The 143457-nt window shown below is 38.2% G+C and overlaps 3 protein-coding genes and 1 pseudogene across 20 annotated transcripts in view; 2 read left to right on the top strand and 2 right to left on the bottom strand.

Annotated features, from left to right (window-relative positions):
- Positions 1–21891: 21891 nt before the first annotated feature.
- On the bottom strand, positions 21892–91581 carry LOC128251272 (uncharacterized). Of its 18 annotated transcripts, none has more exons than XM_089352538.1 (18): positions 91465–91481; positions 78147–78249; positions 75706–75860; positions 73174–73330; positions 68641–69221; positions 67608–67644; positions 64896–65105; positions 57914–58089; positions 54013–54158; positions 49176–49247; positions 48167–48211; positions 42631–42675; positions 39271–39342; positions 34396–34440; positions 30994–31065; positions 29951–30016; positions 28899–28970; positions 21892–22358 (listed from the first exon to the last, which is right to left on the bottom strand). In XM_089352538.1, the coding sequence occupies exons 2-18, from the start codon at positions 78228–78230 to the stop codon at positions 22150–22152; spliced, it is 2244 nt and encodes a 747-aa protein (XP_089208664.1). In that variant the 5' UTR covers positions 78231–78249; positions 91465–91481; the 3' UTR covers positions 21892–22149. The 18 variants fall into 18 exon arrangements, with proteins under 18 accessions (XP_089208664.1, XP_089208662.1, XP_089208667.1 ...); XM_089352536.1 differs by lacking the exon at positions 91465–91481 and adding an exon at positions 87154–87480; XM_089352541.1 differs by lacking the exon at positions 91465–91481 and adding an exon at positions 87154–87480 and having other exon boundaries at positions 34396–34437.
- LOC149135635 (uncharacterized) lies at positions 34769–36448 on the bottom strand (annotated as a pseudogene).
- Positions 91582–94952: 3371 nt separating the features above from the next.
- LOC128251428 (uncharacterized) lies at positions 94953–96789 on the top strand. The gene is given in 2 exon segments (XM_052978272.2): positions 94953–96230; positions 96232–96789. Coding segments are annotated over 2 exon segments (1785 nt in total). The 5' UTR covers positions 94953–95003.
- A 12719-nt stretch (positions 96790–109508) lies between these two features.
- The window catches only part of LOC106870313 (uncharacterized), a 47978-nt gene continuing 14029 nt past the window's right edge, over positions 109509–143457 (top strand). Inside the window, exons 1-11 of the mRNA XM_089352535.1 lie at positions 109509–109825; positions 114492–114594; positions 116882–117036; positions 119384–119540; positions 122189–122769; positions 123732–123768; positions 126160–126341; positions 133378–133553; positions 137316–137461; positions 142227–142298; positions 143275–143319. Of these exons, the coding sequence (XP_089208661.1) occupies positions 114511–114594; positions 116882–117036; positions 119384–119540; positions 122189–122769; positions 123732–123768; positions 126160–126246 (1101 nt within the window). The 5' untranslated portion in view covers positions 109509–109825; positions 114492–114510 and the 3' untranslated portion in view covers positions 126247–126341; positions 133378–133553; positions 137316–137461; positions 142227–142298; positions 143275–143319. The remainder of the gene's footprint in view (positions 109826–114491; positions 114595–116881; positions 117037–119383; positions 119541–122188; positions 122770–123731; positions 123769–126159; positions 126342–133377; positions 133554–137315; positions 137462–142226; positions 142299–143274; positions 143320–143457) is intronic.

Here is a 143457-nt window from a genome sequence, read left to right as displayed (position 1 = left end):
CAAGCTCGGCTGATGTCGCTAAAGTTACCAGGCAGTACAGGGCAAGAAGTCCTGCATTAAGTCTTTAACTGACGAGCAGGGGCGCAGGGTCTATGGACAGGAGGAGATGCAAAAGGCACTTCACCAGCATTTCACTCGGGTGTTCGGGGAGAGCGGTCCGCTTGAGCGCGGGGAGCCCTTAAGGGATTTCCTAGCTGGCGGGCCTCGACTCTCGGCGCGTGAGACGGAATTCTGTGAGGGCCCGATCACTCCCGCGGAGGTAAGAGAGGTGCTGGCCGGATGCGTCGCGGAAAAGGCTCCGGGACTGGATGGTCTGCCCTATGAGTTCTATCGTTTAATGCCGGACTTGTTTGGGGAGGTCCTGGCAGGCGTCTATACAAACTGGCAGCAGAATGGGAGGATTCCCAGTTCTGTAAGCCGGGGAGTTGTGACGCTGATCCAGATTTGCATAATTCTTTTGATATCCTTGTAAACAATAATAGTGGAGGCGCAATGGCCCAGTAGTTAGGGCAGCGGACTAGCGGTTTCGATTCCCAGACCGGGCGTTGTGAGTGTTTATTGAGCGAAAACACCTAAAGTTCCACATGGCTCCGGCAGGGGATGGTGGCGAACCCTGCTGTACTCTTTCACCACAACTTTCTCTCACTCTTACTTCGTGTTTCTGTTGTGCCTGTAATTCAAAGGGTCAGCCTTGTCACACTGAATATCCCCGAGAACTACGTTAAGGGTACACGTGTCTGTGGAGTGCTCAGCCACTTGCACGTTAATTTCACGAGCAGGCTGTTCCGTTGATCGGATCAACTGGAACCCTCGACGTCGTAAGCGACGGAGTGCCAACAACAACAACAAACAATAACAATGTCAACTCATTATTTCAAATGTTTCCCTTGGGTGATCATGATCAACGTGTATTAATTATTACAATTTTTCACCCTTACAACATTTATAAATTTTTACAATAACATTACTGAACATGCAAACAACAATGTTAACTTGTTAATATGTGTTAACTATTTATGGAATACCAAAGAACTTATACACCTTATTACTAAGGAAATTTTTTGCCAAAAAGTTAAAATTCATAAAAAAACATTCATTTTAAGGTTAAAGCCAAAAGTAAGGTTAAAAAACACCAAAAAGAATGGTTTTTTTAGCATTAGATACTGAAAAGAATAAATAAATTCATCGATATATATTTTTATGTGTAGATTAAACCTAAGTTTGATATATATTTCTGCTAGATTTCAGTAGTATTGGACTATCACTTCAGAGCTATTTTAAGCACTCCTTATGACTTGTCCTACCCTTCAATGTTGAAAGTTATTTGACACCATGCCTGTCAAGTCATTTGAACACAAACAAGTCTCTGGTGTGATGTATAGTTTTCTTGTAAGACAAATCTTTAACTTTAAGGTACTTTTACCTATATTAGTTATTGGTGATCGGTACCAACCTCTAATTCATGAGACAGGTCTCTTTAAGAATAGAATTATTTATTACCATCCAGTTGTAAGTGTATATACTTAGTTTTAATTCTTTGCACCTATTATTTAGGAATTTTAAATTTATCATCAAAAGTATCTACTTTTCCTTGCTATTCTTTTCGCTATGCGTAAATGTAGAGTATGTTAGCTGTTTCTCAATAATATTTCAATATATATTTTTTGTGTTGTTTAAATTTATCAACTATTATGTAAATTTTTATCTGAGGTTAATTGAATTGAATCATTTTCTTTCACTGTTGCGTTGATGGATCCTTCTGAAGTTGATTGTGGAGTTCTTTTGTCATTGTCTTATTGAGCTGCTTTTTTTCCTGTTTCAAGTAATTTTGATTATTATGATTTTCTTATTCTTAACTCAGATACCAAAACCAAAGGAATTTGTATTGACTCACAATAACCAGGTATATTGCAGACTGTGTGTCATTGATGTCAAATGTGATAAAAGTCATTTCGTTGAGTCACATAGAATAAACAAAAAACATTAAAACTGTCTTTAAAAAACTTAAAATTGAATAGTCATCTATCAAATTGTTTGAATCTACTGAAAATGATAAATCTTGGGGTGCAATGGTGACCAAAGCGTTTCTTGAGGTCAACGTTCCTTTGCTCACTAATCCAAGTTTGAGAAGTCTCTTTGATTCTATCAATAAGTCACTGCCATCTCAATCTACATGTGAAAATATGTTGATATGGTTAGTGCAAACACGGTTGAAAATTCCAAGAGCTATCTGGCTGATCAAAATGTATTTTCAATTGTTGATGAAAGTGAGATCGATGACAAAAAAATAGTTAATGTACTTAATGGTTCAGTTAAAAATCCTCAAAAATACATTCTTAATAGAAAACAACTTCCAAGCCAGATTCCAAAAGTGGCAGGAATACTGGGATCAGTTTCTTGCTGTGCAAGGTGATTATTTCAAAGGAGATGATGTTAAAACTTAGGCAAATAAGCTATTTTTAGTATACATAACTAGTCTGGGAACCGTTTGATACCCCCTCATAAATGACACATGCCCATGATGCCACACAGAAGAATTGAATTTGGGATCTAGTGATTGCAAAGCAAGCAAACATTCTAAGTATTTGAAAATAGTCTTCAATAGTATTGAAGACTATTGATAAATATTGTTACAAATAGTATTGTACTCTTTACACAAGGCACACCTTTTATTTTTTAGGCATGACTTTCATCTCGTACTTGGTTTAATATTTAAAACTTCAGGAGAGTGGGAAATTCAAGTACATCAACCCCAAAAAGATGAAAGCTAAAGTCAACCTCAGCAGAATTTGAACTCAGAACACAGAGACAGACAAAATGCCGCCAAGCATTTGTTTAATGATTCTGCCAGATCATCATTTTATACCTGATTTAATATGGAAGACATTTAGGTAAGATATTTAATGTAAAAAGCAAATGTAAAAATTTTTTAAAGAAACATTAAAGATAATAAAGATGTTTTAAAGAACACATTTTTTAAAATAATTCAAGAGTTAAATGTAAAATGCATTGGTTGAGGGCTTTATGATTTTATTTATTAAAAAAATTGAGAAAATTTTATCACAAAACAAGAAACTCAGTGACCAAATTGATCGTTGTATTTTTTTATGGGTATAATTTACATCATTTGGCCTCACATTAAAGCATGTAATAGTTGATGTTACCGATGGTAACAATGTCTCAATATGAGATGACCATGGCTGGAATACTTGTCAGATTTTAGAAGATTCAATACTGACTGCAGAGATCAGCATGCTGAATGTGCACAGTTCTATACAAAACAAAACTATGGATGTCTGGAGTATAAGATTTATAGGTCACATTAAGATGTTCAACCAACTACCTTTATGACATAGCTCTGCTAAATCAGAATAGGCCAGAGCTACACAATCACAAACTTTTACAGTTTGATAATCATTGAAATTGTAGTAAGGCACTATATTTGAAAGATCTTTGATATTAAATGACATACAAATAGTAAATTCCTCAACAATCGTACTTGGCAGAATAAGGCTTTGATATAAAAAGAAACACTACTTTGTTACTCTAAAACAAATTTTTAACGTGTACTTTCTTATGGCTTGATAAATGGCTGTTACGGGTGAATGATTTGCCACAAATTTCACAGCTGAAAGGTTTCTCTCCTGTATGAATGCGCCTATGTCGAGGTAAATCACCATTCCGTAAAAATGATTTGCCACAAATATCACAACTAAAAGGCTTTTTTTCAGCATGTGTCCATTTATGACTGGTTAAATGACTATTTTGGGCAAATTGCTTACCACAAATATTACAACGGTATGGCCTCTCTCCAGTATGTATTCGCTTGTGACTAAAGTACTTTTTACAGAGAATGTTCTACCACAAATATCACAGCTGTAAGGTTTCTCTCCAGTATGTATTCGTCTGTGTGTTGATAACATGCTGGTCTGGGAAAACATTTTACCACAGATTTCACAGTGATATGGTTTCTCTCCTGTGTGTGTTCATCTATGACTAGCTAAAATATTACTCTGGGTAAAGGCCTCACCACAAATCTCACAATGGTATGGTTTTTCTCCAGTATGAATCCTCTTGTGGTTACGTAAAGAACTCTTTACCAGGAATGATTTACCACAAGTATCACAACCATAAGGTGCGAAAGTTTAACCACAGGTCTCACAGCGGAATGGTTTTTCTCCAGCCTACAACTTTTTCTGTTCATATTACGAACGTACCAGCTGTGGAGCTTAAGCTTTGTTCTTTCATTGCAGAACGTAACTTACCAGTGAGACTTATGGATCATTTACCTAGACTAATTCAGTATGCAATATCCTGATTCTAAAATAACTAAAGATATTAAATGTGTAAGAACCGAAGCCACTCAAATATATAAAAATATTTTAGGTCCTCATTAAACAGTTCAAACAGTGCAAGTTTTCATTAATTGTTGAGGAAATTACTGATGCAGTTACAGCTTGTTCTGTTAGCTTGATTTTATAGTTATAGCACTCAAAAAATTACTGATAGTTATCTAATTCTTTTGGAAGTTTTTCCTCTGTTGAAAGGTTCTTCACCTTACATGATATTCCTTTTGAAATTTTGATAGGACTTGCCGGTGACAATGCTAGTCTATACTATAAAAGGCAAATTTTGTATGTAGTTTTAGTATATGTCATTACAGTATCGAAATGTGATTGTTTCAGTTTTGATCTTTTTGTATTTGTTGTTGGATTGTTCATAAAGGTTCATAAGAGAAAGTAGGAGTTGAAAGGATTTGTATTAGAAAGAGGAAATTAGATTTTATTAGGGAGAAAATGTTTACTGCTGTAGTTTTATGGATTTTATTCATTATTAGGAAATGTTTGGAGTGAAAAAATGACGCAGTGACCTAACAAATTGTATTTAGAATATTAATTGCGATTGTTTAATCCAAGAAATTTGGAATTGTGTAAATGTATGAATTTTAAACATACACACACACAGAGAAAATTTGCCTTTTATAGTATATATATATATATATATATATATATATATATATATATATATATATATATATATATATATATATATATACATATATATATATATATATATATATATATATATATATATATATATATATATATATATACATATATATATATCCATCTATGTTTATATATATATATATATATGTTTATATATCTATACATATATGTATGTGTGTGTGTATATATGTATATGTACAGCTATGTATGTATATATATATATATATATATATATATATCCATCTATGTTTATATATCTATACATATATGTATGTGTGTGTGTGTATATATGTATATGTACAGCTATGTATGTATATATACATATATATACATCTATGTATGTCTATATATATATACACACATATATACATCTATGTACATGTACATATATATATATATATATATATATATATATATATATATATATATATATATATATACATATATATATATATATATATATATATATATATATATTTATTTATTTATGTATTTATATATATTTACACACATCTATATATGTGTGTCACTAAATCCATTCATACATACATAATCTCTTTCTCTCTCTCACACACCAGCACCATTGCTCTCTCTCTCTCTTTCTCTTCACACACACTAACAAAAGAACTTCACATACACACCACATTTTCTGTCTCGCACACCCCATCAAACACACACACGCACACACGGCCCACCAACTTCAAAAAGAACTTCCCTGATCCAATCGCGTTCTCTGTCTCTTTCGCTTTTACGCAGACCTGAGAACATCCACTTTCCCCACAACCCACATATGTAAAAAAATAATGTTTTTACGGAAACCATCGATCTTTAGAAACAAACAAATACGCGTGATAAACATGGTTCTGATATCCAAAGATCACCCATGGTTCTATGCAACTGTTGCAATATCACTCTTTATGAAGGAGTTCTCCATTTCCATTACATTTTTCCTGGAACACGGTGTCCTGCCGTTTACCCACATTTGTCCGACATGGAATTTTTCATGTATTTTGCACGAGGAAACGAACATGTGGCGTTGCCGTAGGATGGTACGAAGACGTCGCCAATCCAGAAGGGCGTGTGGATATTCTGAATCTTTATTGAAGAACTCCTTTCTGGAAAACACCCATGTACCACCTTGGAAGATTTTGCTTTTCGTGAATCACTTCCTCAGTACAGAAATTAATCGAGGAAAATCTGGGATTCTCCCATAAAACCTCTGTAGATTGGCGGTCTTTCTGTGCTGAAGTCTGCCAGTTTTGGGCAGAAAACCACCAAAATATGATCGGAGGAGATGGGGTTGAAATTGAGATCGATGAAACGGTTCTGGTCCATCGAAAATATCGATGCGGCAGAATAATCAAAACGGTTTGGCTTTTTGGTGGACGAAAATATCATTTATGGTCCCACTTTTGACCGAATGAGGCGAGGGCAACAGAAGTGATGCTTACACCCTCATTCCTATCATTAGACACTACATCAGGCCGGGATCAATAATCTATAGTGACTTTTGGCGCGCGTATAATAACTCGAGCAGCATGGGCTATACACACTTATCAGGTTAATCACTCTGAACACTTTGTGGATCCCCATAACCCAGCTATTTACACTCAGAATATTGAGAGTTTATGGGGAAACCTGAAAAAGTGAATCGTTCTTCCAGGAATGAGACTGAAGTATCTCAAACAGTATGTCGCTATACATTTTATACGGACCGTCTCACCACCAACTCAGCTGGAAAACTCTACCCATGTTCCTGAGGACACGCAAGAATTGGTTCTTGATGTTCAGTCACCCTCAACTTTTTTTCTGTCATGAAACAATATTCAACACCATATTTATGAAACCATTCGGATTAATTTTTACAAGTGCACCTCCATGCAGTTCATAAAAAAAAACCCTCGGATTTCTCGCGTGTAAATCACCTACCCTGGCCTCCTAATCTGCTGCAAACCCCTTATTTTTCTTCATAACAAAGGATGGGGTAGGAAACTGGAACCCCACCTCTCTGAAATTATTTGAAAATGTGCATGAATAGGATATATATTGTACAGGCCAAAAAGAGATACATAAATGACCTCCACACGAAATCGAAGAGTACAAGTTACCCGCTTAAAATTTCGGCGCCAAAAAATTGATTGCTAAAGGGCAAAATTGTTTTGCAGCTGAGGTCTTATACATCCTTGGATCTCTATATCCAGTCATTTTAGTAGGTAAGTAAAAGATATTGTTTTAATACACTTTGACTTGCTTCACACAAACACTAACATGGTTTTTGTTTTGTCCAGACATCGTTACTACTTCGTTTGTTATTGTTTTCAAAGGGGGCTGATGCAGTTTGTAAAGAAAGGGGGCTGATGCAGTTTAGCACCTTCAAAAGTGCATTTTTTAAATAAAAGATAACCAAATTTCAATTAACAGATCAACAGAACTTTTCTCACGGTAAAACAAATAGTTTTTCTCTGACACCAATTAAATTTGCCAGATGCCTTAGCCTAAGCCAAATAATGTGTTCGCCACTTGACCCTTCTAACCTCTTCTATTTCATCAATAGCTAGATATCACAGACCTCCAACGAATTCTATTATTGGAGAAGTCAGTTGGTGAAAACGTAGAGACAGTGACCGTTAGGGGACAGAGAGAGAGAAAGATGGTTATCAGACACAACATCCCTCCACTCTATAAACTTTTATTTACTCAATTTCTTTTCTCTTACATCATTCTGTCTTTATCTGTGGGTTACTTATTACGTGAACGTCTACACGCACATAGAGGCCGAAATTAACTTTCCTTTTTAACTTGCAAGCTTTTCCATTTACTAGTTATACATACCAACCCGTCGTGGTTTGGGGTATATACAATGTAACAGTAAATAAACAACCTTTTCTAACCTAAACATTAACCCCTACATCTTGACCCACAAAATTCGGATCTTGTGAATTTTCCGAAGTCCTCTCTCCACCCCGTTGAAAAAGATTTTCCCCCACAAATTTCTTTACAATCGTAATGTTTGCCGTTTGAATGGTATTTCTATGAAATTTCATTGAAACCCCCCCCCATTTTCCTAATAGTTACGATGGAAAAGCTCGGATCTTGTGAATTTTCCGAAGTCCTCTCCCCAACCTCCCGTTGCTTTGCGCCCATTCTTTTCATATTCGTTTCCTACACATTGTTTTACACCCATTCAAGTATATTTTTTGAATTAGAATTTTCAGAAAATCTTTGCGAATTTCTGTTCTACAACCTCGGCAGAATTTGAACTCAGAACTTAAAGACAGACGAAATACCAATTTCTTTATTGTTCACAGGGGGCTAAACATAGAATGGCACAAAACAACTGATTGGGATCAGTAATGCGAATGGGTTACATAAAATATGACTTTAAAAATTATATAAAATATAAAAAATCGAATGATATTAACAGTACGTTAGACAACACAAATGAAGCGATGATCAGGCCACGCTCCGACCCCACAAGCTCCAATCTATCGCTGGCACCTTTTTTTTTTTCCTTTTTTTTCTTCTGACTATTCACACGGTTCCTTGCACGCACAACACTCGTGCAACATGCTTCCATCTCTTTTGGAACGTACACTCCGACAGACATCTCCTCTTCAGCCACACTTTCCTTTTCAAATGAAAAGTAAAAAATGAACGTAAATTGTGGCCAGAGATAAAGTTGCCCGTCTTAATTCCTTTTATCCTCGTCTTCCATACTGCCTCTTTCGCTATTGCTACAACCGTGAGAAAACAATTCTTACCTTCGTTTGTTAAAACTCCCGGTGGGTCAATTTTTATAATTCACTCAGTCGACAGCTGTACTCTTCCTTCGCCGGACAACAGGTGTTCAGCATAAGCCCACATTTCAGATATCTCCGGACACTGAACAATAGCGTGAGGGACGGTTTCCCTGTCTCCCCCGCATCTTGGACAGGTCGGCGACTGACGCTTACCGTGTCTTGCAAGCTTATCCCAAACGGGCAAGGCACCTCTGTAGCATTGCCAGGCTAAGGACTTTTGGAAGTTGTCCAACGTTCTCAACCCGAATGTACGGTGAAACAGGCTGTCCAGTTGAATAAACCCGAGACCTAGAGTCGCCCCCAGGCCATCGTCGCATTCAGACTCTACCAACCCACTATATAAAATCCGTGTGGAACCCCCACCGCTGGCATTGCCCAAGCGCCGGAAAAGCAAGAGGGCCTTACGACACTCTTTATGCCATTCACTCGACCTCGGTCTACGAGAACATCAAGCTTCCTGTTCGCAAAAACTTTTGAACTCGGGGAACATTTGTCTGGCCAGCGGAGACCACACCCGTTCACTATCCAGGATAATCCAGAGGTGCCTCAATCTCAACGCATGCCTGCGCATCATTAACCAAGGCATCCCTAAACCTCCCTTTAAAGGCTTTTGACAGCAGACAGAGCGTTTCACAAGTGGCGACCTGAACTTCCACAAAAAGCGAAAGAGCTGTCTCTCCAACCTGATCAACCACGAATCCGGACAAGGCACGACGGTTAGGCGGTAGGTAATGACCGATGCGATAAACACATTGGCCACCTCCGCCCTCCCTTTCAGGGATAGCCACCGCCAAGACCAGGTCTTGACTACTGCAGCCACCCTGCTCAATACCTCCGTCCAGTTCTTCTCTATCTGGAGGCCTGGTCCAAACCAAACTCCCAGCAACCTAACCGGTCCCTCCGTCCAGTGCCCAACAGTGCTGTCTGAAGGCATCGACTTGCCAACCCAGGTGCCAAGTTGTAAGCCAACCGACTTTTCCCGGTTAATCTTTGCTCCTGCCACCTCCTCGTAAGCCTCAATAGTCTTACCCACTTCACGTAGGCGTGCTACTGAGGTTACGCTGATAGTGATATCATCTGCGTAAGCCGTAACAAACTCCTCTAGACCTGGTTCTCTCGGAATGCCACTCAACCTCCGCAGTAGTGGCTCGAGAGCTATGACATACAAAAGCGGTGAGAGCGGACATCTGATACAGAACGGCTTCGAAAGGAAACCGTTCACCCGAACTATCGAGTCAATGTTGTGGTACAAAGCAATAAACCACCTGAGGAAGCCAAGGCCCAAGCCGAACCGCGCAAGCACAGTCGCCAGGTATTGATGGTCAACCCTATCAAAAGCTTTAGACTGGTCCAAATGTACCAGTGCCCCACCTTTGCCAGATTTATTACCAACCCTCTCTATGGTATAGCGGATAAGATGGAGGGTATCCTGAATGGTTCTGCCTGGGATGGCACATGTCTGTGCCTCCCCGACTATACCATCCGCGACACGCGCCAACCTTTTCGCTAAGACCTTGGCCAAAATCTTCACTTCTGCGTTTAACAGAGTGATGGGCCTGAAATTCTCTATAACGTCCCCCTTGTCCGGGTCCTTTCTGACCAACGTCACTACTCCCCGGCGCACAGATCTGGGGATAAACCCATTCTGTTGCCAGTTCGCGTAAACGTCAGCCAGTAGATGCCCGAACAAGTCTGGCATACATTTATACAGCTCATACGGAAGACCATCAAGTCCCGGTGACCTACCCGCTTTACAGTCGGCCAAAGCCTCCTTCACCTCCGCAGGCGTGATTGACCCTTCGCAAGACTCCGCATCCGACCCCGAGAGACACGGCAGACCGGCAAGAAAGTCCTCGAGGGCTCTCCCACCATCAGGACCGCCGTCACCCCTGAACAGCTGGGCGAAGTACTTCCGAAAGGCCTCACACATTTTCTCGGGTTCGTTTATCAAAACGTCATTATGGTTCGTCAAAGACCGTATAGTGGAACTATTTCCATGCCGAGCTTCCACCACTCCGGCCCATCCAGCGGCCTTGATTCCTTCACTTCCTATCGCACGTAACTTAGCTCTGGCAATACTTCCCATGTGTTGGGCTTCAAGATGCTGGTTTAACTCCAGTCTTTTCACCTTCACTTGGTCCACATTGCCAGTCCTCCAGGCTTCTAGTTCCTTAACTATACTGTTGTATTTCCCTCTGAAGACTCGCAGAGATAATACAACGAGTTGTACAATTTAATTATTACATTTATTATTCAATGACATACAAAGAACGCACTCACCCAATGTTCGTTATAAATAAACAAGAATCATGTCCGCCATATCTATCAGTCACATTTTACTACGACAGTCACACAAGTCAACAACAATGAAACAATGAACTCAGACGAACCACAGTGACACACGGAACTTCAGACGAATTACATATCTAACAGTCCATATAACACCTCCCCACTGAAATTGATGCTACACAAGAAGTATCAACAGCAAAGTCTCTCTTGGGTTTTACGGGTTCTCTTGGATCGTCTGGTCCATACTCTGGAACAAGTAACATGATCTTGGGTCTGGTTTATCGTTGAGTTAGTGGCACGGTTTCCGAGATCTCCATCGGGTGATCTGTTACAAATTGAAATACAGTGTTTTCTGCATCACCAGGTTCATTGTCTTCCTCAGTTGTGTACCGCGGTCGCAGCTGTTCCCAGTGTCGTCTCCACATCGGGCCATGAGGTATGACCTTAACGTTAAAGCAGCGAGTACCCAATGACTTCTTAATGATTGCTGGTACCCATCGGGGATCTTTGTCTCGGTGAGGTCCATAGTATAGTGCATACACAGGATCTCCGGCCTTGTACTGCCTGATAACTTTAGCGACATCAGCCGAGCTTGGAGTCACCTGAGACTTATCTGCTTCCTTAGACTGTTTGCCTTGAGCAATGTGTACTGGCGATGGCAGCAGAGAATCAATCCTTGTTCGTATCTGCCGGTGATTCAAAAGTTCACTTGGAGAGAATCCACAGGATGTCGGTGTTCTCCGGTACTGCATCAAGAACTCTTGAAGTGCTCATGTCGGCGGAAGAGAAGACTTCCTCAGAGCTTGTTTGAAGGTCTGCACCAAACGTTCTGCTGCTCCGTTGGTAGCTGGGTGGTAAGGTGCCCCTGTCAGGTGTGTGATCCCACGTTCTTTGCACCTGCTCTGGAACTCCTCAGACGTAAAAGTTGGTGCGTTATCGGTGACCAGTGTGTAAGGAAATCTGAAGTGCGCAAAGTCTTCCTCGAGCAGATTTAAAGTGGCTTTGGAAGACGTGGAGGAAGTAGGATGAATGCATGGGTACTTGGAATAAGCATCTGTGATCACCAGCCAATCTCTACCCATAAAATTTATTGCGTGGTCCAGGTGTAAGCGACTCCACGGCTTTTCTGGTAACATCCATGGGTGAACTGGAGGCTTAGATGGCTGCCTTTGATGTTCGTTACACGAATCACATCGTCGACTGGCTATCTCTATAGCAGCATCGATACCAGGCCAATAAACAGCAGTTCTTACTAGTTGTTTCATGCGTTCCATGCCAAAGTGTCCAAGATGCAGAAGATTGAGGATCTTTGGCTGCAAGCTACGTGGAATCACAACTCTAGATCCATGTATAAGGCATCCATGGCAGATACTGAGTGAGTTTGATAACTTACGGAACTTGTTGACTTCGTCATTGATCTCGATGTTCTTTGGTGGCCAGCCTTCACGGACATAGCGCATTACTGTAGATATCACTGGATCTTTCCCTGACTCTTGACGGAGGAGATTAGCATCCACAGGTTGGACTTGAATACTAAGAGCTCTGATGGCACACACCATGTCTATGTCTTCACCATTTTCCTTTCTGTCAAAGTCATTGTCATCACCGAATGGCAAGCGACTGAGGGCATCAGCATTGCCAGGATCTGCTGATTTTCGATATTCAATGGTGTAGTCAAACTGGTTCAGCCACAGGGCCCATCGTGCTAGTCTGTTAGCAGCGAGAAGTGGCGTCCCTTTCCTCGGACTGAATAGTGATGTCAGTGGCTTGTGGTCAGCCACGAGTACGAATTTACGACCGTACAAATACTGGTAAAACTTCTGCAAGCCAAATATGATAGCCAGGGCTTCCTTTTGAATTTGGCTGTAGTTACGCTGTGCAGAAGTGAGAGTCTTAGACATATTGGCTATTGGGCGCTCGCTTCATCAGGATAGCGGTGAAACAGGACTGCTCCAATACCAACGTTTGATGCGTCGCAAGCCAATTCCAAAGTTTTGTTTGGATCGAAGTGTATCAGAATTTGACTCGATGAAAGTACATTTTTCAAGTGATCAAAAACTGACTGTTCCTCATCTCCCCACTTCCAAATAGTTGACTTTTTCGTAAGGCAATAGAGTGGCTCTGCTATACTGGCTAAGTTTGGAATAAACTTTCCATAAAACTGAACTGAACCTAGGAAAGATTTCAAGCTTGATTTGTTCGTTGGAGATGGCATCTTTAAGACTGCTTCGACCTTGGATCCCTTCATGATCCCTTCAGCCGACAAAATGTGTCCAAGGTATTCTACACTGGGTAGTGCAAACTGGCACTTTTCACGGCGACATCTGAGTCCATTGTCGCTTAGACGTGTGAGCAGACACTTTAGGTTGCTTAGGTGACTGTTTGCATCTTTCCCACTGACGAGCATGTCATCCTGGAAGACGGCCACTCCAGGTAGATCATGGGTCAGGTTTTCCATGATCTCCTGAAAGTAACCAGGTGCTGACTTAATTCCGAAAGGGAGTCGTTGTTGCTGGAGTACTCCACGGTGAGTGCTGAGTGCAAGTCTGCTTTGACTCTCTGGAGCCAGCTTGATCTGATTATAGGCATCAGCAAGGTCTGTCTTTGTATATCCGAATCCACCTCCGAGTTTCTGCATCAGTTCAGCAGGGAGTGGCATTGGATGACGGTGATCAGCAAGTTGGTCATTGATTCCCACAGAGTAGTCACCACAAATTCGTAGTTTGGGTTTCAGGTTGCTTGAAGCGTGTGCTTTACGAATTGGTACCACTGGCGTTCCGTATTCGTTGAACTGAACTAGCTTCCAGATTCCCTTGGCGATGCCTTCTTCGTAACCTTTGGCTAGGTCATCACGAAGAGCAAACGGGACCGGACGTGCCTTGTGAAAGACTGGTGTTGCGTCCGATTTGAACTTCACTTCCAGTTCAAAGTTCTTGAGACATCCCAATTCTTGCTTGAAAAGATCTGGAAATTCATCACACATGTTGTGACAATCTTGCTGCAGGGAAACATAGAGCTCACTTGAGGTCTTTGGGTATATCCCTTCTGCACCTTCCCTCTTGGCTTGACTGTCTATGCTTTTCAAACCTAGAGCAGTGTCTACGGAAATTCCCAGAGTCTGGATAGCATTCCGACCCAGCAAATTAAGATCAGAGATCTTGGTGACTATGTAAGGTATAAGATCCTGCTTACTAGTTGTTGGATCCTTGGTTTTGTCCATGAAAGTTCCTAGAACAGGCAGGTCGTGCTTGCTGGCAGATTCATAGCGATGCTTGACATCTTGCAGCTTTGGTCTTCCAAGTTGTTTCCAGACTGACAAGGAAACAAAATTGCCTGTAGTAGCAGTGTCCAATTCCATTGTGAACAGTCTGTTCTGGATTGTTACTGGCACACTTAAACTATGAGTGTCTTGGGAAACTTCGCCTAGGATCGCCTTGACCAGCTCAGCTTTTGTGATTCTTTTCACGGGAGTTTGTGAGTGGCCATTGCGTTGCTGATGTTTTTTTTTTTCTACACACCGCTTGCAAATGTCCCTTTTTGTCACAAAAATGACATTTGGATTGTTTGAAAGGACAGTCTGTCGCTTTGTGGGCCTTTCCACATCGGTAGCATTTCTCCTGGTTTGTGGAATAAAACTGCTGATGTTTCTTTTGAGGACTCTTATTCTTGTTCTGTTGGACCTTGTAGACTTGCTTGGTTTTGGAACCGTATACAGTTTCTTTTGCAACCTTTGCTGCGTCTTCAGTCTCAATGGCAACTTGGACAGCACGGGCAAAATCTAGTTCTGAGTCTTTTATCTTAAAAAGCGCCTTCAGAACCGCTTCATTGTTAACCGAACATATGAATCTGTCTCAGAGCTTCATCCTGTGGGTTGGTGATCGCTGGAAAATCACAGGTAGCTGCATCCTGACGTATACGTGCTGCCAGCTCCTGGAGAGTTTCGCCTGGCTTCCACTGCATATCACTCCAAAACTTGAAACGCTCTCTCACAATGAAAAGTTTTGGGTCGAACTGTTCTTTCATGAAGTCAACGATTTCGTCCATTATCAAGTTGTTGATATCTTTAAGCGGATTTTGTTGGGTAGCCAGATTAGCAAGTTGCTTGTAAACAGTAGCAGTCTGATTGGTCAGGAACACTTGTGCCATGCGTTTTTCAGGTACAGCATTAGCAGCCACAAACGTACGGAATCTTGACCAGTAATCAGGCCATAGTTCTGTCGTAGAATCAAATGCAGCAAATGGTGGAATCGACACTGTTGTTGAAGCAGCTGAAAAATAGCCACTGGGATCGCCTTCAACTTGTCGAGCACCAAACAGTTTTAACAGAGTGTCCATATCTCTCTGATGTTGTTGCATTTGCTTTTCCATTTGTTCCCTAAACAATTTTATAAGCTCTACAGTCTGTTTTTCAGCCATTGTTATTACGATGAATAATTTTACGGTAAAGTAAGCATGTAATCCTATCGGCGACGCCAATAAACTCTGTTGTATTTCCCTCGGAAGACTCGCAGAGATAACACAACGAGTTGTACAATTTAATTATTACATTTATTATTCAATGACATACAAAGAACGCACTCACCCAATGTTCGTTATAAATAAACAAGAATCATGTCCGCCATATCTATCAATCACATTTTACTACGACAGTCACACAAGACAACAACAATGAAACAATGAACTCAGAAGAACCACAGTGACACACGGAACTTCAGACGAATAATATATCCAACAGTCCATATAACATATACCATCTCCTATTCTACGTCCCTTCTTAGCTAAACTTATGCTAAACCTAATAGACTCATATTGGATGGCTCTTTTTAGGGCGTACCACTATTTGTTATTAATGATGGTACCTGTCAATGCCCTCTGTATTAACATCTTGATCAGCTTTCTGTATTCCTCAATCGCCAAAAGGGACGTATTGAGTTTCCAGTAGCCAGATCCCTGACTGTGTAACTTATCTATTGTCAGTTTACAGGTAACCATCTTATGGTCACTGTAGCTAACTAGAAAAAACTGTGGACACTTAGCTATAGACTTATCTGTTTCTCTAATTAAAATCCTATCTAGATATGTTCTGGAAGACCCGTCACTATTTGACCACGTCCACTGTGGAGTGTTCGGGTGTTCCAACCTATATGGGTCTGCTAGCTGAAAGTGACTTAGCAGATCCCGTAAGCCTGGGTTACATTTTCTGTTCGTGTTCGAGCCAACACAATCTGTGTGTGCCTCACATATTGTGTTAAAGTCTCCTAGCAATACTAGCGAATGCGACGTGGCCAGGAACTTGCCCAGGTCACGAAAATATTCACTTTGCGGGACCATAATATTGGGTGCATAAATAGCAACTAGCCTGATTATCTTGCCACAACTGAATGTCAGGTCAAGAACGACCAGCCTGCCTTCTGGATCAGAAAAAAAAACAACTTTTTCTCGGTTACCCGGTTTCTTTTTAGTATGACCAACACCCCACCCCCACCTCCCGCCCGACTCGGAGAAACGTATTTCTCGTAGCCGTTCAGGAGGGGAGACAGATCTCTTGGTCCCTTTACTCGGGTTTCCGTTGCAACAATCACATCCAATTTTCTTTACCTGATGTCATTTAGGAAGCGTCCTTGCTTCCAGCTAGACAACAGGCCACAAACATTTAAACAACCAATGTGAACAGATATGTCTTACCTGTTAATCAGGGCTTGTCCGGCGGAGAGCGACTCTCCACCTTTTCTTGATACAGGGTCAGAGGTGGCAGGTCTTGGGAAATAGGTTTGTTAAAATCCCGTCTCATTACAGAATTATCAGGTGGAGGTGAGGTCTCCACCTTTTCTTTTTCTCGTGTTATCGTGGCTGGTAGTCCATTAAATATAGACTTATTAAAGTCCAGTCTCATAGACGATACTGACTTACGGTGTTTGTTTTGTAAAATTCTATGAGTCTTATTTGAGACTTCATACACGTCATAATTGTTGTATTTCTCCGAAAGGTTATCTATTTTTTTTTTTGCAGTCTTAATTAATTGAATGTCTCTCATTAGTTCAGTATCTTTACTGTATACGGCTATTATGCCTTTCTCCTCTTTTTCTCTTCTTGCAGTCTTTTTTGGTTGTTGTTCTGTAGTAGTCGCCACTCTCGGTTGAGCTGCTGATTGTATTTTTCTTTTGTTTGTTGTTTTCTTCTCGTCTTTTTCTTCTTTTTCTTCCTCTTTTTCTTCTTTCTCCTCTTCCTCGTCTTCCTTGCAGTTCCTTCGAATGTGGCCTAATTGGCCGCACAAAAAACACCGGGGTTTTCGACCCTCAACAAACACCACCAGGTTCTCCTCCCCTATCTGAATTGTCTCGGGAATTGCTTCAATTATTTTTGGGTCAGCTTGGATAATGAGACTAACTGATTGACCAGTCCAGTTAGCGTTTTCGATAATGGCAGCCTGGAGGAGGGTAATTTTCTCTTCCTCTTTGACTAGGACTGCCTCCACCACGCACATAGGATCCACGTCCGGTGGGACCCTTGTTATATTAATTCTGGACGTTCTCATCCCTATATAAGTGGGGATGAGTGCCACGTCTTCCGTTTTCAGGGTCTCTACGGAATGCTTTTGTGCCATTTCCTTGTTGGCAAACCTTACTTCCACTGTACCAAACTTCTTGCCTCTTTTCACATATACTACGTCGCTCCATATTTCCTTCAAACACTTTTCAATCTTCTCTTCTGTAAATCTTTCGATTTTTCTTTTTTGTAAACAATAAGTTTTAAAAATTATTGTTTTCTGTTTTTTCTCTAGCATAAATTGCTCTGCTGGTTGTATTTGAACCACGCTATCGTTCACTTCCATTATTTTTCTATATTTCATGTAGTCTGACTTGTTCGTCGAAAGCTGCCGGGTTCCACCTCCAGCTGCCAACGCAAAACTTTTTTTTCCTTTCTCGCCTGCTCAGTCTGGATGCTAGGCGCATCGATAATCCTTTTGGTCACAATACTTTCTGACAAAGTCGAGAAATCTTGTTGTGAAAGCTCCGACGAGCTTTCCGACACGTCTCCAAATATTTCATACATCCTGCTGTGCGCTTTGGTAATGGGGGAATTACAAATTCCTTTTTCGGGGGGATCCACTGGTTTTTCACTTGTAGTTGGCTCCTCGCCAGACAACAAACATTTTTTCGTCTCACTAGACATTTCTGTGCCAACGTTAGGCCTCTCGCTAGACGACATTCTTCACCCCAACGGGGGAATGAACAAAAGTGTGCTTTCTACAAGCACTTAGTGTTTTCAAATAAAAACTCCAACAGTTAGAATTTTAACAGAAACTGCAGTTAATAAAAGAGTAGTTATTATAAATAATAACACTAATAACCAGCAATTTTCACCACGAACACATGTGCGACGCGTAACCGACAAACTCACAGAGACGAAATACCGCTAAGCATTTCGCCCAGTGTGCTAACATTTCTGCCAGCTCGCCGACTTAGAATAATTTTGATAATGCGAAATAAATTAGACAAATCTGAATTTTGTCCCAACAAGAATACTTTGACTTCATTTTTCTTTTTCTAATTCTAACAATTGATCCAAAGCTCATCCATTTGAGAGCAATCACATTTGTTCTCAATAAAACTTTGATGAAATTTGATTCCATTTTGCTAAGAAAGTGGCAACTATTAAATGCATGGCTTTTAATGAATTCAATTACTTTTACTGCGTTTTGTAACACTGCATTCAGATCTGCAGAAATCATGAAATGAATGAAAGAAATACGATTTTTACCTTACAGATTTAACTGGAATCTTAATTGCCCTCCCTGTCAGAACTGCTGCACCTTTATTATTTACTCCCATACAGTCATACCCTCCCAGGTCTATTTCTCTGAAATAATTGGTTACTTTTTGAAACATAATTTCCATCTAACAATTGACATGTTCTTGGAGTCATTAGTGTAGGTAATAGGGGAGCAAAAGGACTGAGTGATCCTTCCAAACACCTTTTTCATAATTGGGCCCTTTTCAATAATTTCCTTTAAGCTTTTAGTTCACTTGTGCGAAAAAAGTTGAATCTCATTTTTATGTTAATTGCATGGAAGAACCTTCTGGTGTCATTACTTTATCTGACCAAGGTGGCAGCGAGCTGGCAGAATTGTTAGCATACTGGACGGAATGCTTGGTGAGTTCTGAGTTCAAATTCCACCAAAGTCCGACTTTGCCTTTCATCATTTCGGGGTCAATAAATTAAGTACCACTTGCATACTGGGAGTCGATGTGATCGATTACACCCCTCCTCACAAAAATCCAGGCCTTGTGCCTATAGTAGAAAAGATTACTTTATCTGATCAACCTCCCCACTCCCATGTTTTGGAGCTGTCTGCTCAGTCTCCTGTGATGTGTTTGTGACCGCTGACACCTGAAGAAACAAAACAAACCCTTAAGTCTCTCGACACTACACAATCCAATGGATTTTCATCTTTTTCACATCACTCCTATATCAGTAATTATGATTCGTACACAATTACATTGTTACTGAAACGTGAAATTAATTCATGTAGAATACAATTACATATATTATAATGAAATATTCCATGTAATATAAAAGAGTTTAAAATTATTTGGTGTCATGTGATTCTAAATTTAGAACCAGGCTACACCTCTGCATGGACCCTATTATTCTATATGAGTAGACTTTGTAATTTTAGTCATTTCATCTAACAGCATATTAAGTGTCTTTTAAATCTTCCAGTAATTTGCTCCAATTAATCATTAGTTTCTGAAATGAAATTACTTACAATATTATTTGACAGATAAACTTTAATTAATCTGCATATTTTTCCATGAACAATTTCTACTTCTTCACCAATGCTGCATGTTTTTTCTCTTGCAATTACATTAACAGCTTCAAAAGATGTCCTTAAGTATTTCACCCTTTCTATTATGTGAATAGGGTTCTCAAGAGATTACATCTGTGCACTAAAAGATTCTAATATCCTTTCAAAATAATTCTATTAGCTTCCTGCTATAGAAGGAATGTCTTAAAGTATGAAGCCTACAAAAATTATAAATATTTTAATTTAAGACACCAAACAATCGTTACAAATTAAACGAACAGGCATTTTTTCAATATGTTCAAAGTAAAACTAAATCCACAATAGCTTCCTGCTTTTGATGTGAAACTCTGTTGTACTCAGAGAATTACTTACCTGTGAATTCATGACACTCCTTGAGGTTTGTGACTCTCTTCAGTTTTATCATCAATATTTTCTGTGGTTTCATGCTTTGATAAATTCAACCACTTATCTATGGGCAACGTTTTATTATTACATATTAAATTTAAAACAAAAAAATATTCCAATTAATTCATATCAACAGTAACTCATGGTTTCATTCAACTTTCAGGAAGACAAATCAAGTTTATTATTTTGTTGTCCAACCATGACATAGAAAACAGACATCAAATGATCTTGTATTTACATCGTACATGTGCAAACATAATTTCACTTCCAGTTATTGTAGCTAAAAATCATTGAGATAGTGTGCTATTTATTTAGAATAATTTTATATAATGTTTGATACAAAATTATTTGTTTTAATACTAAAAATTCTTAAAAGTAATTCCTTATCAATTTCCGAATAAAGATTTTTCGTCTAATTCAAATAATTTTGATTTAATCTCAAAACCGATTTGTTCATTCCTATCACAAAAAAACTACAATAACAAGTCTTCCTGTCTTGTTTCACTTAATTTTGCAGAAGAGAGTTTCCTCTCACATAATTTTATTGCCAAAGGAAGTCCTTCTTGGAAGTTTTTTTTTTTTTGATTACAATTTCATTTGAGTAAAAATCTTGAAAATTTAGTTGCAAATTAAAATGCGAAAAAGTAATATGAAGTATTGTTGGGAAAAAGGGTTCATTTCTGAAGTTATTTGAAAAGAAGGGGTCACTGAGGATTCTTCACAATCAGTAAAGACTCACTCCCTTTAGTTATGAATGACCATGTAATTGCACCAAAAAAGTTACCTTCCTAGGCACAAGTCCAGGCAAAGTTTGTTTGTGGAAGACCAGCAGTCGCCCATGCATACCAGCCTGCCCTCTTCTTGCCACAAATGTTATCCAAGAGACATCACAACTCATTTCTATAGCTGAGTGAACTGGAGCAATGTGAAGTAAAGTGTCTTGCTCAAGAACACAACGCACAATCTGGTCCAGGAATCAAACTCCCTACCGCATGATTGTAAGCCCCTTTTTAAATTTTGGGATTTATTTTTAAGTGTATAATCACAAAGTTTCATTCTTTCAGAAAAAAACTGCAGAAACCAGTAAGTATTAATCCCAAAGTTAAAAGATAAAATTGAAATAATTCTTAATTGCATTTAAAATCCCCTGAATTCTTGGGCAACCACCCCCATTTTGGAAAGTCCTGGCCTAAACCACAAGGCAAAGTGAGATATCCCTAGATATATACTATATAGAAATACTATCTCTATATCATATATTATGTAGAAATACTATCGCTATATGATATATTAAGAGAAAAGATATCGATATATATATATATATATATATATATATATATATATATATATATATATATATATATATATATATATATATATATAGAGAGAGAGAGAGAGAGAGAGAGAGAGAGAGAGAGAGAGAGCAAACATTTTATTCTAAGCTACAAATGAAGGGAGATAACTATGAATAAACCGGATCGGATAATATTAAAACTTGTTTTTATAACAATAGAAGTGTTTAGGGAGGTGCTTTCACATACAACAGCAACAACAACAACAACAACAACAAAAACAAATGAACAGTTCAAAGTTTATCTTTATTTCAAAAGTTAATCTCTAACAACAATGGAGACAAACCAGTAAAGGGATTTCTTTGTGATAGATAGATCTGCTAGAAGTAGTAGCCAAGTTGAACACAATACATACCTTATTACCTTAAAGAAGAATGCGCTAGACAATGTGTTACTGGTTCCTCTACATTAAGAATAAAGTTAGGGTGGTTATGGCTGGAATGCATTTGATCATAAATCTCTGACCTGGGACTAAACAACAACATTTACGTAAAAATTCCCTCTAATAAGCATTCGAGGGCAATAAAGCACTCAGTTACTACAAGGGCTTCTCTGAGTATTTTGAATGAGCGTTTCACTGGATCACAACGTGTATACCATCTGAAGAGCATCTGGGAGCTCTGTTCAATAGTGTTGTAGGGATTGTCAACCTTAATAATTTCCAGCTCAATTTGTTTAAGTCCTAATTCCCTTCCTGCAAAAGATACAAGAAGAAGAAATAATTGCAACGAGATTAACAATAATATGAAAGAAATGAACCTTAGGTTTTAATAAATATAACAAAGAAACTACATCAATAGAGAAATTTAAAAAAAAATACTAACGGAAAATGAATAAGATAAGACAATGTTCTCTTTTTCTAAGAATGCTGATTACAAAATAACAAAGTTGAAATAAGGTATAAAGATAATCATCATCATTTAGCGCCTGCATTCCATGCCAGTATGGGTCAGACAGTTTAAATGAAACTGGTAAACCAGAGAGCTGCACCATGTTCCAGTCTTATTTAGCATGGTTTTTACAGTTGGATGCCCTTCATAATGCCAACCACTCCAAGGGTGTAATAAGTACTTTTAATGTGTCACTGGCACATGTGCTAGTTACGTGACACAAAGACCGATCACAAATATCATATTACTTGGCTTTAGAGGTCTTCTCAAACATGGCATATTGCCAAAGGTCTCCATCACTTATTGCCACCGTGAGGCCCAATGTTTGAAGATCATGCTTCACCACCTCATGCCATGTCTTCTTGGGTCAACTCCATCCACAGGTTTCCTCCACATTTAGAAACAGGCACTTCTTTACATCGGCTCCCGTCATCCATACACAGCACATAACCATAGCAGTGCATTCGTCTCTCTTGCACATCAGATCTGATGCCTCTTACTCCCAACTTACACCACTCTGTTGTACATGCATACTGACATTGTGCATTCACCAAAGCATACTAGATTCATTTCTTTCAAGCCCACACATGTCCTCAGGAGTCACAGCCTGTGTTTCACTGCCGTGTAGTATGGCTGTTTACACATAAGCATCATACAGTCTTCTTTTAACACGGAGGGAGAGACCCTTTGTTACCAACAGGGGTAGGAGCTCTCTGAACTCTACCCAGTCTATTCTTATTCTAGCAGCTATATTCTCAGCGCACCCACCTCCACTGCTGACTTGGTCACCCAGATAACGGAAGCTATATGCTACTTATAAGTATTTGCCCTGCCATTTGATGGAATCTATTTTCTGTACATTTTTAGAGTTTATTGAATCTGTGCACATTCCACACAAAATCTATTTTCACTGTTAACCTTCCTCTGATATTGCTGCACCTCTTATGTGTCCATAGCTAACATTGGGTACGTCCTATGGAGTTTCTACCTATGCCTTTTTGACAGATGTAGCAGGGCCATCTACCTAAAGGGCTTTGTGATTTATCTGCTTTCCTACTTACTAAGACTTTCATTTTTGCTAGATTAACTCTAAGGCTCCTTGATTCTATACCTTGCTTCCACACCTGAAATTTCTTTAGTTATGGAAATGATTTGGCTATAAGAACAAGGTCATCAACATAGAGGAGCTCCTAGGGGCAGCCTATCTTAAATTCCTCTGATATTACGTGGGGGACTATTATGAACAAGAGGGGGCTGAGGACCAATCCTAGGTGAACCTCTACTTGTTCCCTGAATTCATCACTATACTCGTTGCCAACCCTTATTGACAGCATCCATGTACATGGCTTGTACAACTCTCACCAACCACTCCTCTATCCCCGCCTTCCACATTGATCATCAGATAAAGGAGTGGGGAACCTTGTTGAAGGCTTTCTCCATCTCAGCAAAAGACAAGTATAGAGGTTTATCTTTGGCTATGTATTTCTCTTGCAGTTGCCCTACCAGAAATATAGCATGAGTGATGCTTCTCCCTGGCACAAAACCAAACTGCATCTCATCTAGACTAACTCTCCTCCTAATTAGTTGGGCTACGATCCTCTTCATAACTTTCATCACCTGATACAGCAATTTGATACCCCTCTAATTATTTCAATCTAATTGTCACCTTTAACTTTGTAGCAGTTGACTATTGTGCTGCTACACCAGTCATTGGGTATGGCTCCTTCATGAACCACCTGATTTATACTATGGGTGACTAGAGCATAATCCACACTGCCAGATTTTTTAAGCATCTCAGTGGTTTTAGCTACCATGTCACTGTCTATTCAGATTGCTGGTCCTTCTGTTGGATCCACATTAGGCAGACACTCCTCCTCCCATGCATTCTCTACATTTAGTAGCCTTTCATAGTGGCACTTCCAAGCCTCTATTTTTGCAGAGTCACTAACTGCAAGGGAATCATCGTCAATGCAAATACACTTCTCTCCAACAACACTCCATTTTCCCCTGGCATACTGTCTTGTAAGACATTGGCAAACGTCTACTTTTCTGCTTCCCTTCTGGCTAAGTATTCCTGCTTCTTAACTTCCCTTCTTGCTGCCTGATATAACTCTTTGCTGCCACCATCCTTCCAGTCCTTCTAAGCCTGTTTCTAATAACCCTGTCAACTAACTGTTCCACCACCATGTCACTTTAGACCTGGTTTGGACTTTGCATAAACCACAAATTTGGTCTGTGACTTGCAGTAAACTCTCTCATAGAAACCTCCACTTATCTTCTATTTTGCAAGGATGTAGCCCCTCCTCCTTCTCATCAAATGCTTTAGTTACAACATCTCTAAATCTCTGACTATTCAAAGAATCCTTAAGCTTCCATATCCTTCTTTTCCAAACTAGCTTGCTTCTTGGAATTCTTTGTGCCACCAACTTGAAGTCACTAGTGAATAACCCATGCTGAGGAGTACAATCCCCTCCAGGGAAGGACTTTGCATTTATGAGCAACCATGATTACACATTTCTAATGAGAATGTAGTCAATCTTGCTAGCATAGTCACCAGATTTATAGGTTTTCAGGTGACTAGCTGGCTTTCTGAAGTTGGTGTTTCAAATCAGTTGGTCATTTGTATCACAGAACTCCAACAGCCTTGTTCCTTTCTCATTTTGGGAACCAATTCCATGGCCCACATGCACCCTATGGAAGACACCTGCTTGCTGCCCAGATAGCAGGAAAAGTGTGTGTGTGTGTGTAGACAAAAGTGTTACTATTTGAGCCACTGTTCTATTTTCTCTGTTTTCTATTCCTGGGTGGGTACTCAGGTACTTCCAACATAAAGCCCTATCAAAAGCAACTATCATTAGACTTGGCGACTAGATTCACAACCATGACCAATTAAGGCTGTAGATATTATCCAACCACCTAGTTCTCAGTCTAACCCTAAGTCTCCTGCCACTTGGCTCAACTTGATAAATCCATTTTGCAGCTCTTTCCTGCAACATTCTAATTTGATATCTGTAGAACCAGAGCTGTGGAGATTTAGTGGCCCAGCCTGGAGAAACTTCCAGATCTCTGAGCAGTGTGCATCCTTTTGAGTAACATTACTTTAGGGACCCTTTAGAGGATCTCCATTTCGGTTGCTTGGTATCATCACATGGCAATGCCTGAAATAGTGTGAGGCCTCTCTTCCTCTAATTAATACTTATAAAGTATCAACATTTAGAAACAGCTAGAAAGTGGAGATTGAAATATGAAACAATATCAGTAATATACACCTGGACCAATTAAAATACAAATAGATATGATACCAGAATGATTTCAACTACACGGAGTACAAAATGTAATACAGTCAGGTACACATAACACTTCTAGATTCATGACTCATCATAAGGATTTCTTTTACTGGATGAATGCCACAATTTAGAGAGAAGTCGATAATGGAGAGGCTTTAAAGTAAAGCTAACAATGAGAAGAGTTTCAGCTAGCAGGAAAGAAAACGGGAGTCACAACCATCTACACCATACACATGCAGACACTTAAGTCCTGAAGGAATCACTGCATCCACCAACATCTACATCATCTGGGAAGTTATCGTACTTGATAAGCAAGCAGATAGATGGGGTTAATAAGGGTTCTATTTGGTGTACTCAGTGCACACAATAGGTGATGTGGTATTAGAGGCAGGTTGATGGAGAGGAAGGAGTCTGAAAGTAGCAGATATACAAGAATAGTTAGCTGACAATAATTTTCTTTACCTAGGTGATATAATCATAAGTAGAGGAAGCTATTCTGAAAGTATAGTAATTAGAGAAACAATGAGGTGAACGATGTATGGGGGATTATTATGGTCAGTACACCGCTATCAATTCATCACAAGAGAGTTCACAACCATCAATTCACTGTAAAGAAAGTTCATCATGAGGAAAGTTGACCGGGAAGATATATCCATAATATCTCACTATTAATAGTTAAAAATTATTTTATTAAAAACAAAAAATAAATAAATAAACCATGCTAACCACGTTAGATATTTTCTGAAATTTTAATATCAATATCATCATCATCCTCATCGTTTAACGTCCGCTTTCCATGCTAGCATGGGTTGGACGATTTGACTGAGGACTGGTGAAACCGGATGGCAACACCAGGCTCCAGTCTGATTTGGCAGAGTTTCTACAGCTGGATGCCCTTCCTAACGCCAACCACTCAGAGAGTGTAGTGGGTGCTTTTACATGTCACCCACACGAAAACGGCCACACTCGAAATGGTGTCTTTTATGTGCCACCCGCACAAGCCAGTCCAGGGGCACTGGCAACGATCTCGCTCGAAAATCCTACAGGAGCCAGTCAGGCGGTACTGGCAACGGCCATGCTCAAAATGGTGCATCTCATGTGCCACCCACACAAGAACCAGTCCAGGGGCACTGGCAACGATCTTACTTGGCTTGCCGGGTCTTCTCACGCACAGCACATTTCCAAAGGTCTCGGTCAGTAGTCATCGCCTCGGTGAGGCCCAATGTACGAAGGTCTTGCCTCACCACCTCATCCCAGGTCTTCCTGGGCCTACCTCTTCCACGGGTTCCCTCAACTGTTAGGGTGTGGCACTTTTTCACGCAGCTATCCTCCTCCATTCTCACCACATGTCCATACCAGCGCAATCGTCTCTCTTGCACGCCACAACTGATGCTTCTAATGTTCAGCTTTTCTCTCAAGATACTTACACTCTGACGGGTATTCACATTGACATTACACATCCAACGGAGCATACTGGCTTCATTCCTTGCGAGCTTACGTATGTCCTCAGCAGTTACAGCCCATGTTTCACTGCCATGTAGCATGGTTGTTCGTACGCATGCGTCATACAGTCTGCCTTTTACTCTGAGTGAGAGTCCCTTTGTCGCCAGCAGGGGTAAGAGCTCTCTAAACTTTGCCCAGGCTATTCTTATTCTAGCAGCTACACTTTCAGCGCACCCACCCCCACTACTAACTTGGTCACCCAGATAGCGGAAGCTATCGACTACCTCTAGTTTTTCACCCTGGAATGAGATAGAAGTTGTTTCCTGTTTGTTTGCAGTCTTTATTGCACCTGACCATCTGCCACAAACAAAAACTAACTTGCTAGTTAACCTGCCTTTGATGTTGCTGCACCTCTTATGTGTCCATAGCTTGCACCGGGTACATCTTATAGAGTTACTACTTACTCCTTTTCTACATACTGAGCAGGGCCATCTACCTGAAGGGGTTTGTGTTTTATCTACCTTCCTACTTATTAGGATTTTGGTTTTTGCTAGGTTGACTCTAAGGCCCTTCAATTCTAGACCTTGCTTCCACACCTGAAACTTCTCCTCTAGTTCTGATAGTGACTCCGCAATTAGGGCAAGGTCATCAGCATAGAGGAGCTCCCAGGGGCAACCTGTCTTGAACTCCTCTGTGATTGCCTGGAGGACTATGGTAAATAAGAGGGGGCTGAGGACGGAACCTTGGTGGACCCCTACCTCTACCCGGAATTCATTGCTGTACTCATTTCCAACCCTCACCTTACTGGCAGCATCTCTGTACATGGCTCGCACAGCTCTCACTAACCATTCTTCTATCCCAAGTTTCCTCATTGACCACCAGATAAGGGATCGGGGGACCCTGTCAAAGGCTTTCTCCATGTCAACGAAAGCCAGGTACAGAGGTTTATCCTTAGCTAGGTATTTCTCCTGCAACTGTCTCACTAGAAATAAGGCATCAGTAGTGCTTTTACCTGGCACGAACCCAAACTGCATCTCATCTAAATTGATTCGCTCCCTAATTAGTTGGGCTATGACCCTCTCTGTAACTTTCATAACCTGATCTAACAGCTTGATGCCTCTGTAATTATTTGTATCTAAAGCGTCACCTTTACCTTTGTAGCAGTTGACTATGATGCTGCTACACCAGTCATTGGGTATGACTCCTTCGTGTATCACCTGGTTCGTAATATGGGTGACTAGGCTATAGCCAACACTGCCAGATATTTTGAGCATCTCTGCAGTGATTCCTGATGGGCCGGGGGCTTTCCCGGTCTTCATACTCTTAATTGCTTTATCTACCCTGGTACTATCAACTCGGATAGCTGGTCCCTCTATTGGGTCGACATACGGCAGGCTCTCTTTCTCCCATTCATTCTCTTTATTAAGCAATCTATCGTAGTGGCATCTCCAGACCTCTTTCTTTGCATCCTCATTTAATGCAAGCGTACCATCATCCATGCGAACACATTTCTCTCCTACACTGTCTTGCAACACGAAATACCTCGAGTCTTTGGTCCTCAGGTGAAAGTAATATTTATAGAAATCTATTAGGTATTGTTATTTTTATACTCACCCACTTGCATCCATTTACGTCCTAACCTCTTAGCCACTCTCTGAAGATCCTCCAGCGGCAACTCTGAACTCTCTGAAATAAATATTTCCAAAGTTTATAATTTATAGTAAAATTTGTTTATTTCTAAAAATAATCTACAGTTTATCAGACATTCCGACCAGCAATGGTCAACTGGTGACCATTATGATCTTGGTCAATATTTTTATACTTTCTAATATACTTAATATTAACTCTATTGTCTTCTGAATTATCCATTTTATAAACCATGCTAACCACGTTAGATATTTTCTGAAATTTTGATATCAATATGTTTAATAGAATTATTATACAGCTAATCTTTCAATTGGAAATTAGGATGATGTCTTCTCTCAATTTAGATAATAAATCATTTCTAGCAGCTGACCAAAAGGATTTTATGTTGATCCCTGTGTCAGAGGTCAACAGTTCAAATGTAGTCCCAAGCACAGCTCTAAGTTCCTAGTAGAAACATCTCACTTTAGTACAGTTTACCTAGATGTAAATAGGTACCATAAGGAAGTACAAAACATTGTTGTAAATAATGGGAACTTTGTATAAGTGATATCTGATGTTGTTACACTTTCAGACAAGGAAAAATGGAATGTCATGATGTTTATGCCTTTCCATATGATATTTGTAGTGTAAACTGGAATGAAAGGATTTCAAAGGAGAAATGGAATATTGTGATGTTCATGCCTAGCAGAAGACTTAGTGAAGACATAAAACAAACCAAAACTTTGTCATTAACTCACCTGTCTACTTTAAACAACATATTTTAGTTCTCTCTTCCAAAAGATAATATTAACATTATTTGTGTTTTCTAGTTTAGCCATTATTACCAGCCATGTTAAGCTCTGTTGGATATTTTCTGAAATTTCAGTGATATCGATATGTTTAACAGAATTATTATACAGCTAAACTATCAACTAGATATTAGGAATGGAACCTGTTCTCAGTGATTTTAACAAATAAAATAGCTCAGGTGAAAGTAATATTTATAGAAATCTATTAGGTATTGTTATTTTTATACTCACCCACTTGCATCCATTTATATTCTAACCTGTTAACCACTCTCCAAGGATCCATCTCCTTTGAGCCCTCTGAAATAAATATTTCCAAAGTTTATAATTTATAGTAAAATTTGTTTATTTCTAAAAATAATCTACAGTTTATCAGACATTCCTACCAATAATGGTCAACTGGTGACCATTATGATCTTGGTCAATATTTTCATACTTTCTAATATACTTAATATTAACTCTATTGTCTTCTGAATTATCCATTTTGTAAACCATGCTAACCACGTTAGATATTTTCTGAAATTTTAATATCAATATGTTTAATAGAATTATTATACAGCTAATCTTTCAATTGGAAATTAGGATGATATCTTCTCTTAATTTAGATATATCATTTCTAGCAGCTGACCAAAAGGATATTATGTTGATACCTGTGTCAGAGGTCAACAGTTCAAATCTAGTCCCAAGCACAGCTCTAGGTTTCTAGTAGAAACATCTCACTTTAGTACAGTTTACCTAGATGTAAATAGGTACCATAAGGAAGTACAAAACATTGTTGTAAATAATGGGAACTTTGTATAAGTGATATCTGATGTTGTTACACTTTCAGACAAGGAGAAATGGAATGTTGTGATGTTTATGCTTTTCCATATGATATTTCTAATGTAAAGGGGAATGAAAGGATTTCAAAGGAGAAATAAAATATTGTGATGTTTATGCCTAGCAGAAGACTTAGTGAAGACATAAAACAAACCAAAACTTTGTTATTAACTCACCCGTCTACTTTAAACAACATATTTTAGTTCTCTCTTCCAAAAGATAATATTAACATTATTTGTGTTTTCTAGTTTAGCCATTATTACCAGCCATGTTAAGCTCTGTTGGATATTTTCTGAAATTTCAGTGATATCAATATGTTTAACAGAATTATTATACAGCTAAACTATCAACTAGATATTAGGAATGGAACCTGTTCTCAGTGATTTTAACGAATAAAATAGCTCAGGTGAAAGTAATATTTATAGAAATCTATTAGGTATTGTTATTTTTATACTCACCCACTTGCATCCATTTACGTCCTAACCTCTTAGCCACTCTCTGAAGATCCTTGGGCATCAACTCTGAACTCTCTGAAATAAATATTTCCAAAGTTTATAATTTATAGTAAAATTTGTTTATTTCTAAAAATAATCTACAGTTTATCAGACATTCCTACCAACAATGATCAACAGGTGACCATTATGAACTTGGTCAATATTTTTATACTTTCTAATATACTTAATATTAACTCTATTGTCTTCTGAATTATCCATTTTATAAACCATGCTAACCACGTTAGATATTTTCTGAAATTTTAATATCAATATGTTTAATAGAATTATTATACAGCTAATCTTTCAATTGGAAATTAGGATGATGTCTTCTCTCAATTTAGATAATAAATCATTTCTAGCAGCTGACCAAAAGGATATTATGTTGACCCCTGCATCAGAAGTCAAAAGTTCAAATGTAGTCCCAAGCACAGCTCTAGGTTCCAGGTAGAAACATCTCACCTTAGTGCAGTTTAACTAGATGGTAATCTTTAATTTTAACTACCCCAATTCACAGGCTATCACCATGTCCTCTGAATCAGTTGATATTTGTTATATAGAGAGGAATGAAAGCATTTTTAATGATGAATGGAATGTTGTGATGTTCATGCCTTTCCAAATGATATTTCTAATGTAAAGGGGAATGAAAGGTTGTCAAACAAGAAAAGGAATATTGTGATATTCATACCAATGATATTTGTAATGTAAAGTGGAATGAAAGGATTTCAAAGGAAAAATGGAAAACTGTGACGTTCATGCCTTCCCAAGTGATATTTGCAAATGCAGAGGGAAATGAAAGGGTTGTCTGAGGGGGTTTTGTCCTAGAGAGGTTTTGTCTGCATCCCATAAATGAATTGCGACTCTTTTACCTAGCCAAAATTTTGACTTTATTACTGAGACATTTTTCTTGGGATTTTATTACCAGTCACCAGTTTTACGCTTCTTTCTGTATTCTGTGACTGTCACATTATAGAAAGATTTCTCATGGCACCAGCACACAATTTACAGATGCTTACACTATTTTATATTTTCTGTGAATTTTTTATGAGTCCAGCTAGTATTTTATTATTGTGAGATATTCCTGTGATCAATAGTCAACTGGTGACCACTATGTTTTTTAACACTATTTTTATATTTTCTTCAGTAGTACTACCACAAAATAGACTAACTTTCCTAAACCTCTTCTTGCTAGTAAGTTATTCTACATGATCCTAACAATAAAGCAATTATCTTCTTTATCACTGCTTCGTGAAAATACTTTTCTAGTTTTGTTTTTCTAGTCTTATATCTGTACCAAATCAACGACATGGCTTTCTCCTCTCACCTCTAGAATTCAGTAACCAACATTCTTCTAATTTGCAGCTTAATTCGAATGTCAATCAAGTCGGTCCTCCAAAGATCTACTCACAATATCATGACACATCACTTAGGATAAACATACACCTGATCTCTTTGTTGAAGGTTGCTGCCTGTAATAGTTTATTTTAACTGTCCCAAATCACAGGTCAACACTATGTCCTCTGAATCAAGAAATATTTGGATGCCATTCATCTTCCTTAATAACTCTACCCAGGCGGAGCAGAAGATCATGACAGGTATCCTAAAATAGTTCAGTTTAATGGTACGAAACTTCATCAACTACACATCCCTCTTCATCCCCGCATTATTGCACAGAAAATACTTTAAATGGTGCACAAGAACTGAGACTCAAACAAATATAAAGAAGATCGGGATATAGACCAAGCTGCAATCACCAGATCTTGTATTTGCCCAGAAGTTTTGTCTTATCTATTGCTTGTAACCAATCCTCAATTTGTGCCATGATCTGAATGCCTCTACTCTCTGTCAACAACATAGTTTAGCATCGTCGTAAACACTTTAACATTTGGCATGGTTTCTTCTGCAAATTTAAACTTCACTTGCTTCAGGTGATCTTTCATAAATGGCAGACTGAAATATTTATTTGCTTTAAACCACTTTACTGACCAAGTAATTAGCCAGTGCAGAAGTAATTGCATATCCTTTTGGTCTGTTTTAATGTTTGTTATGTCATTCATGAAGGCCTTCTTACGTGATTTCCCTTCTGATCAATGTAACATATCCATAAAAAGCACAAACTAAATGACTGATATTGACCAACCTACAGTAATTCGATTTTCAACAAAAAGCTAATCAGTTGTCAAATCTTCTCTTATCAGCCATGTTATGAAATTGTTGCAATAGCTCCTAATTAGATCTGTAATCTTCTCCAGTGTATAAAAGTCGATTACTTATTTCTTTATTGCCCACAAGGGGCTAAAGACAGAAGGGACAAAGCAGGACAGACAAAGGGATTAAGTCGATTACATCGACCCCAGTGCGTAACTGGTACTTAATTCATCGACCCCGAAAGGATGATAGACAAAGTCGACCTCGGCGGAATCTGAACTCAGAACGTAACGGCAGACAAAATACTGCTAAGCATTCCACCCGGTGTGCTAACGTTTCTACCAGCTCGCCACCTTCGATAAAAGTCGATTACTGCCATCAGCAATTTCTCTTGTAGAGAAACATAAGCAGTAACTAGATAAAACCATACAACATGCAAATCTCTTTTATTCTCATTTTTCTCTTGTATGGCATTCCATATAGAAAATGTATATTCCATATTCCCAGGAATTCAGAGGATTCTAGTCATATGGACACTTTCAGTCCCATAGCAATTATTTTATAGATTCGTAGCTGATCTCTTAGCAAGTACATCGATGTAAATTTCGCCGTCTACATTTACAATCAAAATTGGTCTCAACTGGTCAGTTAGTTCTGCTTTAGCATCCTCTAGTGAGAGAGAGAGAGGGAGAGAGAGAAAGAGGGAGAGAGAGAAAGAGGGAGAGAGAGAAAGAGGGAGAGAGATACTTCGCTTATCTCAGCAGCAAACCAAACTCTTGCTCTTAGATAAGAACAATGAATTTAATAATAGATTTACTATAAGTGAAAAATTATATGGAATTTAATTTGGGAACACTTTCCATCTTACGTCTGCCAGAATATGGTATATGGCTAAACAACAACAACAATAAGCTATCAGAAAAATGTAAAACAAACAAAAACATTGTCATTAACTCATTTGCTTACCCCTAACAACAACATATTTTATTTCCCTATTCCAAAAGACAATATTAACTCTATTACTTCAACTCATTTATCCATATTACCTTTGCTAAATTCAGTAGTTAACCCTGAAAGTTCAGTAATATCTTTTAATTTAAAGTTAACCATTCAAGTAGAAATTATGAATGGAACCTGACCTTACTCAATCTGACAAACAAAGAAACTCAGGTGAAGGCAAAATTTATAGAAATCAATAAATTCTTGTTATTTAATACTCACTGGTTGGACCATGTGCCACTTGCAGCTCTTCCTTGTCCTCTACTTCTGAAATAAATATTTCTCGTTATAGTATTATTTTGTTAATTATCTTAATAATCTATAATCTGTGAAACTTTTCTATCATCAATGGTCCTAAAATGACCACTATGGCTTTGGTCAACATTTTCATACTTCGTACAGTGGTACCTGTGGTGTATGCGTGCGAGTAGATGTAATCGCCTTACCTCAGTTTTCCTGTCGTCGACTGCGAGTCTGTCTTGCTGTATCCTATCCTTGAAGCTTGCCCCGACCCAAAGAACACTAGGAATAGCAGCTGCTTCTCCCAAACCTAAACCGTCGCTTGGCACGTCTTCTCCTGACCACGACCCCGTTCGAAAAGGGCATGAATCCCGGTCGAGGCTGCCGCTGCCCTTTTTCCTTTTCCGGTCAACTCGCCCTTCCGCTCAGCCTCCCCAGTCACTGACGTCATACCACACGCCACCCTGATCTTAAAGATCACGTTCACCCCTACTCCAATTCGAAGTCCACCATCCAACCGGGCGGGCGCCTTACACGTCGAGATCTTCTCAAGCCAGGTGGCTCGTTTCCATCGCGCTCTTCATCCGATGAAGTGGCTATCCTGCGCAGGTCCAGCACGTGACGCAGCATTCCATCCACAGATACATTGTTTCTGGAATTGACCGCTGTCACGGTTCCCCTGCCCCATTGTGATGTGCAGCGTGCCTTCGGCGGCTTGACCCAAACTTCCTCCCCTACTTTCACGCCAACGGGTCCCTTCTCTTCCTCGCAGAACTCCGGCGTCTTACTGGGATGCCTCCATTCATATTTGAACACTGCTCTGTGCGGCACAGACTCTTCCGCTTGTCAGGATCGGGGAGACATGTTGTACCAACAGACCACTTCCAGGGGCGAAATGTGCCTCCTTTCAGCCATGGCTTTGATCGTCCGATGGTGCCTCTCAACGATTCCATTGCTGCTCGGCCTATACGCCGCTCTAAATAATTGTCGCACCTTCCACCGGTCAAGCATCTCTCCCAACGCTTCTGAACGAAATGCCGCCCCATTGTCCGTTAGCAGTTCTTCCACGGGACCCCTCTCCAAGAATATCCTGTTCAGAATGTGGGCAATCTCATTGGCAATGCCTGTCCTCAGCTCCCTCCAAATGGCCAGCCGGCCCGGCCCGCAGTCGACCATGCTGAGATACATTCTCTGACGGTAGTGCGTCACATCCACAGCTAGTCTCCTCCAGTTGCGCTCTACTGAGAGGTTCCCTTGCTCATGCCCACCTGGGGCGGGGTCAATGGACTGGCATCTGTCACATTTCGCGACCAATTTCTTGACGTTTCTCCTAGTGACGTCAGCATCAATCATTTTCGCCAGGTACAGGGTCCTATCCACCCCCAAGTGGTGCATAGCATGTAGCTCCTTCAGTTCGGAGTCACCCAGCCGATACGCTGCCGCTATCCCTTTCCTTGCTTCCTCTAGTTCCTCCAGCCACGCCCTTTTCACCCTGGTCAGTGCGTCCGCCCTGTTTCTTTCCGAAGGCACGAAAACCACGTTCAGCTTCAGTCCGAACTTGGCGATCAGCTCTCCTAGATCTCCTAGGCGGCGTTTCACCAACGTCTCCGCGGCACCTTTCGTCCAGACTCTCTTCTCGCTGGTAATTACTGTTCCTACCCAGCCGACCACGGTGGCCGAATCCGTCCGGATCTCGATCGAGCGCAGCCCCCATCTCAGGGCCAAGTTCACCCCTTTCAGCACCGCATCTAGTTCGGCGACATTGATGTGGTTGAAGTCGTCCGCTTTCCGTAGCCAGGCCGCATCCTCCACCTCAGCACCTTCGATCTCCAACACAACCCCTATCGCTAGACTGCTAGCATCACACCAAACCGTCCCGCACTCCGTCATGGGCACATACCAGTTTCCTCTGACCGGGTCTTCCGCTCTCGTTCTCTCTAGGATTCCCGCATCATCGCCACCATCGCCTCTCCCACCTTGTCACTCCAACTCTCCCCCTCTGCTCGTCTATTGGTGTAACTGCATGCAGTGTGCAGCCAACCAGCGATCAGGTAGTGTCCAATCAACTTCCCACAAACCGAGAACAACTCTCTCCTGCTGACGCTGGAACTCAGCTCTGGGATCTCGTTTCCTCTCCGGAACACCAGCTCGCCCGATCTGTCTTTTTGTAGCTTCAGCCCCAGCGCAGCTCCCCCCACCATCGACTCAGGCGGCTTCGCAATCAGCCCGAACCTCTCCAGGTGTCTCACTACCTCAGTGGCTGACACTACAGTCTCGTCAACCAAAATGTCGTCGATATAGGAACTGGTGGCCTTCCTTATCCTCTCCTCTTTCCCTAGGATGGACTTGAGCACCATTGCCATAATTTTCGAAGCGGAATTCAGCCCGAAAACCAGCCTGGTCAAACAGTACGTCTGGCCCTTGTACCGCACCAGCTGGTATCGCCACAGTTTGTCACTCACACAGAGCTGCAAATATGCCGACTTCAAGTCGACGATCGTCGCTGCCTTGGTCGACTGTCTCCACACACGTAACGTCTCACTGCAAACGTCCGTTGCCTCCCCTCCCATGTGGCACGATATATGGTCGTTCAGCTCCCTAAAGTCCAGCACCGGTCTGACTTTTCCTTTCGTCGGCTGCACCACCGCCATCAGAGGCAACACTCCACTCACCACCTCCTCTTTCCACGGGACAAGGACTCCTTCCTTGATCCATCTCTCTACCTCCTCGTTGAACTCGACGCCGGCGTGACCTTTCAACGTATGCTGGTAGAAGCTCACCCTGTTCTTTAGTAGTGGGGGCTTGTCCTTCCATCACCATTCTATATTCCACCTCCGACCATCAAACGCCGCCTGAAAATCTTTGTCCTCGATGGTGTAAGCGGCGCTGTTCCCGACGGGGCTCTGCTCTCCCTAGCGGTCCCGACTCACAGCGCACGATGCCCCCACGCTTTCGAACGTGACCTCATCTCCTGCAATCCTAACGCCACCAAGACGGTTGATGGCGTCCATCCCCAACACGACATCAACCCCGTCTATCACATAGTCGATCATGATCACCTGTAGCCTCAGCGCCGCGCTCGGTAACGCTATCTCCAGACTGGAGCTGCCCCTGCAACAGATCTCTCTACCGTCGACCGCCCGGACGCTACTCGTCCCATCCCATTTCTTTGCCACCCTTGGCGTCACGAGGGTAGTCGTGCAACCCGTGTCCACGAGGGCCTTGAACTTCTTCCCCTTGGCCTCAACTTCAACTATGGGCAGCGCCTCCACAAGCGCCTCTACTTGGTTGCTGGGAAAGTTTGAGAGGCAGCAACTTCCCCACGGTCGTTTCCCTGGTCGCAATTATGGGCGATGTGCCCAGTCTTCCTGCATTGATAGCAGACGGACCCCGATTCGGCGCATTCCCTCGCCATGTGCGGCCCCTGATATTTGAAAAACCGGCCTGAGAACAGCCACTGTCGCTGCTCGGTAGGCTTCCTTACGCCTTTCTCAGGCTGTCATCTGTCGGAATGCGCCTCCGTCGCCACCATCGCTATCGGCTTCCATCCGAGGTGCTGTGTCAACATGTGAGCTTGTGCTACTAGCTCACTGAGCGCCATCTTTCTCCCGCCAGGCAACTGCTGCAATCGAATCCCTACGTCGTCGGGGAATCCATTCACAAATGCCAGCCGCGCCGCTCTGTCCAGGCCTTCTCCCGTAAACCCAGCCAGCGTAGCCAGTCTATGCACTTCCGCCGCGTACTCATCCACCTGTTCTCCCCCCCCCCATCTAACAGTTCCTAGTTTAACGAAGGCAGCGTAATCGCTCTCCGTATATGCTTCTCTCAATCTCCATTCGATTTTCTCCGCACTTAACCTCTCTTCCTCGTCCATTTCTAAATACAGGGTCAGGGCACTCCCTTCCAAGTATAGCACCATATGACTCGCCACATCACTTATTCCTTGCAGCTTGGCCACGAGCCTAATTTTTCGCATCCAAGCCATCACATCTCCTTCGCCATTAAAAGGCCTGATCACATCACTGGCGATTCTAATCTTGGCTGCCATCGTGGCGAATTTCTACACGCGGGGCCGAAATAGCTTGTGGTGTATGCGTGCGAGTAGATGTAATTGCCTTACCTCGCTTTTCCTGTTGTAGACTGCGAGTCTGTCTTGCGGTATCCAATCCTTGAAGCTTGCCCCGACCCAAAGAACACTAGGAATAGCAGCTGCTTCTCCCAAACCTAGACCGTCGCTTGGCACGTCTTCTCCTGACCACGACCCCATTCGAAAAGGGCACGAATCCCGATCAAGGCTCCCTCTGCCCTTTTTCCTCTTCCGGTCAACTCGCCCTTCTGGTCAGCCTCCCCAGTCAGTGACGTCATACCACAGTACCACAACAAAATAAAGTAACCTTCCTAAATCTCTTTCTTCTTGTAACACATTCTGCATAATCCTATCTTTGTAGCCATTATCTTATTTAATTATTACAACTTGATAATAATGCCCTTCTGCTTTTGTCGTTCCTGTCTTATATCTCTGCCAAACCAATGGCATGGCATTCTTCACTCACCTCTTGACTTCTCTAACAAGCATCCTTCATATTTCCTGCTTAACTGCAATATCAATCAAAATGGTCCTCCAAAGATCTAGTCACAAAATCATGACACACCACATCGAGTAGGATGAACATACACCTGATCTCTTTAATGAAGGTTGCTAATGGTTATCTTTAATGTCAGCTGTTCCACATCGCAAATCACCAGGATATTCCGAGTCGAAAAATAGCTGAAGACATTTGGATGTCATTCATAAAATAGCTTAGGTGAAAGTAATATTTATAGAAATCTATTAGATATTGTTATTTTTATACTCACCCACTTGCATCCATTTACATCCTAACCACTTAGCCACTATCTGAAGATCCTCCAGCGGCAACTCTGAACTCTCTGAAATAAATATTTCCAAAGTTTATAATTTATAGTAAAATTTGTTTATTTCTAAAAATAATCTACAGTTTATCAGACATTCCTACTATCAATGGTCAACTGGTGACCATTATGAATTTGGTCAATATTTTTATACTTTCTAATATACTTAATATTAACTCTATTGTCTTCTGAATTATCCATTTTATAAACCATGCTAACCACGTTAGATATTTTCTGAAATTTTGATATCAATATGTTTAATAGAATTATTATACAGCTAATCTTTCAATTGGAAATTAGGATGATGTCTTCTCTCAATTTAGATAATAAATCATTTCTAGCAGCTGACCAAAAGGATATTATGTTGACCCCTGCATCAGAAGTCAACAGTTCAAATGTAGTCCCAAGCACAGCTCTAGGTTCCAGGTAGAAACATCTCACCTTAGTGCAGTTTAACTAGATGGTAATCTTTAATTTTAACTACCCCAATTCACAGGCTATCACCATGTCCTCTGAATCAGTTGATATTTGTTATATCGAGAGGAATGAAAGCATTTTTAATGATGAATGGAATGTTGTGATGTTCATGCCTTTCCAAATGATATTTCTAATGTAAAGGGGAATGAAAGGTTGTCAAACAAGAAAAAGGAATATTGTGATGTTCATACCTTTCAAATGATATTTGTAATGTAAAGTGGAATGAAAGGATTTCAAAGGAAAAATGGAAAACTGTGACGTTCATGCCTTCCCAAGTGATATTTGCAATGCAGAGGGAAATGAAAGGGTTGTCTGAGGGGGTTTTGTCCGAGAGAGGTTTTGTCTGCATCCCATAAATGAATTGCGACTCTTTTACCTAGCTATAATTTTGACTTTATTACTGAGACATTTTTCTTGGGATTTTATTACCAGTCACCAGTTTTATGCTTCTTTCTGTATTCTGTGACTGTCACATTATAGAAAGATTTCTCATGGCACCAGCACACAATTTACAGATGCTTACACTATTTTATATTTTCTGTGAATTTTTTATGAGTCCAGCTAGTATTTTATTATTGTGAGATATACCTGTGATCAATGGTCAACTGGTGACCACTATGTTTTTTAACACTATTTTTATATTTTCTTCAGTAGTACTACCACAAAATAGACTAACTTTCCTAAACCTCTTCTTGCTAGTAAGTTATTCTACATGATCCTAACAATATAGCAATTATCTTCTTTATCACTGCTTCGTGAAAATACTTTTCTAGTTTTGTTTTTCTAGTCTTATATCTGTACCAAATCAACGACATGGCTTTCTCCTCTCACCTCTAGAATTCAGTAACCAACATTCTTCTAATTTGCAGCTTAATTCGAATGTCAATCAAGTCGGTCCTCCAAAGATCTACTCACAATATCATGACACATCACTTAGGATAAACATACACCTGATCTCTTTGTTGAAGGTTGCTGCCTGTAATAGTTTATTTTAACTGTCCCAAATCACAGGTCAACACTATGTCCTCTGAATCAAGAAATATTTGGATGCCATTCATCTTCCTTAATAACTCTACCCAGGCGGAGCAGAAGATCATGACAGGTATCCTAAAATAGTTCAGTTCAATGGTACGAAACTTCATCAACTACACATCCCTCTTCATCCCCGCATTATTGCACAGAAAATACTTTAAATGGTGCACAAGAACTGAGACTCAAACAAATATAAAGAAGATCGGGATATAGACCAAGCTGCAATCACCAGATCTTGTATTTGCCCAGAAGTTTTGTCTTATCTATTGCTTGTAACCAATCCTCAATTTGTGCCATGATCTGAATGCCTCTACTCTCTGTCAACAACATAGTTTAGCATCGTCGTAAACACTTTAACATTTGGCATGGTTTCTTCTGCAAATTTAAACTTCACTTGCTTCAGGTGATCTTTCATAAATGGCAGACTGAAATATTTATTTGCTTTAAACCACTTTACTGACCAAGTAATTAGCCAGTGCAGAAGTAATTGCATATCCTTTTGGTCTGTTTTAATGTTTGTTATGTCATTCATGAAGGCCTTCTTACGTGATTTCCCTTCTGATCAATGTAACATATCCATAAAAAGCACAAACTAAATGACTGATATTGACCAACCTACAGTAATTCGATTTTCAACAAAAAGCTAATCAGTTGTCAAATCTTCTCTTATCAGCCATGTTATGAAATTGTTGCAGTAGCTCCTAATTAGATCTGTAATCTTCTCCAGTGTATAAAAGTTGATTACATATTTCTTTATTGCCCACAAGGGGCTAAAGACAGAAGGGACAAAGCGGAACAGACAAAGGGATTAAGTCGATTACATCGACCCCAGTGCGTAACTGGTACTTAATTGATCGACCCTGAAAGGGTGATAGACAAAGTCGACCTCGGCAGAATCTGAACTCAGAACGTAACGGCAGACAAAATACTGCTAAGCATTCCACCCGGTGTGCTAACGTTTCTGCCAGCTCGCCACCTTCGATAAAAGTCGATTACTGCCATCAGCAATTTCTCTTGTAGAGAAACATAAGCAGTAACTAGATAAAGCCATACAACATGCAAATCTCTTTTATTCTCATTTTTCTCTTGTATGGCATTCCATATATTAAATGTATATTCCATATTCTCAGGAATTCAGAGGATTCTAGTCATATGGACACTTTCAGTCCCATAGCAATTATTTTATAGATTTGTAGCTGATCTCTTAACAAGTACATCTATGTAAATTTCGCAGTCTACATTTACAATTAAAATTGGTCTGAACTGGTTAGTTCTGCTTTAGCATCCTCTAGTGAGAGATAGAGAGGGAGAGAGAGGAAGAGAGAGAGAGATACTTCGCTTATCTCAGCAGCAAACCAAACTCTTGCTCTTAGGAATTTAATAATAGATTTACTACATATGAAAAATTATATGGAATTTAATTTGGGAACACTTTCCATCTTACGTCTGCCAGAATATGGCATATGGCTAAACAACAACAGCAATAAGCTATCAGAAAAATGTAAAACAAACAAAAACATTGTCATTAACTCATTTGTTTACCCCTAACAACAACATATTTTATTTCCCTTTTCCAAAAGACAATATTAACTCTATTACTTCAACTCATTTATCCATATTACCTTTGCTAAATTCAGTAGTTAACCCTGAAAGTTCAGTAATATCTTTTAATTTAAAGTTAACCGTTCAAGTGGAAATTACGAATGGAACCTGACCTTACTCAATCTGACAAACAAAGAAACTCAGGTGAAGGCAAAATTTATAGAAATCAATAAATTCTTGTTATTTAATACTCACTGGTGGGACTACGTGCCACTTGCAGCTCTTCCTTGTCCTCTGCTTCTGAAATAAATATTTCTCATTATAGTATTATTTTGTTAATTATCTTAATAATCTATAATCTGTGAAACTTTTCTATCATCAATGGTCCTAAAATGACCACTATGGCTTTGGTCAACATTTTCATACTTCGTACAGTGGTACCACAACAAAATAAAGTAACCTTCCTAAACCTCTTTCTTCTTGTAACACATTCTGCATAATCCTATCGTTGTAGCCATTATCTTATTTAATTATTACAACTTGATATTAATGCCCTTCTGCTTTTGTCTTTGCAGGCGACACATGAAATCTTTCGAGCGGGATCGTTGCCAGTGCCCCTGGACTGGCTCATGTGCGGGCGACACATGATATCTTTCGAGCGAGTTCGTTGCCGGTGCCCCTGGACTGGCTCTTGTGCGGGTGACACATGAAATGTTTCGAGCGGGATCGTTGCCAGTGCCCATGGCCCATGGACTGGCTCATGTGCGGGTGACACATGAAATGTTTCGAGCGGGATCATTTGCCAGTGCCCCCGGACTGGCTCATGTGCGGGCAACACATGAAATCTTTTGAGCGGGATCGTTGCCAGTACCCCTGGACTGGCTCATGTGCGGGCGACACATGATATCTTTCGAACGGGATCGTTTGCCTGTGCCCCCGGACTGGTTCATGTGCGGGCGAAACATGAAATCTTTCGAGCAGGATCGTTGCCAGTGCCCCCGGACTGGCTCATGTGCGGGCGACACATGAAATCTTTCGAGCGGGATCGTTGCCAGTGCCCCTGGACTGGCTCATGTGCGGGCGACACATGATATCTTTCGAGCGAGTTCGTTGGCGGTGCCCCTGGACTGGCTCATGTGTGGGCGACACATGATATCTTTCGAGCAGGATCATTTGCCAGTGCCCCCGGACTGGCTCATGTGCGGGCGACACATGAAATCTTTCGAGCGGGATCGTTGCCAGTGCCCCTGGACTGGCTCATTTGCAGGCGACACATGATATCTTTCGTGCGAGATCGTTGCCAGTGCCCATGGACTGGCTCTTGTGCGAGTGACACATGAGGTTTTTCGAGCGAGATCATTGCTGGTGCCCCTGGACTGGCTCATGTGCGGGTGACACATGAAATCGTTCAAGCGGGATCGTTGCCGGTGCCCCTGCACTGGCTCATGTGCGGGCGACACATGATATCTTTCGAGCGACATCGTTGCCAGTGCCCCTGGACTGGCTCATGTGCGGACGACACGTGATATCTTTCGAGCGACACCGTTGCCAGTGCCCCTGGACTGGCTCTTGTACGGGTGACACATGAAATGTTTCGAGCTGGATCGTTGCCAGTGCCCCGGGCCGGCTTGCAGGTGACACATGAGGTTTTTCGAGCGAGGTCGTTGCCGGTGCCCCCGGACTGGCTCATGTGTGGGCGACACATGAAATCTTTCGAGCGGGATCGTTGCCAGTGCCCCTGGAGTGGCTCATGTGCGGGCGACACATGATATCTTTCGTGCGAGATCGTTGCCAGTGTCCATGGACTGGCTCTTGTGCGAGTGACACATGAGGTTTTTCGAGCGAGGTCGTTGCCGGTGCCCCGGACTGGCTCATGTGCGGGCGACACATGATATCTTTCGAGCGACATCGTTGCCAGTGCCCCTGGACTGGCTCATGTGCGGGCGACACGTGATATCTTTCGAACGAGACCGTTGCCAGTGCCCCTGGACTGGTTCATGTGTGGGCAACACATGATATCTTTCGAGCGACATCGTTGCCAGTGCCCCTGGACTGGCTCATGTGCGGGCGACACGTGATATCTTTCGAGCGAGACCGTTGCCAGTGCCCCTGGACTGGCTCATGTGCGGGCGACACATGAAATCTTTCGGGCGAGATCGTTGCCGGTGCCTCTGGGCCGGCTTGCAGGTGACACATGAGGTTTTTCGAGCGAGGTCGTTGCCGGTGCCCCCGGACTGGCTCATGTATGGGCGACACATGAAATCTTTCGAGCGGGATCGTTGCCAGTGCCCCTGGACTGGCTCATGTGCGGGCGACACATGATATCTTTCGTGCGAGATCGTTGCCAGTGCCCATGGACTGGCTCTTGTGCGAGTGACACATGAGGTTTTTCGAGCGAGATCGTTGCCGGTGCCCCTGGACTGGCTCTTGTGCGGGTCGCACATAAAAGACACCATTTCGAGCGTGGCCGTTTTCGTGCGGGTGACACGTAAAAGCACCCACTACACTCTCTGAGTGGTTGGCGTTAGGAAGGGCATCCAGCTGTAGAAACTCTGCCAAATTAGATTGGAGCCTGGTGTTGCCATCCGGTTTCACCAGTCCTCAGTCAAATCGTCCAACCCATGCTAGCATGGAAGGCGGACGTTAAACGATGATGATGATGATGATGATGATATGGCTGTACAGCCTTTTTGCTTGTTTGTTTATTCACCGTTTCGTTTTCCTGTCTTGTTTTCCGTCCGCCACTGCCCTCCACGAAAATAGTTTAATTTGTGTTCATGGGAAGAACCATTTCAACGATGTGTACTGCCTTAATTCTTCGAAACGCCGGTGTTTTAATGGTGGCAGCTGATGAAGGAGATGTTTTTATGTGGCTTGCTTGTTTGTTGTACCTTGTTTATCATTTTGTCCATGTTCTTTTGCCACGTCAGATGAAGGTATGTACATACATGTACATATATATGCATATACTCATATATTGTTTATATATATATATATGGATATTTCCTGTCTTGTTTTTTGTCCGCCACTACATTCCTCCATGGCTAGATTTAATTTGCGTATACAGATTTAATCTGCGATCCATGGGACGAGCCGTTTTAACGTTGCGTCCTGCCCGAAGCTCGTCGAAACGCTGGTGTTAAAACGTGGGTAGCTGATGAAGTAGAATGTTCTCTATGTGGCTCATGTGTTCTCGTCTTCGTTTGTTTGCAATGTCCTGTACCCAGATATGCACCTATACATACAGGTGGATGTCGGTATGCACATACCTGTACGTATATATGCATATACTCATTTACTTTTGTTTTTATATATATATATATGTGGATATCTATATATATATATATATATATGTGGATATCTATATATATATATATATATATATATATATGGATATCTATATATGTATATATATATATATATATATGTATATATATATATATACATATATATATATATATACATATATATATTGTGGCACGTAAAATACACCATTATGAGCGTGGTCGTTGCCAGTACCACCTGACTGGCCTTCGTGCTGGTGGCACGTAAAAGCACCCACTACACTCTCGGAGTGGTTGGCATTAGGAAGGGCATCCAGCTGTAGAAAATCTGCCAAATCAGATTGGAGCCTGGTGTAGCCATCTGGTTCCACCAGTCCTCAGTCAAATCATCCAACCAATGCTAGCATGGAAAGCGGACGTTAAACGATGATGATGATGATGATGTCTTATACCTCTGCCAAACCAATGGCATGGCATTCTTCACTCACCTCTTGACTTCTCTAACAAACATCCTTCATATTTCCTGCTTAACTTCAATATCAATCAAAACGGTCCTCCAAAGATCTAGTCACAATATCATGACACACCACATCGAGTAGGATAAACATACACCTGATCTCTTTAATGAAGGTTGCTAATGGTTATCTTTAACGTCAGCTGTTCCCTGAGTCGAAAAATAGCTGAAGACATTTGGATGTCATTCATCTTCCTTAATAACTCTACCAAAGCAGAGCAGAAGATCATGACAGGTATCCTAAAATAGTTCAGTTTAATGGTACGAAACTTCATCAACTACACATCCCTCTTCATCCCCGCATTATTGCACAGAAAATACTTTAAATGGTGCACAAGAACTGAGACTCAAACAAATATAAAGAAGATCGGGATATAGACCAAGCTGCAATCACCAGATCTTGTATTTGCCCAGAAGTTTTGTTTTATCTATTGCTTGTAACCAATCCTCAATTTGTGCCATGATCTGAATGCCTCTACTCTCTGTCAACACCATAGTTTAGCATCGTCATAAACACGTTAACATTTGGCATGGTTTCTTCTGCAAATTTAAACTTCACTTGCTTCAGTTGATCTTTCATAAATGGCAGACTGAATTATTTATTTGCTTTAAACCACTTTACTGACCTAGTAATTAGCCAGTGCAGAAGTAATTGCGTATCCTTTTCTTCTGTTTTAAGGTTTGTTATGTCATTCATGAAGGCCTTCTTACGTGATTTCCCTTCTGATCAATGTAACATATCCATAAAAAGCACAAACTAAATGACTGATATTGACCAACCTACAGTAATTCGATTTTCAACAAAAAGCTAATCAGTTGTCAAATCTTCTCTTATCAGCCATGTTATGAAATTGTTGCAGTAGCTCCTAATTAGATCTGTAATCTTCTCCAGTTTATAAAATTCGATTACTTATTTCTTTATTGCCCACAAGGGGCTAAAGACAGAAGGGACAAAGCGGGACAGACAAAGGGATTAAGTCGATTACATCGACCCCAGTGCGTAACTGGTACTTAATTTATCGACCCAGAAAGGATGATAGACAAAGTCGACCTCGGCGGAATCTGACCCCAGAACGTAACAGCAGACAAAATACTGCTAAGCATTCCACCCGGTGTGCTAACGTTTCTGCCAGCTCGCCACCTTTGATAAAAGTCGATTACTGCCATCAGCAATTTCTCTTGTAGAGAATCATAAGCAGTAACTAGATAAAGCCATACAACATGCAAATCTCTTTTATTCTCATTTTTCTCTTGTATGGCATTCCATATAGAAAATGTATATTCCATATTCCCAGGAATTCAGAGGATTCTAGTCATATGGACACTTTCAGTCCCATAGCAATTATTTTATAGATTCGTAGCTGATCTCTTAACAAGTACATCTATGTAAATTTCGCCGTCTACATTTACAATTAAAATTGGTCTCAACTGGTCAGTTAGTTCTGCTTTAGCATCCTCTAGTGAGAGAGAGAGAGGGAGAGAGAGAAAGAGGGAGAGAGAGAAAGAGGGAGAGAGATACTTCGCTTATCTCAGCAGCAAACCAAACTCTTGCTCTTAGATAAGAACAATGAATTTAATAATAGATTTACTATAAGTGAAAAATTATATGGAATTTAATTTGGGAACACTTTCCATCTTACGTCTGCCAGAATATGGTATATGGCTAAACAACAACAGCAATAAGCTATCAGAAAAATGTAAAACAAACAAAAACATTGTCATTAACTCATTTGTTTACCCCTAATAACAACATATTTTATTTCTCTATTCCAAAAGACAATATTAACTCTATTACTTCAACTCATTTATCCATATTACCTTTGCTAAATTCAGTAGTTAACCCTGAAAGTTCAGTAATATCTTTTAATTTAAAGTTAACCATTCAAGTAGAAATTATGAATGGAATCTGACCTTACTCAATCTGACAAACAAAGAAACTCAGGTGAAGGCAAAATTTATAGAAATCAATAAATTCTTGTTATTTAATACTCACTGGTTGGACCATGTGCCACTTGCAGCTCTTCCTTGTCCTCTACTTCTGAAATAAATATTTCTCATTATAGTATTATTTTGTTAATTATCTTAATAATCTATAATCTGTGAAACTTTTCTATCATCAATGGTCCTAAAATGACCACTATGGCTTTGGTCAACATTTTCATACTTCGTACAGTGGTACCACAACAAAATAAAGTAACCTTCCTAAACCTCTTTCTTCTTGTAACACATTCTACATAATCCTATCGTTGTAGCCATTATCTTATTTAGTTATTACAACTTGATAATAATGCCCTTCTGCTTTTGTCGTTCCTGTCTTATACCTCTGCCAAACCAATGGCATGGCATTCTTCACTCACCTCTTGACTTCTCTAACAAACATCCTTCATATTTCCTGCTTAACTTCAATATCAATCAAAATGGTCCTCCAAAGATCTAGTCACAAAATCATGACACACCACATCGAGTAGGATGAACATACACCTGATCTCTTTAATGAAGGTTGCTAATGGTTATTTTTAATGTCAGCTGTTCCACATCGCAAATCACCAGGATATTCCCTGAGTCGAAAAATAGCTGAAGACATTTGGATGTCTTCATATGGCTAAACAACAACAACAATAAGCTATCAGAAACATGTAAAACAAACAAAAACATTGTCATTAACTCATTTGTTTACTCCTGACAACAACATACAATAACAACATTGTTATTATCTCACTTGTTTACTCCTAATCAACAGTGTATTTCACTTTCCTATTCCAAAAGATAATATTACCAATATTGTGTCAACTAATTTATCCATATTTCTATTGCTAAACTGAGAGGTTATTTTATGAAATTTCAGTAAATACTTCAATATTACAGATTTACAGCTAACCAATGAATCGGAAATTAGAAAAGGAACCTATTTTCAGTCAATCTGAGAAACAAAACAAAAAAAAAAAACACATGTGTAGCTAAATTTTACAGAAATCAATTAATAATTGTTATTTTATACTCACCATCTGACGGTAGTTTACTTTCTGAAGGATGTTCTGTTGTCTGGACTTCTTTCTTCCCTGAATGTCGATCCACTGAAATAAATATTTCTCTTTGCAGTATGGTATCATTATTTCTGCTAATAATCAATATTCTATTATTACGAGATATCATAATGGTTATCATCAATGGTTAACTAATGACCACTATGGTTTTGGTCAATATTTCTATACTTTCTACTGTGGTCATTGAAGAGAATACAGACATGAGCTCAGAAATAAGACTGGTCTATATACAGAAGGTACTGGATGTGGTTCAGGATGCAGACAATCCTAAGTGGGATTGAAGATCCATCAAGGCAAGAATTATTTGGAGAAATTGAAGCAGTGTAAGTCATTTGACCATCAAACATGAAGAAAGTCACCCTAAGAGTCAAAGTGCAGTAGACAGATAAATACTTCAGCTGAAATGCCTTCATGATCTTTAGGTCAAGATGCCTCTTTGCTAGATGAGATGATAAAGAAACGAAATAATTAGTGGTCAGCTGCAAATTATAAGGCTAGTGACAGGTCCCTCAAAGGGAAAGTATGCAAAATGCTCCATAAAAAGGATGGGGGTAACAAGAGTTAAGCTGAATAAGCTTGCAATCACCATCTACGACATAATTGTTGAGTTATTTGATGTAATGGAGGGTAACAAGAAGCAGTTATCTGCTAAGTCTGACGAAAGTAGGTGAGAAAAAAAAGATGCATCAGTTAAGAAGGGAGAAGAAGGACTTAGAAAAGCAGTGGAAAGCTGACCAGACCCAAGAAGAAGGAAGGTTTGCTAGCCCTGTTTGAAGATCTACAGAAAAAGTGTTGTAACATACAAAGAAATATCAAATGGATTGAAAGAAGAAACGAGATTAAATGGATGAAAGAGTAGTTCCTCGAGACTGCTTATGAAGTCACGAGGATGCTGTCTGTCGATGTTGAAACCATGAGGCTAAAATGCACTAAAGATAAACTAGATATGCATGTACAGGTATGGAGAATGTTATTTTAATCTTTTATTGCTTCTCAAAAGTTGTGCCTAGGGTCACAAAACAATGATATAAACGTTTTTTTTTCGATTTCAATTTTGGCAACCCCACTGTATATACTGCTTGAAGTTAGAAACCTAGAAAATATAGAAGTAAATACTAATTTAATCAATTTAAAACCCCATAGTGTACATAAATATATACTACTAGCTGTTGGACCTGGCATTTGCTCGTGTTTTTCTTGTTGAAGTTAAGCCCACCTCTGACCTTGTATTGAAATCTTCTACTTTCCCCGTACCAACTATTACCCATTAAGATGTTATATCTGGTTCAGCAGGGATTTTACCCAGTTAACACTTTCAACATATTTCATCATAATGGACCATCTGAAATCACAGTCAAACTTTTGGGTGTACCTCCAACTGTTGAGAGTGACGTTTGTTTATTTCTCTCCTCTTAATGCCACTCTCTGTACAAAATTAATCAGTGTGTTCAATCTCAGCAAAATCCGAAAGAAAGTGTTAAATTTATGTCATAAAATAGAATCCACGTGACCATTTACATGAAAATATCCCATCTTAAATCCCAATATGAATAATCGATGCTTCATATGTCGAAGTGCTTAACTCTACTCATGGGTGAATTTTCTTCAAAATCAGTTCATTATTTTATTGGGAATGAATTTTGACGATTTCTGCCTTTCACCAGTTTAATTTTAATTCTATTACATGACTCCAATGATAAACTTTTCCTAAAAGTTAAATTTCATCAAAATCAGATGAATTCTGTAAAAGTTACAGCATAAGATATTAATCCAATGTGGAATTGCATACAAAAAGCCTATTGATTTCTTAAAATTCCCACTCACGTGCAATTATCGATTTTTGTCAACTCTTCATGCTGGCATCAACTAATGGACATGAACTGTACAGTTCATGTCCATTGGTTGATGCCAGCATTACAAAATCAATAAGAATGTCTCTAAGGAAATGCTTATTTGCATTTGTCCCCTTTTAAAGCCCTTTTGAATTAAATAAACATCTTTACCGTCTCTCCCACCACAAAATTTACCTACATCTCAAATTTCATTAAAAATGGATGAAAAATATAAAAGTTATGGCCAAAAATAAAATCCCTATGGGTATTTGCATGCAAAAAGCCTATTGATTTTATATAACCACTGATCAGGTGCAATTATCGATTTTTTATCAATACTCATCATCATCATCATCATCATCATCGTTTAACGTCAGCTTTCTATGCTGGCATGGGTTGGACTAGCACTATATACTGAAATCAACTCACTGCCATGAGCCTCGCTCACTCATTGATTTTCATCAAAATCGGACCAAAAAATGCAAAAGCTGCAAAAAATAATAACATCGTTATGGGTATTTCCATTGAAACGCCCGATTGAGCTCACAAAAATCGATGCCAACTGAGCATTATCGAGTTTTCGAAAAATTCTGGCCTTATCTGAAATTCAGGGCATGTAATCTATCTATGTACCAAAAATCATTAAAATCGGTTGGACGATTCGAGAGGAGTTAGATTAACCCCAAACACACACACAGACAGACACCATTACACATTTATGCATATAGATTTTAGCTTAGCATGGGTTCTTTTAATACGCTGAATCCAAAAATAGTATTAGTCTTACAATTTGATTTTACAATATGGCACAAATTTAAGAGGGCGACCAAGATACACATCTTTTTCACAAAATCAGTAGTTGTTACCAAGAATGTCATATGAGATGTCTTTATATATGCTTTTGACGTCAAAGAACTCGAATTGAATGTGGAATAAGCAGTTTAATGACAAATAATTAAGTAATTTAATTTTACAGAAGACAAAACATTTCCGAAGTTCTGAAATGTATATGATAAATAATACTTTGACAACCTTTATGGCTTCAGAACCTCACACCAAGTCATCCAATGCATGACTGAAATCAATAAGGCTTAAGTCTGTCTTGCAACTCACATTATTCAAGTAAATTTTGAAATTTATTACTTATTGTTCCATTGACAGATTTTGATAAACGTTGTTTGAGATGGGAAATCTTGCTGGTTTTTGGCACAGAAACAGCAGTGTCACTGGCATATATGATTTCTAAATACAGCCTGCCGACCTTTTCTTTATCTGGTATATCTGCCATGAAATAGGCATCTGCCTCAATGATGCTAGTAAGCGGTACATCATGATATATCAAATTATTCAATTCAGTTGTTTGTCATGTATCCACTCACCCCCAGGTTTGATAAGTTTGTTATATTGCCTGAATGCCCCGCACTCTCGAATCAGATCAACCGACTTGGGTTTAACTTAAGAAGAAGATGATAATTAGAATTGCTTGGTACCTCAACAACTCAACTTGTAGTTGATTAATCTGACACTGCATTCTGAGTTGAGATTGTGAATGGGAGCTCTCTCTAGTTTAGCTGAATCCATGTTTGCTAGAGCATGGGGAGATATACTTTGATGATGTTTCCAAAATGATATCTATAGAGATTATATATAATCTGGCAAAGGGATATGTGACCATCATTATAATGATATCTATATAAATTATATATAATCTGGCAAAGGGATATGTTACCATCATTGTAATTATAAATATATAGTTTGTATATAATCTGATAAATGTATATGTGAGTGACCACCATTATAATGATATCTATATAGATTGTATATTATCTGACTTTCTTTCATATTGCTGCTATCCATTCAGTTGATTAAAACAAGATCTACTTATATTTTAAAGGGCCAGCCTTTTCACCTTCTGTGTTATGATGAATCTTCCTGGGAACTACATTTAGTGTACTCACGTCTTCGGAGTACTCAGCCACTTTCATGTTAATTTCATTAACAGGCTGTTTTATTGATAGGAAAACTGGATCTTTCATCATCCTAACCGATGGAGTGCTAGTTATCTATATAGATTGTATCTGAAAACAGTTGATATCATGGTAGTTCCATGAGGAATCGCAGAAAAATGGTACCAGGTCCAGTACCAAATACTAACAATAATTTCTTTTATCAGTCAAAAACAATGACCAGGTTCCGTGATCTAATTTAAAAATAAGAATCAATTCAGAGCTAAAACGAAAAGGTAAAAGACACAGAAAATTGTGCCTGCATTAACATTAATATAATCTAAAATCCAATAAGAATGAGTATAAATATGGATGGTAAATGTTATTGAAACTTTGTAGTAAGTGTTAATTAAATATTTCATATCAAACATCAGACTACTGTAATTATTGGAGCTCTTCATAAGATGACAAATTATGAAGAATTTCTGGAGGACAACTTTTCAAAATACGTTGAAATAATCAATGACACCTTTCACTAAATAAATATTCATAGCAACACAAAACAACTAATTAACAATCAAAATCTCTAATGTTGTTTCTTAATCTCTCATTTGAGATTTCCTCATTGACTCTCCTATTTTACCAAAAAATTGACGTTCTTGTAACTACCTTTGTCTATAGCTATCAGATTCACAAGATACTGATAAATCATTAATCACCTCTAATCACTCACAATTGGCATTAAAAAGTTAATATTTACTGATAAAAGCCAGGAATATTATTGATATTTCTCTTAGCAACCTCTTGAAGTATAGCACACCTTGTACTTGGATGAAGACAAAATTTAGTGGATGGGGGGATTGATATAGTATCACAAAGAGAAGACATCTAGAACACCTTTTATCATAAATGTGCCAACTTATGACAGACCTGGGTCTACACAACAATATAAAGTACATTATTCACCATCGTAAAGCCAATGAATCAAACAGACAGAGCATTAAATTGTATTCTTACCAGGTATACTACATGTTTCTATAGCTCGTTGACACTTGGGACAAGTTTTAAGCTCATTCTCATTTTTATAGCAATTTCTGCATATAACAGTGTGTTCACATGGTTGGAACTCCACTATAGGTTCTTTCTTTTTACACAGCAGACATCTGTGGAACAAAACAGAAACACATCCCACCAATAACATTCGTTTATAACAAGTATTGGATTGAGTACATATTTAGAGTACAAAATATTGAGACACTACAAGAACCCGCAAAAGTACATAAAAAAGTTCTTTAACCAATAACATAAATGCAGATATGTGTGTGTATATGAATGCTATGCTCACATGTGTGTGTGTTGCATTCATATACATACTGTTAAATATATTTTTTGACTTTGATATGTCACAAAAATTGGTTTGTAATTAGCTCTATACTAGAATTGAGGTATATTTCTGGAATATATTGTGTGTACACATTATGTTCCAGAAATATACTTCAATTCTAGTATTGAGCTAATTTCCTCTGAACAAAATCTTATTTGTTTAACAAGTGCTCTATATTTAGATATTTGATTTTTGAATTGTATGCATGGACAGACAGAGTACATTTGTCATGCTTCTTGTATGGGTGAACAATATGCAACAAAACAGGTCAAAACTCTAAAACAGAACAATGCCTAAGAAACATATCTGTATATATATATATATATATATATATATATATATATACAAAACCAGAGAAATCTTTTGAAAATTGATGAGTTGAATGCAGTAAAAGTCATGCTTCTATCTGCCTTCAATGTACCACTAATCTCCTGATGATCCCAGTCCAATAAAAGGTACAAAATGGTTCTATGATGGACGGAATATAGGAAGTATAGAACTACGAAACTGGTCCTTTCTGTGGCTGATCTGTGTGTCATTTCCAACAATTGCTGGCATCCAGACAGAAACTTCAGAAATTTGACATAACAGATATTAGAGTAGGAATCCGTGCAGAATCACACAATGAAGACTCATTCCAGCATACTCAATATACAAACCTGCCCCTAGTTATATCCACGAACTGGGGACACTGAGAAAGCCACTGAATTTGGCCACACAGGATGTAATTGTTCTTGGTGTATCTGAAGAAATCATTGATCCACAAACATTTTCTCACAACTTGTCCACTTCATATATGTTTCTCCAAAAACATGTTCTCTGTCTCATTTGATTTGACCAAAATCCAGATTAGTTACATTAACCTCCCACTGAAGCAGTTATCTATTATTTATCAGCTTCTCAAAGGTAGCCTCCTTTTGCTGCTACACCAGCTTTTTCTAATTTGATTTTAGTAACTCTGTGTCCCCAAAACAAAGGAAAATTTCCGGTGTTATTCCTTTGTCCAAAATGGGTGACCACACATCACCTGTCAATTATTGTCCAGTCAGTTTCACTAGTTGTCTCAACAAATTAATAAAGTCTTGTGCCAGAAAGAAACACTCTGGAACATCTGGATCTCTCATGACCTTATTCAACCCTCACAATTCAGATTTATCTCTAACTCCATCTGCTGTGAATTTCTTGAAGACATCACCTAAATCGCAGATAGTAATTCATAGGTGGATGTTATATATTTTAACTTGCACCAAAGCCTTTTTACTTTTATGCCACACAAATTAATTCTGGTGAAACTGTTAGAAATATTCACAAGGTCCAATACTATATCTGGTTGATACGCTTCATTCTTCATCAAATCAAATTAGTCACAGTACAAGGAAATCATTCTGCATCCTATAAAATCACATCTGAAGTTTTGCAGGGGTTTGTTCCTGGTCCTCTGTAGCATCTTGTATTAACTAAATAGATGCCAACTCAAAGTATATGAGTATATGCTATAGGTCATTCCTGCAAACTGATTTTGACTCCTTGCAGTAATGGATCGCTGACAGGCAACTGAATCTGCCTGTAGATTTTGAGAAAAAAAACCCATAATTTACCTACTCCATGCATAACACAAAACTTAAGAAGTCTCCTGGTGGACTTGATCTTGGCATTGATGAAAACAATGATCTGTGACGAACAAAGCACATTTCTAAAATCAACAAAAACACAAAAAGTGTTTTAGCATCACTTAATCTACTTCTTGTGAGCTCTCTGCTTAAAGTTATGTATGGCTATCATATGTCCACACCTATAGTTTTATCACTCTTTAACTGTTCCCTTTTCTGTCTGTCTGTCATTTATGCCAGGAAAAGTAAAAGCTATCCTATCCTTTCCACATCCCACCACAAGCAAAGCTCTACCTCAATTCGTGGTCATGGTAAATTTTTAGCTTTGCTTCATCCCTTCTGCAGCAAAAGTGATGAGACCCCTATACAAGGCACTGTCAAAAGAGGGTTCAAAAAGACAGGTGGAGTGGGATAGTACAAGGACTTCAGCCTTCGAATAACAAGCAACCATGCTGTCCAATCCTCACATGTCAGCTCGGACTGCACTCACAGTTGACACATCTGACACAGCCATTGGGGGTGTTTTGGAATAACACATCAACAGTCAGTGGTGACTGCTCGCCTTCTTCAATCGACAACTATGACCCCCTGAACAGAAATACAGTGCTTTTGACAGGGAACTACTGGCTGTTCATCTCGGTGTCCGCCACTTTCACTATCTCCTTCAAGGCCGCATGTTTACAGTATTCACAGATCACAAACCACTCACCTTCCCTATGAGCAAGCTCTTGGAACGACAGCTATCAGCAATTTCTGAGTACACAACAGACATCCAACACATAGCCGGCAAGGAAAACCCAGTTCCCAACACACTCTCTCGCACTCCTACTCGCTCTCACACCTACCTAGCACCAATAACGGAAGGACTAGATTACGAAGCTATGGCTGTAAGCCAACAGACAGATGACGAGATCAGGGCCTACTGCACTGCCATCACATCACTTTCTTAGCAGGATGTACACTTTGGCTCTAACGGCACAACCCTATTGTGTGACATATTCACTGGGAAGCCACGACGGAATTGTCCCATCAGCCTGGTGCAAGAATGTTTTTGACATCATTCCCGAACTTTCCCACCCAGGTACTAAAGCTGCTGTCAAGCAAATTTATCTGGCACGGTATGGCCAAGAAAATCAGGGACTGGACCAGGTCCTGCATCCCCTGTCAACAAGCCAAAGTCCATCAACATACCAAAGCACCCCTTGGCAACTATGAACCACCTTAAAACAAAAGACTATCAACAGTGAATGTGAAACGAATCTGAATGAACTAAACAGAAATAAGGGTCAACTTAAGTCCCGGTCTACATAAAGTAATAAACCATTGATAAATGTATTCTCATCTCCACTAGTTTGTTTGCGTATAGCTTAACAAACTATAATAGCTTAATTGGAATGCAATAACATCTTGTAAACAAACTTCGTTTTGTTTTTGGAAGCGTTGAATGTGTTACACACACATATTGTTAGTGTGTATTTGTAGAAGATTTTTTTTATGAAACTTCACATGGTGATGACTGATTTGGACAAAAAAGAGGCAGAAAAACTTGGTAGACAAATTCCACTTCCAAGTAACAATTTCAAAATGTGTCCATTCACTTCATTATTTAGTACTACATTTTTTCTGGTAGGCACAGAACTTTAAAATAGTGGTTTAAGAGACGTATGTTGGGGAGAGGTCTGCAAGCTATAACTATCAATACAATCAATCATGAGAATATAATGAAAATAGTGTTCTTTGTTTGACCCTCTAACAAATGTATTTTCTGTTTATTGTCCTTACTATTGTTGTGTGGTTTTTGGTCAAGACACTAGTGACAGTATAATTTATTGGTAGAATTAACACAACGCAATACATATAAACATGGTTATATACAAAATAGAAAATTCACTGATTTACATTGTCTTTGCCATGGAATACTTACAACGATGGGAAAAGCTCTTCTATTTTCTTTTTAAACTCTAAATTTTCAATGAGATCTACTGGGGTCTTATTACATTTGTTTTTATGGTGAAAGTTTCCTTTCGAACGACCTAGATACATAGCAACGATTGTGCCAGATAGCCTCTCTTCTTTTTGCAAATTAAGCATTTTGCAGAACTGAAAATGATAAAATATAAAATGATGAATACAATATTACACAAATATACATTACAGATGCCCCAAATTACACAAAAATTCAACTACATTTACGCATAGTTTGAATATCCAGTGATTAAACTGATAGCACAGTACTGAGTTCCTTCATGGTTTTAAGTTCTTAAGTTTAGTCTACTTCCATTTTTCATTTCTTTCTACTTTATTTTCTGCATTAAGATAATATTTTAAATATATGATCAGAATATTCAACAGAACTGACCTTATTGATTAACATCAAGTTTATTGATACTTAATGCGTAAATATTCACTTGTCAAACACAATATCACAAATTTTCAATAAACAAAATATTAAAAAATCATAGAATCAAGTCAAAAATAGGAAATATAAAGGAACAAATATCCCAATAATGATGATGCTCAAAACACAACAAACCAATAAGAACCTATCTATATATGGGGCTCAATAAAGCCAACTAGTCATAGCAAGAGAAATATCTATGGGAGAGTATTGTACATATAAATATAACACAACAACATGACAACAAACCATATATGTCATATCGGAAGTAAGAGAGACAGGCTGAAACACAGCAACTTCTTAAGAAAAGCAACACCACACAGACAGAGCCAAACATATCAATAATGTCTCCATAATTAATAAAGAAACATTTTTGGATGATGAAGGTGATGTAAAGGAAGTAAGAATCAGTGTCACAGCTCAAGCAGCACATCAACACATTGTAGGTGATAAATTGTTCAAGCTGTTAGTCTGATAGATAATTCCAGAAGTGAAGGAGATAAAGATTTTACTGCCAGAGTAGCTTGTTCTCACAAAAAAAAAACATTATATCAACACTGAGATGATCATCAAACTGTCTGAGATAAAGTCATACATCTGTAGTGACCTTTAGCCATATTGGAATCAGAGAGTTGGTTGAGTTCTGCAACAGTTGACAATAAATAACATCAGACCTACAGATGGTTAGATGTTGAAGCAATTCCGTTTTCACTCTCTCTCTCTCTCTCTCTCTCTCTCTCTCTCACACACACACACACACTAACATGCACATATATAAATGCAAGATCCAAGGATTGGGGTGTAGAAAGTTAGTTTCAAGCAATCTGTAGTAAACGTGAAAAGAAAAAAAACTCTCAAGAAGTACTGTCTTGAAAGTAATGACAGCCTTTGAGAAAGTGAGAAAAACCTCCTTGTTGAAACAAAACTCCGGGAGAAAAACCAAAACGTTCAGATAGAGACCATTGGACTCTTACGAGAATAGTTAGAAAGGATCACAAAAGTACAGCTCCCAAAATTACTGCAGAGCTTAATGACCACCTTGAGAACCCAGTTTCAACAAAAACTGTTCGCCAGGAGTTGCACAAAGTTGGTTTTCACGGGAGGGCTGTAATCCGAAAACCACTACTTTCAAAAACAAATGTTGCAAAGCATTTAGAGTGGAGTAAAAACCTACAGAATTGGTCCCTAGAGCAGTGGAAGAATGTTATTTTCTCGGATGAGTTATTCTTTACCTTATTTCCGATCACCGGCCGAGATATATGTGTGGAGACACCCAAAAGAAGCATTTGACCCAGATTGCCTTTTTCTAACTGTTAAACATGGAGGAAGATCTGTGATGATCTGGGGGCGGGGCTGTATCGTGGAAATCCGCCGGCCCAATGGTTTCCCTTCATGGCAGAATTAATAGTTAAATGTATTTAAGCATTTTATCTGATCAAATTTATCCTATGGTTGCGGAACTGTTTCTGGAGGGAAATGCCATCTTTCAGGATGATAATGCACCAATTCACACAGCTAAAGTTGTTACTGAATAGCATGAAGAACATTCTAGAGAAGTTGAGCATCTTATCTGGCCACCACACTCCCCAGATCTCAATATTATTGAACATTCATGATGCATTTTGGAAAAACAAGTAAGGAGTCAATATCCTCCACCATCATCACTACAAGAACTGGAGACTGTTTTAGCTGAAGAATGGACAAAAATTCCTTTGGAAACAATTCAGACTTTGTACAAGTCCATACCTCATAGAATTCAAGCTGTAATTACTACCAAAGGCAGTCCTACCCTGTATTAAAATAAATTTGTTTGAAATTTTAAGGTGTTTCCATTATTTTGTCCAACCCTGTATATATGTGTATATATGTATAATATATGTGTGTGTGTATATATATATAATAATAATAAAAATAATATTAGGGATAAATAATATAAATAATATGGAACTCTATAATATATAAATTAATTTTTGTTAGTTTATATTTTACGTTTATAATTTTAGTTTAACCTAAAACTTTGTTTAAATTGCATTTTAAACGAAAGATTCATTAAGATAAGATTTGCACATAATATTTCTGTTAGTCTATATTGTTTCTTAGTCTTATTCTTTAGAATCTATTATTACTTAGATTTTAACGTTCAATAAATTGTTTACAATATAGTTAATTATTTTATTATGATTTAAGTTATATAAAGTTTAATTTTTCATTCATGATTTTATAAATAAAACTTTCATTCATGTTTTTATATCTCTTTGTTCTATTCTTTTTCTTTACGCAATATCTTCATGCGACTTCTTTCTAATAAACGTTTTATTTCTGAGTTTAACGACACGAGACTGGAGAGACCGGAAGGAATTAGTTGCTCGCTGCAGCCTGAAAGATATTTCCTCATCCAGAGAGCAAGAACAGCTGAGTGTGCTGCCCAGGTAGACAAACTTGTCTACTACCTTCAGAATTGTTCCTTCAACCAAGATAGCTGGTTTCACATATGGATTTCCTGGTGCAGGATGGAACATTACAACAGTCTTGTCCAGGCTAATGCCAATTCCAAATGCCTTGCAAGAAGCAGAAATGCAATTCATGAGTATTTGCATTTCATCCACTGTATGAGACTAAGTCACAGTCATCTGCATAAAGGAGGTCACGAATAATAGACTGGAGAACCTTTGAATTGGCAGCAAATCGGCGAAGATTAAAGAGGCGGCCAGAAGATCGATATCTGACATATATTCCCAGAGAGCTAACCTTAGCAAAAGCATGAGTAAAAGCAGCAGCAAAGTACAAAGAAAAGAGAGTTGGGGTAAGGATGTCACCCTGCTTGACACCATTCTCTACAGGAATGGGTCCTGCCATGCCACCACCAACATTGACCCAAGCCTCCATCCCATCATGAAATAATTTAATTATAGATACAAAGTGATCCGGACATCCAAGTTTGCCAAGTATTTTTCATAGAAAGGCCCTATTTACAGTATCAAAGGCCTTTGTTAAATCAATGAATACCTGGACAAGATCCATATTCTGCTCATAGCACTTCTCCTGCATCTGTCTTGCTGTGAAAATCATATCCATTGTCCCTCTACCAGATCAGAAGCCACATTGAGATTCAGATAGGACATCATTTACGAGACACCCATTCAGACGGGTAAGAAGAATATTTGCCAGAACCTTGCCAGCAGCTGATAGTAGAGCAATACCTCTGTAGTTACCACACATTGTTCTGGCTCCTTTTCCTTTATATAGAGGAAGAATAATTGCATCCTTCCAGTCCTTAGGGATTGCACCATCCCTCCAGACTGCACTAATAAGTTCATGAAGGGACTGTGTGATGTAATTACCACCAAATCGCAAGACCTCAGCACAAATTCCATCCTTTCCAGGTGCCCTACCAAGATTCAATTTACTTATTGATGTCATTACTTCATCTATTGAGGGTGAAGAGTCTAAGGAGCCAATGATAGGTCTTTGTTGCATAGTATCAATCACTGTTTCATCCACAACTGACTCATGGTTTAGGAGTTCAGAGAAGTGTTCGATCCAGCGACCTGTGATTTCTGCTGATTTAGTAAACAGAGTCGAAGACTCCTTGGAAAGCAAAGGAGCTGATGTGGAGCTCTTAGGTCCATAAGCATGCTTCATAAGATGGTAAAGCTTCTTGCTGTCATTTGCATCAGCAGCAGCCTGAACATCACGAGCAAGATCCTCACACCAAGTGTTCTGCATCTTCCTGAGAGATCGCTGCAGTAGTATTTTTACACTGTTATAGTGGTCAAGTGCTAGACTTCGCTGCACAGTAGATAGTTCTCTGTGTAGCAATACACTGTGAGCATGGCGCTTTACCACCAATAGTCGCTGAACTTCAGCATCATTCTTGTCAAACCAGTCTCTGTGTCTGGCAGTAACATATCCCAGTGTTTCGGTTGCACATTGAAGAACCTGGTCTGGAAAATCCTCCCATGCTGCAGCAGTTTCAATGCTGGACAAGCGAGTCTGAAGTTCTTTCCTAGCCACAACATCATATACCTTGTGGACATTTAGACGGCGAGGAATGCTGACTGGTCCTCTTCTCTCTTTCATTCTAATTACCATTCGGAACTTTGCTTGCACCAGACTGTGGTCTGTCCAGTATTCTGATCCATGAAAGAACTTAACATTACAAATGTCATAAATGATGACATAATCCAGCAAGTGCCAAACTTTGGACCTTGGGTGCATCCATGTTGTTGTGTGATCACCTTTGTGCATAAAATGAGTGCTTGCGATGTAAAGTCCATGTTCTTTGCAAAGCTTCAGCAGCATGAGACCATTGCTATTCATTTTTCCTACACCAAAACGTCCCAGAGAGTTCCATGTTTGCCAGTCTGTTCCAACCCAGGCATTAAAATCCTCCAGTAGAATGACTTTATCAGAATTGGGGATTTTTCTAAGTATGGCTCTCAGCTGGGTATAAAAGATAGTTTTATCTTCATCACAGCTAGTCAAAGTAGGTGCATAGGCACTTATTAGAGTAGCAAACTGCCTACCTTTCAAGTGCAACCGTAGCGTCATTATACGTTCATTTATAGGAACAGGGAGCTCTTCCAACTTCTTAAGGATATCAGATCGGACTGCAAAACCAACTCCAGCCTCTCTGCGCTCCTCCTTCTGCCTTCCTTTCCAAAAAAAGGTGTATCCACCTCCTACTTCCTCAAGCTGACCATCACCTTCTATACGAGTCTCTGAGAGTGCAGCTATATCAATTTTATAACGGTTCAGCTCACGAGCAACAAGTGCAGGGCATCTTTCAGGCCTACAATCACTCTTGTTGTCCAACAGGGTGTGCACATTCCAACATGAAATGTTTAAGTTCCGTCCAGATTTCATAAATAAAAGACTCTTTGTTTTTCTAGTGCAGGATGGACATCCGTCAGTCAAGCTAATCTGACCACATATGAAAAGACAGGCAATTTTTGGTTCACCTTTTCTAGAACTTCCCCGTCCTCCGACTGAGCAGTGCCCTCTCCAAATGGAGCTGCTCAGACACCCATGCAGCAACCGAATCCTACCGCCGTCTTGGGCGACAAGGAGACAACTTTATATCTAGCATGGGCCACCTACGTGCAGGTCACTAACTACATGCTTCCAACCCGTCAGGTCTGCATGTTTCACCATCTTCCCATCGCCGCAGGACTTTCGAATAAAAACAAAAATAAAATTTAAAAAATAAAAAAATATAAATATATACTAAAAATAAGATAAATATATATAGGAACCCCCCCCCCCCCCACATGTCGAGCAGAGGTCAGCAATGCCTGTGCTTAGTTTTAGGTCCAATGAGGCTTGCACAACACCTCATAGACCCTCTCCACTCTGTTGACATTATCTAGAGACAAGCCAGAGCAAGATGTCTAGTGCCAATATGAGTCACAGACTCAGGGATGTGGAAGCACCATAATCTCTGGCACAAACCAAAGATCCCCAAAATGGCCGATGCCATTCCCTGCATATCTGGTTTTATATCAGAGTAACCTTCTAGAGACATGCTTCAACAGAAGATGAGGGGTGCCTGACTCCCAGTGGTCTTTCAGCATGCCAGACACCATCCGGTAATTTCTGCGTACTCATGCTATTGCTAGATAGTTGTTGAGCTTGCACTAGGTCCATCTGAGCTTTCAACAGGTCTTGTTTTTAATCCTGCTGGGTTTCTAGCAACCCTCCTCACCAGGGTAGCCTGGTGGGGGGTGCTAGTTTAGTCGCCGGCAGCCCGACCATGCAACAGGTTGTACTGGATTACATGTTACCAGTAGCACTTATGAGAGCCTCATACGTGACCTGACATATATATATATATATATATATATATATATATATATATATATATATATATATACATATATATATATATATATATATATATATATATATATATGTATATGTATATATATATGAATATATATATATATATATATGTATATGTATATACATACATGTATATATATATTGTCATCAGTGCATTGATGACAATAGTCACATCCGTGCACTTGCATTTTGATCTTCAGAAAGCTGTAAACATCTAGGAAACGTATACACACTATGTATATACGTTGTGTACAATATGTATGACAGAGAGATCTGTTCATTCACAATTCTTCATTGAATAGACTGGATGTATGATAGCCCCAGCACTATAAAGGTTATCATACAGACCTCTCCTCTACCCTGTATTATTGTTATTTGAGAATAACATTTCCTTTCTTCAATAGGTCACCTCCCTTTCACACTGTAATGGCTGTGTTTATATGATTAACATCCAAGATGGTTTACCTTCACTACAGTGGTGAGCCTTGTCTTTGAGAAAGGAAGGAAATAGAATATTGTTAGTTACATAATATAAGTAGGGTTATCAAGAGTGACTGGATTACTTTATGAAAATGGAGGAGGGGGTTGATGGGTGTGAATTGCAACAAGTAATATCTTTCTGTTTGTCTATCTCACTCATATATTCATAAACGGTTTTAAGACTTACATCATCTAAATGCTCTAGAGTCTCCTCCTCAGAATGGAACTTCTCTTTAGTCACAGCGTAGTGAAGACAGTTGTTACCATCAGCATCAGCAGTATTTAAATCTGCTCCATAGGAGACTAGCTTCTGAAGTATCCCCAAGTGACCAATGGAAACAGCTTCAAGCAATGGTGTCTTTGAGTCAAAGTTCTTGATATCCACTGTCACATCTCCCTTTATAAAGGTAAAAAAAGAATAGAGAATGAAAATTTACATAAAAATTAGGGTGGATATCAATGTATCATTACTGTCTTTTACTGGGTACTTGATTAAACAGATTAAAAATTCCATAGTTCCCTCAATAAAAAATTGTTATGACTGCGTGTTAGAGACATGATAACTTTCCTCTAAGGCATTTCTTTTACCTTGTAGCAGTTGACTATTATGCTGCTGCACCAGTCATTCTGCATACTCCTTCATGGACAACATGATTAACTATTCTGTGGCTAGGCCATGCACTCCTCCACATATTTAGTAGTAATTCCTGGAAGACCGGACGATTTCCTTGTCCTTATATATTTAATTGCTTTATCTATTATACAATTGTTAACTAGGATAGCTAGTCTCTCTGATGAATATTGAATGCGCTCTTTCTTCCCTACATTCTCCATGTTTAATAGCCTTTCATAGTAGCACTTCCATGCCTCTTTCTTTTCAGGATCACTAAAGGCAAATGAACTATCATCCATCTGTACGTACTTCTCTCCTACAGCGTCTCCATTTTCTCTCATGCACAGATTTGCAATTTGGAGCATTGTATAACTCTGGTTTTCATGTTGTAAAACATTGGCAAACGTCTTCCTTTTAGCTTCTCGCCTTGTTAAATATATATGCTGCTTAGCTTCTCTTTTACCTTCTCTGGTATAATTCTCTGTTTCCCCCATTCTTCAAATGCAGTTTCTTTGCTTTTATGACTTTGTCTGCTTCACTGCTTCCCTACAGTATCACCTTGGCCTTACTTGAACAGATTTGGATTGTATCCCTCCACCCCAGTAAGTTTTCCCCATGAGAACTTTAAAGTGTGGATGTTATATATTTCTCACCCTTTTTTATCAACTGTCTTGATTATGGATCCTCGAAATCCAACTACTTGATGAATCTTTAAACGTCCATATTTTCTTCTTCCAGACTGGCTTGTATCTTGAAGTTGTTTTGGTTGCAAGTCTGAAGTTGCTAGCTGCTAATCTTTGTTGACTAGAAATTCCTTCCCCAAGGAAGGGCTTTGCATTTAAAACCATCTGTCAATAAAACTTTTGTGTGAAAACGTATTCAATATGGTTTGTGAGACCATAAGCTTGATAGGTGATTAGGTGTCTGGTTGTTTCCTGAAGATAGTGCTGCAGATCATCAGGTCATTTGCATCCCAGAACTCCAAGAGTTTTATCCCGCCTCACCTTGAGAACCAAACCCATAACCATAGAATCTACCCCCCTTATATCTATTGAAGTCACCAGACATGAAGAAAGGGGCACTGTTATTTGTCATGGAGATTGTCTACTATACCTCTTTAAAATGAGATAATAGTTACTTCTGTATTTTCCAAGATTAGTTTGACGTTAATTATCCTATCAAATACTCTGACGACATTGATCCTTCATCTATACTTTTCTCTGTTAAAATCGTGGCCATTCTCCAATACAATTACTATTGTCTTTCCAGGGGATATGATGTCTCTTCGATGTCGGTTCAGAGGATTTGATGTATGCAAGATGTTTGGTTGAGGTTCCCCTTCCATTTAACCTCTTGTACACAACACACATCCACACACTCTGTTTTAACATTTCAAACATTTTACCAGATATAAACTTCAATGTGTTCATATTGACTGTGGTTGCCCTAAAGATTTGGACAGGTCAGAAAGAATGAGCTGGGATTTGGTGGATACCTTTCAGCATACGAAAACAAAGTTTGCAGACGTTTGCCTTAAGATATGTTCATATGTTTGATATATTCAGTAAGACATGGTTAATGTATTATATATAAAACACACACATATATATACATATACATACACACACACACAAAATTATTACGTTCACTTGCCCATGCTCACATAAAAAAGTGAACGTAATAGTTTGTGTGTGTGTGTATGTATATATATATATATATATATATATATATATATATATATATATATATATATATATATATATATATATATATATATATATATATATATATCTTACAGATTCTGTCTGGCAGGGTGCCCTTTCTTTCACCAATCCTCATCTATTTCCAAGCAAGGTAATATTTTCCAATAGCTTGACATTTTTTCACTGAAGACAGGAAATGAACAACTTCTGATTTGTTACGGTGATGTTCGTTTACAACTGTCATGTTGTGTTTAGGCAAGGTTAAGTACAAACACACACATACATGTACATACGACCATTATATATAAATAAACATAAAATAATGTGATGTCTATGGGTTAATTTAATTAAGCCTTTCTATAAATGTTGTATGGTGTGACCAATGGAGTTGCTTTTGTTAGTGGTGGTTGTCAGCTGGACTGTCATCACCACAAATACCATCCTAACATACCATGTTCCTCCACAAACCCAAGACCTGTAACTTAAAGGTGGAGGTACAATTGATTAAATCGACCCCCAGTATAAATATTGAACAGATCAATAAATACTAGAGAGTGTATATAGTATGTATATGTTAACTAACCTGGGACAGCATGACTGCCACGACATCAAAATGTTGACTGAAAGTTATAGAAAGAGGAAAGAAAAATATAAGAAATACCAGCATTATAGAGATTAACAATTAACAGGATATTATTTAATGGAAACAAAAGTAATTACGTCGTTGTAGCCTAATTACATCAATGATTATATAGACATACATACATACATACATACATACATACATACATACAATGAATATACACTCCAAACAGTAGAACAAATATATATTTTTTCATAAACACGATTCAACTGTAATACGAGTAGAGGTGATTATACGACCAGAATTCAATTCGATTTAAAAAGTAACGCTATGACCTTCAACTAAATACCAACACAGGAAGTTTGCATACAGAGCAATGTGTAGTTGCTGCAGTAGAACCATATGTTGGTCAGTGTTATGTATTCTGTAGAAAACTTTTTAATAAAAATGTTTTGGATGTGAATAAATCTCCACTCTCCTTTTAGTTTATATATATATATATATATAGATTTGAGTAAGCACAGCAACAAATGTATGATACAATTTATAACTGTTACAGAGGTACAATGTCTGAAATCTAGGGGTGGAGAAAGGGTACAGTGATTGTATAAACTCCAGTCTATACAATAACTGGTATTGTATTTTTATTGACTTTGCAAAAATAAAAAGCCGAGTGAACCTTGACAGGATTTGAACTCAAAGTGTAAAGGGTCATAAATACCACAAGGTATTTTGTCCCAAACTAATAAGACATAAAAACAAGAGAGAGGAGGAACAGTTTATTAAACCTGGCATGATTTGAACTTAGAACTTAAAGATAACAAACTAAATATTGCAACGGGATGATTCTGTATTTAGCCCAGGGTCAGAGGAAAGAGGAATATTACAACAGAGAGAGAGAGAGAAAGCAGGAGAAAGATAGAAGAGAGTAGAAGAACGACCCATGGTAGAATTATGACAAGAGTGACTCGATAAAAACATTGAAAAATTAAAAGAAAAATATTTGGATAATTCACATCCAATGGGGACTTACTTTAAAACTGCCAGATGTAGAGGTGTGTTGCCCTTTTTATTCTCTAGATTAACATCAGGTTTAGATTTGAAAAGTTGTTCAACAGCTTGTTTGTGTCCACTGCGACAGGCCCAGTGTAAAGGTGTGTTACCATATTTTTTATCTTTCGCATTGACTTTAAGTTCAGGTATTTGAAGTTCGTTAATAATATTTTCGTATCCAAGTCCACAAGCCACATGTAGAGCTGTAACGCCATCTGAATCCACAGCATTGACATCAGCTTTAGTTGATGGGGTTTTTGAACAGCTCTCACTCGACCATAAGAGCTGTTTAACCACTTCAAGATGTCCACAATCACAGGCCCAGTGTAGAGGTGAGTAGTCATATTTATCTTTCATATTGACATCGGCATCAAACAGCAAGAGTTGTTCGACAATGTCCTGGAATCCCCAACTGCAGGCCCAGTGTAGCGGCGTGTGATTGTGTTTATTCTCTAGATTAACGTCAGGTTTATACAGGAGAAGTTGTTGAATGACTTCTGTGTTACCCCTGTGACAAGCCAGAAGTAGAGGTGTGTCACCGTTCACGTTTTGTTTATTGATCTGAAAAGCAATAAAGACATTAAAGATATCGTCTGGAAAAGAAGATACAAAAATTAAAAACACAGAAAGAGAACCTCTCTTAATTTCTAGTTCTTGTAGTGACTCGGCTTTTAGAGCACGGTCATCAGCATAGAAGAGTTCCAAGGGGCAGCTTGTCTTGAATTCTTCTGTTATTGCCGATATGTATGTATGCATGCTCGTCCGTTTCCCATGCTTGCATCGACTGGACAGTTTGTAAGGAGCTGGCAAATCGAGGGCTGAACCAGGCTCCAGTCTTGTTTTGGCATGGTCTGTACGACTGGATGCCCTTTCGAACATCACTCAATTTACGGAGTGTGCGGGGAAATTTTTACATGGCATTGATAGGGTGCTTTTTATATGGCATATATGTATATATATATATATATATATATATATATATATATATATATATATATATACTAGGTATGAAGGAGATAGGATGTAGGATCACATCTGAGTCAGAAGCAGTGTGCTTGTCCAGAAACAACACTGCACATCACTTTAATAGTCAATGCAACTCAGAATCTGTCATATATGAAGAGGTGATGTCAGGACCCCAGTGGCTGAAAGACATTCAGAAATACACGGGTATGACAGAATTTAACAATCTTAAACCCTCCTTTCAGATTGAAATGCCTCACCTAGGTGCATATATTCATTATGGATATGTAGCGGGTGGTAGAGCCTATGTCTGGCAGTGTTACAAGCTACAGCGGATTGCACAATAAAACATCCACCAACCTTACAGTTCAGTACAGTGTTTACGACAACCATCTTTATACACATACGAGCAGTCGCCCAAAAGAACCGGTAACATTCTCTGTGGAACAAGCCCGTTGTAGTTCAAGCTTCTGCCGGTAGAAGCCACTTGATGCGATTCTCAAGCATCAACCTGCCAACCGGCATCGTCGGTTGCAGTTGTATTGCTAAATAGAGAGTCTTCGATGTGCAGTGCCTCACACCTGTTCATCGATATTTTGCAATGGTTGAAACAAAGGAACAGTGTCCTTCTATGAAATTCAGTTTTCTGCTGGGGAAAACGATGGCCGAAGCAGTTCTCATGCTTCAAACAGCTTACAAGAACACTGCAATGAGCAAAATACAAATTTACAAGTTTTCACGTTTTAGAAATGGTCACTCGTCGCTTGATGACCAGCGTCATTCATGGCAACCGTCGACATCTCAAATGAATGAAAACATTACAAAAATTCATAAACTGATCTTGAAGGACTGTTGCCAAACTTTTGACGAACTTGTTGATATGACTGGTGTGTCCTGGAACTCCTGACAACGTGGAATTGCAAATGAAAAAAGTTGTAGCAAAATTTGTGTCTGGCTTTCTCGTGGAAGATCAAAAGCAGCCACGACTGAATATATATCATGAACTGAAAGAACAATTGGAAGTTGATCGGGCCCGTTTTTCGAAGGTCATCACTGATGATGAAAGCTGGTGCTAAGAAATATGCAGATGTGGAGATGTTAAAAGGCATCACTTTGCCAACACTGCTTCGAACAGTGGAAAACATGTCTGGACCAATGCATTGCTTCAAATGGAGAATACTTTGAAGGTGACAAAAGTATAAACATGTAAAACTAAGTGAATAAAATATGACAAAATTCCAGTTTCTTTTGTTACCCCCGCGTATACTTATCTCGTGTAGTTTCGTGAAGCTTCAGTCTTATGTAGCTTCGTGTATACTCACCCAAGAACAAAACAAGTATCAATGTCTCATGTGGCCTCCATGATAACTGCTGAGAATTCTCTTGACAAGAAAGCAATGGTAGCTTTATTAACCTCCAAATATTTATCCGTCAATGCAGTGTTCATTTTTCGCTCTCCTCGTTCGATATTGGTGTGTGTGTGTGTGTTTGTGTGTATGTGTGTGTGGTGTGCGTGTGTGTGTTAATACAGAAGACGGAGTGTAACTAAAAGCATTTATTAGCACAACAATCATTTTGGCTTCATTCTGCACTGTTCCCGAGAGGGTGCGAGACGATGTAATGACACCAAATGCAACGCACAGTGCAAAAGAGCTTCATCAGGTGACTTCATCAAAAGTTAGCAGATTTGTATTTCCTTTTCGCTCCAGGTTATATGCTAATGGTAACATTCCAGCAGTTTAGACACATTTAGTCAAGTGAGGAAGATGTAGTCAGGAAGAAAATTGAAAAATAAAAAACACAAAGTATCTAATATAAATAGGGGTGGAGGTATTTGTAGTTGTGGTCAAGAAATCATAGCTAAAAAATGAAGAATAAAAATTACAAAGAATCTAATGTCAATGGAGGGGTGTGTGGAGAGGGTGTTTATGGCATTAGGTTAAACGGCTGAGAAAGTTTAGTGGGGATGTTATTCCAGTGTTTAAACTTTGCTACTGCCTACACCGACATACCCGCAAAGACAAGCACTCACACACATATTCATACATGTGCGTGCATGGATGTAAAAATTCACGCACACATGCGAAGCACATGACCGTCCGCATGCGCACACACATATACACATACATACATATCGACAGACATCAGTCATCCTGTCGATAGACACACACATTCACTCACTCACGTACACACGCTCCCCCATATATATGCACTAGCGCCACCCGGCTCGTGTACATATACACATCCCTCTATATTTACATGCACTCCAATCGTCCCCTTTCCACACAAAGGTACAACCTTGTGCATGCGCACCCACACACACACACATACACAACTCAGTATTCCGGACATAGATTCAACGACAAACGCACAGTTTTGTTTATGACGCTTGATAGCCATGAGTGGTAAATGTGCTCTGCATGTACCCTACATGGGACCTACCCTGAAACAAGGTTTGGATATGGTATTTAACGCCTACTTTTTATGAGTGTATGAGTATTTGTGTGTGTGTTTGTGTGTACATGTCAGTATATATATATATATATATGTATGCGTCGCCTTTCTGGCACTTGTGCCCGCGGCATGTATAAGGACTTTCGAGCGAGATCGTTGCCAGTGCCCCTAGACTGGCTCTTGTGCGGGTGACACATAAAATACACCATTTTGAGCGTGGCCGTTGCCAGTACCGCCTGACTGGCCATCATGCCAATGGCATGTAAAAGCACCCACTACACTCTCTGAGTGGTTGGCATTTAGTAAGGGCATCCAGCTGTAGATACTCTGTCAAATGCTGTGCGTGAGAAAACCCAGCAAGCCAAGTGAGATCTAAATCTAAGGCCTCAGCCAGTCCACTTCTGTGTACCTTCCTTCATTGGACACTAAACTCCACTTGTGAAGACCTGTTGAAGCAAGTGAAATCGAAATCGAGTTAAATTGGACATTAAACTCCACTTGCGAAGACCTTGTTGAGGCAAGTGAAATCGAAAACGAGTTAAATTGGACACGAAACTCAGCTTGCGAAAACTTTTTGGGGCAAGCGAAAGCGAATTTGTGATGGCACCTGTGCCCAGCATCGCCTTTCTGGCTCTTGTGCCCGTAGCATGTCTAAGGACTTTCGAGCGAGATCGTTGCCAGTGCCCCTGGACTGGCTCTTGTGCGGGTGGCACATAAAATACACCATTTTGAGCGTGGCCGTTGCCAGTACCGCCTGACTGGCCTTCGTAGTAATTTTGAGCGAGATCGTTGCCAGTGCCCTTGGACTGGCTCTTGTGCAGGTGGCACATAAAATACACCATCTTGAGCGTGGCCGTTGCCAGTACCACCTGACTGGCCTTCGTGCGGGTGACACGTAAAAGCACCCACTACACTCTCTGAGTGGTTGGCATTAGGAAGGGCATCCAGCCATAGAAACTCTGCCAAATCAGATTGGAGCCTGGTGTAGCCATCTGGTTTCACCAGTCCTCAGTCAAATCGTCCAACCCATGCTAGCATGGAAAGCGGACGTTAAAAAACGGTGACGATAATGATGATGATGTATAGACACACTAACCTGTTCTCTCTTATTTTCAGTGACATGTAATACTGCTTCCACCATATTTTTACAGCCAGTCTCCACTGCCAGATGGAGAAGACTGTTGCCCTGGGCGTTGCATTTCATTACATTGGCTCCTTTGGAGGCCATCAGTGGCACCAGAGTATGTTGCTTGCTGAAAGTAAAAAGTAAAAGATCACAGACATTCCATTAAATACACACTAATCTTCAATGCATAATTATTAACATACAAAAATCTATATGCATATCACATATGCATATACATACAAACATACCCGCATGCAAAAATACATACATACACACACAAACATATGTGCATGCATGTGTGTGTGTTTGTGTGTGTGTTTGTGTGTGTGCGTGCATTCCAGAACAATGATTGAAGGTCATCCCCCCTCACCCTAAACTAAAGAAGTATACATAGGCAGATGATAGAATACTGCATATTGTTTCATCTTTTTCAGAACAATTCCCACACAATATTTGAAGGGAATTGAATACAACTTTCAGTAAATTTCTCATTTGAATTTTAGCCTTGTATTAAAAATGTATAGTTTCTCAATTACTTTCATTTGAATTTTAAAATTTATGTCATGTGCTAAATGAATCTTTTATAAATATCTGATTATGTTATGAAATAAATAAAATTATAAAACGAATAAATTACTTATTAATCAATTTTCATGGTGTTGAACCGGTGGTGTTGAGCTGGCGGTGTTGAGTTGGAGTATTGAGTTGTCCTGCACCCTTTATCTCTTCATGAGATTTTTTCAACGAGCTATTTTGCTTCATCATCATCATCGTCGTTTAACGTCCACTTTCCATGCTAGCATGGGTTGGACAATTTGACTGAGGACTGGTGAACCAGATGGCTACACCAGGCTCTAATCTGATTTGGCAGAATTTCTACAGCTGGATGCTTTTCCTAACGCAAACCACTCCGAGAGTGTAGTGGGTGTTTTTACGTGCCACTAGCATGAAGGCCAGTCAGGTGGTACTGGCAACAGCCATGCTCAAAACAGCATATTTTCCTGCTGATATCAATCTCTGTTTTGTAAAATAGATCAAGAACTTTTATATTGTTTCACTTATCAATTATTTCTTTCTCTTTCCAATCTTTTATTTTCTAGCTTATTAATGATAAATATATGATTTTCTTTTTCTTATACCAAAACTAGCTACTAGTTACTTTTTAATATCTTACGAAATTTCCCTTCAGAAAACCGTCTTATTAATTTCTATTAATTTTATTCTTATCGTCTTCCATATCTTTTTAAGATTCTTCTCTTTAGATATGCACTTACATCTTTAAACTTCTAATCTTTAATATTGTTCATATTTCTCTTGTTGATATCTATCCCTATATTTCCCAAACTTTATATCTAAGTCAATCGTGTAAGAATGGCCCTGGAAAAGGTGATTACAGTGGCGGTTTTCTAGCATAGCCACAGCTTTTGGGCTGAAACATATAAAAGTATAAAAGAACATACGGTGGAAGCAGTATTACATGTCACTGAAAATAAGAGAGAACAGGTTAGTGTGTCTATACATCATCATCATTATCGTCATCGTCGTTTAACGTCTGCTTTCCATGCTAGCATGGGTTGGACGATTTGACTGAGGACTGGTGAAACCAGATGGCTACACCAGGCTCCAATCTGATTTGGCAGAGTTTCTACGGCTGGATGCCCTTCCTAATGCCAACCACTCAGAGAATGTAGGCAATATAAAAGTATAAAAGAACATCTGTGTGTGTGTGTGTGTGTGTGTGCATGTAAAACTGTATAAAAAAACTAAAATAGCAAAAACTTCAACAAATAGTAAGTTATCCAAAGATGTGTGGTGTAGAAGGGCATGTACCAAAGATGTCAGGCAAGTAGGAGGGGGTATCTGAGGGACAGGACTGGAAGCAAAAGGAGAACTAATATCAAGTGAAGTAGAAAGATAGTTGAGAAGCCACTTTTGGATTGAGGATGTCAGCTAGAATTCAAGTCCAAGTCAGTGATTCAGGAGTTCCTTTCAAAGTCATTCCAAGAATTTTAGGTAAATAATTTTTATCCTGAGATACAGTTAAAGTTACGATTTATACATCAAAGAATAAGTTGAGTACGTTATGGATGTATGTAATATTATAATCTCTGGGAGGAACTTTACAAATTACTACTGCCACAACAAACTCTAGGATTTTTCTTGTTCTTTCAGAGCTGAAATAATATTTTCTTTAGTGAAAAATTGATTGATCTCTCCATAATCAGTATTGATAGAGATTATTGAATCACACTGGATCAATCTGAAGAACTGTGGGCCCTCAAAGATTATCTCTGAAACAAAAATAATCTGTTTTGACAAAATATCACCAAAAACATTTTTATGATTCAATAATGAAGAGGATTCTTGGAGAAAATGAGACAAAGATGTTGCTGGTTACTACTGTCATGTTGTCATCATGTCACACTGCCACTACTATGGCATACTTTGGAAGAAATTTAGAAACAAAACAGATATGAAGATTTTATTTAATTCTTAACTTACCTCTTCACAGCATAATGTAATGCTGTATTGCCATGTTCATCTTCCATGTTCACCTTAGCCCCACATTCTATCAACATTTCTATTAAGTTTGTACTGCCCAATCGACAAGCAACCATCAAGTTTGTCAGACCACATGAATATTTTTTTTTGTTGATCTGAAGTGAAGAAAAGTGAAGGCATGTGAAATGTATCAAAGGAGAGAGTGAAGGAGAGAGGTGGGGAGCAAAGAGATCAAAGAAGATGCATGGGTGAGAAACGAGGTGTATGAAAAAGAAAAAAAAATGGGAAAGAAACACACACACACACATATATATATAACTTTTACTTCTGCTTTTCATACTGGCATAGGTCGAATATCTTCGTAGTTTCAGTTGTTTAAATTTATTGTTGTTCTAGATGCCTGGGAGGACCACTCTCACACAATTGAAAATTATTGAAAAACTTTAAGAGAAGCATTACAAACGAGAGAAATACAAAGAAGAAGAGGAGAGAGGATAGGCAGTAACTAAACAAACATGTTTAAATTTCGTTTGTATTTCATGTAATCAAGAAATTGATAGAATAGTTTGTTGGTATTAGCCATTGACAATTTAGTAGAGAGGTGGACAGAACAATATTTAGGGGAATCATACAAATCTACATATTCATGGTAGATGTAGAAGCGTTTCTTATTAAGCGTAAGATGTCTGTCTTAGTTAAAACTTTACTTTTGTCTGACTGAAGGAGGGAAGAGGGAAGAAAATCAACTGACAAAATTCTGCAGTATATTACTGTTACTTTTGATATCAACTGTGAAGGGAATGGGACAAGCTTTCAAGTGTGAGATGTGTAGAGGACACACACAGCTAAATAACAGAAACCATCTAAACAAACCAACTGTAGATATTAGACCATATGTAAATGCAAAAGAAAGGAAATGATAGAGAAAGTAAGAAATATTCTTATCTAATCTAGGCGCAAAGCCCAAAATTTCAGAGGAAGGGACCAGCCGATTAGATTGACCCCAGTATGCAACTTGTACTTAATTTATTGACCCCAAAAGGATGAAAGGCAAAGTCGACCATAGCGGAATTTGAACCCAGAACGTAAAGAAAGACGAAATACCGCTAAGTAGCAAGTAGTTAGAGGAGCTTTAACTAGGCAGCAGCATCAGGGCTTTCGTGAGTTTGTAGTCATACAGTATGTAAGAATGTGTGAGTGGTTTATACCCAACTGTATTACAGCTGAACTGACAAACAACACTACCGACTTCACCTGGAGGAAAGTACCTACCATCACTAAAGAGCAGACATTCACCCATCATTGAAATACATTGTGTAATGGTCATCAAGAAGGTAAAGGATGTTTTTCTGCATTTTGCCATCTGTCAGCTCACTTCCCTCCCAAATTAAAGTCAAAATTTCTGGTCTCTTACCAAAAATTATCTCCATAAATTTTACAAAATCATTCTACTCACCACTCCCTAACTATGATGACTATTCCAGCACTTCTTAAACATTTACAGCTATGGCCATTTTCCTTTTACTTACAATTTTTCAAAGACCCATTCCCTTGTTATGATTCAGTGCCCCTTGTTTTAAATATACATACACATAATATTAGGTGAGAGTAATTTAGTTCTGGGTTCTAGCCTTGACATGGGTGAATACTTACCACAATAAGCGAACATTTGACACATCACCCCTTCACTTTAGTTTCTGATCTAACCTTTAGCACAAGGCTTCAACCAAACTCAGTTACACATTCTTCATGTTTCAAATATACGTACCCCACTGTTCCTTTTGTCTCCAGTCTATATAAATGTTTTCAACAGCCCCCACCCAGCAGTGGTACTACCCTCTAAGAGAAGCCCTGCTCTATATTTTTGTAGACTATGTCTCATCTGCTGACAACCAGCCTGTCATTCTCACTTCCAGTATTTAAATTATGAAACAAAAATTTATGGACAAACATCATCTTCATCCTTTTGGGTAGCTTCATTTATTCATTGAGCGCCAGTACAGTTCTATAAAGCTAGATGAGATGGGGACTTGATTCCTATGTGACACACTCGTATTTCTATATGTTAGACAAAACAAAGAAATGGTGGAACTTTTGACGTCCGTAAAACCTTCAACTGTTTGTAGCTAGAGAACTTCTTGACAAAGTCACCATCCATTTATTTACTCTATCTGTCTTTCATCTCTTGGTCTGAATATTTCCTGCCAGAAAACTCCATTGCAGTGTGTGATGATAGGCTTCTTTCTCACTCACATTCCATCAATTGACATGCTTCAAAGTTTGGTTAAATATTTATAAAATGTGACAACGATGAGGATCAGAGGAAAGTGGGGAAGAAAGAAATGAAATATGCACAAATACCTGTGGTTAGGAACATTTAATATTGTGTATAAAATGAACAAATAATCAATTTTGAATAGGCAATAAACAGAACAACTTACTTCATTTTGATTGTTTTCAACAAATTTTTTAATATGGTATTCGTCACCAGATATAATTTTGCTCAAAATATCATGATCTGCCATTTCTTTTAAATGGAATTTACTAGCAAAAGAAAGAAACAAAGATAGTCTTACAAAAAATTTATAAAATGAGGTGAACAACAATACAGAGAAGTTGTTGGTTTTAACATATCACATAAAATATTACAAATATTGGAAAATCCAGTTTCTCTAAATTATTATTCATATCTGAATGTTCTTCTTGACACTAACAAACCTAACAACAGTCATTATGTTGTGTTTCTTGGTCAGCTACATTATTCTGCTTATTACAGTCTGATTGGTTACAATTAAATCCTGAATAATGGAATAATGTATAGTCTGTCCATCAACCAGGTGGAGACACTGTATATCTTGAACTTGGATTTATGGATCATATCTCAGCAAGATGGAGACAATGTATGTCTAGAGCTATAGATCAGTGGATCAAATCTTTGTTAGGTGGAGACACTGTTCATCTTGAGCAATGGATCATTCCTCAGAGAGTACATTTTGAGGTATGCACTTCCCAGCCATGCGTTTGAATGGCTTCCTTGGTCATATTGGCGATATAAGGGCGGGCATTGTTGTGCCGCAGAAGAACTCCATACTGACAATTAGGTCTTTTCTCTTGAATAGTCATGTTGAGTCGTTCCATCCGTTGAACATAGAGTTCCGTGTTGACTATTTGGTTCTGTTCAAGCAATTCGTAATGGATAATCTCTTCCCAGTCCCACCATACGCACAACATCATTTTACGCGGATGAAGATCATGTTTCACGCACAATGTTGCTTGTTTACCAGGGCTAAGCCATTCCTTATACTGCTTCATATTGATGTACAGGCACCATTTTTCATTGCCAGTAAAGATTCGGTAAAGAAATCGTTGCTTGTGTCCATGAGTTGAGCGGTGACGAGCAAGCAAACCAGCAAAGATTGTGGCCTGTTGATTTTTGTTGTTGTCACTTAAAGCATGTGGAACCCATGCTCCATACTTCTGAATCTTTCCCATCGAGTGAAGATGCTTCTCTATAGCAGTGTGCGAGCATTCCATTTTCTCTGCCAGTTCCCTTGTCATTTGACGAGAATTTTCGTGCAAAAGTTGGTTTAATTGCTCTTCAATGAACTCAACTGGAAGGCCAGAATGAGGTGCGTCTTTGAGGTTAAAATTTCCATTTTTGAACTTGGCATACCAATCATGAGTGGTTCTTTCAGCTATGGCACCCTCCCCATACAGAGCACAAATGTCACGAGCAGCTTTTGTGGCCTTAGAACCTTCATTAAAAACAAAAAGGAGGTGTCGAAAATGCTCGTTTTTCTTAACTTGACATTCCATTTTAATGATCTGAAAATAAACAAAAATTAACTAACTAGGAAAAAAAAAAAAGATTCCAAAATGATTCAAAAATAGAATTCTCGAAAAAAATAGATTCCAAATTTAAAAACGCAATAAATTCCAGAATTTAAAAAGAAACGCAAGAACTTAGTTGCCAACTCAATATATATATATGATCAGACTAGTGCTTCATCATAGATTAGCTACTGTCATCTCAGCCTATGCACCTCAACCTGGGCTACCAGATGGTCTGAAAGACCAATTCTATGACACCCTCTTGCAAACTACCTCGTCGACGAGTGACAGAGACCTTCTCTTTGTGGCTGGAGACTTCAACGGTCATGTCGGACGTCGTGCTGGGGGCTTCCATGGCATACATGGAGGCTATGGCTTCGGTTCCCGCAACGAGGAGGGAACCAGACTGCTGGAGTTCTGTGATGCAACCAATCTTATGGTCTGCAATACCAACTTCAGGAAACCTGCCAGTCACCTAGTCACCTACCGCTCCGGCAGACACTCTAGCCAAATCGACTACATCCTCGCCAGAAATAGGGAAAGAGGGCGGCTTATAAATGCCAAAACCTACCCTGGCGAAGAATGTACCCCACAACATAGATTAGTAGTTAGCGACTTTGGGATCAAGGCAAAATGGGTGCCCAGAATTAGACAGGCTTGGAGAAGAAGGGTGTGGAAGCTTAAAGACCCTGCAAACGGACAGAGACTTAGAGACAAGTTACTTGAAGCGTTTAACGAAATAGAAGGGGATATAGCATCATACAACGTGGAAGACAATTGGAGATTTCTGCGGGACAACCTGTTGAAAGCCACCGACCAGATTTGTGGGTGGTGTAAGGTCCCCTCCCAACCCAGAGTAACGTGGTGGTGGAACAAGGAGGTAGACAGGGCTATTAGACAAAAGAAACAGGCTTGGAAGGACTGGAAGAACGGTGGTAGCAGGGAATTGTACCAATGTGCCAGAAGGGAGGCTAGGCGACAGGTTTATTTAGCCAGAGGGGAAGCAGATAAGGAAAGATTTGCCAATGTTCTGCGCCGTGAGGACCAAAGACTCGAGGTATTTCGTGTTGCAAGACAGTGTAGGAGAGAGAATAGTGATGTTGTAGGAGAGAAATGTGTTCGCATGGATGATGGTACGCTTGCATTAAATGAGGATGCAAAGAAAGAGGTCTGGAGATGCCACTACGATAGATTGCTTAATAAAGAGAATGAATGGGAGAAAGAGAGCCTGCCTTATGTCGACCCAATAGAGGGACTAGCTATCCGAGTTGATAGTACCAGGGTAGATAAAGCAATTAAGAGTATGAAGACCGGGAAAGCCCCCGGCCCATCAGGAATCACTGCAGAGATGCTCAAAATATCTGGCAGTGTTGGCTATAGCCTAGTCACCCGTATTACGAACCAGGTGATACATGAAGGAGTCATACCCTATGACTGGTGTAGCAGCATCATAGTCAACTGCTACAAGGGTAAAGGGGACGCTTTAGATACAAATAATTACAGAGGCATCAAGCTGTTAGATCAGGTTATGAAAGTTACAGAGAGGGTCATAGCCCAACTAATTAGGGAGCGAATCAATTTAGATGAGATGCAGTTTGGGTTCGTGCCAGGTAAAAGCACTACTGATGCCTTATTTCTAGTGAGACAGTTGCAAGAGAAATACCTAGCTAAGGATAAACCTCTGTACCTGGCTTTCGTTGACATGGAGAAAGCCTTTGACAGGGTCCCCCGATCCCTTATCTGGTGGTCAATGAGGAAACTTGGGATAGAAGAATGGTTAGTGAGAGCTGTGCGAGCCATGTACAGAGATGCTGCCAGTAAGGTGAGGGTTGGAAATGAGTACAGCAATGAATTCCGGGTAGAGGTAGGGGTCCACCAAGGTTCCGTCCTCAGCCCCCTATTATTTACCATAGTCCTCCAGGCAATCACAGAGGAGTTCAAGACAGGTTGCCCCTGGGAGCTCCTCTATGCTGATGACCTTGCCCTAATTGCGGAGTCACTATCAGAACTAGAGGAGAAGTTTCAGGTGTGGAAGCAAGGTCTAGAATTGAAGGGCCTTAGAGTCAACCTAGCTAAAACCAAAATCCTAATAAGTAGGAAGGTAGATAAAACACAAACCCCTTCAGGTAGATGGCCCTGCTCAGTATGTAGAAAAGGAGTAGGTAGTAACTCTATAAGATGTACCCGGTGCAAGCTATGGACACATAAGAGGTGCAGCAACATCAAAGGCAGGTTAACTAGCAAGTTAGTTTTTGTTTGTGGCAGATGTTCAGGTGCAATAAAGACTGCAAACAAACAGGAAACAACTTCTATCTCATTCCAGGGTGAAAAACTAGAGGTAGTCGATAGCTTCCGCTATCTGGGCGACCAAGTTAGTAGTGGGGGTGGGTGCGCTGAAAGTGTAGCTGCTAGAATAAGAATAGCCTGGGCAAAGTTTAGAGAGCTCTTACCCCTGCTGGCGACAAAGGGACTCTCACTCAGAGTAAAAGGCAGACTGTATGACGCATGCGTACGAACAACCATGCTACATGGCAGTGAAACATGGGCTGTAACTGCTGAGGACATACGTAAGCTCGCAAGGAATGAAGCCAGTATGCTCCGTTGGATGTGTAATGTCAATGTGAATACCCGTCAGAGTGTAAGTATCTTGAGAGAAAAGCTGAACATTAGAAGCATCAGTTGTGGCGTGCAAGAGAGACGATTGCGCTGGTATGGACATGTGGTGAGAATGGAGGAGGATAGCTGCGTGAAAAAGTGCCACACCCTAACAGTTGAGGGAACCCGTGGAAGAGGTAGGCCCAGGAAGACCTGGGCTGAGGTGGTGAGGCAAGACCTTCGTACATTGGGCCTCACCGAGGCGATGACTACGGACCGAGACCTTTGGAAATGGGCTGTGCGTGAGAAGACCCGGCAAGCCAAGTAAGATCGTTGCCAGTGCCCCTGGACTGGCTCTTGCGCGGGTGGCACATGAGATGCACCATTTTGAGCGTGGCCGTTGCCAGTACCGCCTGACTGGCTCCTGTAGGATTTTCGAGCGAGATCGTTGCCAGTGCCCCTGGACTGGCTTGTGCGGGTGGCACATAAAAGACACCATTTCGAGCGTGGCCGTTTTCGTGCGGGTGACACGTAAAAGCACCCACTACACTCTCTGAGTGGTTGGCGTTAGGAAGGGCATCCAGCTGTAGAAACTCTGCCAAATCAGACTGGAGCCTGGTGTTGCCATCCGGTTTCACCAGTCCTCAGTCAAATCGTCCAACCCATGCTAGCATGGAAAGCGGACGTTAAACGATGATGATGATGATGATGATATATATGCATATGCATACATATACACATGTCAGGTCATCCCATAAGTTCTGTCCGAATTTTGAATAAAGAAAAGAAATGATCAAATGTTATATTTAATTGAAATTTAATCATCAATGTACTTTCCCTGATTATCCATGACTTCCTTCCATCTATTTACAAGCTTTTTTAATCCCATCAATGTAAAACTCTTTTGGTTTCAAAGCGAAGAACTCTGAAATGTCAGTTTTGACCTCCTCCTGGCTTGCGAAAGTTATGTCCCCCAAATAATTCTGTATACTGCTAGTTCAAGTCCACCATCAACAGTTTCAGGAGTAGGGCATTGCCTGTGGTGATGTCAACAATGATAGTGGTTTTGTCCAGATGACCATGAGACTCAAACTGATAAGGACCCACAAGAAACAATCCACATGTATTAGGTTGGATATAGACAAACTGGAAGATTCAAGTGTTTCACTGTTGTAAACCTAGCAGCGTGAAATATGTGTTTAAGGCATTTTTAAATCTAGAGGAGTCGTTCTCTCGACATATGTAACCACTGCCAATGTCTTCAATATAGAAACAGAGAAGTGGTAGAGCAGGAGGAAGGAGAACAAAATAAGCAACACAAAAGTGATGGCAAATCTATTTCAGTACTTGACTGGTTCTTTATCGGCCATAGAATAAAAGGGAGGCAATATTGACCTTACTGGATATTGAACTCACACCACCAGGGCAGATACTGCAAACAAGTTTTGTAAAATTGCTTTGCTAATTCGTTCCTCTCTTACATTTAATACAAACTATTTAACGTAGGATAAATAGATATTGAAATATCAATAATATTGATCTTTCACTTGTATTACTGTTTGTTTTCCATTGAAAATACTTTATTACTTGAGAAAGCATCGTCAGAGAAACATAAGTAGGTCATACCTTGGCCAGGTAATATCAATTAAACAATTACTTACAATATACACACAGGTATACCTAAGAGTTACTCTTTTACTTGTTTCAGTCAATTGACTGCGGCCATGCTGGAGTACCGCCTTTAGTCGAGTAAATTGACCCTAGGACTTATTCTTTGCAAGCCTAGTACTTATTTTATTGGTCTGTTTTTGCCGAACCGCTAAGTTACGGGGATGTAAACACACCAGTATCGGTTGTCAAGCGATGGTGGAGGGGGACAAACACAGACACACAAACATACATATATATATACAACGGGCTTCTTTCAGTTTCCATCTACCAAATCCACTCACAAGGCTTTGGATGGCCCGAGGCTATAGTAGAAGACACTTGCCCATGGTGCCACGCAGTGGGACTAAACCCGGAACCATATGGTTGATTTACCACGCAAATCAAATTAATGTTGAATAATAAACAACTATAAACATTGATTTAAAATATTTAATTGTTTTGCTGAAGGTAAAGGTCAATTGTCGAGATTACAGCAAAGTATATGCATAAAACAAAGTTCATATTTCATATCAGGAAAATTGATTTACAAATTAGTGATCCACACATCATATACATAACTTGAAATATCTCCACCACCACCACCACCACCATTACTATTTAGTCTGTTAACCTATTTTTATCCATAAACAACACATCCACTCTTCGGTTGCTATTCACTTCCTTCTCATTGATAAGGTTTCACTTTTAAATAACAATCTCTGTTCCTTAATCCGGCTGAAAATTCCACAGAAACATTTCTTTAATTAACAAATTATAACATAGGTTATTGTTTGAAATACTGTATTTATATGTAGTCTATAAAAATATATTAAATATATAATTTTTTAAAATTTAATAAGATGTTTAAGCAATATAATGTCATACTATAACTTATTAAAGTTGAAATATTACATCATTAAAATTATCATTTTCTCTAATATCTCAATTGCTAAAGACTTTGTAGCCATGGCCCTCCCATATGTATTCATTATCTAATATGTTTAGTTCACAGATCTATTAAGAGACAGTAGATAAAACACAAACCCCTTCAGGTAGATGGCCCTGCTCAGTATGTAGAAAAGGAGTAGGTAGTAACTCTATAAGATGTACCCGGTGCAAGCTATGGACACATAAGAGGTGCAGCAACATCAAAGGCAGGTTAACTAGCAAGTTAGTTTTTGTTTGTGGCAGATGCTCAGTTGCAATAAAGACTGCAAACAAACAGGAAACAACTTCTATCTCATTCCAGGGTGAAAAACTAGAGGTAGTCGATAGCTTCCGCTATCTGGGCGACCAAGTTAGTAGTGGGGGTGGGTGCGCTGAAAGTGTAGCTGCTAGAATAAGAATAGCCTGGGCAAAGTTTAGAGAGCTCTTACCCCTGCTGGCGACAAAGGGACTCTCACTCAGAGTAAAAGGCAGACTGTATGACGCATGCGTACGAACAACCATGCTACATGGCAGTGAAACATGGGCTGTAACTGCTGAGGACATACGTAAGCTCGCAAGGAATGAAGCCAGTATGCTCCGTTGGATGTGTAATGTCAATGTGAATACCCGTCAGAGTGTAAGTATCCTGAGAGAAAAGCTGAACATTAGAAGCATCAGTTGTGGCGTGCAAGAGAGACGATTGCGCTGGTATGGACATGTGGTGAGAATGGAGGAGGATAGCTGCGTGAAAAAGTGCCACACCCTAACAGTTGAGGGAACCCGTGGAAGAGGTAGGCCCAGGAAGACCTGGGCTGAGGTGGTGAGGCAAGACCTTCGTACATTGGGCCTCACCGAGGCGATGACTACGGACCGAGACCTTTGGAAATGGGCTGTGCGTGAGAAGACCCGGCAAGCCAAGTAAGATCGTTGCCAGTGCCCCTGGACTGGTTCTTGTGCGGGTGGCACATGAGATGCACCATTTTGAGCGTGGCCGTTGCCAGTACCGCCTGACTGGCTCCTGTAGGATTTTCGAGCGAGATCGTTGCCAGTGCCCCTGGACTGGCTTGTGCGGGTGGCACATAAAAGACACCATTTCGAGCGTGGCCGTTTTCGTGCGGGTGACACGTAAAAGCACCCACTACACTCTCTGAGTGGTTGGCGTTAGGAAGGGCATCCAGCTGTAGAAACTCTGCCAAATCAGACTGGAGCCTGGTGTTGCCATCCGGTTTCACCAGTCCTCAGTCAAATCGTCCAACCCATGCTAGCATGGAAAGCGGACGTTAAACGATGATGATGATGATGATCGTTGGTTTGTAATAAAGTTTGTTATAATTCCAGATAATGTGCAATAATTTCAGAAGCCATCCATCTGATAAATAATATCCGAGATAGAGAGAAAATATATTTAGTGCATTCTACATGAAAATGTTGATGTAGGAGAAAGGTGTGGTGAGAGAAAAATATATATCTTGTCACCAAATTGTTTGATATTTAAACAGTTCTTGTTCGCTTCAAGATATATTTACAAATTAAATTTCCAGAACATTTACATTTATATTCAAAGTTTAATATTGAAATAAAAATCAGTTTTAAAATTTCGTTGATTGAAAATAGGAAAAATTAGTTGAGTCATTGCAATATCGGACACAATAACTTGTGGCATTTATTCTCTCTGTACGATCTGAATTTATATCCAGGTTTGGCCAACATTACTTTTTTTTATCTTTCAGGGGGTTGATAAATAGAATAATAATCTAAGGAGTGAACTTGTGGATTATTTAGACATTGGACAAGATGCCTTGCAGCATTTAATCTCTTTTTCTTTGGTGTTCTGAGTTCAAATCCCGCTGTGGATTACCCGTGTAGTAAACTTAATCCACCCCTATTCTAACACTACCACTTGGGCCTTGGGGCCCCCTTTAGCAGAGGATTTCTCTGTTGTATGCATTCATGTTAGGTATTCTGTGTTGAGGACATCTTCCACTCACCCATCATTCAGAGACCCTGAGAAAAAAAGTTGTTTCCAAGGCAGGACCCTTCTCACCTGTTTTAAGTGTATAAAATAATGAAGATGAGAAAAAACAACCAATTAATTTTACAGACATTAAATAGATTTACAAACTTTAAATTTCACTTTAGAAATAGAAATCCACTGTAAACTACCTAAAATACTTTATTATCAGATGAATATTTTCATCCCTTTAGTTTCCATTAAAGAGTTTTTACATAGTTATAACCAAACTATGTTTTATAGTATATTCTGTAAATATAGATGAAACGTTTTACTTGTGAAGTAACACTGTAAAATATTTTAATGCTTTCCATTCTATAAAATACTAATAATTAAACCAATTTCAATAGCAAAGTATATTTATGCTTGATGAATATTTTATATAAAAATATTAGAAAACTGCTAATTAAAATAAATATCACAGTAATATTTACCAGAGTTAATAATTAGGGTTCGCTTCCAGTCTGAGGTCTTTCTGTCTGTGAAAAGTTGTCTTGCAAGTTCAGTTACTTGAAACAACCACTTCAATGTATTTGTGTGACAATAACTGCCAAGTAGGCAATCATTCGGTACTAGTATGCTAATTGTCATCAATTCAGCATTTTCTGTAAGGAAAGGGGCGAAGGTCGACGTTATCTGTTAGGTAGCAGACAGCACTTGTATTACTGTTTGTTTTCCATTGAAAATACTTTATTACTTGAGAAAGCATTGTCAGAGAAACATAAGTAGGTCATACCTTGGCCAGGTAATATCAGTTAAACAATTACTTACAATATACACGCAGATATACCTAAGAGTTACTCTTTTACTTGTTTCAGTCATTTGACTGAAAGAGGCGAAGGACGACGTTATCTGTTATCTGTTAGGTAGCAGACAGTAGGCGGGAGGGAAAAAGAAGAAAAGCAACTCTCTATCTATCTATCTACCTCTCTTTCCCCTCCCTTAAAAAAAATCACTTATCTCTCTCTCTCTCTCTATCTCTTTCACCCTCCCTTAAAAACACATGTCACTTATCTCTCGCTTTCTCTCTCACATTTTACACTAATCTTTCTATATATAAACTAAGGGATATATTATAGGTTTAAGAAGTTATTATTGTTACTCCTTACATGATATTTATAGTTTCTCAGTGGTACTGGTTTAGAAGTGGTAACGATGTATGGACACAAAAGAAACCATGTTAGTGTTTGTATAAAGCAAGTCAAAGTGTATTAAAACAATATCTTTTACTTACCTACTAAAATGACTGGATATAGAGATCCAAGGATGTATAAGACCTAAGCTGCAAAACAGTTTTGCCCTTTAGCAATCAATTTTTTGGTGCCGAAATTTTAAGCGGGTAACTTGTACTCTTCGATTTTGTGTGGAGGTCATTTATGCATCTCTTTTTGGCCTGTACAATATATATCCTATTCATGCACATTTTCAAATAATTTCAGGGAGGTGGGGTTCCAGTTTCCAACCCCATCCTTTGCTATGAAGAAAAATAAGGGGTTTGCAGCAGATCAGGAGGCCAGGGTAGGTGATTTACATGCGAGAAATCCGAGGTTTTTTTTTTTTTTATGAACTGCGTGGAGGTGCACTTGTAAAAATTAATCCGAATGGTTTCATAAATATGGTGTTGAATATCGTTTCATGACAGAAAAAAAGTTGAGGGTGACTGAACATCAAGAACCAATTCTTGCATGTCCTCAGGAACATGGGTAGAGTTTTCCAGCTGAGTTGGTGGTGAGACTGTCCGTATAAAATGTATAGCGACATACTGTTTGAGATACTTCAGTCTCATTCCTGGAAGAACGATTCACTTTTTCAGGTTTCCCCATAAACTCTCAATATTCTGAGTGTAAATAGCTGGGTTATGGGGATCCACAAAGTGTTCAGAGTGATTAACCTGATAGGTGTGTATAGCCCATGCTGCTCGAGTTATTATACGCGCGCCAAAAGTCACTATAGATTATTGATCCCGGCCTGATGTAGTGTCTAATGATAGGAATGAGGGTGTAAGCATCACTTCTGTTGCCCTCGCCTCATTCGGTCAAAAGTGGGACCATAAATGATCTCTTCGTCCACCAAAAAGCCAAACCGTTTTGATTATTCTGCCGCATCGATATTTTCGATGGACCAGAACCGTTTCATCGATCCCAATTTCAACCCCATCTCCTCCGATCATATTTTGGTGGTTTTCTGCCCAAAACTGGCAGACTTCAGCACAGAAAGACCGCCAATCTACAGAGGTTTTATGGGAGAATCCCAGATTTTCCTCGATTAATTTCTGTACTGAGGAAGTGATTCACGAAAAGCAAAATCTTCCAAGGTGGTACATGGGTGTTTTCCAGAAAGGAGTTTTTCAATAAAGATTCAGACTATCCACACGCCCTTCTGGATTGGCGACGTCTTCGTACCATCCTACGGCAACGCCATATGTTCGTTTCCTCGCGCAAAATACATGGAAAATTCCATGTTGGACAAATGTGAGTAAACGGCAGGACACCGTGTTCCAGGAAAAATGTAATGGAAATGGAGAACTCCTTCATAAAGAGTGATATTGCAACAGTTGCATAGAACTATGGGTGATCTTTGGATATCAGAACCGTGTTTATCACGTGTATTTGTTTGTTTCTAAAAATCGACGGTTTCCGTAAAACATTATTTTTTTACATATGTGGGTTGTGGGGAAAGTGGATGTTCTCAGGTCTGCGTAAAAGCGAAAGAGACAGAGAACGCAATTGGATCAGGGAAGTTCCTTTTGAAGTTGGTGGGCCGTGTGTGTGTGTGTGTGTGTTTGATGGGGTGTACGAGACAGAAAATGTGGTGTGTATGTGAAGTTCTTTTGTTAGTGTGTGTGAAGAGAAAGAGAGAGAGAGAGAGCAATGGTGCTGGTGTGTGAGAGAGAGAAAGAGATTATGTATGTATGAATGGATTTAGTGATACACATATATAGATGTGTGTAAATATATATAAATACATATATATATATATATATATATATATATATATATATATATATATATATATATATATGTACATGTACATAGATGTATATATGTGTGTATATATATATATAGACATACATAGATGTATATATACATACATAGCTGTACACACACACATATATATATATATATATATATACACACACACACACATACATATATGTATAGCTATATAAACATATATATATATAAACATAGATGGAGATATATATATATATATATAGATGTATGTGTGTATATATAATACATATGTAGATGTGTTTATATATGTATGTGTATATATATACATATATATATATATATATATATATATGTGTGTATGTGTGTGTGTGTATATGTATATGAATATATAGATGTATGTATAAATATATAATACATAAGATTAAAATAAGCAACACGGATTTTAAAGATAACTGCAGTACGCACATTTCATGCTACTCCATTTATTTAAGTAATGCGAGCATTACATTAAATGCAATATGTAGAGCAATCTTCAGCTCCACAAAAATGTAGAAAATTACAGTAGAATAGACATATTACTAATTGTGGCAACATTTAAAATCTAAGTGGGAAGAAGAATACATAAAAATCCATCTTGACATAGCCAAGGCTTTAAAATCCGTGTTGCTTATTTTGATTTTTTGATCACCTTGCTTTTAGAATAGTTTTTGGATAATACCATACTATATTCTGGTGCCTAAACATAAGTACCATATTCAATTTTGAATCTAAATCTAAATCTTTTATATAATACATATATAGATATGCAGGACTCTAACTGGGAGAACAATGCCTGTCATCGCCATGGATGGAAGAAGCAGGTTAAGGAGGGGATCGACACTTTTGAGAGAGCACATATCCAGCATGAAGAACTTAAGCGAGCTGCACAAAAGCACACGGCTCATATAGTGAATGGGGAAAGTTTAATCGGCAATGTTTGCAGTCGTGTATGCTTGTCAAGAGCAGGGCTCATTAGCCACCAACGGAGCTGCAAATGCAAAATATATAGAGCACATAATGTTCCTAAAGGTCACGAGTGGACGGCCATCATCATATAGATGTGTATGTATATATATATATATATATATATAAATATGTATGTATGTATATATATATATATATATATATATATATATATATATATATATATATATATATATATATATATATATTGATGTATATATAATGCATATATAGATGTGTGTAAAATAAGTTTATAGCGTATGTAAGTGAACAATGTAACAATAAAGAAATCAGATTACTATTGGACTGAATATTTTATATCAAAATATATTTTGTGACATTTTATAACGATGCAGTTAATTGGTAGCAAGGTGATATGGAACATGTTCAAAGTGTGTATCTTACAGACCATCCAATATCGCCGGCTTTCCGCTTCTAATTCTAGTTAATAGTGACAAGTGCTTCCTTACTATCTCATTAAATTTTTATCAATTACAAGGGATTTATAACTCTCATGACGAACAAGAATATGAAAGATAAATGCAGTGTTGAAATTGACTTCGATTTAACTCCGCCAAAGGAAAGAATTAAACAATAAAATCATAAATTATTGAACAAACTTTTATTGGATTCTTGATTTTCATAATGGTTAGAACAAATATCGAAAGAGCATACCGTAAATGTTGTCGTGAAATTGAAGGCAGTGTAACTCATCTGGAGAGGCACGGAAAAACAGATAAACATATTAAAAATGTTAATTCAGAAAATAAAAGTGGAAACCTGACCAACCTTTTGCAGCCTACAACTTTTTCTGTTCATATTACGAATGTAGCAGCTGTGGAGCTTAAGCTTTGTTCTTTCATTGCAGAACGTAACTTACCAGTGAGACTTATGGATCATTTACCTAGACTAATTCAGTATGCATGTCCTGATTCTAAAATAACTAAAGATATTAAATGTGTAAGAACCGAAGCCACTCAAATATATAAAAATATTTTAGGTCCTCATTAGACAGTTCAAACAGTGCAAATTTTCATTAATTGTTGAGGAAATTACTGATGTAATTACAGCTTGTTCTGTTAGCTTGATTTTATAATTGTAGCACTCAAAAAATTACTGATAGTTATTTAATTCTTTTGGAAGTTTTTCTCTGTTGAAAGGTTCTTCACCTTACATGATATTCCTTTTGAAATTTTGATAGGACTTGCCGGTGACAATGCTAGTGTAATGATGGGACAGAAGGGAAGTGTGCAGGCACGACTGAAGAATGAAGTCCCCTCTCTCTTTATTCAGGGTTGTGCTTGTCACTCTATGCATATCTGTGCATCAAAGGCATGTTCAGAATTACCTTCATATTTAGAAGAACTTGCTAGAAGCATACATTCATTCCTCGCAAATAGCCCAAAGAGACTACAGGAATATGAAGAATTCCAGGCATTTACTCAAATAAATCCTTATCAATTATTACATATAAGTTGTACAAAGTAGCTATCTTTAGAACAAGTTGTCAAAGGAATACTAGACCAGTGGCCTGCTCTAATGTTATTCGTTACTACTGCTGTTATTGAAGATAACAACAGTGCAGCTTCAAATGTGCTGAACTCATCGACAAATCCAATCACAGAGATGTATTATGTATTTTTAGCATATATTTTGCCAGATATTATTAAGCTGAACTTAGATTTCCAATCAGAAAGCTATAGAATGCACAAATTTCACAAATCTATAACATGTATTGTTAAGGGAATACTTGGCAATTTTGTTAAAAAACAAATTGTGAAAAATAAAGAGCTACATAAAATTAACACCAATGAACCATCAGTGTATCTTCCCATAACTGAAATTTACAGAGGAGCAAAATGAATGGAAAGCTTTCAGTGTAGTTCTATGCAAGTTAGAAATAACCAACCAAATTTCCTCAAAATTATATCATCATAAAAAAGGAAGAACACTACAAAAACTAATGTCAGTGCTTGGTATACAGAAAAGCAGTGTGTCCATACAATGTGTCTAATCAAAACTGGATATCTAAGGAGTAGTAGGATCATGAGCAGGTTAACAGCAAAGGTAGCCTTTATATATGGAAGGTGCACAGGTGTTCTGATGAAAAACACCCAGGAAGTTGATTGTCTCAACTACTCAGATGAGTCCTTAGTAGTCAACAATCAATATCTTTTGTTACGTAGGTGACCTTATATGTGACATAGGTGTGTGCTTTGAAAGCATAGTAGCCAAAGTAAGTCGTCATCATCATCTTTTAACGTTCGTTTTTCATGCTGGCATGGGTTGGAGAGTTTGACAGGAGCTGGCAAACCAAAGGACTACACCCAGCTTTACTGTCTATTTTGGTAGGGTTTTTATAACTGTATGCCCTTTCTAATGCTGAAAAATGTTGAAGACGCTATTACTCTTGGCAACATTGGACTCCTCAATTCAACTAACCCTATCACCTATCCTTGTCATTTCTCACTAGCCCCTGACACTGATTTTTCCCTTTCATTACTTCCCTAACATTATTGTCTCTATTATTCTCTTCACTACCACCCTCACACAATAAATCTGTTCCACCCATCATACTTTAACTTCCATCAACAACTTACCTAAAGTTATCAATCTTTCTCTCTTTTTTTTTCACCTTTCAGTCATAGACTCTTTAGTTTTGAGAGTTACAAGGCAACTCCATGAAGTGGTTGGTGTTATGAAGGGCATCTAGCCTTAAAAAGTAGGCCAAAACTGAAACATTGGAACAAGACATAGTCTTCTGATTTGCCAGATCTTGTCTAACTATTCAACTTATAACAATATGGAAAATGAGCTTAAAATAGTAATGATGATAATAAAGAGTTGGCCATTTCAGCAGATGAGTAGGGTTTGGTAATAAGTACAGTGCTTTTACTAATTACTTTACGTGTCTACATAGTTGTGAGCAGACATAGACATCCTGTTGATTCTCCCACTTTTTGACCCAGGGGCATAGCTGGAGAGAGAAAACTGCACTAATACTCAGCTGGTACTCATTTTCAGCTTAGACCATATCAACATGAAATGCCTTGCTCAAGGATGCAGTGCACTACCCTGTCCAAGAACTAAACTCATGACATTATGATTGTAAGCCCAACATATGAACTCTTAGTGTCAGGAAGCGAATGAATTTGGTGTACAAATAACCCAATCTACAAAAGTTCCTTTTTGCTGAAGCATTTTTATTCTGTTGAAGACTTCTTTATTTGATGAGAAGTTGATTATCCTTGTACTAATATTTCTAAGTTCTTGAGGATATTTCAAGGATTTTAGAAGCTCAGTTTGAGTACTTCAGTATGTTTGTTAAAAGGCTTTTATAAGTTTTCATATCTAAATTGAGTCTGATGTTCAAGAAGTTAACCATCTTAAAGTTGGTACTTACAGGTATTTTGAGTCCTAGCTGGTCGAAGGTACATATCAGTTCTTTCTTAAAACTATCTAGCTGCTTCTAAACATGTTGTGTATTCCTATGTTGTAGTTACTAAATTTACCCTTTAAATTTAATAACTACTATGTTTATTTAGATCAGCTGTTAATAGTGCACCCTATAGTTTGGCAGTTTTGTTGATTTCAATTTCAATGTATGGATTAAGAATATCTTAATTGCAAAACAAATAGGAATTGGCCATAGGAAGGGTATCCAGCCACAGGAAACTACCTCAATAGATTTTGTCTACTCCTTGCCAGCATGGAAAAAATGAACATAACAGTGATGATGATGATGAGTCTCTTTCTTTTCATCTTTTGGGGTAGTTACAAGATCACTATTTCAGTAATTTCACTAACCTTTTAGTATTTAAATCAACCATATCCTGCTACCTGTTTAATTTTCATACCAACTAGATCTGGTCTCTCACACCTAACTCACAATATCATTCTAAAAATAAACAATGAAATCTCAAAGCTATGAGATAATGCATGATTAATTCAAAACAATATGAATAAATAAGCATTACATTTGACAGAGTAGTCTGTTTGCTAAAAGGTTAAATTACATGAATTCCAAAACACTTGTTGAAAGTTTTACTAAAATTTGATATCTTAATCTATTTTATGAATTCTTCTCATACATTAATGAAATATTGAGACTAAAGATGGCATCTGTCCTGAGATTTTGGAAGTTTACTTAGTGGATAAATGGAATGTACCAATAATGATGGCCTCTGTTTATAATCAGCTGAAGAAACCTTCAGATAATAATTTGTGTGACTCATTTACTGAAGATTTCATTTAAAATTAAGACTCATCATATTTAATCAAGCAATTTGATTTTGTCAGTGTTTTGTAGTTCCTATTGCGGTATAAACATGGAGAAGATATATCCTTGTCAAATTTGTGGCAAAATATTTCCCAGATATATTGAATCATCTGAAGAAAACTTCTCAGATATTAAAGAAGAAATAAAGCTATTTTGTGATAACTGTTGGGATTCAAATTCCCACAACAACAATTCACTGAAACACTCAGAAACTGCTAATGAAAATGAAATTAATCATAATGCATATTCTTGTAAAGTTCCTGATACCAAACCCTTAAATGGTAAACAATCTAACATAGATAATGTGTATAAATGTGAAGTTTGTAACAAATTCTTTGTTCAAAGTAGTCATTTAATTAAACATAAAGAGACACACTCAAAAGAAAGACCTTATGGTTGTGAAATTTGCGGTCAACATTTCACTCAAAAAAGTATCCTCTTTCAACATAAAAGGACACACACTGGAGAAAAACCATATCATTGTAAAATTTGTGGAAATAAATACTCTTCCAAAAACTATCTGAATGTCCATCAACGGATACACACTGGGGAGAAGCCATTTCACTGTGAAATTTGTGGTAGAAAATTCCCAACAAATAGTTCTTTATCCACTCATATTCGAATTCACACTGGGGAGAAACCTTACCGCTGTGAAATATGTGGGAAAGTATTTTCTAGAAGCACTATCTTAGCTCAACATAAAGTAATTCACACATTGGAAAGGCGATATCACTGTGAAATTTGTGGTAAAAATTTCTCTCGAAATAGTGATTTATATTATCACAAGCGGAAACATACAGGGGAAAAACCATTTAATTGTGAAATTTGTGGGAAACTGTTTGTTCAAAAAAAGGAGTTAACTTCCCACAAACGTACACACAATGGAGAAAGACCGTACAAATGTGGAATCTGTGGTAAAACATTCTCTCAGAGCAGCCATCTATCTGGTCATAAACTAGTTCATACTGGTGAAAAGCCTTTTACTTGTCAAATATGTGGTAGATCATTCTCACGAAATAGTCATTTATCTATACATAAGCAATTACACACAGGAGAAAAACCTCATCACTGTGAAATTTGTGGTAAATCATTTTCTATAAAGAGTTATTTGTCTTTTCATAAACAGATTCATACTGGAGCAAAACCATTCCGCTGTGAGACCTGTGTTAAAATTTTCGCACAAAATAATCATTTGTTAAGACATAAATGGGTACACTCAGAAAAGAAACCTTATGGTTGTGATACTTGTGGTAAAGCATTCCTGGTAACGAGTTCTTTTACATAACCACAAGAGGATTCATACCAGAGAAAAACTATACCATTGTGAGATTTGTGGTGAGGCCTTTACCCAGAGTAATATTTTAGTTAGTCATAGACGAACACACACAGGAGAGAAACCATATCACTGTGAAATCTGTGGTAAAATGTTTTCCCAGACCAGCATGTTATCTACACACAGACGAATACATACTGGAGAGAAACCTTACAGCTGTGATATTTCTGGTAGAACATTCTCTGTAAAAAGTACTTTATCTAGTCACAAGCGAATACATACTGGAGAGAGGCCATACCGTTGTAATATTTGTGGTAAGCAATCTGCCCAAAATAGTCATTTAACCAGTCATAAATGGACACATGCTGAAAAAAAGCCTTTTAGTTGTGATATTTGTGGCAAATCATTTTTACGGAATGGTGATTTACCTCGACATAGGCGCATTCATACAGGAGAGAAACCTTTCAGCTGTGAAATTTGTGGCAAATCATTCACCCTTAACAGCCATTTATCAAGCCATAAGAAAGTACATGTTAAAATTTGTTTTAGAGTGACAAAGTAGTGTTTCTTTTTATATCAAAGCCTTATTCTGCCAAGTACGATTGTTGAGGAATTTACTATTTGTATGTCATTTAATATCAAAGATCTTTCAAATATAGTGCCTTACTACAATTTCAATGATTATCAAACTGTAAAAGTTTGTGATTGTGTAGCCCTGGCCTACTCCAATTTAGCAGAGCTATGTCATAAAGGTAGTTGGTTGAACATCTTAATGTGACCTATAAATCTTATACTCCAGACATCCATGGTTTTGTTTTGTATAGAACTGTGCACATTCAGCATGTTGATCTTTGTGGTCAGTATTGAGTCTTCTAAAATCTGACAAGCATTTTAGCCATGGTCATCTCATATTGAGATATTGTTACCATCGGTAACGTCAACTACTACATGCTTTATTGTGAGGCCAGATGATGTAAATTATACCCATAAAAAATACAACGATCAATTTGGTCATTGAGTTTCTTGTTTTGTGATAAAATTTTCTAAATTTCTTATAAATTAAAATTTTGTGATAAAATTTTGTATTTTTTATAAATAAAAATTTTGTGATAAAATTTTCTCAATTTTTTTAATAAATAAATTCATAAAGCCCTCAACCAATGCATTTTACATTTAACTCGTGAATTATTTTTAAAAAATGTGTTCTTTAAAACATCTTTATTATCTTTAATGTTTCTTTAAAAATTTTTTACATTTGCTTTTTACATTAAATATCTTACCTAAATGTCTTCCATATTAAATCAGGTATAAAATGGTGATCTGGCAGAATCATTAAACAAATGCTTAGTAGCATTTTGTCTGTCTCTATGTTCTGAGTTCAAATTCCGCTGAGGTTGACTTTGCCTTTCATCTTTTTGGGGTTGATGTACTTGAATTTCCCACTCTCCTGAAGTTTTAAATATTAAACCAAGTACGAGATGAAAGAAATGCCTAAAAAATAAAAGGTGTGCCTTGTGTAAAGAGTACAATACTATTTGTAACAATATTTATCAATAGTCTTCAATACTATTGAAGACTATTTTCAAATGCTTAGAATGTTTGCTTGCTTTGCAATCACTAGATCCCAAATTCAATTCTTCTGTGTGGCATCATGGGCATGTGTCATTTATGAGGGGGTATCAAACGGTTCCCAGACTAGTTATGTATACTAAAAATAACTTATTTGCCTAAGTTTTAACATCATCTCCTTTGAAATAATCACCTTGCACAGCAAGAAACTGATCCCAGTATTCCTGCCATTTTTGGAATCTGGCTTGAAAGTCGTTTTCTATTAAGAATGTATTTTTGAGGATTTTTAACTGAACCATTAAGTACATTAACTATTTGTTTGTCATCGATCTCACTTTCATCAACAATTGAAAATACATTTTGATCAGCCAGATAGCTCTTGGAATTTTCAACCGTGTTTGCACTAACCATATCAACATATTTTCACATGTAGATTGAGATGGCAGTGACTTATTGATAGAATCAAAGAGACTTCTCAAACTTGGATTAGTGAGCAAAGGAATGTTGGCCTCAAGAAACGCTTTGGTCACCATTGCACCCCAAGATTTATCATTTTCAGTAGATTCAAACAATTTGATATTCGATTTTAAGTTTTTTAAAGATAGTTTTGATGTTTTTTGTTTATTCTGTGTGACTCAACGAAATGACTTTTATCACATTTGACATCAATGACACAGTCTGCAATATAACTGGTTATTGTGAGTCAATACAAATTCCTTTGAGAATTGTTTTGTAAATTCAATGACTTTTGGTTTTGGTATCTGAGTTAAGAATAAGAAAATCATAATAATCAAAATTACTTGAAACAGGAAAAAAAGCAGCTCAATAAGACAATGACAAAAGAACTCCACAATCAACTTCAGAAAGATCCATCAACGCAACAGTGAAAGAAAATGATTCAATTCAATTAACCTCAGATAAAAATTTACATAATAGTTGATAAATTTAAACAACATAAAAAAATATATATTGAAATATCATTGAGGAACAGCTAACATACTCTACATTTATGCATAGTGAAAAGAATAGCAAGGAAAAGTAGATACTTTTGATGATAAATTTAAAATTCCTAAATAATAGGTGCAAAGAATTAAAACTAAGTATATACACTTACAACTGGATGGTAATAAATAATTCTATTCTTAAAGAGACCTGTCTCATGAATCAGAAAAAGATGAAAATAGTCAATGTTAGAGGTTGGTACCGATCACCAATAACTAATATAGGTAAAAGTACCTTAAAGTTAAAGATTTGTCTTACAAGAAAACTATACATCACACCAGAGACTTGTTTGTGTTCAAATGACTTGACACGCATCGTGTCAAATAATTTTCAACATTGAAGGGTAGTACAAGTCATAAGGAGTGCTTGAAATAGCTCTGAAGTGATAGTCCAATACTACTGAATTCTAGCAGAAATATATATCAAACTTAGGTTTAATCTATACATAAAAATATATATCAATGAATTTATTTATTTATTCTTTTCAGTATCTAATGCTAAAAAAACCATTCTTTTTGGTGTCTTTTAACCTTAAAATGAATGGGGTTTTTTTATGAATTTTAACTTTTTGGCAAAAAATTTCCTTAGTAATAAGGTGTATTAGTCCTTTGGTATTCCATAAATAGTTAACTCATATTAACAAGTTAACATTGTTGTTTGCATGTTCAGTAATGTTATTGTAAAAATTTATAAATGTTGTAAGAGTGAAAAATTGTAATAATTAATACATGTTGATCATGATCACCCAAAGGAAGCACTTGAAATAATGAGTTGACATTATTATTGTTTGTTGTTGTTGTTGGCCCTCCGTCGCTTACGACGTCGAGGGTTCCAGTTGATCCGATCAACGGAACAGCCTGCTCGTGAAATTAACGTGCAAGTGGCTGAGCACTCCGCAGTCATGTGTGCTCTTAACGTAGTTCTCTGAGAGATTCAGTGTGACACAGAGTGTGACATGGCTGACACTTTGAATTACAGGCACAACAGAAACAGGAAGTAAGAGTGAGAGAAAGTTGTGGTGAAAGAGTACAGCAGGGTTCGCCACCATCCCCTGCTGGAGCCTCGTGGAGCTTTAGGTGTTTTCGCTCAATAAACACTCACAATGCCCGGTCTGGGAATTGAAACCGCAAGTCCGCTGCCCTAACCACTGGGCCATTGCGCCTCCACTATTATTGTTTACAAGGATATCAAAAGAATTATGCAAATTACAATATGTAGTAGATGTCAATAAATAAGAATAATGTTTTCTACTTCAGGCACAAAGCCCTAAATTTGGTGGGAGGGGGCTAGTCGATTACATTGTACCAGTACGCAACTGGTACTTAATTTATCAACCCTGAAAGGGTGAAAGGCAAAGTCGATATGAGAGGAATTTGAACTCAGAACATAAAGACAAAGTTCTAATTCCGCTGAGGTTGACGTTGCCTTTCATCCTTTCGGGGTCAATTAGAGAGGTTTCCCAACGCCCCCAACTTTGCAACCCAAGGTAGTGAATTGCTTTGGTTTTTTTTTTTTTTTTTTTTTTTTCAATTGTGTTTTTTGTTTTGTCCAATTTTCTAATATAATTTTGTAAAATGGTAAACACTGTGAAGGCAATAAAATCTATGTAGGAAACTAATTACCTGTTTTATTATTCACTTAAACTTATTTCTATGACCAAATATCTTTAATTGTGCATGCACTTATACCTGCAAAAATATGAATTTCAAATAAATTCATATGAATATTTTACACAATTCTTACATCAGAATAGCTTAATTGAAAATAACAATAAAATTTTAATCCATTATTGAGAATAAATTTAAAAAACCGTTAGACATATCCAAATTCGGTTGAAACACTATTTGGTTTGAAAAAATATGCTTAATGTTTACAACTTGACCAGGAAACGAAAATCAGGACAAAAATAGTTCAATAGGTGTAAAAAAAAATGTGTAGGAAATAAATATGAAAAGAAAAAAAATGTGCACAAAGCAATGGAAGGGTGGGGAGAAGACCTCAGAAAATTCACAAGAGGCAACGGTATACATTATGATTATAAAGAAATTTGTCGGTAAAATCTTTTCCAATGGGGTGAGGAGAGGACTTCGGAAAATTCACAAGATACGAGTTTTTTCCTCATAACTCGGAACCATGTGGTTGGTAAGCTACTTACCACACAGCTATTCCTGCGCCTATGCTAAAGGTGCACTTGTAAAAATTTAACATGTCTGTATATATATATGCATGTGTGTGTGTGTGTTTATATATGTGTGTGTGTGTATATATATATACACACACACACAGATAGAAGGGATGCAGAAATCAGGACAAAAATTCTATCAAAACTGGAAATGAACCAGGATTTGACATTGCAGAAACTGTCGGGAGAATGTAACAGGATATTAAAATTAAGGCATGACATGGAAGAAATTCCATGAAAAGAGTGTTTTCACATATGACCAGTGCAAAAAAAGTTGGAAGACAAATAAAGTGTTGCAGGTAAAACAGAAAAAAATCAGAATGTAGTCCTATGTATGGCATGTGGTGGGATGCATCTAAAAAAGATTGTCCGCATAAAAAAGCAAAGTGTTTTCGCTGCGGGGTTACAGGACATATAAATTCACACTGCAAAACTAGAATGAAAGGGAAAACGGAACAAACAAGAAAAGATAAAGAGTTTGTCAGCAGGAAAAGTTATGACTACAACAAACAGAAAATTCATGACTGTGAGAATTGAAAACACTACTGTTAGAATGCAATTAGACACAGGAATTGACATCACAATTATAAATGAGAAAACATGGGAACAAATGGGTAAACCAAAATTATGTACTTCGAACAAAACAGCATACGGTGTTACGGGAAGAAAATTATATTTCATGGGCGAACGTAGTTGTAATATAATGTTCAAAGGTTGAACCAAAAAAGTGAACGTTTATGTGCTGAAAAAATTCATGAATTTATTTGGGACCGAATGTATGGAGAAATTTAATTTATGGGAGACACCCATAAGCGTTTTGTGCAATTGCGTATGTGGAGCAGTTAAATGATTGAACAAGGTCGATGAACCGAAAAAAAAGTGTAATGTGGAACATCGTGAGTGAACTACCAGTAACTTTGGAAGAAATAAAAAGAAATGCAAGAAATGACAAATTTATTAATGAGACAAAAAGAAAACTGTAGTCGACAACAGGACATAAAGAAAGGTCTGATGCAAAGAACCACCAAGATGTGAACGTGTACCCTATATGTGATGGTGTACTAATGTACACTCAGAGGGTGGTCATACCACAGACATTACAGAAGAGAATGCTAAAAGAGTTCCATGTGGGACATCTAGGTATCTCTAGAATGAAAGCGCTGATGCGAAGTTTCGCATACTGGCCAAGCATGGACATGGAAGTTGAAAACCTGCAGAGGATGTGCACTGGTAGTGAAACTACCTACTACAAAATGTGAACCTTGGTTGGAAGTGAAAATACCATGGTCCCGATTGCATATCGATTTTGCAGACCTGGTAAATGGGTGTTATTACTTAATAGTAGCCGACAACTACACAAAATTGCTTGAGGTCGCTTGAGCTTCTTACACGAGCTGTTCGCAAGATTTGGTGTCTCGGATATAATTTCTCTGATAACAGAACAGTTTGTATCCTGTGAGTTTAAATGATTCTGCTTCGAGAGTTGCATTCCCTCGCGTTTGGGACAATGTGTTTATTATGGTAGTTTTGACTTTAAGAGTCCCTCCTAGCGTGAGGCATTTATGTATAATAATGCCCTTAATATAAATAAATATATTTATAGGGAATAATTAATAAATTTTTTCCTTATACGATCATGTAATCAGTATGCGTGCGGGCAGCGACCGGAAGTTGTGTACTAGTACCGAAAGATCACCCAGTGCTGAATTTCATTCTGAATAAACACGATTACCGAGATGCATTTCGAAAAGCCCACCTCTTACATAGATCTGAAAGTGTGAACAGTTTCTATATACTATGCTGGATACATGTGGTGTTCGTCTGGTATGTTTATTTTTGTTTATTCTTATGTCTTGACTATACTTGCACTGATGATTAAAAAAGTTGCATTTTGTGCACTAATTATGAAACATGATATGCAACTGAGTCTGACTTTAAAAGGCTCGCTTCAAGAGTTGCATTCCCTCGAGTTTGGTACAATGTGTTTATTATGGTAGTTTTGACTTTAAGAGTCCCTCCTAGGGTCCAGATGGAGTATATGTAATCGGAATCTCCTCCCCCCTTTTTTTATGGAATCCCACGTTCTACTGTATGGAGATTCCGATTTTGAAAAAAAAATTTTCAAAAATCTCAAATTCAAAATTTCGATTCCCCCCCCCCCCCCCACCATTTCCTCATTTTAAAATATTTTCCGGAATTTTTTTTTTTTCTTGTTTTTAGAAATGCGTAAAAAAATACGGAGATTATGATTCTGAAAAAAAATTGTTTGAAGGCAATCATTTGACTATGATTCCAACGGTAAAATGGTTACCTTTTGCGCACGTGTGCACAACCCTAAAAGAGAATCATTTGACCAGCGTCAAGGAATCTGTTAACCAGTGCAAAGGATCGTGTTCGTGAAATTGAAAATGTGTTTACCACTTGAAGAAGTATTGAAGCAGCTTGCTCCAGTAAGATTACTCGAATTTTAGAAAGGCAACGGCATTATAGCCACATGTAAAACGTGTGTTTGCACATACGATATGACTTTGAAGAAGTCGGCCAGATCGCTGGATGGATTTGTGTGGCGGTGCGGAAATTGCAAGAAAAATATTTCAATAAGCACAAAAACTTTTATGGAAAAGTCAAAGTTGTCCTTACAACAAATATTTCATATCGTCTTTCATTTCGTGTTCGAGGCGCCTGTAGTGACGCCTTAATAGCAGACATTCCGGAAAGCTTATCCACGCATGCACAAGGACTAGTTCGGGAAGGAACACAGGAAGAGTCTCATGCGCATGCGTAGTCATCGATATCCAAGTTTCGCGCCCTTATTCATTCTGTTTCTCGGCCGGCCGGCGAGGAGCCCAGACGTACAAGCAGTCTCTCTCCAACATTCCAACTCTGGAGCTAGACAAATAACCACCAACATCATTGACGGCGTCTCAGCAACCAAATGGGCGAAGTGCTGCCTATTTCCTCTGTAAATAAATATTGTTGTGTTGATAGTTCAGAATCTGCGTTCCGTTGTTTCTTCAAGAAGTTTAATGTACGGAAGCGGGTGTACACCTAATGGTGTACAACCACTTTCCTACACACCTATATCTACTGCGGCTTTATACACTGGAGTAGATAATAAAACTGCGATCCAGTGGTATGAGCTTTGTAGAGAAGTGTGTTCGGGGAAGATGCTTCGAGACAAAGCTCCGCTCGGTGGTCCAGGTCATGAGGTGGAAATAGATGAGAGCTTGCTCTTTAAAAGGAAGAGCCACGTAGGGAGAATAGGCCATCAAACGTGGGTTGTCGGGTGCTATGACACCACAGTGAAAAAAGGGTTCCTTCAACGTGTACCTGATAGAAGTGCAGCAACACTTGAAGCCATTATTATTGAAAATGTATTACTGGGTACTATAGTACATACAGACAAATCGGCCAGCTATAGGAATCTACAACAGCTGGGTTACATACACAAAACGGTTAACCACTCAACGAATTTCGTCGACCTTGTACGAATCCCATTGAGGCCTATTGGTCCCGAATTAAAAGACGGCTGAAGTATGTGACTGGATCATCGGGCGACATGAAATGGTCCCGCGTCGATGAGTCAATGTATCGAGAAATGTATAGATTTACTGCGAAGAAAAACTTTGAGAATTTCTATACATTTCTCGAACACATTGCGGAAGTTTATCCTGCCCTAAACTCCACCAGCACGGCTTCGGTCCAGATGGAGTATATGTAATCTGAACCTTTCCCCCACTCTTTTTTTTTTTTACGGAATCCCACGTTTTAGGCTATGGAGATTCCAATTCTGAAAAAAAATATTTTTAAATCTCAAATTTAAAATTTTAAACTCCCCTCCCCCCATTTCCTCATTTTAAAATATTTTCGGAATTTTTTTTTTTTGAAATGCGTAAAAAAATATGGAGATTATGATGGTAATCTTCAAGTTTAGGATGGTAAAAAAAAATTAAAATATTCAAGGGAAGTAACTGAACGCCTTACCAGTATTCTCCGTACTACTCTGTTTATAAATAAATCACACACGTGATTTGATTGACGTTAACTGTTTATATATAAATCACACAAGTGATTGGATATCATAGTTTCTTATGAGAAATCGAAAGTGCCTCATGGAAAACCGGCTGCACAACATCTTATTGTTGCTGAAAACGAAATCCTCAATCTCATCTTATCTATATGAATTTCTATGGCGGAATTCAATCCCAAAAGAAAAAAACATTTGTTTATTTTTTGGCTGCCATTTTTGAAATGTATAATGTTGAGTAGGTAAATTTCTAGAACTGCATGGTGACCCTCACTCGGCGAGGTCGTGTTCATTGAAAATAGATATATTTTAATGAAATTTTCTACTGTGCAATATATTTAAACATCTGGAGCATAACTGTAGAAAATTTCATTAATAAATATCTATTTTTAATGAACACGATCTCATTGAGATCAGCATGCAGTCCTAGAAATTCATCTATTGAATTTCATTATCATTTCCATCGACAAAGTTCTCTTCATGCACAATTGTTTCTTTTCTGTCTGTTGTTTTTGACTCCGTTCCGTCGGGTACTTCTGCAAACCATTTCGTTTCCGTTTTGGAAAAAGAAAAAAACATTTTAAACTTTTATAAGAAAAGATTCCGTCGCATGCTGTTTTAGAAAAAAAAAAAAAAAAAAGCACATGTGTGATTTATTTATAAACAGCCAAAAGAAAACGGATAATAATGGTAAGTCGTTCAGTTATTTCCCTTGAATATTTTTATTTACTTTTTTTTACCCCCTAAACTTGAAGATTACCTATATATAAATCGCTAGCCACTACACTTTTTTATTTTCTCTCCTTGTTTATTTCTGTGGAAGAGCGTAGGCTCGAAACATTAAAGACTTTTTCACTTCCTGAGTGTTGTACTAATACATCTGTTTGTTTTCTACACCACCTGTCTTCGTCTTTTTTTTTTGTGAATTCTCCCTATATATATATATATATATATATATATATATATATATATATATATATATATATATATATATATATATATATATATATATATATATATATATTTAGTAGAAAGTGGGTTATACATCTTTAGATTGTATACCTGACTTTCTACTATAAAATTAAAGAAATTGACGGAACGCTGAACTCCAGACTAAACAACTCAAACAACATTTATTTAGGTGATAAACATACAAATCTTTAGTTATACATCTTTAGAGGTGAGAATAACGAGCTGTCGAGTATAAGACCGAAAGATGTAGAGACAGCTTTAAACACACGTCCATGCTCAATCGCTGGCCAGCGTGAAAGAGAATGAATTGAGCGGGAAACGCTTGCTTTATTAATTCTACGCATGCGTAAGACTACGCATGCGCAGGCGTTACTACATATATATATATATATAGGGAAAATTATATATGTATGTATGTATATATAGACGATTGCGCTGGTATGGTCATGTGGCGAGAATGGACGAAGATAACTGTGTGAAAAAGTGCCACACCTAGCTGTTGAGGGAACCTGTGGAAGAGGCAGGCCCAGGAAGACCTGGGATGAGGTAGTGAAGCACGACCTCCGAACATTAGGCCTCACCGAGGCAATGACTTGTGACCGTGACCTTTGGAAATATACTGTGCGAGAGAAGACCCGGCAAGCCAAGTGAGACCTAAATCCAAGGCTTCTGCCAGGGGTGTAGCCAGCCCGCTTATGCGTACCTTTCCTTCATTGGACACTAAACTCCGCTTGCGAAGACCTGTTGAGGCAAGTGAAATCGAAATGGAACTAAATTCGACGACTGGCACCCATGCCAACATCTTCATTGAACACTAAACTCGGCTTGCGAAGACCTGTTGGGGCAAGCGAAAGCGAAATCGTGATGGCACCAGTACCAGTAAATCACTAAGAGCACTATCCAAGCGTGATCGTTGCCAGAGCAGTTGTCTGGCTCCTGTGCCAGTGACACGTAAATAGCACCATTTGAGCGTGATCGTTACCAACGTCGATTTCCTGGCACTTGTGCCGGTGGCACGTGAAAAGACATTCGAGCGAGATCGTGCCAGTACCGCTGGACTGGTTCCTGTGCAGGTGGCATGTAAAATACACCATTTCGAGCGTGGCCGTTGCCAGTACCTCCTGACTGGCCTTCGTGTCGGTGGCGCATAAAAGCACCCACTACACTCTCTGAGTGGTTGGCATTAGGAAGGGCATCCAGCTGTAGAAACTCTGCCAAATCAGATTGGAGCCTGCTGTAGCCATCTGGTTTCACCAGTCCTCAGTCAAATCGTCCAACCCATGCTAGCATGGAAAGCGGATGTTAAACGATGATGATGATGATATATATATATATATAGGCATAACTACAGAGTTGTACCCACCCCCGACTTTGGAAGGTCATAACTTTCAGAAAAATGAATATTTTTTAATGAAATTTTCTATGCATATATTATTTATTATGTAAATTCCGATGAAAGTGTTTTGGAATGGGGGTGGGGGCCAATTTTCGGAAATTCCAACAGAGTCCACTTAAATTCCTCTTAACTTCCAGGAAAATGAATATTTTTTCGTGAAATTTTCTACAAATATATCTTGATGTATGTACATTTCGAGCATGTAGGAATTTTGAAGGAAACAACTGCAGGTTAATTTTGAGAAGTGTTCCCCACTCGGTGGTGTTTCGGAGGAAGTCGTCCATAATTGTTTCATTTTTCTCTATTATGTGCGTATGTGCATCCGTAGATTTCTAATGAAGTAATATGCAGCCCTGTTCTCTTCTACTTCTCTACTAGAAACGTTGGATCTTTTTTAAAACGGGGGCCACATTTTTCATTAACGAAACACTTTGAAACTTGGAACACTGGTAGAATGTGTCATATAAAACATCTTTTTCTCTTAGTCTTCTTTAAAAAAAAAGAAATCCATAAATTATTCCATGTTAAAGTTGTCGTATTTCTGTAATTTCAACCAATCACTGACGTCCATTCAGCCGATATACATTAAGTGCCGACTATATAAACAAACGATTCTGAAACAATTAACCCTAACCCTAACCCTACGGTTAGGGTTAGGGTTAAAGCAAATTTAAAATGAAAAAAGCAAATAAAACGAAGAATCGTTTGTTTATGTAGTCGGCACTTAATGTATATCGGCTGAATGGACGTCAGTGATTGGTTGAAATTATCGAAATAAGACAATTTTTTACATGAAATAAATTCGAATCCAAAAATATTTTTCTGTTCTATAACACAAAATAGATAAGTATACGAAGTTTGAAAGTCTTTCGGTACCAAAAACACTACGTAAAACATTAATGAAAAATGTGGCCCCCGTTTTAAAAAAGATCCAATTTGTGTTTTCTAATAAGGTGGACGAGTGATTGATAGATAGATAGAAAGTAGATAGATATCAGTAAGTAAGTAAGCCAAAGTATCAACTCAAACCAGCAGGCAGTCAGACAGACGGATTTAGGTGTCAAATTTGTTCCAATAACTTTCGAGTGATAGATAGATAGAGAGAGAGACAGACAGACAGACAGATAGCTCGCTCCGGCCAGTCATGGTATTAGCTGTCAGTAGCCAAAGAATCGACTCAAACCAGCAACAGGCATGCAGGCAGACAGACAGATACTTCACTAGCAGTGAGCACTTTCACTTCTGACAGCTAATAGCGTGACAGTGCCGAATCCGGCCCGGCATCGAAGCCTCAACATCACGACAAGTGACTTAGCTCTGCATTAACCTTAACCTCTCACATACAGACCTACAATCTAACTGTGTACCTCAACAGAACTGGGGTACTACTCAAGCAGAGCGGACCCGAACGCGCTGTCGCGCGTCCGCGCTAGCTAGTCGTGAGTGGTCGATCCTACGAAAAGTGCGCGCGCGCAAATGAATACATGTGTGCGCGTGCGCGCGTATGCAAATTAGTAAATAATTTCTTTTAAACAAAATAATTTTTTAAAAATTACTTTTAGAAAAGAAAAAAGTAATTTTTAAAAAATTATTTACTTTGTTTAAAAGAAATTATTTACTAATTTGCATACGCGCGCACGCGCACACATGTATTCATTTGCGCGCGCACGCACTTTTCGTAGGATCGACCACTCACGACTAGCTAGCGCGGACGCGCGACAGCGCGTTCGGGTCCGCTCTGCTTGAGTAGTACCCAGAACTGGTATTTCCTTATCCGTGTTACTGACTCTTATCTATACTCTGTAACTCTTACATACACATATACTATTTTGTTTTACATGACGGCCTGTTTACATTATGTCGCATTCACACTCACACACAGACATACAATTTAATGCTCCAATAAATCTTACTGTTATACATCTCTATCGGTTGAGTCATCTTCTATCTTTTATCTTACTGGCACTCCTTCGCATTTCTATGTGAATTCTCTATGTTATAATATATATTATCATATTTTGTGTCGACCGTGTGACGCGTTAAAAAGAAACCTGTTTTCCATTCGTCACCATTTCTCCTTTGGTTCGCACGGTCGTTTCTACATATATATATATATATATATATATATACATTGATTACTATGAGCACACATAAAGACACAACGTGTAGACATACGTGTTTGACATTCCTTGCACTAATTGGTTTCGAGGTTTTCCATTCGTTCACCTCACCAAATAACAATAGATTGTGTGCTAAGTTTACATTACACACAGATATATATTTACGCTTGATGGCACACACACACAAACACGAGGAGATAATGCCCACTCCTTCATATAGTATAAAATAAACATCGCAGTTATTGTCACACAAATACGTTGAAGTAGTTGTTTCAAGTAACTGAACTTGCAAGACCTCAGACTGGAATCAAACCCTAATTATTAACTCTGGTAAATATTACTGTGATATTTATTTTAATTAGCAGTTTTCTAATATTTTTATATAAAATATTCATCAAACATAAATATACTTTGCTATTGAAATTGGTTTAATTATTAGTATTTTATAGAATGGAAAGCGTTAAAATATTTTACAGTGTTACTTCACAAGTAAAACGTTTCATTTATATTTACAAAATATAATATAAAACATAGTTTGGTTATAACTATGTAAAAACTCTTTAATGGAAACTAAAGGGATGAAAATATTCATCTGATAATAAATTATTGTAGGTAGTTTACAGTGGATTTCTATTTCTAAAGTGAAATTTAAAGTTTGTAAATCTATTTAATGTCTGTAAAATTAATCGGTTGTTTTTTCTCATTTTCATTATTTTATACACTTAAAGCGGGTGAGAAGGGTCCTGCCTTGGAAACAACTTTTTTTTCTCAGGGTCTCTGAATGATGGGTGAGTGGAAGATGTCCTCAACACAGAATACCTAACATGAATGCATACAACAGAGAAATCCTCTACTAAAGGGGGCTCCAAGGCCCAAGTGGTAGTGTTAGAATAGGGGTTGGATTAAGTTTACTACACGGGTAATCCACAGCGGGATTTGAACTCAGAACACCAAAGAAAAAGAGATTAAATGCTGCAAGGCATCTTGTCCAATGTCTAAATAATCCATAAGTTCACTCCTTAGATTATTATTCTATTTATCAACCCCCTGAAAGATAAAAAAAAGTAATGTTGGCCAAACCCGGATATAAATTCAGATCGTACAGAGAGAATAAATGCCACAAGTTATTGTGTCCGATATTGCAATGACTCAACTAATTTTTCCTATTTTCAATCAACGAAATTTTAAAACTGATTTTTATTTCAATATTAAACTTTGAATATAAATGTAAATGTTCTGGAAATTTAATTTGTAAATATATCTTGAAGCGAACAAGAACTGTTTAAATATCAAACAATTTGGTGACAAGATATATATTTTTCTCTCACCACACCTTTCTCCTACATCAACATTTTCATGTGGAATGCGCTAAATATATTTTCTCTCTATCTCGGATATTATTTATCAGATGGATGGCTTCTGAAAATTATTGCACATTATCTGGAATTATAACAAACTTTATTACAAACCAACGATGTTGTCTCTTAATAGATCTGTGAACTAAACATATTAGATAATGAATACATATGGGAGGGCCATGGCTACAAAGTCTTTAGCAATTGAGATATTAGAGAAAATGATAATTTTAATGATGTAATATTTCAACTTTAATAAGTTATAGTATGACATTATATTGCTTAAACATCTTATTAAATTTTAAAAAATTATATATTTAATATATTTTTATAGACTACATATAAATACAGTATTTCAAACAATAACCTATGTTATAATTTGTTAATTAAAGAAATGTTTCTGTGGAATTCTCAGCCGGATTAAGGAACAGAGATTGTTATTTAAAAGTGAAACCTTATCAATGAGAAGGAAGTGAATAGCAACCGAAGAGTGGATGTGTTGTTTATGGATAAAAATAGGTTAACAGACTAAATAGTAATGGTGGTGGTGGTGGTGGTGGAGATATTTCAAGTTATGTATATGATGTGTGGATCACTAATTTGTAAATCAATTTTCCTGATATGAAATATGAACTTTGTTTTATGCATATACTTTGCTGTAATCTCGACAATTGACCTTTGCCTTCAGCAAAACAATTAAATATTTTAAATCAATGTTTATAGTTGTTTATTATTCAACATTAATTTGATTTGCGTGGTAAATCAACCATATGGTTCCGGGTTTAGTCCCACTGCGTGGCACCATGGGCAAGTGTCTTCTACTATAGCCTCGGGCCATCCAAAGCCTTGTGAGTGGATTTGGTAGATGGAAACTGAAAGAAGCCCGTTGTATATATATATATATATATAAATGTTTGTGTGTCAATGTTTGTCCCCCTCCACCATCGCTTGACAACCGATACTGGTGTGTTTAAATCCCCGTAACATTAGCGGTTCGGCAAAAAGAGACCAATAGAATAAGTACTAGGCTTGCAAAGAATAAGTTCTGGGGTCGATTTACTCGACTAAAGTCGGTGCTCCAGCATGGCCGCAGTCAAATGACTGAAACAAGTAAAAGAGTAACTCTTAGATATACCTGTGTGTATATTGTAAGTAATTGTTTAATTGATATTACCTGGCCAAGGTATGACCTACTTATGTTTCTCTGACGATGCTTTCTCAAGTAATAAAGTATTTTCAATGGAAAACAAACAGTAATACAAGTGAAAGATCAATATTATTGATATTTCAATATCTATTTATCCTACGTTAAATAGTTTGTGTTAAATGTAAGAGAGGAACGAATTAGCAAAGCAATTTTACAAAAACTTGTTTGCAGTATCTGCCCTGGTGGTGTGAGTTCAATATCCAGTAAGGTCAATTTTGCCTCCCTTTTATTCTATGGCCGATAAAGAACCAGTCAAGTACTGAAATAGATTTGCCATCACTTTTGTGTTGCTTATTTTGTTCTCCTTCCTCCTGCTCTACCACTTCTCTGTTTCTATATTGAAGACATTGGCAGTGGTTACATATGTCGAGAGAATGGCTCCTCTAGATTTAAAAATGCCTTAAACACATATGTCACGCTGCTAGGTTTACAACAGTGAAACACTTGAATCTTCCAGTTTGTCTATATCCAACCTAATACATGTGGATTGTTTCTTGTGGGTCCTTATCAGTTTGAGTCTCATGGTCATCTGGACAAAACCACTATCATTGTTGACATCACCACAGGCAATGCCCTACTCCTGAAACTGTTGATGGTGGACTTGAACTAGCAGTATACAGAATTATTTGGGGGACATAACTTTCGCAAGCCAGGAGGAGGTCAAAACTGACATTTCAGAGTTCTTTGCTTTGAAACCAAAAGAGTTTTACATTGATGGGATTAAAAAAGCTTGTAAATAGATGGAAGGAAGTCATGGATAATCAGGGAAAGTACATTGATGATTAAATTTCAATTAAATATAACATTTGATCACTTCTTTTCTTTATTCAAAATTTGGACAGAACTTATGGGATGACCTGACATGTGTATATGTATGCATATGCATATATATATTGAGTTGGCAACTAAGTCCTTGCGTTTCTTTTTAAATTCTGGAATTTATTGCGTTTTTAAATTTGGAATCTATTTTTTTCGAGAATTCTATTTTTGAATCATTTTGGAATCTTTTTTTTTTTTTCCTAGTTAGTTAATTTTTGTTTATTTTCAGATCATTAAAATGGAATGTCAAGTTAAGAAAAATGAGCATTTTCGACACCTCCTTTTTGTTTTTAATTAAGGTTCTAAGGCCACAAAAGCTGCTCGTGACATTTGTGCTCTGTATGGGGAGGGTGCCATAGCTGAAAGAACCGCTCATGATTGGTATGCCAAGTTCAAAAATGGAAATTTTAACCTCAAAGGCGCACCTCATTCTGGCCGTCCAGTTGAGTTCATTGAAGAGCAATTAAACCAACTTTTGCACGAAAATTCTCGTCAGACGACAAGGAAACTGGCAGAGAAAATGGAATGCTCGCACACTACTATAGAGAAGCATCTTCACTCGATGGGAATGGTTCAGAAGTATGGAGCATGGGTTCCGCATGCTTTAAGTGACAACAACAAAAATCCACACTCCACAATCTTTGCTGGTTTGCTTGCTCGTCACCGCTCAACTCATGGACACAAGCAACGATTTCTTTACCAAATCTTTACTGGCAATGAAAAATGGTGCCTGTACATCAATATGAAGCAGTATAAGGAATGGCTTAGCCCTGGTAAACAAGCAACATCGTGTGTGAAACATGATCTTCATCTGCGTAAAATGATGTTGTGCATATGGTGGGACTGGGAAGGGATTATCCATTACGAATTGCTTGAACAGAACCAAATAGTCAACACAGAACTCTATGTTCAATGGATGGAACGACTCAACATGACTATTCAAGAGAAAAGACCTAATTGTCAGTATGGAGTTCTTCTGCGGCACAACAATGCCCGCCCTTATATCGCCAATATGACCAAGGAAGCCATTCAAACGCATGGCTGGGAAGTGCATACCTCAAAATGTACTCTCTGAGGAATGGTCCATTGCTCAAGATGAACAGTGTCTCCACCTAACAAAGATTTGATCCACAGATCTATAGCTCCAGACATACATTGTCTCCATCTTGCTGAGATACGATCCATAAATCCAAGTTCAAGATATACAGTGTCTCCACCTAACAAAGATTTGATCCACAGATCTATAGCTCCAGACATACATTGTCTCCATCTTGCTAAGATATGATCCATAAATCCAAGTTCAAGATATACAGTGTCTCCACCTGGTTGATGGACGGACTATACATTATTCCATTATTCAGGATTTAATTGTAACCAATCAGACTGTAATAAGCAGAATAATGTAGCTGACCAAGAAACACAACATAATGACTGTTGTTAGGTTTGTTAGTGTCAAGAAGAACATTCAGATATGAATAATAATTTAGAGAAACTGGATTTTCCAATATTTGTAATATTTTATGTGATATGTTAAAACCAACAACTTCTCTGTATTGTTGTTCACCTCATTTTATAAATTTTTTGTAAGACTATCTTTGTTTCTTTCTTTTGCTAGTAAATTCCATTTAAAAGAAATGGCAGATCATGATATTTTGAGCAAAATTATATCTGATGACGAATACCATATTAAAAAATTTGTTGAAAACAATCAAAATGAAGTAAGTTGTTCTGTTTATTGCCTATTCAAAATTGATTATTTGTTCATTTTATACACAATATTAAATGTTCCTAACCACAGGTATTTGTCCATATTTCATTTCTTTCTTCCCCACTTTCCTCTGATCCTCATCGTTGTCACATTTTATAAATATTTAACCAAATTTTGAAGCATGTCAATTGATGGAATGTGAGTGAGAAAGAAGCCTATCATCACACACTGCAATGGAGTTTTCTGGCAGGAAATATTCAGACCAAGAGATGAAGGACAGATAGAGTAAATAAATGGATGGTGACTTTGTCAAGAAGTTCTCTAGCTACAAACAGTTGAAGGTTTTACGGACGTCAAAAGTTCCACCATTTCTTTGTTTTGTCTAACATATAGAAATACGAGTGTGTCACATAGGAATCAAGTCCCCATCTCATCTAGCTTTATAGAACTGTACTGGCGCTCAATGAATAAATGAAGCTACCCAAAAGGATGAAGATGATGTTTGTCCATAAATTTTTGTTTCATAATTTAAATACTGGAAGTGAGAATGACAGGCTGGTTGTCAGCAGATGAGACATAGTCTACAAAAATATAGAGCAGGGCTTCTCTTAGAGGGTAGTACCACTGCTGGGTGGGGGATGTTGAAAACATTTATATAGACTGGAGACAAAAGGAACAGTGGGGTACGTATATTTGAAACATGAAGAATGTGTAACTGAGTTTGGTTGAAGCCTTGTGCTAAAGGTTAGATCAGAAACTAAAGTGAAGGGGTGATGTGTCAAATGTTCGCTTATTGTGGTAAGTATTCACCCATGTCAAGGCTAGGACCCAGAACTAAATTACTCTCACCTAATATTATGTGTATGTATATTTAAAACAAGGGGCACTGAATCATAACAAGGGAATGGGTCTTTGAAAAATTGTAAGTAAAAGGAAAATGGCCATAGCTGTAAATGTTTAAGAAGTGCTGGAATAGTCATCATAGTTAGGGAGTGGTGAGTAGAATGATTTTGTAAAATTTATGGAGATAATTTTTGGTAAGAGACCAGAAATTTTGACTTTAATTTGGGAGGGAAGTGAGCTGACAGATGGCAAAATGCAGAAAAACATCCTTTACCTTCTTGATGACCATTACACAATGTATTTCAATGATGGGTGAATGTCTGCTCTTTAGTGATGGTAGGTACTTTCCTCCAGGTGAAGTCGGTAGTGTTGTTTGTCAGTTCAGCTGTAATACAGTTGGGTATAAACCACTCACACATTCTTACATACTGTATGACTACAAACTCACGAAAGCCCTGATGCTGCTGCCTAGTTAAAGCTCCTCTAACTACTTGCTACTTAGCGGTATTTCGTCTTTCTTTACGTTCTGGGTTCAAATTCCGCTATGGTCGACTTTGCCTTTCATCCTTTTGGGGTCAATAAATTAAGTACAAGTTGCATACTGGGGTCAATCTAATCGACTGGTCCCTTCCTCTGAAATTTTGGGCTTTGCGCCTAGATTAGATAAGAATATTTCTTACTTTCTCTATCATTTCCTTTCTTTTGCATTTACATATGGTCTAATATCTACAGTTGGTTTGTTTAGATGGTTTCTGTTATTTAGCTGTGTGTGTCCTCTACACATCTCACACTTGAAAGCTTGTCCCATTCCCTTCACAGTTGATATCAAAAGTAACAGTAATATACTGCAGAATTTTGTCAGTTGATTTTCTTCCCTCTTCCCTCCTTCAGTCAGACAAAAGTAAAGTTTTAACTAAGACAGACATCTTACGCTTAATAAGAAACGCTTCTACATCTACCATGAATATGTAGATTTGTATGATTCCCCTAAATATTGTTCTGTCCACCTCTCTACTAAATTGTCAATGGCTAATACCAACAAACTATTCTATCAATTTCTTGATTACATGAAATACAAACGAAATTTAAACATGTTTGTTTAGTTACTGCCTATCCTCTCTCCTCTTCTTCTTTGTATTTCTCTCGTTTGTAATGCTTCTCTAAAGTTTTTCAATAATTTTCAATTGTGTGAGAGTGGTCCTCCCAGGCATCTAGAACAACAATAAATTTAAACAACTGAAACTACGAAGATATCCGACCTATGCCAGTATGAAAAGCAGAAGTAAAAGTTATATATATATGTGTGTGTGTGTGTGTTTCTTTCCCATTTTTTTTTCTTTTTCATACACCTCGTTTCTCACCCATGCATCTTCTTTGATCTCTTTGCTCCCCACCTCTCTCCTTCACTCTCTCCTTTGATACATTTCACATGCCTTCACTTTTCTTCACTTCAGATCAACAAAAAAAAATATTCATGTGGTCTGACAAACTTGATGGTTGCTTGTCGATTGGGCAGTACAAACTTAATAGAAATGTTGATAGAATGTGGGGCTAAGGTGAACATGGAAGATGAACATGGCAATACAGCATTACATTATGCTGTGAAGAGGTAAGTTAAGAATTAAATAAAATCTTCATATCTGTTTTGTTTCTAAATTTCTTCCAAAGTATGCCATAGTAGTGGCAGTGTGACATGATGACAACATGACAGTAGTAACCAGCAACATCTTTGTCTCATTTTCTCCAAGAATCCTCTTCATTATTGAATCATAAAAATGTTTTTGGTGATATTTTGTCAAAACAGATTATTTTTGTTTCAGAGATAATCTTTGAGGGCCCACAGTTCTTCAGATTGATCCAGTGTGATTCAATAACCTCTATCAATACTGATTATGGAGAGATCAATCAATTTTTCACTAAAGAAAATATTATTTCAGCTCTGAAAGAACAAGAAAAATCCTAGAGTTTGTTGTGGCAGTAGTAATTTGTAAAGTTCCTCCCAGAGATTATAATATTACATACATCCATAACGTACTCAACTTATTCTTTGATGTATAAATCGTAACTTTAACTGTATCTCAGGATAAAAATTATTTACCTAAAATTCTTGGAATGACTTTGAAAGGAACTCCTGAATCACTGACTTGGACTTGAATTCTAGCTGACATCCTCAATCCAAAAGTGGCTTCTCAACTATCTTTCTACTTCACTTGATATTAGTTCTCCTTTTGCTTCCAGTCCTGTCCCTCAGATACCCCCTCCTACTTGCCTGACATCTTTGGTACATGCCCTTCTACACCACACATCTCTGGATAACTTACTATTTGTTGAAGTTTTTGCTATTTTAGTTTTTTTATACAGTTTTACATGCACACACACACACACACACAGATGTTCTTTTATACTTTTATATTGCCTACATTCTCTGAGTGGTTGGCATTAGGAAGGGCATCCAGCCGTAGAAACTCTGCCAAATCAGATTGGAGCCTGGTGTAGCCATCTGGTTTCACCAGTCCTCAGTCAAATCGTCCAACCCATGCTAGCATGGAAAGCGGACGTTAAACGACGATGACGATAATGATGATGATGTATAGACACACTAACCTGTTCTCTCTTATTTTCAGTGACATGTAATACTGCTTCCACCGTATGTTCTTTTATACTTTTATATGTTTCAGCCCAAAAGCTGTGGCTATGCTAGAAAACCGCCACTGTAATCACTTTTTCCAGGGCCATTCTTACACGATTGACTTAGATATAAAGTTTGGGAAATATAGGGATAGATATCAACAAGAGAAATATGAACAATATTAAAGATTAGAAGTTTAAAGGTGTAAGTGCATATCTAAAGAGAAGAATCTTAAAAAGATATGGAAGACGATAAGAATAAAATTAATAGAAATTAATAAGACGGTTTTCTGAAGGGAAATTTCGTAAGATATTAAAAAGTAACTAGTAGCTAGTTTTGGTATAAGAAAAAGAAAATCATATATTTATCATTAATAAGCTAGAAAATAAAAGATTGGAAAGAGAAAGAAATAATTGATAAGTGAAACAATATAAAAGTTCTTGATCTATTTTACAAAACAGAGATTGATATCAGCAGGAAAATATGCTGTTTTGAGCGTGGCTGTTGCCAGTACCACCTGACTGGCCTTCGTGCTAGTGGCACGTAAAAACACCCACTACACTCTCGGAGTGGTTTGCGTTAGGAAAAGCATCCAGCTGTAGAAATTCTGCCAAATCAGATTAGAGCCTGGTGTAGCCAGGCTCTAATCTGATTGTCCAACCCATGCTAGCATGGAAAGTGGACGTTAAACGACGATGATGATGATGAAGCAAAATAGCTCATTGAAAAAATCTCATGAAGAGATAAAGGGTGCAGGACAACTCAATACTCCAACTCAACACCGCCAGCTCAACACCACCGGTTCAACACCATGAAAATTGATTAATAAGTAATTTATTCGTTTTATAATTTTATTTATTTCATAACATAATCAGATATTTATAAAAGATTCATTTAGCACATGACATAAATTTTAAAATTCAAATGAAAGTAATTGAGAAACTATACATTTTTAATACAAGGCTAAAATTCAAATGAGAAATTTACTGAAAGTTGTATTCAATTCCCTTCAAATATTGTGTGGGAATTGTTCTGAAAAAGATGAAACAATATGCAGTATTCTATCATCTGCCTATGTATACTTCTTTAGTTTAGGGTGAGGGGGGATGACCTTCAATCATTGTTCTGGAATGCACGCACACACACAAACACACACACATGCATGCACATATGTTTGTGTGTGTATGTATGTATTTTTGCATGCGGGTATGTTTGTATGTATATGCATATGTGATATGCATATAGATTTTTGTATGTTAATAATTATGCATTGAAGATTAGTGTGTATTTAATGGAATGTCTGTGATCTTTTACTTTTTACTTTCAGCAAGCAACATACTCTGGTGCCACTGATGGCCTCCAAAGGAGCCAATGTAATGAAATGCAACGCCCAGGGCAACAGTCTTCTCCATCTGGCAGTGGAGACTGGCTGTAAAAATATGGTGGAAGCAGTATTACATGTCACTGAAAATAAGAGAGAACAGGTTAGTGTGTCTATACATCATCATCATTATCGTCATCGTCGTTTAACGTCCGCTTTCCCTGCTAGCATGGGTTGGACGATTTGGCTGAGGACTGGTGAAACCAGATGGCTACACCAGGCTCCAATCTGATTTGGCAGAGTTTCTATGGCTGGATGCCCTTCCTAATGCCAACCACTCAGAGAGTGTAGTGGGTGCTTTTACGTGTCACCCGCACGAAGGCCAGTCAGGTGGTACTGGCAACGGCCACGCTCAAGATGGTGTATTTTATGTGCCACCTGCACAAGAGCCAGTCCAAGGGCACTGGCAACGATCTCGCTCAAAATTCCTACGAAGGCCAGTCAGGCGGTACTGGCAACGGCCACGCTCAAAATGGTGTATTTTATGTGCCACCCGCACAAGAGCCAGTCCAGGGGCACTGGCAACGATCTCGCTCGAAAGTCCTTAGACATGCTACGGGCACAAGAGCCAGAAAGGCGATGCTGGGCACAGGTGCCATCACAAATTCGCTTTCGCTTGCCCCAAAAAGTTTTCGCAAGCTGAGTTTCGTGTCCAATTTAACTCGTTTTCGATTTCACTTGCCTCAACAAGGTCTTCGCAAGTGGAGTTTAATGTCCAATTTAACTCGATTTCGATTTCACTTGCTTCAACAGGTCTTCACAAGTGGAGTTTAGTGTCCAATGAAGGAAGGTACACAGAAGTGGACTGGCTGAGGCCTTAGATTTAGATCTCACTTGGCTTGCTGGGTTTTCTCACGCACAGCATTTGACAGAGTATCTACAGCTGGATGCCCTTCCTAAACGCCAACCACTCAGAGAGTGTAGTGGGTGCTTTTACATGCCATTGGTATGAAGGCCAGTCAGGCGGTACTGGCAACGGCCACGCTCAAAATGGTGTATTTTATGTGTCACCCGCACAAGAGCCAGTCTAGGGGCACTGGCAACGATCTCGCTCGAAAGTCCTTATACATGCCGCGGGCACAAGTGCCAGAAAGGCGACGCATACATATATATATATATATATATACTGACATGTACACACAAATACTCATACACTCATAAAAAGTAGGCGTTAAATACCATATCCAAACCTTGTTTCAGGGTAGGTTCCATGTAGGGTACATGCAGAGCACATTTACCACTCATGGCTATCAAGCGTCATAAACAAAACTGTGCGTTTGTCGTTGAATCTATGTCCGGAATACTGAGTTGTGTATGTGTGTGTGTGTGGGTGCACATGCACAAGGTTGTACCTTTGTGTGGAAAGGGGACGATTGGAGTGCATGTAAATATAGAGGGATGTGTATATGTACACGAGCCGGGTGGCGCTAGTGCATATATATGGGGGAGCGTGTGTACGTGAGTGAGTGAATGTGTGTGTCTATCGACAGGATGACTGATGTCTGTCGATATGTATGTATGTGTATATGTGTGTGCGCATGCGGACGGTCATGTGCTTCGCATGTGTGCGTGAATTTTTACATCCATGCACGCACATGTATGAATATGTGTGTGAGTGCTTGTCTTTGCGGGTATGTCGGTGTAGGCAGTAGCAAAGTTTAAACACTGGAATAACATCCCCACTAAACTTTCTCAGCCGTTTAACCTAATGCCATAAACACCCTCTCCACACACCCCTCCATTGACATTAGATTCTTTGTAATTTTTATTCTTCATTTTTTAGCTATGATTTCTTGACCACAACTACAAATACCTCCACCCCTATTTATATTAGATACTTTGTGTTTTTTATTTTTCAATTTTCTTCCTGACTACATCTTCCTCACTTGACTAAATGTGTCTAAACTGCTGGAATGTTACCATTAGCATATAACCTGGAGCGAAAAGGAAATACAAATCTGCTAACTTTTGATGAAGTCACCTGATGAAGCTCTTTTGCACTGTGCGTTGCATTTGGTGTCATTACATCGTCTCGCACCCTCTCAGGAACAGTGCAGAATGAAGCCAAAATGATTGTTGTGCTAATAAATGCTTTTAGTTACACTCCGTCTTCTGTATTAACACACACACGCACACCACACACACATACACACAAACACACACACACACACACACACACACACATACACACACACACACACACACACACACACACACACACACACACACCAATATCGAACGAGGAGAGCGAAAAATGAACACTGCATTGACGGATAAATATTTGGAGGTTAATAAAACTACCATTGCTTTCTTGCCAAGAGAATTCTCAGCAGTTATCATGGAGGCCACATGAGACATTGATACTTGTTTTGTTCTTGGGTGAGTATATCAATGCCATGTAAAAATTTCCCCGCACACTCCGTAAATTGAGTGATGTTCGAAAGGGCATCCAGTCATACAGACCATGCCAAAACAAGACTGGAGCCTGGTTCAGCCCTCGATTTGCCAGCTCCTTACAAACTGTCCAGTCGATGCAAGCATGGGAAACGGACGAGCATGCATACATACATATCGGCAATAACAGAAGAATTCAAGACAAGCTGCCCCTTGGAACTCTTCTATGCTGATGACCGTGCTCTAAAAGCCGAGTCACTACAAGAACTAGAAATTAAGAGAGGTTCTCTTTCTGTGTTTTTAATTTTTGTATCTTCTTTTCCAGACGATATCTTTAATGTCTTTATTGCTTTTCAGATCAATAAACAAAACGTGAACGGTGACACACCTCTACTTCTGGCTTGTCACAGGGGTAACACAGAAGTCATTCAACAACTTCTCCTGTATAAACCTGACGTTAATCTAGAGAATAAACACAATCACACGCCGCTACACTGGGCCTGCAGTTGGGGATTCCAGGACATTGTCGAACAACTCTTGCTGTTTGATGCCGATGTCAATATGAAAGATAAATATGACTACTCACCTCTACACTGGGCCTGTGATTGTGGACATCTTGAAGTGGTTAAACAGCTCTTATGGTCGAGTGAGAGCTGTTCAAAAACCCCATCAACTAAAGCTGATGTCAATGCTGTGGATTCAGATGGCGTTACAGCTCTACATGTGGCTTGTGGACTTGGATACGAAAATATTATTAACGAACTTCAAATACCTGAACTTAAAGTCAATGCGAAAGATAAAAAATATGGTAACACACCTTTACACTGGGCCTGTCGCAGTGGACACAAACAAGCTGTTGAACAACTTTTCAAATCTAAACCTGATGTTAATCTAGAGAATAGAAAGGGCAACACACCTCTACATCTGGCAGTTTTAAAGTAAGTCCCCATTGGATGTGAATTATCCAAATATTTTTCTTTTAATTTTTCAATGTTTTTATCGAGTCACTCTTGTCATAATTCCACCATGGGTCGTTCTTCTACTCTCTTCTATCTTTCTCCTGCTTTCTCTCTCTCTCTCTGTTGTAATGTTCCTCTTTCCTCTGACCCTGGGCTAAATACAGAATCATCCCGTTGCAATATTTAGTTTGTTATCTTTAAGTTCTAAGTTCAAATCATGCCAGGTTTAATAAACTGTTCCTCCTCTCTCTTGTTTTTATGTCTTATTAGTTTGGGACAAAATACCTTGTGGTATTTATGACCCTTTATACTTTGAGTTCAAATTCTGTCAAGGTTCACTCGGCTTTTTATTTTTGCAAAGTCAATAAAAATACAATACCAGTGATTGTATAGACTGGAGTCTATACAATCACTGTACCCTTTCTCCACCCCTAGATTTCAGACATTGTACCTCTGTAACAGTTATAAATTGTACCATACATTTGTTGCTGTGCTTGCTCAAATCTATATATATATATATAAACCAAAAGGAGAGTGGAGATTTATTCACATCCAAAACTTTTTTATTAAAAAGTTTTCTACAGAATACATAACACTGACCAACATATGGTTCTACTGCAGCAACTACACATTGCTCTGTATGCAAACTTCCTGTGAAGGTCATAGCGTTACTTTTTAAATCGGATTGAATTCTGGTCGTATAATCACCTCTACTCGTATTACAGTTGAATCGTGTTTATGAAAAAATATATATTTGTTCTATTGTGTGGAGTGTATATTCATTGTATGTATGTATGTATGTATGTCTATATAATCATTGATGTAATTAGGCTACAACGACGTAATTACTTTTGTTTCCATTAAATAATATCCTATTAATTATTAATCTCTATAATGCTGGTATTTCTTATATTTTTCTTTCCTCTTTCTATAACTTTCAGTCAACATTTTGATGTCGTGGCAGTCATGCTGTCCCAGGTTAGTTAACATATACATACTATATACACTCTAGTATTTATTGATCTGTTCAATATTTATACTGGGGGTCGATTTAATCAATTGTACCTCCACCTTTAAGCTACAGGTCTTGGGTTTGTGGAGGAACATGGTATGTTAGGATGGTATTTGTGGTGATGACAGTCCAGCTGACAACCACCACTAACAAAAGCAACTCCATTGGTCACACCATACAACATTTATAGAAAGGCTTAATTAAATTAACCCATAGACATCACATTATTTTATGTTTATTTATATATAATGGTCGTATGTACATGTATGTGTGTGTTTGTACTTAACCTTGCCTAAACACAACATGACAGTTGTAAACGAACATCACCGTAACACATCAGAAGTTGTTCATTTCCTGTCTTCAGTGAAAAAATGTCAAGCTATTGGAAAATATTACCTTGCTTGGAAATAGATGAGGATTGGTGAAAGAAAGGGCACCCTGCCAGACAGAATCTGTAAGATATATATATATATATATATATATATATATATATATATATACATACATACACACACACACAAAATATTACGTTCACTTTTTTATGTGAGCATGGGCAAGTGAACGTAATAATTTTGTGTGTGTGTGTATGTATATGTATATATATGTGTGTGTGTGTGCGTTTATATATAATACATTAACCATGTCTTACTGAATATATCAAACATATGAACATATCTCAAGGCAAACGTCTGCAAACTTTGTTTTCGTATGCTGAAAGTTATCCACCAAATCCCAGCTCATTCTTTCTGACCTGTCCAAATCTTTAGGGCAACCACAGTCAATATGAACACATTGAAGTTTATATCTGGTAAAATGTTTGAAATGTTAAAACAGAGTGTGTGGATGTGTGTTGTGTACAAGAGGTTAAATGGAAGGGGAACCTCAACCAAACATCTTGCATACATCAAATCCTCTGAACCGACATCGAAGAGACATCATATCCCCTGGAAAGACAATAGTAATTGTATTGGAGAATGGCCACGATTTTAACAGAGAAAAGTATAGATGAAGGATCAATGTCGTCAGAGTATTTGATAGGATAATTAACGTCAAACTAATCTTGGAAAATACAGAAGTAACTATTATCTCATTTTAAAGAGGTATAGTAGACAATCTCCATGACAAATAACAGTGCCCCTTTCTTCATGTCTGGTGACTTCAATAGATATAAGGGGGGTAGATTCTATGGTTATGGGTTTGGTTCTCAAGGTGAGGCGGGATAAAACTCTTGGAGTTCTGGGATGCAAATGACCTGATGATCTGCAGCACTATCTTCAGGAAACAACCAGACACCTAATCACCTATCAAGCTTATGGTCTCACAAACCATATTGAATACGTTTTCACACAAAAATTTTATTGACAGATGGTTTTAAATGCAAAGCCCTTCCTTGGGGAAGGAATTTCTAGTCAACAAAGATTAGCAGCTAGCAACTTCAGACTTGCAACCAAAACAACTTCAAGATACAAGCCAGTCTGGAAGAAGAAAATATGGACGTTTAAAGATTCATCAAGTAGTTGGATTTCGAGGATCCATAATCAAGACAGTTGATAAAAAAGGGTGAGAAACATATAACATCCACACTTTAAAGTTCTCATGGGGAAAACTTACTGGGGTGGAGGGATACAAAGAAACTGCATTTGAAGAATGGGGGAAACAGAGAATTATACCAGAGAAGGTAAAAGAGAAGCTAAGCAGCATATATATTTAACAAGGCGAGAAGCTAAAAGGAAGACGTTTGCCAATGTTTTACAACATGAAAACCAGAGTTATACAATGCTCCAAATTGCAAATCTGTGCATGAGAGAAAATGGAGACGCTGTAGGAGAGAAGTACGTACAGATGGATGATAGTTCATTTGCCTTTAGTGATCCTGAAAAGAAAGAGGCATGGAAGTGCTACTATGAAAGGCTATTAAACATGGAGAATGTAGGGAAGAAAGAGTGCATTCAATATTCATCAGAGAGATGAGCTATCCTAGTTAACAATTGTATAATAGATAAAGCAATTAAATATATAAGGACAAGGAAATCGTCTGGTCTTCCAGGAATTACTACTAAATATGTGGAGGAGTGCATGGCCTAGCCACAGAATAGTTAATCGTGTTGTCCATGAAGGAGTATGCAGAATGACTGGTGCAGCAGCATAATAGTCAACTGCTACAAGGTAAAAGAAATGCCTTAGAGGAAAGTTATCATGTCTCTAACACGCAGTCATAACAATTTTTTATTGAGGGAACTATGGAATTTTTAATCTGTTTAATCAAGTACCCAGTAAAAGACAGTAATGATACATTGATATCCACCCTAATTTTTATGTAAATTTTCATTCTCTATTCTTTTTTTACCTTTATAAAGGGAGATGTGACAGTGGATATCAAGAACTTTGACTCAAAGACACCATTGCTTGAAGCTGTTTCCATTGGTCACTTGGAGCAGATTTAAATACTGCTGATGCTGATGGTAACAACTGTCTTCACTACGCTGTGACTAAAGAGAAGTTCCATTCTGAGGAGGAGACTCTAGAGCATTTAGATGATGTAAGTCTTAAAACCGCTTATGAATATATGAGTGAGATAGACAAACAGAAAGATATTACTTGTTGCAATTCACACCCATCAACCCCCTCCTCCATTTTCATAAAGTAATCCAGTCACTCTTGATAACCCTACTTATATTATGTAACTAACAATATTCTATTTCCTTCCTTTCTCAAAGACAAGGCTCACCACTGTAGTGAAGGTAAACCATCTTGGATGTTAATCATATAAACACAGCCATTACAGTGTGAAAGGGAGGTGACCTATTGAAGAAAGGAAATGTTATTCTCAAATAACAATAATACAGGGTAGAGGAGAGGTCTGTATGATAACCTTTATAGTGCTGGGGCTATCATACATCCAGTCTATTCAATGAAGAATTGTGAATGAACAGATCTCTCTGTCATACATATTGTACACAACGTATATACATAGTGTGTATACGTTTCCTAGATGTTTACAGCTTTCTGAAGATCAAAATGCAAGTGCACGGATGTGACTATTGTCATCAATGCACTGATGACAATATATATATACGTGACTACTGACCGAGACTGACTACTGACCGAGACTGACTACTGACCGAGACCTTTGGAAATGTGCTGTGCGTGAGAAGACCCGGCAAGCCAAGTAAGATCGTTGCCAGTGCCCCTGGACTGGTTCTTGTGCGGGTGGCACATGAGATGCACCATTTTGAGCGTGGCCGTTGCCAGTACCGCCTGACTGGCTCCCGTAGGATTTTCGAGCGAGATCGTTGCCAGTGCCCCTGGACTGGCTTGTGCGGGTGGCACATAAAAGACACCATTTCGAGCGTGGCCGTTTTCGTGCGGGTGACACGTAAAAGCACCCACTACACTCTCTGAGTGGTTGGCGTTAGGAAGGGCATCCAGCTGTAGAAACTCTGCCAAATTAGACTGGAGCCTGGTGTTGCCAACCGGTTTCACCAGTCCTCAGTCAAATCGTCCAACCCATGCTAGCATGGAAAGCGGACGTTAAACGATGATGATGATGATGATGATGATGTATGTATATACATATACATATATATATATATATATATTCATATATATATACATATGAGGCTCTCATAAGTGCTACTGGTAACATGTAACCCAGTACAACCTGTTGCATGGTTGGTCTGCTGGCGACTAAACTGGCACCCCCCACCAGGCTACCCTGGTGAGGAGGGTTGCTAGAAACCCAGCAGGATTAAAAACAAGACCTGTTGAAAGCTCGGATGGATCTAGTGCAGGCTCAACGGCTATCTAGCAATAGCACGGGTATGCAGAAATTCCTGGATGGTGTCCGGCGTGCTGAAAGACCACTGGGAGTGAGGCACCCCTCATCTTCTGTTGAAGCATGTCTCTAGGAGAAGGTTACTCTGATATAAAACCAAATATGCAAGGAATGGCATCGGACATTTTGGGGATCTTTGGTTTGTACCAGAGACTATGGTGCTTCCACATCCCTGAGTCTGTGACTCATATTGGCACCAGACATCTTGCTCTGGCTTGTCTCTGGATAATGTCAATAGAGTGGAGAGGGTCTATGAGGTGTTGTGCAAGCCTCATTGGACCTAAAACTAAGCACAGGCATTGCTGACCTCTGCTCGACATGTGGGGTTTTTTTTTGTTTCCTATATATATTTATCTTATTTTTAGTATATATTTTCTTCATTTTAGTATATATTTATATTTTTTTTATTTTTTAAAATTTTATTTTTGTTTTTAATCGAAAGTCCTGCGGCGATGGGAAGGTGGTGAAACATGCAGACCTGACGGGTTGGAAGCATGTAGTTAGTGACCTGCACGTAGGTGGCCCATGCTAGATATAAAGTTGTCTCCTTGTCGCCCAAGACGGCGGTAGGATTCGGTTGCTGCATGGGTGTCTGAGCAGCTCCATTTGGAGAGGGCACTGCTCAGTCGGAGGACGGGGAAGTTCTAGAAAAGGTGAACCAAAAATTGCCTGTTTTTTCATATCTGGTCAGTTTAGCGTGACTGACGGATGTCCATCCTGCACTCGAAAAACAAAGAGTCTTTTATTTATAAAATCTGGACGGAACTTAAACATTTCATGTTGGAATGTGCACACCCTGTTGGACAACAAGAGTGATTGTAGGCCTGAAAGATGCACTGCACTTGTTGCTCGTGAGCTGAACCATTATAAAATTGATATAGCTGCACTCTCAGAGACTCGTATAGAAGGTGATGGTCAGCTTGAGGAAGTAGGAGATGGATACACCTTTTTTTGGAAAGGAAGGCAGAAGGAGGAGCGCAGAGAGGCTGGAGTTGGTTTTGCAATCCGATCTGATATCCTTAAGAAGTTGGAAGAGCTCCCTGTTCCTATAAATGAACGTATAATGACGCTACGGTTGCACTTGAAAGGTAAGCGGTTTGCTACTCTAATAAGTGCCTATGCACCTACTTTGACTAGCTGTGATGAAGATAAAACAATCTTTTATACCCAGCTGAGAGCCATACTTAAAAAAATCCCCAATTCCGATAAAGTCATTCTACTGGAGGATTTTAATGCCTGGGCTGGAACAGACTGGCAAACATGGAACTCTCTGGGACGTTTTATTGTAGGAAGAATGAAAAGCAATGGTCTCATGCTGCTGGAGCTTTGCAAAGAACATGGACTTTACATCGCAAGCACTCATTTTATGCACAAAGGTGATCACACAACAACATGGATGCACCCAAGGTCCAAAGTTTGGCACTTGCTGGATTATGTCATCATCCGCAAGTGCCGCGACATTCATGACATTTGTAATGTCAAGTCCTTTCATGGATCAGTATACTGGACAGACGACAGTCTGGTGCAAGCAAAGTTCTGAATGGTAATTAGAATGAAAGAGAGAAGAGGACCAGTCAGCATTCCTTGGCGTCTAAATGTCCACAAGGTATATGATGTTGTGGCTAGGAAAGAACTTCAGACTCGCTTGTCCAGCATTGAAACTGCTGCAGCATGGGAGGATTTTCCAGACCAGGTTCTTCAATGTGCAACCGAAACACTGGGATATGTTACTGCCAGACACAGAGACTGGTTTGACGAGAATGATGCTGAAGTTCAGCGACTATTGGTGGTAAAGCGCCATGCTCACAGTGTATTGCTACACAGAGAACTATCTACTGTGCAGCGAAGTCTAGCACTTGCCCACTATAACAGTGTAAAATCATTACTGCAGCGATCTCTCAGGAAGATGCAGAACACTTGGTGTGAGGATCTTGCTCGTGATGTTCAAGCTGCTGCTGATGCAAATGACAGCAAGAAACTTTACCATCTTATGAAGCATGCTTATGGACCTAAGAGCTCCACGTGAGCTCCTTTGCTTTCCAAGGAGTCTTCCACCCTGTTTACTAAATCAACAGAAATCACAGGTCGCCGGATCGAACACTTCTCTGAACTCCTAAACCATGAGTCAGTTGTGGATGAAACAGTGATTGATACTATGCAACAAAGACCTATCATTGGCTCTTTAGACTCTTCACCCTCAATAGATGAAAGGATGGAAAGGATGGAATTTGTGCTGAGGTCTTGCGATTTGGTGGTAATTACATCACACAGTCCCTTCATGAACTTATTAGTGCAGTCTGGAGGGATGGTGCAATCCCTAAGGACTGGAAGGATGCAATTATTCTTCCTCTATATAAAGGAAAAGGAGCCAGAACAATGTGTGGTAACTACAGAGGTATTGCTCTACTATCAGCTGCTGGCAAGGTTCTGGCAAATATTCTTCTTACCCGTCTGAATGGGTGTCTCGTAAATGATGTCCTATCTGAATCTCAATGTGGCTTCCGATCTGGTAGAGGGACAATGGATATGATTTTCACAGCAAGACAGATGCAGGAGAAGTGCTATGAGCAGAATATGGATCTTATCCAGGTATTCATTGATTTAACAAAGGCCTTTGATACTGTAAATAGGGCCTTTCTATGGAAAATACTTGGCAAACTTGGATGTCCGGATCACTTTGTATCTATAATTAAATTATTTCATGATGGGATGGAGGCTTGGGTCAATGTTGGTGGTGGCATGGCAGGACCCATTCCTGTAGAGAATGGTGTCAAGCAGGGTGACATCATTACCCCAACTCTCTTTTCTTTGTACTTTGCTGCTGCTTTTACTTATGCTTTTGCTAAGGTTAGCTCTCTGGGAATATATGTCAGATATCGATCTTCTGGCCGCCTCTTTAATCTTCACCGATTTGCTGCCAATTCAAAGGTTCTCCAGTCTATTATTCGTGACCTCCTTTATGCAGATGACTGTGACTTAGTCACTCATACAGTGGATGAAATGCAAATACTCATGAATTGCATTTCTGCTTCTTGCAAGGCATTTGGACTTGGCATTAGCCTGGACAAGACTTGTAATGTTCCATCCTGCAGGAAATCTATATGTGAAACCAGCTATCTTGGTTGAAGGAACAATTCTGAAGGTAGTAGACAAGTTTGTCTACCTGGGCAGCACACTCAGCCGTTCTTGCTCTCTAGATGAGGAAATATCTTTCAGGTTGCAGAGAGCAACTAATTCCTTCCGGTCTCTCCACTCTCATGTTGTTAAACTCAGAAATAAAACGTTTATTAGAAAGAAGTTGCATGAAGATATTGCGTAAAGAAAAAGAATAGAACAAAGAGATATAAAAACATGAATGAAAGTTTTATTTATAAAATCATGAATGAAAAATTAAACTTTATATAACTTAAATCATAATAAAATAATTAACTATATTGTAAACAATTTATTGAACGTTAAAATCTAAGTAATAATAGATTCTAAAGAATAAGACTAAGAAACAATATAGACTAACAGAAATATTATGTGCAAATCTTATCTTAATGAATCTTTCGTTTAAAATGCAATTTAAACGAAGTTTTAGGTTAAACTAAAATTATAAACGTAAAATATAAACTAACAAAAATTAATTTATATATTATAGAGTTCCATATTATTTATATTATTTATCCCTAATATTATTATTATTATTATTATTATTATTATTATATATATACACACACACATATATTATACATATATACACATATATACAGGGTTGGACAAAATAATGGAAACACCTTAAAATTTCAAACAAATTTATTTTAATACAGGGTAGGACCACCTTTGGTAGTAATTACAGCTTGAATTCTATGAGGTATGGACTCGTACAAAGTCTGAATTGTTTCCAAAGGAATTTTTGTCCATTCTTCAGCTAAAACAGTCTCCAGTTCTTGTAGTGATGATGGTGGAGGATATTGACTCCTTACTTGTTTTTCCAAAATGCACCATGAATGTTCAATAATATTGAGATCTGGGGAGTGTGGTGGCCAGATAAGATGTTCAACTTCTCTAGAATGTTCTTCATGCTATTCAGTAACAACTTTAGCTGTGTGAATTGGTGCATTATCATCCTGAAAGATGGCATTTCCCTCCAGAAACAGTTCCGCAACCATAGGATAAATTTGATCAGATAAAATGCTTAAATACATTTAACTATTAATTCTGCCATGAAGGGAAACCATTGGGCCGGCGGATTTCCACGATACAGCCCCGCCCCCAGATCATCACAGATCTTCCTCCATGTTTAACAGTTAGAAAAAGGCAATCTGGGTCAAATGCTTCTTTTGGGTGTCTCCACACATATATCTCGGCCGGTGATCGGAAATAAGGTAAAGAATAACTCATCCGAGAAAATAACATTCTTCCACTGCTCTAGGGACCAATTCTGTAGGTTTTTACTCCACTCTAAATGCTTTGCAACATTTGTTTTTGAAAGTAGTGGTTTTCGGATTACAGCCCTCCCGTGAAAACCAACTTTGTGCAACTCCTGGCGAACAGTTTTTGTTGAAACTGGGTTCTCAAGGTGGTCATTAAGCTCTGCAGTAATTTTGGGAGCTGTACTTTTGTGATCCTTTCTAACTATTGTCGTAAGAGTCCAATGGTCTCTATCTGAACGTTTTGGTTTTTCTCCCGGAGTTTTGTTTCAACAAGGAGGTTTTTCTCACTTTCTCATAGGCTGTCATTACTTTCAAGACAGTACTTCTTGAGAGTTTTTTTTCTTTTCACGTTTACTACAGATTGCTTGAAACTAACTTTCTACACCTCAATCCTTGGGTCTTGCATTTATATATGTGCATGTTTGTGTGTGTGTGTGAGAGAGAGAGAGAGAGAGAGAGAGAGTGAAAAAGGAATTGCTTCAACATCTAACCATCTGTAGGTCTGATGTTATTTATTGTCAACTGTTGCAGAACTCAACCAACTCTCTGATTCTAATATGGCTAAAGGTCACTACAGATGTATGACTTTATCTCAGACAGTTTGATGATCATCTCAGTGTTGATATAATGTTTTCTTTGGTGAGAACAAGCTACTCTGGCAGTAAAATCTTTATCTCCTTCACTTCTGGAATTATCTATCAGACTAACAGCTTGAACAATTTATCACCTACAATGTGTTGATGTGCTGCTTGAGCTGTGACACTGATTCTTACTTCCTTTACATCACCTTCATCATCCAAAAATGTTTCTTTATTAATTATGGAGACATTACTCTCCTATAGATATTTCTCTTGCTATGGCTAGTTGGCTTTATTGAGCCCCATATATAGATAGGTTCTTATTGGTTTGTTGTGTTTTGAGCATCATCATTATTGGGATATTTGTTCCTTTATATTTCCTATTTTTGACTTGATTCTATGACTTTTTAATATTTTGTTTATTGAAAATTTGTGATATTGTGTTTGACAAGTGAATATTTATGCATTAAGTATCAATAAACTTGATGTTAATCAATAAGGTCAGTTCTGTTGAATATTCTGATCATATATTTAAAATATTATCTTAATGCAGAAAATGAAAAATGGAAGTAGACTAAACTTAAGAACTTAAAACCATGAAGGAACTCAGTACTGTGTTATCAATTTAATCACTGGATATTCAAACTATGCGTAAATGTAGTTGAATTTTTGTGTAATTTGGGGCATCTGTAATGTATATTTGTGTAATATTGTATTCATCATTTTATATTTTATCATTTTCAGTTCTGCAAAATGCTTAATTTGCAAAAAGAAGAGAGGCTATCTGGCACAATCGTTGCTATGTATCTAGGTCATTCGAAAGGAAACTTTCACCATAAAAACAAATGTAGTAAGACCCCAGTAGATCTCATTGAAAATTCAGAGTTTAAAAAGAAAATAGAAGAGCTTTTCCCATCGTTGTAAGTATTCCATGGCAAAGACAATGTAAATCAGTGAATTTTCTATTTTGTATATAACCATGTTTATATGTATTGCGTTGTGTTAATTCTACCAATAAATTATACTGTCACTAGTGTCTTGACCAAAAACCACACAACAATAGTAAGGACAATAAACAGAAAATACATTTGTTAGAGGGTCAAACAAAGAACACTATTTTCATTATATTCTCATGATTGATTGTATTGATAGTTATAGCTTGCAGACCTCTCCCCAACATACGTCTCTTAAACCACTATTTTAAAGTTCTGTGCCTACCAGAAAAAATGTAGTACTAAATAATGAAGTGAATGGACACATTTTGAAATTGTTACTTAGAAGTGGAATTTGTCTACCAAGGTTTTCTGCCTCTTTTTTGTCCAAATCAGTCATCACCATGTGAAGTTTCATAAAAAAAATCTTCTACAAATACACACTAACAATATGTGTGTGTAACACATTCAACACTTCCAAAAACAAAACGAAGTTTGTTTACAAGATGTTATTGCATTGCAATTAAGCTATTATAGTTTGTTAAGCTATACGCAAACAAACTAGTGGAGATGAGAATACATTTATCAATGGTTTATTACTTTATGTAGACCGGGACTTAAATTGACCCTTATTTCTGTTTAGTTCATTCAGATTCGTTTCACATTCACTGTTGATAGTCTTTTGTTTTAAGGTGGTTCATAGTTGCCAAGGGGTGCTTTGGTATGTTGATGGACTTTGGCTTGTTGACAGGGGATGCAGGACCTGGTCCAGTCCCTGATTTTCTTGGCCATACCGTGCCAGATAAATTTGCTTGACAGCAGCTTTAGTACCTGGGTGGGAAAGTTCGGGAATGATGTCGAAAACATTCTTGCACCAGGCTGATGGGACAATTCAGTCGTGGCTTCCCAGTGAATATGTCACACAATAGGGTTGTGCCGTTAGAGCCAAAGTGTACATCCTGCTAAGAAAGTGATGTGATGGCAGTGCAGTAGGCCCTGATCTCGTCATCTGTCTGTTGGGTTACAGCCATAGCTTCGTAATCTAGTCCTTCCGTTATTGGTGCTAGGTAGGTGTGAGAGCAAGTAGGAGCGCGAGAGAGTGTGTTGGGAACTGGGTTTTCCTTGCCGGCTATGTGTTGGATGTCTGTTGTGTACTCAGAAATTGCTGATAGCTGTCGTTGCTGGCATGCAGAGCAAGGTTCCAAGAGCTTGCTCATAGGGAAGGTGAGTGGTTTGTGATCTGTGAATACTGTAAACGTGCGGCCTTGAAGGAGATAGCGAAAGTGGCGGACACCGAGATGAACAGCCAGTAGTTCCCTGTCAAAAGCACTGTATTTCTGTTCAGGGGGTCGTAGTTGTCGATTGAAGAAGGCGAGCAGTCACCACTGACTGTTGATGTGTTATTCCAAAACACCCCCAATGGCTGTGTCAGATGCGTCAACTGTGAGTGCAGTCCGAGCTGACATGTGAGGATTGGACAGCATGGTTGCTTGTTATTCGAAGGCTGAAGTCCTTGTACTATCCCACTCCACCTGTCTTTTTGAACCCTCTTTTGACAGTGCCTTGTATAGGGGTCTCATCACTTTTGCTGCAGAAGGGATGAAGCAAAGCTAAAAATTTACCATGCCCACGAATTGAGGTAGAGCTTTGCTTGTGGTGGGATGTGGAAAGGATAGGATAGCTTTTACTTTTCCTGGCATAAAAGACAGACAGACAGAAAAGGGAACAGTTAAAGAGTGATAAAACTATAAGTGTGGACATATGATAGCCATACATAACTTTAAGCAGAGAGCTCACAAGAAGTAGATTAAGTGATGCTAAAACACTTTTTGTGTTCTTGTTGATTTTAGAAATGTGCTTTGTTCGTCACAGATCATTGTTTTCATCAATGCCAAGATCAAGTCCACCAGGAGACTTCTTAAGTTTTGTGTTATGCATGGAGTAGGTAAATTATGGGTTTTTTTTCTCAAAATCTACAGGCAGATTCAGTTGCCTGTCAGCGATCCATTACTGCAAGGAGTCAAAATCAGTTTGCAGGAATGACCTATAGCATATACTCATATACTTTGAGTTGGCATCTATTTAGTTAATACAAGATGCTACAGAGGACCAGGAACAAACCCCTGCAAAACTTCAGATGTGATTTTATAGGATGCAGAATGATTTCCTTGTACTGTGACTAATTTGATTTGATGAAGAATGAAGCGTATCAACCAGATATAGTATTGGACCTTGTGAATATTTCTAACAGTTTCACCAGAATTAATTTGTGTGGCATAAAAGTAAAAAAGCTTTGGTGCAAGTTAAGATAGATAACATCCACCTATGAGTTACTATCTGCGATTTAGGTGATGTCTTCAAGAAATTCACAGCAGATGGAGTTAGAGATAAATCTGAATTGTGAGGGTTGAATAAGGTCATGAGAGATCCAGATGTTCCAGAGTGTTTCTTTCTGGCACAAGACTTTATTAATTTGGTGAGACAACTCATGAAACTGACTGGACAATAATTGACAGGTGATGTGTGGTCACCCATTTTGGACAAAGGAATAACACCGGAAATTTTCGTTTGTTCTGGGGATACAGAGTTACTAAAATCAAATTAGAAAAAGCTGGTGTAGCAGCAAAAGGAGGCTACCTTTGAGAAGCTGATAAATAATAGATAACTGCTTCAGTGGGAGGTTAATGTAACTAATCTGGATTTTGGTCAAATCAAATGAGACAGAGAACATGTTTTTGGAGAAACATATATGAAGTGGACAAGTTGTGAGAAAATGTTTGTGGATCAATGATTTCTTCAGATACACCAAGAACAATTACATCCTGTGTGGCCAAATTCAGTGGCTTTCTCAGTGTCCCCAGTTTGTGGATATAACTAGGGGCAGGTTTGTATATTGAGTATGCTGAAATGAGTCTTCATTGTGTGATTCTGCACGGATTCCTACTCTAATATCTGTTATGTCAAATTTCTGAAGTTTCTGTCTGGATGCCAGCAATTGTTGGAAATGACACACAGATCAGCCACAGAAAGGACCAGTTTCGTAGTTCTATACTTCCTATATTCCGTCCATCATAGAACCATTTTGTACCTTTTATTGGACTGGGATCATCAGGAGATTAGCGGTACATTGAAGGCAGATAGAAGCATGACTTTTACTGCATTCAACTCATCAGTTTTCTAAAGATTTCTCTGGTTTTGTATATATATATATATATATATACAGATATGTTTCTTAGGCATTGTTCTGTTTTAGAGTTTTGACCTGTTTTGTTGCATATTGTTCACCCATACAAGAAGCATGACAAATGTACTCTGTCTGTCCATGCATACAATTCAAAAATCAAATATCTAAATATAGAGCACTTGTTAAACAAATAAGATTTTGTTCAGAGGAAATTAGCTCAATACTAGAATTGAAGTATATTTCTGGAACATAATGTGTACACACAATATATTCCAGAAATATACCTCAATTCTAGTATAGAGCTAATTACAAACCAATTTTTGTGACATATCAAAGTCAAAAAATATATTTAACAGTATGTATATGAATGCAACACACACACGTGTGAGCATAGCATTCATATACACACACATATCTGCATTTATGTTATTGGTTAAAGAACTTTTTTATGTACTTTTGCGGGTTCTTGTAGTGTCTCAATATTTTGTACTCTAAATATGTACTCAATCCAATACTTGTTATAAACGAATGTTATTGGTGGGATGTGTTTCTGTTTTGTTCCACAGATGTCTGCTGTGTAAAAAGAAAGAACCTATAGTGGAGTTCCAACCATGTGAACACACTGTTATATGCAGAAATTGCTATAAAAATGAGAATGAGCTTAAAACTTGTCCCAAGTGTCAACGAGCTATAGAAACATGTAGTATACCTGGTAAGAATACAATTTAATGCTCTGTCTGTTTGATTCATTGGCTTTACGATGGTGAATAATGTACTTTATATTGTTGTGTAGACCCAGGTCTGTCATAAGTTGGCACATTTATGATAAAAGGTGTTCTAGATGTCTTCTCTTTGTGATACTATATCAATCCCCCCATCCACTAAATTTTGTCTTCATCCAAGTACAAGGTGTGCTATACTTCAAGAGGTTGCTAAGAGAAATATCAATAATATTCCTGGCTTTTATCAGTAAATATTAACTTTTTAATGCCAATTGTGAGTGATTAGAGGTGATTAATGATTTATCAGTATCTTGTGAATCTGATAGCTATAGACAAAGGTAGTTACAAGAACATCAATTTTTTGGTAAAATAGGAGAGTCAATGAGGAAATCTCAAATGAGAGATTAAGAAACAACATTAGAGATTTTGATTGTTAATTAGTTGTTTTGTGTTGCTATGAATATTTATTTAGTGAAAGGTGTCATTGATTATTTCAACGTATTTTGAAAAGTTGTCCTCCAGAAATTCTCCATAATTTGTCATCTTATGAAGAGCTCCAATAATTACAGTAGTCTGATGTTTGATATGAAATATTTAATTAACACTTACTACAAAGTTTCAATAACATTTACCATCCATATTTATACTCATTCTTATTGGATTTTAGATTATATTAATGTTAATGCAGGCACAATTTTCTGTGTCTTTTACCTTTTCGTTTTAGCTCTGAATTGATTCTTATTTTTAAATTAGATCACGGAACCTGGTCATTGTTTTTGACTGATAAAAGAAATTATTGTTAGTATTTGGTACTGGACCTGGTACCATTTTTCTGCGATTCCTCATGGAACTACCATGATATCAACTGTTTTCAGATACAATCTATATAGATAACTAGCACTCCATCGGTTAGGATGATGAAAGATCCAGTTTTCCTATCAATAAAACAGCCTGTTAATGAAATTAACATGAAAGTGGCTGAGTACTCCGAAGACGTGAGTACACTAAATGTAGTTCCCAGGAAGATTCATCATAACACAGAAGGTGAAAAGGCTGGCCCTTTAAAATATAAGTAGATCTTGTTTTAATCAACTGAATGGATAGCAGCAATATGAAAGAAAGTCAGATAATATACAATCTATATAGATATCATTATAATGGTGGTCACTCACATATACATTTATCAGATTATATACAAACTATATATTTATAATTACAATGATGGTAACATATCCCTTTGCCAGATTATATATAATTTATATAGATATCATTATAATGATGGTCACATATCCCTTTGCCAGATTATATATAATCTCTATAGATATCATTTTGGAAACATCATCAAAGTATATCTCCCCATGCTCTAGCAAACATGGATTCAGCTAAACTAGAGAGAGCTCCCATTCACAATCTCAACTCAGAATGCAGTGTCAGATTAATCAACTACAAGTTGAGTTGTTGAGGTACCAAGCAATTCTAATTATCATCTTCTTCTTAAGTTAAACCCAAGTCGGTTGATCTGATTCGAGAGTGCGGGGCATTCAGGCAATATAACAAACTTATCAAACCTGGGGGTGAGTGGATACATGACAAACAACTGAATTGAATAATTTGATATATCATGATGTACCGCTTACTAGCATCATTGAGGCAGATGCCTATTTCATGGCAGATATACCAGATAAAGAAAAGGTCGGCAGGCTGTATTTAGAAATCATATATGCCAGTGACACTGCTGTTTCTGTGCCAAAAACCAGCAAGATTTTCCATCTCAAACAACGTTTATCAAAATCTGTCAATGGAACAATAAGTAATAAATTTCAAAATTTACTTGAATAATGTGAGTTGCAAGACAGACTTAAGCCTTATTGATTTCAGTCATGCATTGGATGACTTGGTGTGAGGTTCTGAAGCCATAAAGGTTGTCAAAGTATTATTTATCATATACATTTCAGAACTTCGGAAATGTTTTGTCTTCTGTAAAATTAAATTACTTAATTATTTGTCATTAAACTGCTTATTCCACATTCAATTCGAGTTCTTTGACGTCAAAAGCATATATAAAGACATCTCATATGACATTCTTGGTAACAACTACTGATTTTGTGAAAAAGATGTGTATCTTGGTCGCCCTCTTAAATTTGTGCCATATTGTAAAATCAAATTGTAAGACTAATACTATTTTTGGATTCAGCGTATTAAAAGAACCCATGCTAAGCTAAAATCTATATGCATAAATGTGTAATGGTGTCTGTCTGTGTGTGTGTTTGGGGTTAATCTAACTCCTCTCGAATCGTCCAACCGATTTTAATGATTTTTGGTACATAGATAGATTACATGCCCTGAATTTCAGATAAGGCCAGAATTTTTCGAAAACTCGATAATGCTCAGTTGGCATCGATTTTTGTGAGCTCAATCGGGCGTTTCAATGGAAATACCCATAACGATGTTATTATTTTTTGCAGCTTTTGCATTTTTTGGTCCGATTTTGATGAAAATCAATGAGTGAGCGAGGCTCATGGCAGTGAGTTGATTTCAGTATATAGTGCTAGTCCAACCCATGCCAGCATAGAAAGCTGACGTTAAACGATGATGATGATGATGATGATGATGAGTATTGATAAAAAATCGATAATTGCACCTGATCAGTGGTTATATAAAATCAATAGGCTTTTTGCATGCAAATACCCATAGGGATTTTATTTTTGGCCATAACTTTTATATTTTTCATCCATTTTTAATGAAATTTGAGATGTAGGTAAATTTTGTGGTGGGAGAGACGGTAAAGATGTTTATTTAATTCAAAAGGGCTTTAAAAGGGGACAAATGCAAATAAGCATTTCCTTAGAGACATTCTTATTGATTTTGTAATGCTGGCATCAACCAATGGACATGAACTGTACAGTTCATGTCCATTAGTTGATGCCAGCATGAAGAGTTGACAAAAATCGATAATTGCACGTGAGTGGGAATTTTAAGAAATCAATAGGCTTTTTGTATGCAATTCCACATTGGATTAATATCTTATGCTGTAACTTTTACAGAATTCATCTGATTTTGATGAAATTTAACTTTTAGGAAAAGTTTATCATTGGAGTCATGTAATAGAATTAAAATTAAACTGGTGAAAGGCAGAAATCGTCAAAATTCATTCCCAATAAAATAATGAACTGATTTTGAAGAAAATTCACCCATGAGTAGAGTTAAGCACTTCGACATATGAAGCATCGATTATTCATATTGGGATTTAAGATGGGATATTTTCATGTAAATGGTCACGTGGATTCTATTTTATGACATAAATTTAACACTTTCTTTCGGATTTTGCTGAGATTGAACACACTGATTAATTTTGTACAGAGAGTGGCATTAAGAGGAGAGAAATAAACAAACGTCACTCTCAACAGTTGGAGGTACACCCAAAAGTTTGACTGTGATTTCAGATGGTCCATTATGATGAAATATGTTGAAAGTGTTAACTGGGTAAAATCCCTGCTGAACCAGATATAACATCTTAATGGGTAATAGTTGGTACGGGGAAAGTAGAAGATTTCAATACAAGGTCAGAGGTGGGCTTAACTTCAACAAGAAAAACACGAGCAAATGCCAGGTCCAACAGCTAGTAGTATATATTTACGTACACTATGGGGTTTTAAATTGATTAAATTAGTATTTACTTCTATATTTTCTAGGTTTCTAACTTCAAGCAGTATATACAGTGGGGTTGCCAAAATTGAAATCGAAAAAAAACCGTTTATATCATTGTTTTGTGACCCTAGGCACAACTTTTGAGAAGCAATAAAAGATTAAAATAACATTCTCCATACCTGTACATGCATATCTAGTTTATCTTTAGTGCATTTTAGCCTCATGGTTTCAACATCGACAGACAGCATCGTCGTGACTTCATAAGCAGTCTCGAGGAACTACTCTTTCATCCATTTAATCTCGTTTCTTCTTTCAATCCATTTGATATTTCTTTGTATGTTACAACACTTTTTCTGTAGATCTTCAAACAGGGCTAGCAAACCTTCCTTCTTCTTGGGTCTGGTCAGCTTTCCACTGCTTTTGTAAGTCCTTCTTCTCCCTTCTTAACTGATGCATCTTTTTTTTCTCACCTACTTTCGTCAGACTTAGCAGATAACTGCTTCTTGTTACCCTCCATTACATCAAATAACTCAACAATTATGTCGTAGATGGTGATTGCAAGCTTATTCAGCTTAACTCTTGTTACCCCCATCCTTTTTATGGAGCATTTTGCATACTTTCCCTTTGAGGGACCTGTCACTAGCCTTATAATTTGCAGCTGACCACTAATTATTTCGTTTCTTTATCATCTCATCTAGCAAAGAGGCATCTTGACCTAAAGATCATGAAGGCATTTCAGCTGAAGTATTTATCTGTCTACTGCACTTTGACTCTTAGGGTGACTTTCTTCATGTTTGATGGTCAAATGACTTACACTGCTTCAATTTCTCCAAATAATTCTTGCCTTGATGGATCTTCAATCCCACTTAGGATTGTCTGCATCCTGAACCACATCCAGTCCCTTCTGTATATAGACCAGTCTTATTTCTGAGCTCATGTCTGTATTCTCTTCAATGACCACAGTAGAAAGTATAGAAATATTGACCAAAACCATAGTGGTCATTAGTTAACCATTGATGATAACCATTATGATATCTCGTAATAATAGAATATTGATTATTAGCAGAAATAATGATACCATACTGCAAAGAGAAATATTTATTTCAGTGGATCGACATTCAGGGAAGAAAGAAGTCCAGACAACAGAACATCCTTCAGAAAGTAAACTACCGTCAGATGGTGAGTATAAAATAACAATTATTAATTGATTTCTGTAAAATTTAGCTACACATGTGTTTTTTTTTTGTTTTGTTTCTCAGATTGACTGAAAATAGGTTCCTTTTCTAATTTCCGATTCAGTGGTTAGCTGTAAATCTGTAATATTGAAGTATTTACTGAAATTTCATAAAATAACCTCTCAGTTTAGCAATAGAAATATGGATAAATTAGTTGACACAATATTGGTAATATTATCTTTTGGAATAGGAAAGTGAAATACACTGTTGATTAGGAGTAAACAAGTGAGATAATAACAATGTTGTTATTGTATGTTGTTGTCAGGAGTAAACAAATGAGTTAATGACAATGTTTTTGTTTGTTTTACATTTTTCTGATAGCTTATTGTTGTTGTTCAGCCATATGCCATATTCTGGCATATGAAGACATCCAAATGTCTTCAGCTATTTTTCGACTCAGGGAATATCCTGGTGATTTGCGATGTGGAACAGCTGACATTAAAAATAACCATTAGCAACCTTCATTAAAGAGATCAGGTGTATGTTCATCCTACTCGATGTGGTGTGTCATGATTTTGTGACTAGATCTTTGGAGGACCATTTTGATTGATATTGAAGTTAAGCAGGAAATATGAAGGATGTTTGTTAGAGAAGTCAAGAGGTAAGTGAAGAATGCCATGCCATTGGTTTGGCAGAGATATAAGACAGGAACGACAAAAGCAGAAGGGCATTATTATCAAGTTGTAATAACTAAATAAGATAATGGCTACAACGATAGGATTATGTAGAATGTGTTACAAGAAGAAAGAGGTTTAGGAAGGTTACTTTATTTTGTTGTGGTACCACTGTACGAAGTATGAAAATGTTGACCAAAGCCATAGTGGTCATTTTAGGACCATTGATGATAGAAAAGTTTCACAGATTATAGATTATTAAGATAATTAACAAAATAATACTATAATGAGAAATATTTATTTCAGAAGCAGAGGACAAGGAAGAGCTGCAAGTGGCACGTAGTCCCACCAGTGAGTATTAAATAACAAGAATTTATTGATTTCTATAAATTTTGCCTTCACCTGAGTTTCTTTGTTTGTCAGATTGAGTAAGGTCAGGTTCCATTCGTAATTTCCACTTGAACGGTTAACTTTAAATTAAAAGATATT

The sequence above is a fragment of the Octopus bimaculoides genome, chromosome 5 (assembly GCF_046866305.1).
Source record: "Octopus bimaculoides isolate indiv1 chromosome 5, ASM4686630v1, whole genome shotgun sequence".
NCBI classification, from domain to species: Eukaryota; Metazoa; Mollusca; class Cephalopoda; order Octopoda; family Octopodidae; genus Octopus; species Octopus bimaculoides.
Note: the sequence above shows the minus strand (reverse complement) of the source record. Positions and strands in the feature narration are given on the sequence as shown.

What these genes read in the sequence shown, in the direction of transcription:
- LOC128251272 (XM_089352538.1), bottom strand. Translation starts at nt 78,230, where the DNA reads ATGGCAGATCATGATATTTTGAGCAAAATTATATCTGGTGACGAATAC. An exon ending in AGTGGCACATGGTCCAACCA is followed by an intron (nt 42,676 to 48,166) that starts GTGAGTATTAAA and finishes TATTTATTTCAG; the next exon opens with AAGCAGAGGACAAGGAAGAG. An exon ending in AGTGGCACGTAGTCCCACCA is followed by an intron (nt 39,343 to 42,630) that starts GTGAGTATTAAA and finishes TATTTATTTCAG; the next exon opens with AGAGTTCAGAGTTGCCGCTG.